The 130,349-nt window shown below is 33.4% G+C and overlaps 7 protein-coding genes, 1 long non-coding RNA gene and 2 pseudogenes across 16 annotated transcripts; 2 read left to right on the top strand and 8 right to left on the bottom strand.

The window, feature by feature from the left end:
- Positions 1 to 23,628: 23,628 nt before the first annotated feature.
- On the bottom strand, positions 23,629 to 27,324 carry LOC112491079 (uncharacterized). 5 transcript variants are annotated; one of them, XR_007242377.2, is made up of 3 exons: positions 26,674 to 27,314; positions 24,605 to 25,903; positions 23,629 to 24,167 (listed from the first exon to the last, which is right to left on the bottom strand). It is a non-coding gene; the product is annotated as an uncharacterized LOC112491079 (long non-coding RNA). The 5 variants fall into 5 exon arrangements; XR_007242374.2 differs by having other exon boundaries at positions 23,629 to 24,090; positions 26,674 to 27,313; XR_007242375.2 differs by having other exon boundaries at positions 23,629 to 24,682; positions 25,391 to 25,903; positions 26,674 to 27,313.
- A 13,716-nt stretch (positions 27,325 to 41,040) lies between these two features.
- LOC107430853 (calcium-binding protein KRP1) lies at positions 41,041 to 41,784 on the bottom strand. Its single transcript, XM_016041728.3, has one exon. The coding sequence runs from the start codon at positions 41,524 to 41,526 to the stop codon at positions 41,170 to 41,172; it is 357 nt and encodes a 118-aa protein (XP_015897214.1). The 5' UTR covers positions 41,527 to 41,784; the 3' UTR covers positions 41,041 to 41,169.
- A 2,647-nt stretch (positions 41,785 to 44,431) lies between these two features.
- Positions 44,432 to 47,462, top strand: LOC125420730 (beta-D-xylosidase 1-like). The gene is made up of 7 exons (XM_060820109.1): positions 44,432 to 44,842; positions 44,958 to 45,239; positions 45,360 to 45,529; positions 45,653 to 45,750; positions 45,890 to 46,237; positions 46,318 to 46,731; positions 46,849 to 47,462. The coding sequence occupies exons 1-7, from the start codon at positions 44,432 to 44,434 to the stop codon at positions 47,460 to 47,462; spliced, it is 2,337 nt and encodes a 778-aa protein (XP_060676092.1).
- Positions 47,463 to 52,087: 4,625 nt separating this feature from the next.
- On the bottom strand, positions 52,088 to 55,114 carry LOC107430590 (beta-D-xylosidase 1). The gene is made up of 7 exons (XM_016041448.3): positions 54,704 to 55,114; positions 54,307 to 54,588; positions 54,021 to 54,190; positions 53,800 to 53,897; positions 53,313 to 53,660; positions 52,819 to 53,232; positions 52,088 to 52,701 (listed from the first exon to the last, which is right to left on the bottom strand). The coding sequence occupies exons 1-7, from the start codon at positions 55,112 to 55,114 to the stop codon at positions 52,088 to 52,090; spliced, it is 2,337 nt and encodes a 778-aa protein (XP_015896934.3).
- Positions 55,115 to 57,243: 2,129 nt separating this feature from the next.
- LOC107430582 (beta-D-xylosidase 1-like) lies at positions 57,244 to 60,311 on the top strand (annotated as a pseudogene).
- An 853-nt stretch (positions 60,312 to 61,164) lies between these two features.
- On the bottom strand, positions 61,165 to 76,518 carry LOC112491001 (probable disease resistance protein At4g27220). Of its 3 annotated transcripts, none has more exons than XM_060820074.1 (5): positions 76,168 to 76,518; positions 75,926 to 76,081; positions 66,106 to 66,181; positions 62,158 to 64,991; positions 61,165 to 61,334 (listed from the first exon to the last, which is right to left on the bottom strand). In XM_060820074.1, exon 4 carries the CDS (start codon positions 64,987 to 64,989, stop codon positions 62,170 to 62,172), a length of 2,820 nt encoding a protein of 939 aa, XP_060676057.1. In that variant the 5' UTR covers positions 64,990 to 64,991; positions 66,106 to 66,181; positions 75,926 to 76,081; positions 76,168 to 76,518; the 3' UTR covers positions 61,165 to 61,334; positions 62,158 to 62,169. The 3 variants fall into 3 exon arrangements, with proteins under 3 accessions (XP_060676057.1, XP_060676058.1, XP_024927708.3); XM_060820075.1 differs by having other exon boundaries at positions 75,926 to 76,071; XM_025071940.3 differs by lacking the exons at positions 75,926 to 76,081; positions 76,168 to 76,518 and adding an exon at positions 67,559 to 67,757.
- Positions 76,519 to 77,531: 1,013 nt separating this feature from the next.
- On the bottom strand, positions 77,532 to 81,087 carry LOC107431033 (G-type lectin S-receptor-like serine/threonine-protein kinase At4g27290). Of its 3 annotated transcripts, XM_060820108.1 has the most exons (8): positions 80,347 to 80,515; positions 79,729 to 80,273; positions 79,363 to 79,503; positions 79,126 to 79,253; positions 78,805 to 79,015; positions 78,437 to 78,674; positions 78,204 to 78,354; positions 77,532 to 78,124 (listed from the first exon to the last, which is right to left on the bottom strand). In XM_060820108.1, the coding sequence occupies exons 1-8, from the start codon at positions 80,367 to 80,369 to the stop codon at positions 77,810 to 77,812; spliced, it is 1,752 nt and encodes a 583-aa protein (XP_060676091.1). In that variant the 5' UTR covers positions 80,370 to 80,515; the 3' UTR covers positions 77,532 to 77,809. The 3 variants fall into 3 exon arrangements, with proteins under 3 accessions (XP_060676091.1, XP_048323581.2, XP_060676090.1); XM_048467624.2 differs by having other exon boundaries at positions 79,729 to 81,082; XM_060820107.1 differs by lacking the exon at positions 79,363 to 79,503 and having other exon boundaries at positions 79,729 to 81,087.
- Positions 81,088 to 100,640: 19,553 nt separating this feature from the next.
- LOC132805195 (G-type lectin S-receptor-like serine/threonine-protein kinase At4g27290) lies at positions 100,641 to 103,633 on the bottom strand (annotated as a pseudogene).
- LOC125418305 (S-locus-specific glycoprotein S13-like) lies at positions 103,491 to 104,174 on the bottom strand. The gene has a single exon (XM_048467623.1). The coding sequence runs from the start codon at positions 104,172 to 104,174 to the stop codon at positions 103,491 to 103,493; it is 684 nt and encodes a 227-aa protein (XP_048323580.1).
- Positions 104,175 to 125,223: 21,049 nt separating this feature from the next.
- On the bottom strand, positions 125,224 to 128,989 carry LOC132805157 (G-type lectin S-receptor-like serine/threonine-protein kinase At4g27290). The gene is made up of 7 exons (XM_060820079.1): positions 127,506 to 128,989; positions 127,021 to 127,146; positions 126,746 to 126,870; positions 126,419 to 126,629; positions 126,041 to 126,278; positions 125,808 to 125,958; positions 125,224 to 125,719 (listed from the first exon to the last, which is right to left on the bottom strand). Exons 1-7 carry the CDS (start codon positions 128,905 to 128,907, stop codon positions 125,411 to 125,413), a joined length of 2,562 nt encoding a protein of 853 aa, XP_060676062.1. The 5' UTR covers positions 128,908 to 128,989; the 3' UTR covers positions 125,224 to 125,410.
- Positions 128,990 to 130,349: the final 1,360 nt, after the last annotated feature.

Raw genomic sequence — 130,349 nt, 5'->3', positions numbered from 1 at the left:
AATTTTATCAGACCAGAATGTAATAATTTGAAATTTCTGAATATGAATAAAACATTTCAAACTTAGAAAACCAAAAATGCAATGTCGAATTGCAATTAAGCCAAAGTTTTAAAAAGGACTGCTGAACTTAATTCCTACGCAACAATAAAACATCGTGTAATTTGAACCAGAACGTCACACATGAAAGAAGTGTATATTTCCACCAGGCTATCTCTGTGGGACTAAAACCTCGTGTATTTAATTTGCTAATACGGCCTACACATTGAATATTGTTGGACATAAATATGCAAATTAATGAGGTAAGTAATTAGTCAAATTTTGGCTAATTTTTTCTAAACATTAATTGTTTGAAGCCATACCAACTAAATGGAACCCACACGGGATATTAGAAACATGACTATATACTGTTACGTCAAACATTAATTCCTGTGAAAACAACCACTGAATTCATATAAGAATACTAAATGCCCCTTGTACCAAATACCAAACCTGCGCAAGAAAAACAAAATCCAGACAAGTCATTAGATTTTATTTTGGAGTTTGAGAGGCAAGTCATAAATTTATTAGTGTTGTATCATGAGTTTGCATGCAACCTAAAGTAACAGTTTCAATTTACTGGGATATGTCATTGTTACCAAATCCCCAATAAGTAATGATTATTAATCTTGAAAGTACTGCTGGACGCTGGAGTACTTAAAACCCAGTCCAAAGATTCCATTTTCCATTAGAAATAAAAATTTTTCTCGGATAATATATGTGTAGAAATGCCATCCATGGGGATTTATAGTACAGAATAAACAGGACCAATTGAGTACTAGAATCTATAATTTTTTTATTCCCTTGCATAAAAATTACAAGTTAATAGCGATCCTTGACGTAGGAAACTTGTTCAGCTTATTTAAGGTTCCTTAATTATAACGGTATAGGAAGTAGACATTAGATATTGGAATATTTACTATTATTATTCTTGTTATTATTTTAATCTCTGATCATTATAGCAAATTTTAATATAAATTAGGTGAGGGGTCGTCTTTCGAACTCTTGTTAAGGACATATCAATCAGTAGCACCTCCAATTATTGAATAATTTATATATTCATAATTTTTCTTTTTCACATCAGAAACATTGATAAAAAAATAAAAAAAAATAAAAAATAAAAAATAAAAAGAAAACCTCTCTAATGGTCTATCTAAATATTTTACTAAGTTAACGTGAAAAAAATAATTACAATAAACACTATGAAAATGACTTTTTACTCTGGGTCTGTTAGGCTTTGTGAAATTTGCTAAAAAATAAAAATAAAAAAATTCTTTAAAAAATAAAGAAAATAAACTAATAAAATTTTATTTAATTAATAGTCACAAATAGCTTTTATGTATATTGCTATTAAAAAAAAGTTTATAATTAATTATACATTTATACCATCTAAATTTAAACAATGTTAATTTTTTTTAATATTAAAATTCTAAAAATGAACTTTTTGATGATAACTATTTAAATTGCTATATGGCATATAGATTCCATTAGTGACCGTTCACTAGTGGTGATAAATAATATTTTTTAAGCAACATATAGAATACTCCATATTCACCATTGAAGATTCACTTATCCAACTTTACTTGATCACGTTAGAAATATGATTCACTTATCCAAACATTGGCCCCCCATGTTTCATTAAATTAGAATAATTTGATGAAACATGTAATATTTCAATTTTTCAATCTCAGCTCTTCGTACTAATACCCTACGTCTTCAATTGTTTTCCTCTATGGCATTTGGTCTTCTGTCCAGACCAGAATCCCTTCAGATCATGCTTTGTAGCCACATAACCAGTCATATTTAAAATGACTTTTCCAATAGCTTCTAGATCCATGCTCTAGCCTTTATTCATATTGTTCTTGATTTTTGACTGTCTAAAGTCTTGGTTGGTCTGAAAGTTATAATGATTATTCCTCCACCTAAAGTTATTGGGACTGGCCTGATATAGTTGAGGAATTCCATACTGACAATGCTTTTAGTTACGACTTTGGTGCATAAATGGTTGTCCCCCAGCCTGAATTCAATTTCTGGTCGATGGAGGAACATATGGTTGGATCTTCTACGCCATGTCATCAATCTGTTTCATCATTGTTGGTGCAACCATAAAGTCCTGCACTCTAGTAGGTGTAGTATGTGGAGTTACTATCGTTTTAGATACGGCTTGAAGGGCTAGCGCCGTGGTAGATGTGACTGAAGGTGCTACTAAGATGGATGCAGCCTTAAAGGCTGACGTTTCGATAGGCGTTAATACGGCTTGAGTGGCCTGCATTAGAATAGATCTAGCCTAGGGAGCCAGGACGGGGGCAGAGGTGGCCTTGGAGGCCAACACTCCTATAGGTGTAAATGCAGTCTGAGGGGCATGAGGGGCCAATATCGAGGTTGATATGGCCTGTGGAGTCAACACTGGGGCAAAGGCAGCCTTAGAGGCCAGCACTCCTATAGGTGTCAATGCGGCCTGGGGGACCTACAATCGGATGGATGTGGCATGAAGGGCCAATATCAGGGTTGATACGGCTTGTGAAGTCAGCACCAAGGCAAAGGTGGCATTGGAAGCCAGCACTCCTATAGGTGTCAATACGGCTTGGGGGGCCTGCAACTAGATGGATGTGGCATGAGGAGCCAATATCAGGGCTGATACGCATGTGGAGTCAGCACCGGGGCATAGGCGGCCTTGGAGGCCAACACTCCTATAGGTGTTAATGCAATCTAGGGGGCCTGTAACTGGATAGATGTGGTATAAGGGGCTACTATTGGGGTAGAGGCGGCCATGGAGGCTTGTACTTGATACTCATTCTGACCATAAATTGGCCACATGCCTTTTAGAGTGGCTTGGAGGGCTTACAATTGTTGGTGCATGAATTCAAAAGATGCTTCCATCTTTCTGTTGTGCTCTTTTATATTGCTACTCATCTGAAATAAAATATCTTGAATAACATTTTCATCATTTGAAGTCATCTTAACTTCTTAGTTGATGGGTCCTACCGGGTGTGCCAAAAAGATATATTGGGAAAAAATCCAACACCGAGCATGTTTGATTGTGCAAGCGTGCCACCTTCTAGATTGAAGGAAATAGAGAAAATAATAATAATAACAATTGTAAAAATAAAATAAAATAAGACGATTGTATTTAATTGTAAAGAACAAATAATTAAAAAGGTTCTAATGCCTTAATGATTTAAGGACTTTAATCAACTAAAAAAAATATAAATGAGAACAATGCAAAAATAATAATAATAATTAAAGCCAATAAAGTAGGCAGTTTAAGGACCAACACAAAATTAAATGGTTAAAGCTAAATAATAGGTGGCCTAAGGGCCAACACTAAATGAAAACTAAATAATAGGTGGCCAAAAGGCCTGCTCTATGTTGAAAACTAGAATTAAAAATGAGAGAAATATTGTAGTGTAAAGAGGTGTAGTAGAAGTTGAGATCCTCCTCAATGATCAAATGAGACTTCAATATATAGTAAGAGAAGCCACCCACAAATCTCTTTCTTTTTCGATGTGGGACAACTAAAAACCTTTTATTTCTAAAACTCAATTGGTTTTTCTTCTCCTAATCCATGTGAGATATTTTTTCTTATTCTTCTTTATTATCTTAGATAAAAAAATATTGGTACAAACAATTATTATTATTATTATTATTATTATTATTATATCATTGTCTATGTATGTTTCTTTTTCAATCTTGAACTATGATCTTTCAATCCAAAAAATGATATACATAAAACCATTTTGGTATAGACTTGGTCCACGCATGTTTTCAGGTCCATCTATGTTTCTGTGGTTTCAATCCATAAAAAATATTTCTTTTGCAGTTACTATTTAGTTATCCCATCTTTTATTTGTTATCCTATGTTTTTATGTATTAAGTAGTGGCTATTTTCAAGGGAATGTGAGTGAGTCTTTTAATGCTCCATGGATGTGTCAGTTGTTTTTTCATGAATACGTGAAGTTATATCCTTTTCTCCTCTCTAATCTTTTTTCTTCTATTCTCTTCCCTTCCTGGTTTTTATAAATGTAAGATTCTTTCTCTCTTCTTTTTTATTTTTCTTGAAATATTCAAGAATATCACATTGATGTTAGAGTAAAAAAAACCATGGATATCAATACGAAAGCGAATACTGAATTTCATAAAGTAGTTTTGGATACCCTTCCCAAAACATGAATCCAATTTTAATTAACTCAATGTCACTCTTCAAATAGTCCTCACTGAGTTGTAGGCTTAGTGCCTCTAACAAAAGCACAAGGCTGTCGAGTAGGAAATTAGTCCTTTCTTATAGGAAGAAACTTCATAAGTCTATCTTCTTACACATATTACGTTGGCTTTAGGTCCACCAACGAGTAACCCTTCTTTTAAGAAAAATGAAATAATCTATCAATTTCCAAAACTTGAATGGCTCCAATGGAGGTTTTGGCTGAGAAAGATTCATATATTCAAGTCTCTGTTAGTATGCAATCATATTGATCCCCTCACTATCAAAAAACTAAAATGGAGCGTACAGCAAGAAAGTTTTCAGATGCAAGCTTAATCATTGTGAAGTTGGCAAGAACTTTAGCAAATAATGCTACCTTGGAGATCAAGTGGCCCTTTTCTAAGCATGTAACCTAACCGCATCCTTAAGGACAAGGATGCTTTAAGGGGGAAGAAATGAACAATCCATAAAAGATATACATTTTTTTTCTTTCCTTATAGTTATTATTTAGCTATCCTATGTTTTTATTTGTTATCCCTTGTTTTTATCTATTAAGTAGTGGCTATCTTTAAGGGAACATGAGTGAATTTTTTAATACCCCATGAATCTATCAATTGTTTTCCATAAATGAATAAAGTTATATCACTTTCTCCTCTCTAGTCTTTTTTTTTTTTTTTCTCTTTCCTTTGTTCCTAGTTCGTATAAATGCAGTATTCTTTCTCTCTCCCTCTCTATACTTCATAAAATATTCAAGAACATAACATAGATGTTGATGCAAAAAATAAACAATCAAGTTTGTGCACCTTCCTTCACCATTGATAACTTGTGATGCATATAAAAGAATGAAACACATGTAAGGTCCTTGGGGTACCAGTATGGGACCAGCCAAAGATACTTCATCACTTAATTTAGCAATTTGTTTGGACTATTCTAATACTCAATGTAATCTTAGAATGATGTAGCTTGACATACCTTATTCTGATGAAGGAGCAGTGCTTATAAAGAGCATCTTTAAGCTTTTTGAATCCTCTTGGGACTCAGACTTCTATTCCTAAAAGGGATTGACCATAGAGTCATTTCAAAATTGGTATTTAAATTATAGAAGAATCCTTATACTTGTTCTTTTTCATCTTCCTCTTCACTGTTATTAGATCGTTATGTGGATCCCGATTGATTCAGCAATGATTCAATTAAGGACCAAGCTCTTTGTTTCTATACTACTAGCTGTTACTTCACCATGGGGATTTGCTTCATCCACATTGCTTATTTCTTCACATTCATGCCAAACTGTTTGATTCATACCAAGTTGTTTCTACTCGATATTGTTGTTTCTACTCGATATTGTATATAACCTCATGCTACAACATATCATGCTTTGTATCATTCCTCGTGTCATATCATTCCATGCATCATATAAGACCACATACTATATCATGACTATTTTCGAATCATACAATATGCTTCATACACACTTTATATCATAACACATTTTGATTCGTGCCACACGTGGCACCATTCACTCCATTTATACCCATGTAATATCACTTTATTTGTTTTATCCCACATTACATACCAAACCATGTGTTACATCATCTTGTATATAGTTTCATACCCACTCATTGTATCATGCCACACATGCTTCGTACCATGCTTCCATACTACACATGCTTCGTGTATGCCTTGTATCATGCCCTTGCAATATTTCACGTCGTTTTATACTTTGTCATACCTTTATTGTTTCAGCCTCTCATCTTATTTCATACCCATCTAATATTTTATTAAATTTTGTATTTAACCATCTTGTATCATCCATTTTATATATATCACATCGTATCTACCATGTTGTCCCTGACCATGGTATATCTGCCAAGTTGTATCATACCATTATATTCAATATTGTCCAATTTGTTTCATACCATGTATACCCATGTCAAATCCAACCATGCCATTTCGTCTAGGTTACTTGTTTCTACCCATTGGTTTCATCCTTGATCAATCCACCCTTATCCGTCTCATCCATGGTCATTTTCATTTCTACCCTGATCATCTATGGTCATTTCATCAATGCTTGATTCATCCATGGTGGTTTCATCCTTTATTTAGGGAAGGAATTACTTCGGGTATATTTTATCCCACATTATAGATATGAGAGTTGATGAATCATGGATATCAGTGGAAAAACAGATGTTAAATTTTGCAAAGTAGTTTTTAATGCTTTTACTGGACATTAATCCAATTTTGATCAACTTAATGTCACTCTTCAAATGATCCTCAATGAGTGGCAAATCTTATGCCTCCAATGAATGCATAAAGTCATGAAATAGGAAATTAATTACTTCTCATAAGGAAAGACTTCAACGACCTGTCCTATTACACATCTTGAGATGGCTTCAGTTCCGGCAATCTTCTTTCAAGAAGAATGGAGTCATCCATTAATTTCCTGACTTATATGAGCCATAATAGCCAAAAAAGATTTACATACCCAAGTCTCTATTAGCGAGGGACCATATCAATTCCCCCATCAAAAATTTAAAATGGAGCATATGGTAAGGGAGTTTTTAGATGTTCGCTTAATCATTGTAAAGTGAGTAGGAACTTTAGCAAATAATGCTACATGGGAGATTAAGTGGCTATTTTCCAAGGACATAACCTGATCCCATCCTTAAAGACAAATATATACTAAGGGAGAAGGAATAATATGGACTCAATCACTTATGTTTCTCTGGACCCAATTCATAGAAGATATATATATATACATATATAAATTAGAGTTATCGCTTAGCTATCCCATGTTTTTGTTTGTTATCTTATATTTTTATTTGTTAAGGAGTCGCTCTCTTTAAAGGAATATGGGTGAGTCTTTTAATACACCAAAAATTTATTAGTTATTTTCCATAAATGAAATATTCTATCTTTTTTTCCTTTCTGATCTCCTTTCTTCATCCCTCTCTCTTTTCACTAGTTCTTATAAGTGCAGGATTCTTTCTCTATACCTTTCTGTTCTTTAGGAAATATTTTGGAACATAACATTGGTCCATCATAATCAAGATGAGCTGCTCCATCATATATTATATTATGGATTCTTATAATGATGTTTTGCTTCATTATATTTAGGTCTGTAGTTAACATTGGTCCCTTCTGTATGGCTTGGGATGGGTCCATGAAAGAGTTAATCTATCTTTATTTATTTGCTTGTTTATTTCTTATTTTACATTATAATCAATCAAGTGTCTATGGCTTCCATTATGTAGTGGTAATTACCACTTATTAGAAGTGGCTAATTGTTTTTCAGTTGTTTATCAATTAGGATACTTGTAAGTTGTTTAAGTTTTTATAAATGAATGAAGTGTTCGATCTCAATTCTCTTTGTCTCCTCCTTTCACTTTCTACATATTATTTATATCCCTAAGCCATTAGGAATATAAGATTTGGTATCATAATTATTGACTTCATAAACACCTGAGAGAAAACCAATGCTGAGTTTCGTAATGGAGTTCAAGATATTTTGGTCAAAGACAATACCAACTTTAACTAGATACACTCGACACTTCAAACAATCTTGGCAAAGCTGCATAGCCTACTTGTTCAACAAACGCAATAATTAAAGAAGCATGACATCAATCTCTTTCATTAGGGGGAGTCTTTGATCCATAATCACACACATTGTGAAGGAAACACTGTAATATCATCTATTCCAGATAATAATCTAACCATACTCAAGTCTTTTTTTTTTTCTTCCAAAAAGAATGGAGTCATTCATCAATTTATAGGAGTTGAATGGTCCTTAATGGAGGCTCTTGCTAAGAGAGACTTGCATACTCAAGTCCATGTTAGTGTGTGATCATAACAATTCCCTCACTATCAAAAATCTGAAATAGATTGTATGGTAAAGGAGTTTTTGGATGCAGACTTGATTGTTGTGAAATGGGTGGAAACCTTAGTAAATGATGCTACCTGAGAGATTAAGTGGATCCATAAATGTTTCTATGGGTCTAATACATAGAAAAAATATTTCTTTCTTTCCTTACAATTACTATTTAGTTATCCTATGCTTTTATATGTTAAGTAGTGACTATCTTTACAATAACGTGGTTGAGTCTTTTAATACCCCATAGATGTATAAGTTGTTTTCCATGAATGAATGAAATTATATCATTTTCTCCTTTCTAGTCTCTTTTCTCTTTCTCTCTTCCCTTTTTCTTAGTTCATATAAATGCATGATTATTTTTCTCTCCCTCTCTATTTTTCTTGAAGTATTTAGGACCATAATATTAGGATCAGAGCTGATAAACCATAGGTTCTGTGAGAAAACTGATGCTAAATTTCATAAAATAGTTTTGGATACCCTTTTCAAACATGAACCCAATTTTGAAAAACTTAAGACACTCTTCAAATAATCCTCGCTAAGTTGCCCACTTTACACCTCCAACAAATGCACAGGGTTGTAAAATGGGAAATTAGTCCTTTCTCATAGAAAAAGAATTCACAAACCCATATTGAGATGGCTTTTATTCCTCGAAATTTCTTTTAAGATGAATAAAGTCATCCATCAAATTTTAAGAATTAAATGGTCCATAATGGAGGCTTTAACTTAAAAAGATTTGTATCCTCGGGTCTCTATTACTATTCGACCATACTGATCCCTCACTATCATGAATCTAAAATGGAGCATATAGTAAGGGAGTTTTCATATGCAAGCTTAATTATTGTGAAATGAATGGAAACTTTAACAAGCAATTCTACCTAAAAGATCAAGTGGCTCCTTTCTAAGGATATAACCTAATCCCATTTTTTAGGATACTGATGTTCTTAGAAGGAAGGAATGTTATAGACTTGGTCCTTATATGTTTTTATAGGTCCAATTTATAAAAGATATTTTTTTTCTTTTATTACTGTTTCTGTTTAGCTATCCAACATTTTTTTCTTTTGTTATAGTTACTGTTTAGCTATCCAATATTTTTTTAATCCCATGTTTTTATTTTCTATGTATTGGCTGTAACACCCCGTACCGAGGTGTACCAAAAATTTTTATGCTTTTACCAAGTTTAACATGGGATAATCGTGGTTGATCAGTGGGTCCCACGGTTAACTTTTTGCTGCAAGGGAATTTTCACTTTGACCGAAGCATTATGACAAAATACGCCTTGATTCGAGTTCATATATTAGTAGTATGCCAAAATCGGAGCAACAATTAAAATGTTACAGTTAAAACAAGTTACGGTCTACATTGATCAAGCGAACCCAAGTCTGACTTGTTTATTGTATGAATTTTGGTTTTCACTTGTATAACATTGTATAATACTCATCGATACAAGTTCATGGACTAGTGGCACACTTAATATGGACTTGTGGTTGACAAGTTATGGACTTGTATTTTTTCTTTTATCATTTTTTCAGCAATTGGCTTTACCGAGTATACTTTATGATATATATGTAAAACGTGTTATTTTAAACTCCACCAGCACGCACCATGAGTCATCACACCAGCCAATCCCGTGAGTGCACAGTGGCAACATGGGTGGCATTTTATTAAGCCACCTGGGAGGAGAGGGAGAGGAGAGAAAGAGAGAAAGAGGGGACCACTGACCACCATAACTTTTGTCTATCTCGACCGTAACAAGCCATATGCACTACCCAACATGAAGGCTATCTCGAACTTGGTCAACTGACCAAAAATTTTGATGAGATCATTGGCGACACACTAGGATCGGGTCGTTTTCAGCGATGGTGGTTGTTGGCTTTGCCAGTCAATTTCCCTATCTTCAATCATCATTTTGCTGCATCACCCCCACCATTATATTACCCATCCAAAAATCGACCTCCCTCTAAATTTTCCAAACTGATGGATGTTTGATGCTTCGGCATTGAAGACTTCTTCCAGCGACGGTGGCAGCTCATCGATTTTCCAATTTCTTTGGTTGATCCATCACTCTTTTTTTTACCAATTTTGACCTTTTTGAACCCAAATTCGAAGTCTAGTTGGCTCAATCTGAGCTAGTTTGCAAAATTCAGGAGCATTAAATTGATCGGATCTTCCTAATTAGATCGTGACCATCACCGACTAGATCTTCGATAGGTACACTCTAAACTTTGTTTTGGTATATAGATTGTAAGTTTTAGTCAAGGCTTGTGTAAATTCTTCTAGATAAATTATGTAAAATACCAGATAAAAAGATTATTTTAATGAGTATCATATTTTTGTTGATATTTGAGTCACCCGTGTTAATTGAGAGATTGATCCCATGGAAGATCTAGAATGATCTATGTATTCAGATGAGTGGTACATTTTGCAACGTATTTTTGGGAATTAAATTTATGTCAATTATGCTATTTTTATTTTTATAAAATTATATGGTGCAAAATTGATTAAAGAAAAATTATTATTATTTTATGTATATGGAATAATAATGTTTTACAGTCATTTTGCAAAAACAGTAAATTAATATATATATATACACACACACACACACACACACATGTGTGTGTGGGGGGGGGGGGGGATATGTTTCTTTGGAAATATATATATATATATATATATATATATATTATTTTTATTTTTTTGCAACAAAGCCAAGGATTTTATAACTATATTTTGAATCAAATTAAGTAAATTACATGAGTTTGGTAACTTGTTTAAAATTCAGTATCGGTTTATGAAATAAATGGTATTGTGATAAATATGTTTATTTATATTATGTTTTATACTGCTATATCTACTGATTAGTACATATGTATTATTTAGTTATCCGAAGAGCTAATAAAGAGAGCATCGGCAGGTATTTTGTATGGTGAGCATTAGTTTTCCTCTTCTTAACCATAGGATGACAGGTTGTTAGCATCGGCCCAAGGGATCCAATTGTAAATATCTCTTCGTATCTTCTTGTCAAAGGCTGCTTTGGATGTCAAATGCCACTTAACACTACTTGGTATATGGTGTGGTGTATCAAGTAAACACCAAGAATATATTTTAAAATATTTTTGAATTATATTTTATGTTAATTACGGTTTTAAATTGTTTAATGATTCTTTTATTATATTATTAAATCGTTTAAATATAATATTAACTATATCATATTAGTTTATTTATTTTTTTACCCTGAATTTTCATAATTATTTTTAAACGAATATTTTTGGGACATTTTCTTAAATAATGTTTTGTTCCATTTTAATCTTACCTAAATTTTATTTTATTTCATTTTATCTTAAATTTATATTTTTATTTATTTATTTTATTTTAATTGTATTTCCCAAATATTTGATTTTAAAAAGGGGAGCCCTTCAAATAGAGTGAATTAGTGAGGGTTTTGAGAGAAAATCATATTTCTAAATAATTTCTTAAATTTCTTAATTTCCTAATTGTCTATTTATTTATTTACTTATTTATTTTTGTTAATCTAATAATAGTGTTATAATTAGAAAAGTGTTATTTACTGGGATGATTAGCATCTAATTAGTTTTCTTGTTTTTAATTTCATTTCCTTGCGTTCAAGTGACTAGTGGATTTGATCGTCCGAGTTGTAAGCTTGTGAGTTGTCTTTCTTCCATTGGTAAGTTGTCCTTCTTCCATTACTGTAACCAAAGTAGAGCATCTCTTCTTTCTTTATCTCTATATTATTATTATTATTACTCTTTCATCTATGCCACTGAATGCTCTGATACTAAATTTATGGGTGTGGAAATTTGTTAAATGTTGTTTATTTATTAATTATTATTTTGCGCCCTTTTCTTTCTTTTCTTTTCTTTTTTTTTTTTTTTTTTTTTGAAGTGTTGCAACCTTGTGGAACTTTGCATAATATGGTGGGAAAAGCAATGTAGTTGTATTTTTAGAGTGTATTTTCTGTGCAAGATTTCTAGGGTAAGTCCAATCCTTAGGGAGATACTGTTGGATTTTCTGTAGAATTTCTGGTAGGGTTTTCCCTAGTCAGGGCTCATGTAGGGTTCCAGTAAAGATTCCTAAGAGGGTTTTAGTAGTGGCTATCTTTAAAGAAACATGGGTGAGTCTTTTAATACCCAACTGACATATCAATTATTTTCTATATGGTCTATTTTCTTCTTCAATCTTCCTTTTTCCTGGGTTATTATAAGTGCAAGACTTTTTCCGCTTTCTCTCTCTATTCTTCCAAAAATATTTAGGAACATAACTTTGGTGAATCCCTATACCTACTCATGCATGATGGCTTCCAAAGTTAATAGGTTATAACTACTTCATTGAATATAAAAAAGGTCAAAAAAAATAGTAATCCTTATTATACTCAGTTCCTTAATGATACTCAATCACCTTCCCAATCTTATCTCCTACATAATGGAGTTTAGTACAAATAGGGGAAGATATGCATCGGTCCTACTCAATTTTTATCCCAATCCTTTTAATTAAGTCTTATTCTTCGCTTGTGGTAGGCCAATTTGGATATCTTCGTACCCTTGGCGAATTGGAAAAAATATTTCCAATACCACCAAATGAAAACAAAGGTAAAGTCGTTCACTCATGAATGGTGTGATACGAACCTAGGATGACCTGCTCCTAAACCCGAATTATATTAGCTTGGATCTAATTATTTTTAAGTTTTAATGGATTGACCTCAACCCCTAACCAACCTGTGATTAGAAACCTTAGTATAGTGAAGATACCACAGTAGGTAATGGATGTCCTATTGATAAGTCAAAACTAAAATACTCATTCACTAATGGTGTTTTACGTGTTCAAAAGAACAAAGAGAAATTCAATCTCACAAGATAAATTCTGAATATTATTAATGGTGCATTCTTCCTAAAAAACAAGTCCTTTTATAGGCTAAGAGAAAACAAAATAAAACCCTAAAACAAAAAGGAAAAACCGGCCATGCAATGAAAAATCCTAATATGGCTGAAAGTCCCCTCATTTTCTAATCTAATTTGGATTAATTAATTTCTTTATTTTGAATTAGAAATTAATTAATTGAAAATGAAAATAATAAAATAATAACTTTTGTAAACTTATTTTTCCACCAAATAAATAAATAAAAATAAAAAAGTAATGGTAATTTCCTAAAACTTGAATTAGAACCAAATTAGGAAACTAAAATACTAGCTTTTTAACTGAGTTGATTTTGACCAATCTTTGACCAATTTAACCTCCAAATCAGCTTCAATATGCTTTTTAGGATGCCAAATAATCTTATTATAGAGTCCCACATGTTGCCCTTGCTTGGAAGAAAGCAAAAAAGCCAACTCAGCAAAACACAGTAAAAAAGGGGTCAAACTTAAATCCATTCGCATAGCCCCTTTTGGATGGGTTTTAATCTACCTTGACTTGATTCCATATCCTCTTAAATATATGTATTGAATCCGTGAAGTATTGGAACCAATTCATGTTGCTTGGACTCCTTAAATGTACCAAAACCATTATCCAGGCCCTTATTGGCTTCCACCACTTGTATGCTCAAAACAAATCTTGTGTCTTTGGATATGGACAAGACCTCTTGAGAATGAATTACTCCCTGGATAAAGGCAGCAAGGTTTTAATTAAACCTCTTGGCTTGAGCTCTAGTGATCAGCTTGATCTTCATCTGTATCGGATCAGTACCCCAGCGGGTTGTCGGTTTTGCAAGCTCGGACGCATTCTCATCATGGTGAGGTTTGCCAATGTAATAAGCATGAAAGCACCAAACCTATTGGCCATTTCCAACCTCTTCCAATTCCAAATCGGATATAAATAGATGTCTCTATGGACTTTGTTAAGGGTTTACCTCTCTCTCATGGTTACTTAATGACCATGGTTGTGGTTGATAGACTATCTAAGTATGCTCATTTATTCCCTAAAACATCTATACATGGCTTATATTGTGGCAGAAGCTTTCATGGAACAAATCGTGTGACTTTGACATGCCCAAGATAAGGTTTTCATTAATACATTATGGAAAACCTTATTTCAATAGCATGGAACTACAAATTCTATCTATCATTCATAAATGGATAGAGAAATGAGATTGTTAATCAAATTTTTTAGCAATACCTATGCTGCTTTATAAGGGATCAACCTAAAAAATAGTATAATTGGCTAGCTTGGGTTAAATATGGTTATAATGCATTCAAACATTCATTTACTAAACTCTCACCATTTAAAGTTGTATATGGGATGCAAGCTCCAACTATAGTGTCTTTTTTTCTTTAGGCACGACCAAAGTCTAGGCAGTTTATGAGCTCCTATATGATTGCACATAAATCCCAAGGGACTTGCATCATAATCTAGCAATCACTTATGATTGTATGAAAACACGACTAGACTCGTGCCTAAAAGAAGTCGTCTTTAATGTAGATGATCACATGTATCTTAAGTTGTAACCTTCTTGCCAAAAATCTTTCATTTTCTACATTCATTTAAGCTATCTTCATGTTTTTATAGGCCTTTCCATGTGATTGAATGAATCGAGCTCATGACATATCACTTTGAACTCCCAACAGACTTTTTGACTTATAATATATTTCATGTCAGTTTATTGAAGAATCATGAAGGACCTTTACCACTAACCTCTTCCATTTTCATTCCCATTACTAATGATGTTGAGGTTTGTCCACAACTTGAGCACATTATTACTAAGGTCTGTTTCAACCATGTGAAAGCTTCTAAGGGGTTTTCAATTGAACTTGCTTAACCACTGATGCCATTGGGGACCAGTGCCTTTCAAATTAATAGAATGCTAGTTGGATCTGTTGATGAGGTTCAATGCCTTTAAACTCAAAATATTGCTCACATTTATAGATCCATTTCATTGGATCTTCCCCATTAAATTTTAGAAAATACAACTTGAGTGTTATGGGGTTGTTATTTATAATAGATGACGTTGTAGTATTTCTGCCACAAGGTGTGTCATTGTGTGGAGCGAGGACTTTTCCAAATGGAAAATGGTTAATGTCATACATTGTTCAACATGCAGATCATGCAACTATAGTAAGACCATTTGAAACATGGCATGTATCTATTTAAAGTTGGTATTGTGCTTGGCAAAAATATCCTGAACTTCATTATGAAACTTAGCATTAGTATTCCCCCGGGTCTCTATGGCACTACTTCTCTTTGCTGTTCCTGAAATACTTAGGAACATAACATTTGATATGAATCTGGTCCATGTATATTTCCCTAGGTCCAATTTGTAACACCCGTCTCGAAGTACACCGGAAATTTCTCAAGTTGACCGAAGTTGATTGGATTTGACTATCATTAATCGAGGCACTGTTGCAAAGTATGCATCGACCCAAGTTCGTAGACTAGTAGCACGTAAAAAAATGGAGATATGGTTTGAAAGTTATGAGCAGAACAAGTTGAGATTCAAACTGTCCGAGGGTGCCAGAGTTGACTTTTTATTCATGTAAAATTGAGTTTTGACTCATGGCTGTGAATTACTCGTTGATACAAATTCATAGACTAGTGGCACGCTTAATTTGGATATGTTGTTTGAAAGTTACGGACCCATGAAGTTTTTTCGAGACAACAGTTACTATTCATCAATATGTGAGTGTGTGTGAACAGTGGTGCCATGTGTTAAAAATCCAGTAAACTCGTGAGTGCACAGTGGCACCCATGGGAGGCTTTTTGATTGGGTGAAAATATATGAGGTGGAAGGAGAGAGAAAGAGAGAGAAAAAGGGGGAAGAATCGGCCACCATTTGTTGCCCGATTTTTGACCATCAAACCTTGCATGAGCCACCGCCGGCCACCTAAATTTCATGGCCAAATTGCTAGCGATGCGCTCGAATCAAGGCAATTTCTGGCAGCGGTGCCGATTCCTTCTCCGGCTGATATCTCCCCGAACGTCTATTTGCCTCACTTCCTGTCCCATTAGCTTACCCATCCTCCAATCTACCTTTCCACCAATTTTCATGGCCATTGGCCACCGGATGCACTGCTGGCATTGGTGGATTTCGGTGGCCATGGCAGCTTGCCAGAAAACCCACCTCCCGTAAGTTCCCGATAACCCCACCTACCATTTCCCTCTAATTAGACTTCCCTAAATCCAAATCTAAGGTCCTTTTCCACCAACTCGCAACAGTTTGTGAGATCTAAGGACATTCTATCTGAAAACGTTCCGGCGACATCCCGGCCCCCACAGGTCTGATCTCCTGAAGGTAAGACCGGATCTGTAATCCCTACGTTGTGTAATATACTTGATTAAAATATTAATTTAATCAGTTTTGTGTGATATCGATATTTTAGGAGCACGTGTGAATTGTGGAATCGATCCGGTGGAGGATCTTGATTTAATTGCGTGCTCGAGATGAGTGATCCACCTTGAAATTGATTTTCGAGTACCAAATTATGAATATTTTATGTTAGTTAGATATCTTAAAATTATATTTCATGTGTTAAATATTGAGTAAACTTATATTTGAATTTTTGATGCCAAAATTGAATGAAATTAAAATATTTGTGCATTAAGAAATGTTTTGATTTTAAGAATTTTATGGAGTTGGGATTTTGTTAATAATTGTTAAATTCTATTGTTGGAATATTGTGAAATTAAAAATATTTTCATGTGAATTTTAATATACGCTTAAGATTTAGAGGAATTTCAATTTAATTTTAAAATATCAATTATGATGATTTTAATTTATATTGTGTCGCCAAAAATATATTAGGGAATTTAAAGGATTTATGGTTTTAAACCCTTATTAATTATTGTTTTGTTTATTATTGAAATTTGGATGCATGATAAATGTGTTACATGATTTTAAGAATATATGGATTTATGTGGTTTTAATATTATTTTTTATATGGGTTGAATTTTATGGATTTGAAGGAAATTATTTATTCTAATTTATTAAGCATGGAAAAATGGTGGAATTTATTTTATGGTATTGACGAATTGTGGAATTTAATCATGCATGAATTTTACGTGATACGTGCGATTGAAATTGATTTCAAGGATTTGAGGAAATATTGTTTTAAAATTTTTATGCATTTAAAAACTAAGAGTTTGATTTTATTCCATTGGCAATTTGGTATATTTTAATTGATGGATTCAACTTGATGGATTTACATTGATGGAGTTTTAATCACAGATTTAAGTAATGGATTTATGATGATGATTTAAAAAGAAATGTGGAAATATTACAAGTTTAAAGCTGATTTGGATCAATGGATTTGAAAAGTGATATTTATGAGATTTCGAGATTGGAAAATATATTGATTTTATGATTTTTAGACTCACTCATATAGTACTGGTGTTCTGTACTGTACATATATGGATATGATTAGTGCACATGTTATAGGGTTATCATGTTGATGCCATTGGACCTGAGAGCTGGCAGAGTATAATGCATGGTAAGCATCAGCCGTTCCTCTCCATGGCCAAGATGACTGTTGATAGCATCGGCCTGATAGGATGCCACAGTGATCGGATGCAGGTTCACTTCTTAAACATCCTCGTCAGGTGATGCTTTGGGATACTGGGCATCACTGGTATATAGTATGGTGCGTTAGGATATTCTCAATATGATTTTCAAAACTAGATACTTTAAAAATTATATTTAAAATGCACTTAATGATGTTTTTATTATTTATTTTAATTTGAGATTGTAACATTTATTTTATGGAACTTTATTATGTTTTATCATCTATTCATATTAATGTTTTAAAATACATTTTACCTTGATTTTACTAATTAGATTGATTTTGTGTTTCAAAATAACTTCTGTTATATTTTTACCATTTATTCAAATGGATATTTTAAATTGATTTAAATGTTTCTTTTATTATTTTATTGATTTATTTTACTTGTTGAAATAGATTATCTAAGTGTATTTGTCCATGTTTTGATTACTATTTCAATATAGGATTTAAACATTAAATTTAATGTATTGTGTTGCTTATGAAAATTGAGGTATTTTTAACTAATTATAATAATTTCTTTATGATTTATTATTTCATTGATTTAAGTAATAAGTTGTAAAGTTTTCTTTAGTTAATTTGCTTTTGTACTAAATTCTTCTAATACAAGTTCTATTATTTATTTGTTTGTTCATGATTTTATTTTATCTTATGATATTTCATTATAAATTCAATTATTTGTATTTTATTTAATTGATTATTTCTTAATTTTTGGGACATACAATTATGGGGTTTTTGCTAAATGCTTTAAAAAAGAAACATTTCCAACTGAGTGGATTGTTAGGGTTTTGAGAGAAAAAATATTACTTGCAAATGCTTTGTATTTATTTATTTATTTATTTATTATCAATTGATTAAGTTTATTTTATTATTATTGTATAGTAGACTGGGTCACTCACTGAGATGATTAGCATCTCATATTTTTAAATTCGTTCCTCTAGACCCAGGTTGGTAGATATCGATTGTCCGCGGCGAGCTTGACGTTTTGATTTGTTGCCAAACTTCAAAAAGCTTTTCTTCCTTTTCCTTCAATATTGTAAATTTTCTATCTTGTATTGTAAGAAATTCTATTTTTAATTGTAGATAATGCGATCTCTGTATATTTACTTAATTAATATCGAATTGGTTCCCTGTTAGTAAGGTGGGAGGAGTAAGGAGATATTATTATAAGTGTTTTTGCTGTGCAGGAAATTTTATGGTAAGTCTTACCCTTAGAGGAGATGTTGTCGGATTTTCCATTGGAAGGTTCGGTGGTGTTTTTCTAAGATCATGACTTGTCTAGGGTTCCGGTGAAGGATCCTGTATGGATCCTGACACAATCCATATAAGTTATTTTTTTCTTTTCTTGTAATTACTATTTAGCTATCCCATGTTCTTATTTGTTATTTCATGTTTTTATTTGTTAAGTAGTTGTTGTCATTTAGGTAACTTGAGCAATCCTTTTAATACCCTTTGGATGTATTAGTTGTTTTCCATGAATGAATGAAGTTATATCATTTTCTCCTTTCTGGTCTTTTTTCTTCTTCTTTTTTTTCTTTTTCCCTAATTATTATAAATGCAAGATTCTTTCTCTTTTCCTCTCTGTTCTTCTTGAAATATTCAGGACCATAACAATGGTACCAAAGCCAATGAACTATGGATCTCTGTGGGAAAATAGATGTTGAACTTTGTAGAGTAGTTTTGGATACCCTTGCCAAACATGAATCTAATTTTGATCAACTTAATGTCACTCTTCAAATGTTCCTCACTAAGTTGTGGTCTCTATGCCTTCAGCGCATGCACAGGACCATTAAGTGGGAAATTAATCCTTTCCCGTAGGGAGAGACTCCACAATCTCATCCTATTACACATATTGAGACAACTTTTGTTGCTCTAAAAAGAAATTATTCTTTCTAGAAGAATGGGGTCATCCATTTCTAGGAATTGATGGTCTATAGAGGAGGCTTTGGTTGAGAAAGACTCACTTGAGTCCCTTTTACTATGTGATCATCTAGATTCCCTCACTATCAAAAATTTTGAATGGAGTGTATGCTAAGGGGTTTTTTTATATGCAGGCTTAATCATTGTGAAGTGGGTGGAAATTTTAGTAGATGATGCCTACCTGGAAGATCGAGTGGCTTCTTTTGAGGACATAACCCGATCCCGCCATTGAGGATAAGGATGTTTTGAGAGAGACGGAATGAGCATTCTATAGAAGATATTTCTTTTTTATTTCATCATAATTACTGTTTAGCTATCCTATGTTTTTATTTGTTATCTCCTTTTTTTCTTTGTTAAGTAAAGACTATATTTAAAGAAATGTGGGTGAGTCTTTTAATGCCTTATAACCATATCGGTTTTTTTCAATGAATGAATGAAGTTATATCCTATTATCCTTTTTTGTTTCTTTTTATCTTTTTTCGTCCTTTTTCCTTGGTTCTTATAAAATGTAGGATTCTTTCTCTTTCCCTCTTTGCTCTTCCTAAAATATTCAATAAAATAATATTGGTATCTAAGCCAATGAACCATGAATATTTGTGGGATAATAAAGGTTGAATTTCATAGAGTAGTTATGGATACTCTGGCCAAACATGAATCCCATTTTGATAAACTTAATGTCAGATTTTAAACAATCCTTATTGAGTTGTGGACTCTAAGCTCCAACAAATGCATAAAGTCATGGAGCTCAAAATTAGTCCATTCTCATGAGACTTCACAAACCCATCACGTTGCACATCTTAATACAGTTTTGGTTCCTCCAAGAAGAAGCTTTCCTTTCAAGAAGAATGGGGTCATCCATCAACTTCCATGACTTGAATAGTCCCTGTGAAGGCTCTGACTGAGAAAGATTCACATCCTCAAGTCCCTATTTGTCTGCAACCATATCAATCCCTCTCTATCAAAAGTCTAAAATGGAGCGTAAAGCGAAGGAGTTTTTAAATACAAACTTAATCATTGTGAAAGTGGATGGGAATTTTAGCATATAATGCTACCTGGGAGATTAAGTAGCTCTCTTCCAAGGATATAATTGATCTTATCCTTCAAGATAAGGATGTTTTGAGAGAAAAGGAATGATGTGGACCCAATCCATGCATATTTCTATTGGTCTAATCCATAGAAGATATTTCTTTCTTTCCTTACAGTTACTATTTAGTTGTTCCATGTTTTTATTTGTTAAGAAGTAGTGGCTACATTTAAAGGTATATGGGTGAGTTTTAAATACCCACATATGTATCGGTGGTTTTCCATAGATGAATAAAGTTATATCATTTTCTCATCTTTGGTTTTTTTTTTTTTTTTCCTCTCTCTCTTCCCTTTTTCCATGGTTCTTATAAGTGCAATATTTTTTCTCTATCCCTTTCCATTATTCTTGAAATATTCAAGAACATAACACATTTTAACAAAAAAATCTAAAAGATAATTAAATTCAATTAAGCTCTGTGGATAAATATTTTAAATGTTAAGCAAATATAAGCATATATTTGTAGATTTCAGATGTTAATGACAAAAGAAAATCTATGTAGATACCAAATTATGCAGATAATATTTGTTCATTTTGTAAGATGAACATTGAGACTCTTGAACATCTCTTTCTTGAATGTTCTTAGGTTAAAATGATATAGTTTGGATCAATTTTTAACATCAGATTGCATGTAGGGTCTTGTACTAACATTTCAAGTTGGTTTCAAGAAAAATTGTAGAATTTCCAACTTCTAAACGATAATAAAGATACTTTTAGCACTTTATTATCTTTAATTTTTGGGCATAGTTGGTAAGCTAGAAATCAATTAATTTGTAATGGGATATAGCCGTAGCCATCTGTGGTTATAAAAGTTGCAATGAAAGGCTAATTCTAAATATAAAAAATTAAGGACTTACTATTAATCCAACATTTGATCTCCAAAACTTGCCTTCTAATCAATTGTCCAAACTCTTTCCTCCTAGGGTAATAAAATTGAACTATGGTGGTTCATTTAAACCGTATGGTCAATCATGTGGAATGGGCATTGTGGCACAAGATTCTCTTGTGCTACCTTGTTGTTGCAATGTCTTTTGCTTTTAGTTGATTCTTCAATTATTGCTGAATGTTTTACTCGACTTAATACAATTAGAGAATTCTCAAAGGAATCTTTAAATATATCACTATTTTTTAAAAGAAGTTTATTTTTAAAAAAGAGATGCAGAGACTTTTTGTTTTGAATTTTTTAATATAAAAAGTAATTGATTTAGCTCACCAAATATAAATAGCCAAAGCAAATATTTATTTTAATATTAAATTGCACTATTATAATATTTATTATAATATATATATATATATGGGGGTAGGGGAGGTTGGGATTATAACTAAAGTAATAAATATTTATAGAAAAAAAAAAAAGGCAAATAAAAGGTTTTGTTGGAAGGTCCTTTAAAAATTCATTCTTTATATTAGAAGATGCCCTTTATTTTTGAAATATATTTTTTATTTTAAAGAATCCCTTAAAAATGCTCTTATTATTGAGTCTAATAATATTGATCTCATTCATGACTTATCTTTCCTTGGCTCTTCTTAGTATCCATGGGATTATGGATATGTCATTGTTGATATTTTGCCTTTTAATTTTTTTTCATATATATATATATATATATATATATATATTTTATGTTTCTCATAGCACAAATAAAACTACTGATTGGTTAGCTAAGATGGCAACTTTTTTTTTTTTTTAACACTTGAAATGTATTCTTTTTAATACATGTTTAGTTTCAATTTCATTTTAATTTTGTAGATATAAAATAGTTTGATGTTATCCATTAATTAACTGTAACGGCCCAGTCCACCCGCATCAAGATATTGTCCTCTTTGGCCCAGGGTTCACTCCCTCTCTCCCCCCTGGCCTCAAGGTTTTGGCCCAGGGTTCACTCCCTCTCTCCCCCCTGGCCTCAAGGTTTTATCAAAACGCGTCTTGAAGGGAGAGGTGTCCACAGCCTTATAAAGACCGCTTCGTGCCCCTCTCCAACCGATGTGGGATGTTACAATCCTCCCCCCTTGGGGCCCAGCGTCCTCGCTGGCATACCGATCCGGGTACTGGCTCTGATACCACTGTAACGGCCTAGTCCACCCGCATACCGATCCGGGTACTGGCTCTGATACCACTGTAACGGCCTAGTCCACCCGCATCAAGATATTGTCCTTGTTGGCCCAGGGTTCACTCCCTCTCTCCCCCCTGGCCTCAAGGTTTTGTCAAAACGCGTCTTGAAGGAAAAGGTGTCCACAGCCTTATAAAGACCGCTTCGTGCCCCTCTCCAACCGATGTGGGATGTTACATTAACAATTCATGGTTAAGATTGAGAAATAAAAATAAACAAAGGACGAAAAAAGAAAGCTATAAAATAGCTCAATAAATAGTCCCCATGAACTCCTCCATATCTTCCACCTATCTCTCTTGACATGCAATGGAAGCCGACAAATCAAAATCCAAACCACCCTATAAACATCAACTCCCCTTACTCTTCTTCTCACACTCACTACTACAAAAAAAGCCTTTCAGTGACCATTGGTTTTGGTTACAGAAAGTCATATATTGGTCGTTAAAAGTTTTTAGCAACCAGAAAATCATGAAGCATGGTCGTCTAAACGTTGTAACTAATTGTTTTTAGTTACCAACAAATGTTTGGTCGTTAAAATTGAAAAATTTAGCGACTAAATTTTGTTGTTTTGATGACCAAATTTTAATCTCTGAATATCTATAAGTGACCAATTTCACAATTATAATTGACCAATATTATAGTCACTAAAAACAACATTTAGAGACCAAATTGTTTGGAATGTGAAAATACTTACATCAACCAATACAGTAGTCACTTTTGGTCTTTCACATATTCAAAAATATTTTTAATCACCGAAAATTGGTCACCAATGCTCTATATTCAGCAACTAAACTCTAGTCTCTAAATGCTTTATGTTTAGTAACCAATATGTATGGATTTTTAGTAACCAATTTGTTCACTAAAATACAATTATTTTAGTTGTTTTCTAAATTAATTAACAGTAAAGGTGCAAAAATATGCAATATATAAAGCAACTTAGCAAATTCTTATAACACTAAGGCTTTAAATATTTATAAAACAATAATTGTCTTTACATGCATATAATTGTCATTAGTACATACTTAAAACAATCATTTTGTGTAACATAGGCAATAAAATCATCTATAAACAATTACAAGTAATAGTAGTGATGGCGATGGTGGGCAGTGGTGGAGACAAATCTTAGGTTGAACTCTTCATTGCATTAATTTTAAACATGTGCTCAATTGATTAAACTTGACCTTGCTCCTTAAATTCCTAAAATCTAAAGAAGTTTAAATAACAACCAAAATCAAATGGAAAAGCAGATTAGACACTGCAGCAAACACATACAGACATACTGACCTGTTGCCTAGGCTTCATAGGAAGCTCAGAAAGAACATCTTTTTTAAGTCTGCAAATCATCAATGTTGCTTTCATCAAATTGTGCAACTCTTCATGGTTACCTGCTTGAATAATTCAATTGGCCAAGACAAAGCAGGAATTCCACTAAGTAATATTGCATATTGAGCTTTCTGAAAGTCTAATATCGGGGAGATGAAGATGTCAAGAGAAAGGATCAAAATATGTAGCTGTCCCATTGAAATTTTATTCTATTGCATTGTGGACCAAAAATGATCATTCAAAGTGAACAAACAAAATATGAAATGCAATGATTGGGTATACAAGTCAACTTTTTTTTTTTTTTCTGGGCTTTTACTCATATAGTTTTAACCTGTTAAAAGGATGAATTTGTGCATCCTTTATTTAACAATGGAACAGCGGTGAAAACAATCTAGTATTCATGTGTACTTTATTTACTTGTTCTATTTATTTGAGATTCAGCATGAATCTATGGCTGAAAAGGAATGGTAGTAGATTAATATGATTGGGCTTGCGATTCAGTACAAAGGAGAATCAGTACAAAAACATGTCTGAATGCTGGTACTACGTTACCATCATTGATCAAGAATGAAATACCTTTATAACTGGAACAAAAGTAGTCGTTCTCTTTGCTTGAGCATTTTTCAAAAAGTGCGACTCATTTGCAATCACAACCTGCAAAATGACACATCATTGCTAGCAACATATTCTATCAGCATATTAACAAAGAGAAAAGGACTTTTAAATAGAACCAACATGGTGGCATGCACACATGTCTAGGTTTGCTTACATGCAGTTACAGAGGATCTACTTGTTCTAACTTCTGGGCAGAAAATATTATGTAGTGTAAAAGACTTTCAATGTCAGAAACCATCCCAAGTTTGGATGTTTGAAATTGTAAATAGGAGCAATTTTAAGATATTCAAGATTGAGATACTATATATTACGATACTGAAAAATTCTTGACAATACACAAATACATTATACCATTAACCAAGAAAAGAAAAATATGACCCTTCAGAAACTACTAAATAATTGATTAAAAATAAGAGAAGCTTTCAATTTTTTTGAAAGATGCTTTTATTCATCCATCAAGACATTCCCATTTTCAGGCTTTTCAGCCAACTTTACACATTTTACACCACGAATGTACTTGACATCCTAGTGAAAATCAGCTAATAATTTTGATAACATTTTCAGTCAATTAAACACACAGACACAAATAATACTTCCCCATTTTATCAGTTTCCACTAGTTCTTCTGGTATCAACCTCTTTAGTGTTGCATATTGGGTTATTGGTAAAAGTATGAAATGATATGTAGATTGCCAACATAAACAAAGAGCAAAGATTCCACAAAACACAACCATTTGACTGATCTTACCTTAAATTCTGATGCCTTTAGTAAATTCTGCAATTTATGGACCACATCATATGAGATGTTATGTCTTGGCGTTCCACCAAGACATATCTACAGAGAATGGAGAAAAGAAAACTAGGCACCATAATTGCCCCTTTTTTTTTTTTTTAAGACTTCCAATATACACTGAAAATTGATTAAAGATGAAATAACGAAGATGAAAAATCATTCTTATTAAATGAAACAACAACAAAAATTCAGTTTTAAAGCGTAACATTGAAAATCATCAAAGAAATCTACATTTACATAATCTTCTTGTTGAAAAGCTTCGGCAAAATTTATAAACCACTTTTATGAGAAAAATAGATGTGCAATTTGAGAAATGAAGTAACTAAGGCTCGATAAATTAGTTATGGAGTAAGGGATTACCAAACTTTCTATCCCACTGCCAACACCTTCAGCTAGTCCAAAGAGCAAATCAAGTGAGCAGACAGTTAACTCTCTGTCATACTAGACTCCAGTAGAAACAAGATCTACCTGCAATAGAAGCTCAAAACAACACCTTAAAGATACCAGCAAGCAGCCACCAGTAAATAATATACATATATACTCCTAATAGTTCAAACACCTCAATAAGTATCATATGGAAAGCTACTAACCTGTAATTCATTTGTTCAACAGTGATAATAAATATGCAATTAGAAGTATTTAGAAAAATTAAGACTTAAATAATTTCTACTAGTGCACAAATCGTGATTATCTGTACAAGACCTATGTCAGGTCAAAAGAAAATTGACGTATGATCCTAAAGTAATCATAAAGTATGCTTTCACAAGTTCTCAGAAGTAGACTTCCAATTACCCAAACGAAGAGAAAAAGGCTTCATCCTCCTTCAGAAATGCTCAATAATAAAGAGAAGCTCAATTACAACAAACAAGAATATTTTTTTCCTTTCTACTATATATAAGAATTCCATTGAAAGCAGTTCACATAAAAGTTTTAATTCAAATATCAAGGGGCAGAAGAAATTAGGCTCCTTATCTATTTATATGATGCTCCATATAGCAAACTGATTAAGAATAATATATAACCTTTCCATTGCTAACATATTGGACCTAAACATCATAAGCAGTTAGAGCAGAAATGTGTGGTGTGTTAAAAAAGCATAAGGGATAGGACATGGGGAGAAAAAAAAAATCTGGCAAAAAATAAAAGTTTAACTTCAGGCACCTGGCGAGCATCAATAATGTCAATATAAAAAAGAAATAGTAGCTAATTCAAAAGCATTCAAAATGACTTCACTTTACCTTTGCCAACTGTTGGGTCTGAATGATGTTTATGCATGTTCATCTTCTGCCAAAAACAGCAATAATGTATAACATTGAAATGGGATCTGGTAGATGGGAGATAAAAATTTTAGGGATTTGGGCATTGTGTAGTGCAATGTTCCGGGATTTGAGCAGAGCTGCGGATGTGGGTTCAAAGTTCTTCACAAAAAAACTGATAGCTTTGCCAAAACTGGTTTTAGCTTTTGAAGCCTACCCAAAATCGCTTGGGAGTCCCAAGACAAAACGACAACAAATGCGAGTTGCGGAGGGTGGGGGAGATGGAGAAATAGAAGGGGGGAAAAGGAAAAGAGAGAAGTAAAGAGGTGAAGCACACCTAAGAGGCAGCAAGAGCGGGATCATCCGTTGGTCGGAAAGAGAAGAAACATAATAGAAACTCGTAAGTCCCCGCAGATGAGGGGCAAGACATTGTTGGATGACAAAGTGCTGCAGAGTCTCAAAAGGGGCTAAGGCAAAAGAGTCTCAAAAGGGGCTAAGGCAAAATGTTGTTTTGACTAGAAGGGAAGGAGGGGAAGGGCGGGCAAATTTCCTACCAAGCCAAAATAAAAGCGAAGTGTTGTTTTGACTAGAAGGGAAGGAGGGGAAGGGCGGACAAATTTCCCACCAAGCAAAAATGAAAAATTGATTTATTTGGCAAAACCCAAAATTAAAAATAAAAATTTTATATTTTATATGATAAATAAATTAATATCGTTTTTTTTATATATAATATGGGCTTTCAACAATAGTATTAATTGATTTTGTTAATTTACTGAAATAGTAGTCTCGAGCCTATTGGCCCTCGACCTCCGTTATCACCATAGAATTCCAAAAAAATTCACAAAAAAAATCGCACCATAAGCTTTTTGGATCGGACCAATTAGATTTCGGATTACCAACTTTAACATCTATATGTTTGTGTTTAAGTATATATTACTAATATATATGTCTGTATGTGTATACGTGTAATATTGGCTATAATAATGACATGTTAAGTCCTATTCCAAAAGGATTTTAATTTTTAATCATGTATTAAGTAAAATCACTTTAATAAGTCTACTCTTTCATAAAATAAAAATACGTTATATTATTTAAGGTAAAATATTCCCTCCCTTTCTCTGTTTCTATATATATAGTTTTTCATTATATGGGTTAGAGAAATCAAATTAAAATATTTATATAAGAAAATAATGACTATGTCATTAATGTTTTTGAATGAAATTTTTATAGTTTACTCTCCTGGCAAATATTTTACTTTATAATGAAAATTATAGTAATATGGAAAATACTATTTATAATCAATGATGACCATCATTAGGGATGTTCGTTATAAGCTTAAAAAAAAAAAAAAAAAGACCAATTAAATCAAAACCAACTGAAAATTGAAAAAACTGAGTGCCATAAATTGGTTAGCTAAACCGATCAAAATGTAGGCAATTGTTGTCCATATTGATTTTTCAAAATCAATAATTAACTGAACCAATAAAAAAAGTAACAGAAGAACCGAAATTGATCAACCAATAATTTGATGCTTTTCAAAATGCCAAAATTGATTTTCTATCACCTACTAATCAAAATTTTTCATTCTAAAACTAAACCAATTAAATGCGATTTTTTAATTTACTCTTATCCATCATTTATGACATATTGACATGAAAACTTAATAGGCTACCTTTAAGAGTTCACTTTCCTATAATATAAGAAAAATAATAAATGGAATTAATTAATATTTGCCAACTCGACACAGATCCCACTAATAACAAATGGTGGAAAATAGTGCATCTTTATCTGTATGGGTACATCATGATGATATCATTTTTTTTCTTTTATAAACCAAGAAAGGGGGCATTTTAATATTAAATGTAGTTGAATTTAAAATTTAAAGGTTCTCATCAATGATCATTATTATTTATACTATCCCAAAAGAGCATTTAAGCATGATTAAATACTAAGCTACATGGTTAATTGGTAACTTATAGCTTCCACGTATCAAATATGACTTCTATTATAAAATGGAGGAGAGTTCCTATTTTATCAAAGTTATATATAAAATTGTTTATATCTATAGTTATATTTAAAGTATAAATAAATCTATGTATGTAGATATGTATGATAATATATACACGTCCACACCTACATCCAAATAACAAGTACCAATTACAAATATGTACATATATGTACACAGAGAGAGAGAGAGAAGTAGCTATATTTTTTATATTATATTCTAAATAATAGTATATTCTATTATATGAATCTCAAATGACCAATTTTTATATTATATTATATGTATCTCAAATGACCAATTTTTTTATCACTAAAAGGTATTATCATTTATTTTTAGTGCATTTTTTTAATTATTTATGCTATCACTTGGTTGCTCATGTTTAGTCGTAAAATGTGTACTATATCATCATTCTTTTCTAATTTCAAAAAATTTAAACTATCAACCTTTTGTTCACTCATGTAACATTTTAACAACAAAAACTTTTAGCTCGCCTAAGGTGTTACATGTTGGAGTTTGGTGTGGTTTTAGGTTTACTTGGCCAAGAGTGTTATACACAAGGTGTTAGTCTTGTACTCAACCTTTAATCCGGTTTTTGTTTTGATGTTTAAGTGATTTTTGTATTTGTTTTTGGTATGGTGATATTTAGGATTGTTAGGATTTTTGTTTTGAAGGAAGAAAAAGAAGATGAAGAAGAAAAGAAGATGTTAGAGTAAGCCACACAAAACTAGACAGTACACTAATTCATCTTTGCTTTTCATTCATTTGTTGCATATATAGATACAAAATTTGTCTCATACATGTGAGGTGTGTGTGGGACCAAATGGAAGTCTTTAAAATTCAAAATTTACACATTTTCCACTCAAAATTATGATACATAACCGTTCAACCACCAACTTCACATGTGAGTGTATAATCATGACAAGAGTTGGTGAGATTTTAAATTTCAAAAAACTGTCTCCACCTAATTCTGTACCACTACTTTGACCAGATGGAAGGTTGGGATATCTTCATCCAAATCGCTTGAATTTTGGCATGTGGCATGTTGAAATATCAAGGATGAAATCTGGAGAAGACCAAGTCCAAAAGAATTGGATAAGGCCTCCAATTCATCTCAAACCTGTGGGCCATAATTGCTGGAAATCTCAACAGTTATGCCAACTTGAAACCTACATATCTTGGGCTTCTTAAGGCCTTTTTGAGTCATTTTTTCTATATTTTCATTTACATGTCTACTACAATATATCCAAAAAATATAAACTCGTTCTAAAATCTCGGAGAATGCCAGCCCCAACAATAGACCTATGTTGCTGGAAACACTAACACTGTTTCCAGCACATAGCCATTTTACAAAATAAAATCAATAGCCAACAAAGAAACAATTTCTAAGCTAAATACAATAAAACTTAGGCATTCAAAAGACATTAAAAGGAACATAAAACATAGACATAAATATTGCATTAGGTCATTAAACAAAATATTTCTTTTAAATAAAGAAAGAGGGTGCAAACCTTGGTAGATTTTGGTTTGCACAAGGTGGCAAGATTACCACCTTTTCAACATTACATTTATATTCTACCCAAAAAAAAAAAAGTCTTATATTAATATTTTTGTTACATTATTTTAATTAATACAACTATTTATAACAATTATGTTGCACCAAAAATTGCATCTAGTAAACAATTTATTTGTACTCTTTTTAAGCAACCAACCTACATCTGCTCACCCATTATTAGTATTAGTGACCAATTTATTGGCGACTAACACAAAATTTTAGGTGAACAAAGAATGGTCGTCAATCTCATGCATTTATATTTATTTTCATTTTTAATTACTTAGACTATTAATAACCAACTTATTTGTCATTGGTAATTAATTGCAGTGACCAATACATATTAGGTCACTGAAAAATCTTCTTCCCCCTAATTGGTCATTGAAAACTAAGATTTAGTGACCAATCCTTGGTTGCTAAAAATGGTAATTTGCCATTTTTCCAATATGAGATATCAAAATTTTTAGCAACCATAATATGGTCACTAATGTTCACCTTTAAGGACCAAAAAATTTTGGTTACAAAAAATTCGATCACTAATTCCCATTTTTTTTGGTAGTGACTCTCTATCCCCTCCTAAAAGGAAATTTCACTACCAATGGCATAAAGCAATGCCAATGAGTCTTTGCCTTTGTGCCCAAAACTCATAAAGTGGTGAACCTTTTTAGTAGAAAAATAAAGATAGAGATGAGGAAAAAAAAAAATAAAGCGAGTGTGAGAGAGAGTTTGAAAAATAAAAGATCTTTTAAAGAGATATAACTAATATTTCCTTAGTTAGAACATTGAAAGGTCGGTTAAAATATGAATTTTGAAAAGAGTCTTATTATTTGTTACAATTGATGACGCTCACCATCCTATATAGTAAATTTTAGTTTGAACATTTAATTCTGTTTGTACCAATATTTTCAATCTCAGATAATAAATAAGCATAATAAAAAAATATCCCACATGAATTAGAAAAAAAAAAAAAACCAATTGGGTTTTGGAAATAAAAGGTTTTCAGTTATCCCACATTGAAAAAGAAAGAGATTTGTGGGTGGCTTCTCTTACTATATATTGAAGTCTCATTTGCTCATCGAAGGGGCCTCAATCTCTACTACATCTCTTTGCTTCAATCTCTACTACATCTCTTTACACTATAATATTTATTTTATTTATAATTCTAGTTTTTACTATAGAATAGATCTTCTGGCCACCTATTATTTAGATTTATTTAGTGTTAGCCCTTAGACCATCTAGTATTTATTTTTAGCAATTTAATTTTATGCTGGTTTTTGGACTGCCTATTTTATTGACTTCAATTACTATTATCATTATTTTTGGCGTATTTTTTCTTAGTTAATTAATATCTTTTAATCATTAAGGCATTAAAACCTTCTTAATTGTTTGTTTTTTACAATTAAATACAATTATCTGATTTATTTTATTTTTTGCAATTGTTATTATTATTTTCTCTATTTTCTTCAATCTAAAATGTGGCGCACTCACACAATTAGAGACGTTTAGTGTTGGATTTTTTCCAACAAATTCTATTATTTTTTATTCTAAAACCTTAAAAATAAATTTTTTAATAGTTATCATTTAAATAATCATTTAGTATAGAAGTTCCACTAATAATCATTCATCAACGGTGATAAACAGTTTTTTTTTTTTTTTTGTTTTTTTTGTTGTTGTTGTTGTTTTTTTTTTCTTTTTTTTTTTTTTTTTGGTTTTGAAAATGGTGAGTATTAGGGTGGATAATTATGATATTTCCCGCTGCCTATTGGATAGCAACTTCTAAGTGCGGATCAATAACAGGGCCCATAATGGGCCCGAAATTTGATTGCTGTGGGGAGCATTTGGAAAGGTGTAAATCATGTGTCCGCGGTTTGACTCCGTATGAATGCTTCAATTCCACATGCAGAGGCTATATTACTTGGAGGCTTATTAGTTACTACAAGATGGGAGCTTCCCTACTTAGTTATTATTTGGACTGCGCTGAAATGCTTGATTGGAGGAGGATGATTTCATCATGTTTGGAATTTTGGGTTACACTATATATGTAAGCATCAATCAGATTGGACTGAAATATTTAAAATAAATTTTTAATGTTAGGATCACATTTTTATTGTAAAATATATATATATTTATTGTTTAAGTTTTATAGTTGATATCTTTTGCCCTCTAAGCTATGCTACATTTTTCATCTTCTCTTCCAAACTATAAAGTGGATATTTTCATCTATACTTTTGCTTTTGTATCACTTTAGTTGAATTTTACAATATAACAAAATTTATAGCTTAGGAGACAAAATGAGAAAATGAGGTATATGCATTATTCAGATTAAAATATGAGTTATTTATGTGATCTTTAGGAGAGTAAGTACCATCCAACAGCATATTCTATATTTTATTTAGTTTTTATTCTCATATTTTTGGGTGACTATAAAAGTATCATCCAAAAGCATATTCTATATTTTATTTAGTTTTTATTCTCATATTTTTGGGTGACTGATAAATGACTTTGTAACATCTAACAGTATTCTATATTCCAAACAAATTAATCTATTATAGTTTTTTTTCTTTTTTAAGAATCTATTATAGGTGTTTAAGTAGATATTGAAAGAATTTATCAAATAAATAAATAAACAAATAAAGTAAACATTGATAGAGATTGATTCCAACTACATTTTAGAATTAGGTCGGACAAAATTCTATATGACATGATAATATGAAACGAAATTATATGATAATTTGCGGGTTTGAGTTTGAGTTGACGATATGCCATTGATCCATATTAGTGTCATATAATAAAATTTAATGAATTAATAGGGTTTAACAGATGAAACACAATAACATGTGATAAACCGATTAAACCCATTAAAAAAGAGTATTTTTGTAATTTTGCAAGTTTTTATAATATTAAAAATATTTACTTTTACACATGAATGATTTGTTGTTTTTTAATTTAATTTTTTAAAAATCTAAAAACAAACAAGTCTATTACAAGATCTAAAAAATAAATATCATTTATCATTTGAAATCTAAGTCAAATTTAAGATGTATTCAATATAAAATTTAATTGACTTAAAATGAGTTATAGATTTTAAAAGATTTGATAGATTGTAATGAAATTCCATAGATTTCATAAAAAATTTATAAAAATCCAACGAAATCTTTAAGATTAAGACTGAATTTCATATTGACATTTTTTTTCACAATTTCACTGTTAAAATCCTTTCAAATCCATTAAAATTTATCATTTTTTAAAATTTTTTAAAATCAATGGCTTTTTGAATACCATTATATTTCAAAAAAACTTTACAAAGTTTTAATTGACTACACCCGGATTTTAATGGACTTTTATAAAATTTATTAAAATCTAAATTGAATATCATTAGACTTGTATAGATTTCTTTAAAATCTAAATCGAATACCTTCAAAGTTTTAAACACTTTTAAAATCTTTCAAATTCTAGATTGAATACAATCCCTTTTTAAATTTGTATATATTATTAACGTATCAACAATTTAGATGATAGGTTATACGATAACAAATGGATTTAGAGTTATTTATTTCCACATGAAAACATAAATGGTTGTGTTGCGATTAACTAAATTTAATATGAACATAATATGATACGGTACAAATATAATTCAACATGACATGTTACAAGACCTAATTAAAATATGAGTTATTCATTATATATCTTTCGGAGACTAAGTGCCCTATGAGAGCGCAATCGATTTGTTAGTCAATTTTTACTCTTGTATTTTTGGGTGAATAATAAATGAGTTTGTAACTTTGTAACATCTAACAATATCCTACATTCCAAACGAATTAATCAATAGTAGGTGTTTGGTAGACATTGATAGAGATTGATTTCAACTGTATGTATATATTAAAATTCAGAATTTTGGTTGCATTAAAATTTTCAAATTAATTATTTGGTAGTTTCCAAAGATTTCTACTTGCTTTCCTTCAATCAACAAAAGCATAAAGCAAAAAATTCCCTCCTCAACAGTGCGTAGACCGCAGGCATAACATTTTAATAACATTTTATTTTATTTATTTTTATAAATGTGAGAGAAAAGATTTCATCACCAAACCTTAAATTCAAAGAGTGAAGGATTGTAATCAAGAACAAATTAATTTATTGTAGATGTTTAAGGGTGCGTTTGGTATAGCTGATGAAAATAAAACTTTAGTCTGTAAAATTTTGTATAATAGATCTTTTTGAAAAAAAACTATTTAAAAGTTAATAAGTATTTAGCTGTAAATAAAAAAGTTATATTAAATGATTGATGCGTTTCCATATAAGCTAAAAAAGTTGTATTAAATGCTAATTAAGTTTCCATATAAGATATTAAAAAAAAAAAAACTTTTTTAAAAAGCATAAAATTTGGATTTTTTTAAAACCGCTTTAAAAAGTTATTTTTTTGATCAACAAATACTTATTGATTTTTACTAAACACTTTTATTTTTTAACAAATGAGCTTTTGACAAAAAAAAATCTCTGCTAAACATGCACTAGACATTGATAGAGTTTGATTCCAACTGTAAGTGTATATCAAAATTCAGAATTTCTGGTTGCATTAAAATTTTAAAATTAATTGTTTGGTAGTTTCCACAGAATATTACTTGCTTTCTTTCAGTCAACAAAAGCATAAAGCAAAAATTCCCTCCTTAACAGTGCGTAGACCGCAGGCATAACGTTTTAATAATATTTTATTTTATTTATTTTATATATTAGAGAGGGAGGATTTCATCATGAAATTTTGAATTCAAGCTTGACTTATAACAGGCATTTCTACGGCAAGAAGTAGTTATGCAAATTGAATTTAAAGGCATTGGTCATGAATTTATGATAATGCAAATTATAATTAGATCCCAGAACCAGTCCACGGACTACAAGGGTTGATCAGCAATCGGATCAAAGTATATCAAATTATATATCTCTTTTAAGTTTATAATTAATTGAGATGTCTAACAAAGTTAAACTATCAATAGTTAATATTAAATAATATTTTAAATAAGCAAATTATAAACAATTAGATTGAATAAACAAAAATTAAAAAATCAACACCTTATCAAAGGACATTATCTCAAACAGATATAAGTATCAATAAAAACTCTCCCTATACACACACACGCACACGAGTAAAAACATATATACAATATATACAATCTTGATCACATAAGATATCTTTATTTTATAATAAAGTTGGGATGTAGTGGAAATAACTAATCCATCTTGACTGATTAGCACCGCTTCTAAACAGCTACTTACGACTATCGGGCCTCCAGATCTGTTATGGTTATGTCATTTGTGGAAGAAGATACACCCCCGCTTGAGGAAGATTCTGCATCTTCTACATGACGATTTGTTTCTTTGAAAAAGGCTGATGGTTTGGGTTGAAGCAAAGCAACTTCACTAGCCAACATCAGAACCACAGACGACATGCGTGGTCTATCCACAAGGTGTTGTTACACACAGCAATCTAATACGGATGCAATGCAACACTTGCAAAAGATTGTGCGAGAAATTGCTCAAACATGCATCAATCACCTCAACTGCTCTTCCTTCTTCCATCATTCTCCATGCCAATATATATATATGTATTTGAACCTAAATCATGTGTCATTCATAGCAAGCAGTAAAATTTTGCATACGGTCTTCATGGATTCTTGTATTCAGCTCACAGCCCTACTGCTTTATGGATAGCAAGTTTACACCCTTGTGGTATTTTACAAAACCGTCTAGCTGAATAATAAAATTCACATCCTGACATGGGTAACAAAAGTTGTGCATTGTTTACCCCCTAGCACTCGCATGTCCAACGAGGGCAAATCATTAATTATGATGATGATGAAAACTCTCTGCTTCTTTTTCCGCTTATGATATCCAACATCAATATCCCAAAACTGAAAACATCAAATTTTATTGAAAACTGTCCATCAAATTCTTTAAGACATATAGTATTCATATGTATAACAATTTAAGGAGGTAGCTTGCATGGCAAGAATATATATTCATAATATTCCTGCCACTCTGTTTGTATATCCTTCTATCTGATCTCCTCCCAATGTTTTTGCCACACCAAAGTCTGAAATCTTAGGTTTCATATCTTTTTCTCTATGTATAATTCTCAATCTGGAATCATGTTGGAGACATAGAAGTCCTCGGGCAATTCAGCATATAATTTTGAAACATTGACTCCACTCTAAGTCTAGAGAGATTCTAGCCAAAAATTAAAAAGTCGAGGCTTTTGTTAGGCATATATTCATAAACAAGCACTTCATGATCACCTTGAATACAGCAGACAAGAAGTTTTACAAGATTCTGGTGCTGAAGTTTGGCAATTAGTATTACTTCATTTATAAACTCATTTACTCCTTTTCAGGAACTCATTGCTAGCCTGATCACTGCAATTTCTTGTCTATCTTCTAGCATACCCTGAATATGTTAGTTCATTAGAAAGATATCGTAAAAGGTCTTTCTCATTTTGATTTTCCTGTTTCCACACAAACAGAGACACACACACATATATAGTTGTTAAAATAACATCCCATAGTCTTACCTTGTATACTGGTCCAAAACCACCCTGACCAATTTTATTATCCGGTGAAAATATATTAGTGCAAATGCAATTGTTGACTGGTCAAACCATGGGAGCTCCAGGATTTTGTTCTTCATTCTTCTTGCTATTTTATCACTCCTTGTTTTCTCTGATGAATTTTTATTATTATTTTTTAAAAGTCAACTATTAGAAGTAAACTAATTTATTGGCAGTTTAAAGCATAAAACTTCTCCATTATAAATCTTACAATTCCAACCTAACAAATTTATATGGGAATCAAAGCCATGTTAGTTTTCTTAATCTTGTTATGGATTTTCATTTCAACTACAAATTTATATGGGAATCAAAGCCATGTTAGTTTTCTTAATCTTGTTATGGATTTTCATTTCAACTATTTTTCTCCTTTGCTCGTATGAATGTTCAGGATGTTGTATGACATAATTGAAGTAGTAGACTTATATGTACCATTCATGTTCAATTTAACGACAAAACTAATTTCAAAAAGTTTTATTGGACAAATGTGGTTTGCAAAGATGATAAACAAACTAATATTACCTCTCCTACTTCTGCAAATGTAAAAGCCAACAATGAATGCGACAGAAACTACTCCAATGAAAACGACATCTACCACAGCTGTCTTCACCTTGCGAGCACTTCTTATTTCCTTCTCTTTTCTGCTTGATTTAAAGAGAAAAGCATACTTTTGTTCACTCAAGTATGCGTGGTATCTGGCAATTTCAAGCCAAAAAAATTGACACAACCATCTGTGTATTTATCCTAGCGGCTCAATGATAATCTGCATTGTTGGTTTTGAGAGTAAAACGCTTGAGAAAGGTGAAAACTGGTGCAACAACCAGATCTGTGAAAACTGGTGCAACAACCAGATCTGTCTATTTTGCATCAGATAGCAAAAATATATATGTGTGAACACTTTTATAACAGTAAATTTTCACCTAATCCCGCCAAAAATTGCTTCAACCATTTTGCCACATGCTAAGCCATATCTTGACTACGTAATGCATAGATACTTATCAAAAACACATGGTTACAAATCAGCAAGATAGTTCCACAAACTAACACGATAAACAAACTAAGTAACCCGAAAATTAAACTACAAGACAGCAGCAAAAGTGTCATCTCTCAAAATGCATTTACATCCTTGAGACCAATCGGTATCATCTCACAACTTTTAGGAGACTTTGGCTTAAACCCATCAAGGTATTCAGACCGGAATCTGGGAAATCATACATTTTACTTTGGCTCCACAGACGCCATAATCATCACAGAAAAGTATTAGTTCCAAGTCTGATCTGCTTCAATGCATATAGAACATTCACATGCACTAATGGTCTGGTTTAAAACTATTCTTGAGATTGCATACTTATTCTTGAGTTTGCAAGTGTAATATACTTCACCATCATTAGAAACAAAGTGAAAACCAAAAGCCCAATTGGGTTTTAATTCTGGTGTAACACTGAATCTAAGGCCATTTCATGGACTGGAACAATAGTATTTTGCAGTGTTCTTCAGCATATATGCTTCTGGATAAGTATGAGGTCTGGCTCTATCCCATAAGTGAAATTTCAAGGACATGGATCATCAGGACTCCTCAATGCTGATAGACCCCTCTTAAGACCCGTCCTCAAGTCCCATCCCAATTTCATGTTTGGTACAATGTATCACAAGGATAGTCAAAGCTTTGCCAAATATAATCATCTGCATTTCTATCCTTCTCATCTCTCAGCACAAGATTTCCAGAGTCTAGTAGCTATACCAATGATTCTGGACTTGTTTTACTGAGTTCATCCACCAAATTAAGCAGGACTCTTGTTGTGACTCAAAAGAACAAGATTTCCTATTCTGTTTATGGCCAACTACATGGATGAATCACTAATTGGGTTGCATTGGTTTGGCAACTCAAACAACAGTTCCCAATAAGATGTTCTTGTATCAAATTCCCAAGTAACGATTCCTGGAAGTGCCTGGACTGAAGAAACCCACCCAAAACTTCCTTCTCTTGAAACCAAGGTTCTCCCATCACTAAGAGATTGGTGCTGATGAACGCTGTCGAGTGCCAATGAAATAGTATGGAAGAAAAAGAGCAAATTAGCACCTATAAACCAAAAACAAGGAACCCCTATTGATTCTTCCTACTCGTCGGTTCTCCGCTTAAGCCACCCCCAAAAGTCAAAACCAGTGTATTTAACATTATTCAACTGGTTCTGAAATGGGATTCTTTAATTTCCACCTTCACTGTTACAGAGATATTGGGTAATCCACTCATGAACAGGGAATGAACAGGGAATTGGCGGCCTTCAGCAATGCACTGAAAGTCAAGTCTCATAACTGCTGAAAATTAAAGAAGTTAATCTCATCCTTATGAACTCAAATAGAGTGATTTAGTTACTGCATTATGCATGCATGATGCTCATTTCAGTCATTTCATCTAAATATTAATTTACTTTAGTGAGAGAAACCCTGATGATACTGTTCTCAGATTTTCTTCTCCAATATCCTGTGCACCATCACAAGCAGTTTACAGAGAACAAGAATTGGGATTAAAATTGTAGCCAGAGTAGGAGTTCTACTATGCATTTGTTGGTTACACTAACATCAATTTACTGGGATATCAGTATCACTATACCAAAAATAATTATTCTTGGAAGTTAGAAGTTGGAACTACCAGGAGTTAGTATAGCTTAGTTAAAGTCTATCCTATATTACGAAATACGGGTCTAGTTTTACTCAGATAGGATTAGTTTCATTCTTTCCCAATTTTAACTCGATAAAGTTGGTCACTATCAAACTTCTTTGGGTTTTATTTATTTTTATTCATTTATTTATTTATTTTTTTGTCTCTCCTGTTATGAGGTTCCATCAAATTAATTCATCTGTACTGTGCCTTGGTTGACTTGGCACTGAATTGACTTTCATATGCATGGATTCCACATGAAGAGGCAAATTTTGATTAACATTCAAACAGTAACATTCGTGTTGAATTTTTCATGCTCGTCGACTAGTATATGCATAATGGCATGCCAATGACAATGAAAGGATAAAAAGGAAGTATAAGAATTTACCTACAATTTTACTTTGTCAAAAGTTCACTTGTAGAATATGAATTTAACAAGAAGTAATAAATCAAGACAAAATGCATGCAAGCTAACATGAAAAAACCACCCATCACCAGAAAAAAAAAAAAAAAAAAAAAAAAAAAAAAGAAGACAAATTTAAATTTTTAGAATAGGCCAAACTCTTCAGTTTCCTCTTTCTCCTCCAAAATCCGAATTTCCACAAATTCCAACCTCTTTTATATCCAACTATCGTCCGGTCAACAATCTTGTGGAAAATAGAGAACACTCTCCTTATCAGTGGATAGACTTTGAGTATTTGGATGGATTGACCGCGGGATTGACCGGGGGATTGACAATATCGTAGATCACTGAATTTAAAAAGACCCATATAACCCTGCTGCCAAAGTACAAGCCATGGATTGACATTTTTGGGTTTGATGGAGGAGTCTAATTTATGGCAGTTTCCAAGGGCAGCTCACGGGTCCAAGTCCATAATTCTACCTACCCTTTATAGCAACACAGATTTGTAATTGCAGTCAAAACATATGGTTTATACTAGTTTTTAGCCGCCCAATAATATTGTTTTGAATAATTATTTATATTTATTTTTTAATAAGACGATCTTTGTACCAAGTTTCTTGGCACTTGGAGGCAATTATAGAAGAACCTCTCGAAGGCTGAAGTTGGTATATAATCGGTGTATGCCATTCTTAAGGCGATCATTGTGTTTTCTGCCCCTTGTCTTTTTGCTCTGCTACTTTTCGGGCTCTGTTTTTAACCTTTGCCTTAGTCAAAAAGAAAACAGAGGAAAAGAAATAAAGAAATCAGGACGGCAACAAGCAACAGTTGATTGATTTTTGGCATTGCTTATAAGACCTAACTAGCAATTCAAAGTCCGCAGAGATTGATCACTAAAACAAAGTAAATCAGGCCGCAACTTAGATTTCTCATCTAGTTGCTTAACAATTAGAAGGTCATAATCTTCTTGCAATTTAGTGGTGATTGCAAAGTCAATTATCGACTTCCCTTTACTTTCTAAAATGCCAGCCAAACCATACCAAAATCTTTTAACTATTATGCCCAAATCAAGCTTTTTATGAACATCACTGAGTATAATCTGTATAAGGAGAAAACTAAAATAGATGATGAACACAGAAAGAAATATTCTAAAATATGTGTCAATAGCAATTGCTTCTTTTTGTATATATCACTATTTCCATCGGAAAATTAGCAATCATTGCAAGAATGACAAAAGAAAAAAAAACCCAGAAAATTAAAAGATGAAAAAATTTCAAAAACAATTTTTAAATTCTTGTTGAAGAGCTTCCTCAAGCCAGTAACGCGATTCCTCCATAAGCTCAGGGCTGAGTCTGAACATCAAAACACAGAACTCCATCTGATTGAGTGCTCCATCACCGTCAAAATCACCTTCAGCTAACATACACCGCAGATCCTCATCACTCAGGTCCTGAAGGCCCAGCGTAGCAGAGTTCTTCTTGAGGCTCTCAAAGGTAATAACCCCTTTATCAGAGTCCATTAACAAATTGAACCCATTACAAAGCTCACCTATCAGACCATCCCCACCAAGCTTATCAGCCATGGTAGGCAAGAAATCTTGGAAATTGGATTGTGGGTTTTGTGAAGCCATGGCACAATAGAGAAAGAAAGTGAGAAAGGGAGGGAAAGATAGAGATATAGAAAGAGATAGAAAGTAAGCGAGGAAGATTGGGGAGGAAGAGGAAGTGAAGGAGTATATAAAGAAAGATGTGTTTGGGATTTCCAAGAAGGAGGGTCCATTGGAGACAACTAAGATACAGGTAATGAAGGAGGTCGGTCTGTTTTGAAGCTGCCAAAGGGGTTTCTGAGAAGGTCATTGAGAAAGCAAGAAAAGGAAGGCAGGGATAGAATTGTCTAATTTCCTTGGGAAATGATGGAAATTATGGGCCATAAGTTCTTGACTTCTCTTTTAGAGTGTAATAAAGTTTTGGTCAGCAGGAAACTACTCAGGGGTAAAGTCGTCATTTACTTAAGGAGGAAGAAAGGTTCTCTCTTTCCTTTCATTTTCTTTATTTAAATGGGGAGGGTAAAGACGCGTTCATGGAGTGTTTTTGTTCTGTTTACGTGGACGGGATGGTCACAGCCCATTAGGGGTAGAATTGTAAAGTCGACAACTTTGGGAGACTTCCAGTCCTTTTCTTAGCGTGATTAAAAATATATGATTTTCCTGGCTAATTGTGGAACTTTTTGGATGTTTCGGATTTAGTAGTTGAGAGGAAAAACAAAGCGTTGAACAAAATTCTGTTTGATTTTCTTTCATTATTTTAAGTTTTTATTTTTTTTATTTTTTTATTGTTATTTTGCTGGAAAGATTGCTGGGATCTAGATCGTGGAAAATAAATGGTTTACAAAATTATAATAAAAAATGTTAAAGAGAAAGAAAAATATGCTCACTAGTGGGCTTAAAAAGTTTAAGTGTGCAACGTCAAAAACAATATGGGCCAGTGCTGGCCCAGGGTTTCGGCTTCTTTTTTTTGGGGTCATATTGTACTATTTGAAAATAAGTGTTTATTTATTTATTTAAGTCGAATTTGTTTTTTCTTGCTTACAAATTTGAATAAATCAATGTAAATAATTTTATGTTATATCAAATTCTTCAAAACCATAAAAGGTGATGAAGTCCAATATTTTTGGCATATCATCTCACCTTTCTGCTTTTTGCACTAACTTCTATCTTTTTTATTTTTTCCCCCTCTCTTTTTGACTTTTTATTTAAATAAATATTTATATATGTTTCTTAAGTTTGAAAAGTATTTTCAGGTGTATAGGAAGCCAATTGTGAGATTTTAAAAATCAACATACTATGACCCTTATTTTAAAGTTCATAATTATATGAAACTTATATCCGGCCATGAACCAAAGGAAACCTAGAAAGTTATGGGAGTTTTAATTAATAATTAAATCAATATCTTTAAAGGGGTCTTTTGTGATACTAGATTAATAAATTAACATTTAACTGTAAAAAATCGTGTTCTTAATTCCCTTTAAGTAAATAAACAAGGTCCCAATATTATTAAATAACAGCGCTTTTTTTTTTTTGTGGATAAATAATAAGGAAAATTTTTAAACAGTAAAAAAAAATCTTTTTATAATTATATTGTTAGGATTAAATTAATTTTATAAATATGAAAATGTTATACATCTCATGCAATCATCAATCAATTAAGTTATACAATTTCTTTATTTAAAAAGAACCTATAAAGAGTTTAATTCGCATTTAAATATAATCTTAAGGATGCTTGTACAGAAATACACAAAATTTCATGCCAAAAAGCTCTTAACATGCTTGAGAAGTTAGAAATATTTTATCTTCAATAAAAATGTGTCCATATTTATTACATACCTACAAGTTCATAGAAATTGTAACAATTCTAAGAATAAATCATGTCATGTTAAACATTTAATAGAATGCTAAAAATATAAATAATTACTATTATGTACAGGCAAGTTTTTTTAGATGACACTTGAAAAAACTTAAAATATACTATAATGTAGAGTTTATTTTTATCTATAATTGATCCAAGTTGGAATCAAAGTTTTTTATCACTTGATAAAGGCTATTTCAATATAAAATATTATTATCACGAGATTTCATTGTATAAATAATTATTCACTCATAGAGTAGTTTTTCAGAATTAAATTAAGCGATTTCTAAAATTCATGAAAACAAATTACTACTTTTATTTGGCAAGATATCTTAGATCAGCCATCAGCAAGACAAATTAAGTTTATAATATGATATCTTTCTATCGGCTACGCTACCCTTTTTATTCATTTAGGTGTCCCATTTGCCAAATACTTAATTAGAGCCGCCGCCTCATTGACTTATCTAAAAAAATACAAATTTATCATTTACATTGAAGAATGCCCAACCAAAATTATATATATATATATATATATTGATATAAAGTTGTATATTTTCTTAATCTATTTAAAATTTTAATACAACAAAAATTTAAAAAAAAAAGTCTGTTAAAAATTTATTAAGATATCGAGATAGGAAGGGCAATGAATATTTTATGTTTGATACATAATGTTTGATTGAATTGATGAAGTGTCATATTTTCCAACATGACATCGTAACTCTTAGCTAGTTTATTTCTTAACCACATTCTACTGGGCTAGTTTCCTTTTCCCCTTAATATAAAAAAGGTAGTTTTTGGAAAACTTATCCATTTCAATCAGTTTCTGCTAGTCTAATGTCCCGTTGACCACCAACGACCAAAAGACATCGTTATTTACTTAACTAATATTAACTTTGAGTAAATTTAGCAACAAGGTTGTGGCTAATAATAGTAATCTCACGCACATACTTCTCTATTTAGCATGTTGAACATGCGGGAAACTAATCAATTCCAATCTCATGAAAACATCTTTCTGTTACATCATCACCATCAGCCATATCCAAACACAACCTATATATACGTAACATATACACAACCTTCATGTACTTAATATTCAAACACAAACCCCATTAATTGAAAAATATCATTGCCATGGCTTATAAGAGCAACTCATTTTTTATTCTCTCTGTTGTCTTCTTCTTATGCCTATCATGGAGTACAAATACGGGAGAAGCTCGACAGCCCTTCGCATGCGACCCGCAAAACCCGCTCACAAAGAGCTTGAAGTTTTGTAGTGCATCGCTTCCCATACAAAAAAGAGTGGATGACTTAATCGGACGATTAACGTTGGAGGAAAAGATCAAGCTGCTGGTGGATAATGCAACAGCTGTGCCACGGCTCGGCATTCAAAGCTATGAGTGGTGGTCTGAGGCTCTCCATGGTGTCTCGAATGTGGGTCCCGGAACTAACTTTGGTGGGGACTTCCCTGGGGCAACTAGCTTCCCTCAAGTCATCACCACCGCTGCTTCATTCAATGAGTCATTGTGGGAGCAAATCGGACAGGTGAGGATTCAACATAATTAGATAAGTACTTAGTCTTTGGTTAAATAAATCAACTTATTAGATAAGTATGTACTTGGAAAGACATTAGCAATTTATATATAGTGGGGGTGTACAGGTTGTGTCTGATGAAGCAAGAGCAATGTACAATGGAGGAGCGGCTGGTCTAACATACTGGAGCCCAAATGTGAATGTACTTCGTGACCCTCGTTGGGGGAGATGCCAAGAGACTCCCGGTGAAGACCCTTTCTTGTCGGCCAAATATGCTACTAGATATGTCATGGGACTCCAAGGTAATGCAGAGGGAGATCGTCTCAAGGTTGCTGCATGTTGCAAACATTACACTGCATACGATCTTGATAATTGGAATGGCATTGACCGCTACCATTTCAATGCCAGGGTATGTACCAAATTCCTTGTTTTAAAATAAAGATAATTTTGGTCGCAAATAGAAATGGGATGACCAGGGTCATACATTCTGTCATAATATATATATATATATATATATATATCTCCACAGGTTAGCAAGCAGGATCTAGAGGAAACATATAATGTACCATTCAAAGGTTGTGTGGGGGAAGGGAAAGTTGCGAGTGTAATGTGCTCATATAATCAGGTGAATGGAAAGCCCACCTGTGCTGATCCTGATCTCCTTAAGAACACAATTCGTGGTGAATGGCAGCTCAATGGGTGAGTTCCATCACCTTAATGCATCATAGCTTGCGTGGTCCACATCGTTTGATGGCTTAACTTGATCTTCTCTCATTTTATCTCTAGCTATAACCATTTTCTCATCTATATGTGCTCAAATAGGTATATTGTCTCGGATTGTGATTCCGTAGATGTCCTATATAAGTATCAAAACTATACTAGAACACCACAAGAAGCAGCTGCAGTATCTATTAAAGCAGGTTTACCATTTTTCATCTTTTCTTCTCTTTATAAATTTTGATCCCTTAGTCTAAAAAGTACGGTAAAATCCAGAATTTCTTTTAGAAAAACTTGGACAAATTCCTTGTTCTCAAGTTTACTTGCTAATATCACTCTCAGGTCTAGATTTGGACTGCGGGGTATTTTTATCAGACCATACAGAAGAGGCTGTAAAAGCAGGACTGGTAAGTGAGAATGACTTGAACAATGCCTTGGTTAACACAATCAGTGTCCAGATGAGACTGGGAATGTTTGATGGTGAACCATCAGCACATCCATTCGGCAATTTAGGTCCTAAAGACGTTTGCACGAAAGACCATCAACAACTAGCTCTTGAGGCAGCCCGTCAAGGAATTGTTCTGCTTAAAAATCGTCGAAAGACCCTTCCACTCTCCAGACGTCAAAAAACTGTAGCTGTCATTGGGCCCAATTCTAATGTCACTGATACCATGATAGGAAACTATGCTGGTGGGTTTATTATTTATACATCTAGTTCTACTTCTAAAAGATAAAAATTGTCTTAACCATTGTAATATGTTTTTGTATAGGTGTTCCATGTGGTTACATCACACCTTTACAAGGCATTCAAAAGTACAGTCAGACCATCCACCAACCAGGATGCACCAATGTTGCTTGCAATGATGATCAACAGTTCGAACTAGCAGAGGCTGCAGCTCGACAGGCTGATGCCACAGTACTAGTAATGGGGCTTGACCTGTCCATTGAAGCAGAGTCTAGGGATAGAACAGGTTTGCTTTTACCAGGAGACCAACAAGAGCTTGTATATAGAGTGTCCAGGGCTTCCAAAGGCCCAACCATATTGGTTTTGATGTCTGGTGGTCCAATTGATGTGTCATTTGCCAAGAAAGATAAACATATCGATGCAATTCTTTGGGTTGGATATCCTGGTCAAGCTGGTGGAGCTGCCATTGCTGATGTTCTCTTTGGAACTACCAATCCAGGTAATACAAATATATATATATTTATATATATGCACGTATATGTATATGTATACATTTTATACATAATTATGCTTGTCATATTCTACTTAATAAGCTGCATGCCTTGTGACAATTTAGGAGGAAAGCTTCCAATGACATGGTACCCAGAGAGCTACCTAGCCAAGGTACCAATGACTAATATGCAAATGAGAGCAAACCCAAAAAGAGGCTACCCAGGCAGAACTTACCGATTCTATAAAGGTCCTGTTGTTTTCCCTTTCGGCTATGGGTTGAGTTTTACCACTTTTGACACGAAACTAGTCCAAGCTCCATCTCAGCTTTCCCTGCCCATTTCTGCCACACTAACCGACTCAACCACTTTAAGCACTACCTATGCCCTAAGTCTCACCCACACCAACTGCAATTCACTTTCATTGCCACTCCATATCGATGTCAAGAACAATGGAACCGTAGATGGGACACACACCCTTCTTGTCTTCTCCACCCCACCTGCCGGAACATGGTCGGCCAACAAGCATTTGGTGGGTTTCCAGAAGGTTCATGTTGCTGTTGGGTCTGTGCAAAGGGTTACGGTGGGTGTTGATGTGTGCAAACACCTTAGTGTTGTCGACAAGTCTGGGGTTCGAACAATTCCATTGGGTGAACATCAAATTCATATCGGAGGAGATGGAGTTGGAGATCTCAAGCATTCGATCTCTTTGCATGCGGGTTCAACAAATATTAAGTCTTAGAAATGTATCAAAAACAGCTACCCCATCAAGTTTTCATTTTTATTTTCTAACAAGCAATTAATCGTGTATTTATTGACACGGAAAGGAACGCATGAAATGTAATGTATTTGTATAAAGATAACAAGTGAGCTTATTTATGCTCTATGGTTAGCCTTCAAATATGCGGTAAAATATTATATAGCTTTCTGATATGTGGTAAAATAGCGTTCATTCCATTTGGCTTATGTTTTCTTGAATACCATATATTATATGAAAGTTAATCATGATCGAAATACAACGTCCAAAGTTTTTAATTTGTTTTAAAGGAGAAATACAAACTTATATAAAGTTTAAGTTTTTAATGTCCCATTAAAACTAGCTAGATGATAATGACCACTGGTAAAAAGTAATATAAGATATTTATTTTAATGGCTAGCTTATTAAAAAAAAAAAGTTTAAATTTTTAATTAATACTCGAAAGTTACATTATGTTATATTTATTCTGAGGGTCATTTTTTTTCTAATTTTTGTTTTCCCTTTTTTGTTTTCCTTTCTTTCCTTTTATCAATAATATTAAAGTCTATTGTTTTAAGAGTAAATAAAATATATCCTATAAAAAATAAATAAAAGAAGTGTAAATAAAACAAATGTGAGTATAAAATTTTAAATTGTTTTTCGGTTGATTTTAGTGATTTTTTTTTTATCATATATGTTAAATTGAAAAATGAAGATCTTTCAACCATATGCCATATCGAATAGATGACAATCATAACAGTTTTTGATCTTCATAAATGAAAAATAAGGCTTTCCAAGTTCAAATTTGAATCATTCTATATTGGACTTAAAAAAAAAATGCAAACGGTCAATGATATCCTTTATATGTTAAAAATATAATTTTCATTTTATAGTGAGTACTTAATGACATGACAAGTGTTGAGGATGGTTGTGCATTCAAACGTTTTAATATTAACTTAATAATAAAAAAGACATTCTTAAAATTTGATTAATATATTTCCATTTTGTATTGAAACCTTACATTGAAAATATATTCCTCATAAATCAACTTTGTATACATCAAGGTTCAAAATTTCGATGTCGGTAGAAATATCAAATGTTCAAAATATGAAAATTTCTATGCGAATATCGAAATTTATCTAATATAAATAAAAATTCATAGAAAATGATGGAAATTTATTTTAAAAAATAGAAATTTTTATTTAAATTTAGAATTGGCTTATTTAAACAATCAGTTATCAAATTGATTATAAAAATTGCAAAAATATTGAATAGATATTATATTTCTTTTAATCAATTTAGTTTATAGTAAACGGTAACGATCATAAATAAATTATTATTGATAAAAATATGCAAAAAAAAAAAATATATATATATATATATATATTTGATAAATTGTTTATTAATTAAGATAAAACAATCATTACAATTACATTATATTTCATAAATCATCTCAATACTCATAAAACTCTTAGATAATTGAAAATTATCAGTATTTTTCTTGTTCTTATTTTGACATGTAAAATGTGAAAAATAATTATTAAAATATGTATCTCCTTAATAATTTTTTATGTAGTTATTAATATATCAACCATAAGGATCCTATATTATATCATCTTTTTATTTTTATTTCTTGAATGTTATATATTTAAATACTATCAATATCAATTTTACATAATATTTTATTTATATATTATTATTTAATATTATTATTTTACATTGTTATATAATCAATTATTAACTTACAATTATGTATTTTAATAAATCTATCTTATATACAATATATAGTAATTATATATATATATATATATATATATTATCAATGAATAAAACTTATTAAAATTATTGAATTCAATTTTTTTCATTTTATTTATATTATTAAATATTAAAAAAATAAAAGGTTAAAAATAAATTATGACTAAAATTTATTTGGTAAACTAATTTACTAAACATCAGTAATATTTTTAAATTTTTATTAAAAAAAATTTATAGATATTTTCAAAATTTTCATGGAAATTTTTAAAATTTTGATGGATATTATTGATTTTTTAATCAAATTGTTAAGGATTTGATATAGATATTTTGAAGGAAATTTCTATGGAAATTTCAATTTTCATAAATTTGGATGTATATTATGGAAATTCTATCTATTTTTATAAATTTTATTTCGACCCCTTAAAAAATAAAAATTTCAAAGAAAATTCGAGAAAAATTTGGATATTTTAAACCTTGGTTTGTATATATATATATATATATGTTAGCTTGTAAATATAGTTGCCACCTTATGTATATGTACTTTTGGGTTTTAACGAGCTTTTGGGCATGTAAAAAAAAAAAAAAAAAACACAAATTTTCAAATATACAAATTTAACCTTCACGGATTTTGACAAATACACAAATTTCCGTGAAGGTAAAATTTGTGTATTTTTTTTCGTTTACATCCTGGTTGAAAATTTGAAAATTTACCTCCACATCATTAAAAACTGAAGATCTTTCAACCATATGTCATATCATTCCAACATTATATATCAAACTTTTCAACCAGGATGTTAAAAAAAAAAAAAATGCTAATTTTCAAATACACAAATTTTGCATTCACGGAAGTTTGTGTATTTGAAAATTTGTATAAGATCGATTTATAATTACTATATATTTTGTATAATTACAAAATATACAGTAATGGATTTATAATCATTGCATATTTTGTATAAATTTGTATAAATAAAACGAAGTGAATTGAATAACTTTAATAAGTTATATTCATTGATAATATATACATGTATATATATATATATATAATTACTATATATTTTGTATAAGATAGATTTATTAAAATACATAATTGCAAGTTAATAATTGATTATATAAGAATGAAAAATAATAATATAAAATAATAATATATAAATACAATATTATGTAGAATTGATATTGATAGTATTTAAATAAATAACATTAAAGAAATAAAAATAAAAAGACGATATAATATATTATACTAAATATAAAGAACAACTACGTTTCATACAAGATCCTTATAGTTGACATATTAATAATTACATAAAAAATTATTAAGGAGATACATATTTTAATAATTATTTTTCACATTTTACATGTAAAAATAAGAACGAGAAAAATACTGATAATTTTCAATTATCTAAGAGTTTTATGAGTATTGAGATGATTTATGAAATATAATGTAATTGTAATGATTGTTTTATCTTAATTAATAAACAATTTATCAAATATATATATATATATATATATATATATATATTTTTTTTTTTGCATATTTTTATCAATAATAATTTATTTATGATCGTTACCGTTTACTATAAACTAAATTGATTAAAAGAAATATAATATCTATTCAATATTTTTGCAATTTTTATAATCAATTTGATAACTGATTGTTTAAATAAGCCAATTCTAAATTTAAATAAAAATTTCTATTTTTTAAAATAAATTTCCATCATTTTCTATGAATTTTTATTTATATTAGATAAATTTCGATATTCGAATAGAAATTTTCATATTTTGAACATTTGATATTTCTACCGACATCGAAATTTTGAACCTTGATATATACAAAGTTGATTTATGAGGAATATATTTTCAATGTAAGGTTTCAATACAAAATGAAAATATATTAATCAAATTTTAAGAATGTCTTTTTTATTATTAAGTTAATATTAAAACTTTTGAATGCACAACCATCCTCAACACTTGTCATGTCATTAAGTACTCACTATAAAATGAAAATTATATTTTTAACATATAAAGGATACCATTGACCGTTTGCATTTTTTTTTAAGTCCAATATAGAATGATTCAAATTTGAACTTGGAAAGCCTTATTTTTCATTTATGAAGATCAAAAACTGTTATGATTGTCATCTATTCGATATGGCATATGGTTGAAAGATCTTCATTTTTCAATTTAACATATATGATAAAAACAAAAATCACTAAAATCAACCGAAAAACAATTTAAAATTTTATACTCACATTTGTTTTATTTACACTTCTTTTATTTATTTTTTATAGGATATATTTTATTTACTCTTAAAACAATAGACTTTAATATTATTGATAAAAGGAAAGAAAGGAAAACAAAAAAGGGAAAACAAAAATTAGAAAAAAAATGACCCTCAGAATAAATATAACATAATGTAACTTTCGAGTATTAATTAAAAATTTAAACTTTTTTTTTTTTTAATAAGCTAGCCATTAAAATAAATATCTTATATTACTTTTTACCAGTGGTCATTATCATCTAGGTAGTTTTAATGGGACATTAAAAACTTAAACTTTATATAAGTTTGTATTTCTCCTTTAAAACAAATTAAAAACTTTGGACGTTGTATTTCGATCATGATTAACTTTCATATAATATATGGTATTCAAGAAAACATAAGCCAAATGGAATGAACGCTATTTTACCACATATCAGAAAGCTATATAATATTTTACCGCATATTTGAAGGCTAACCATAGAGCATAAATAAGCTCACTTGTTATCTTTATACAAATACATTACATCTCATGCGTTCCTTTCCGTGTCAATAAATACACGATTAATTGCTTGTTAGAAAATAAAAATGAAAACTTGATGGGGTAGCTGTTTTTGATACATTTCTAAGACTTAATATTTGTTGAACCCGCATGCAAAGAGATCGAATGCTTGAGATCTCCAACTCCATCTCCTCCGATATGAATTTGATGTTCACCCAATGGAATTGTTCGAACCCCAGACTTGTCGACAACACTAAGGTGTTTGCACACATCAACATCCACCGTAACCCTTTGCACAGACCCAACAGCAACATGAACCTTCTGGAAACCCACCAAATGCTTGTTGGCCGACCATGTTCCGGCAGGTGGGGTGGAGAAGACAAGAAGGGTGTGTGTCCCATCTACGGTTCCATTGTTCTTGACATCGATATGGAGTGGCAATGAAAGTGAATTGCAGTTGGTGTGGGTGAGACTTAGGGCATAGGTAGTGCTTAAAGTGGTTGAGTCGGTTAGTGTGGCAGAAATGGGCAGGGAAAGCTGAGATGGAGCTTGGACTAGTTTCGTGTCAAAAGTGGTAAAACTCAACCCATAGCCGAAAGGGAAAACAACAGGACCTTTATAGAATCGGTAAGTTCTGCCTGGGTAGCCTCTTTTTGGGTTTGCTCTCATTTGCATATTAGTCATTGGTACCTTGGCTAGGTAGCTCTCTGGGTACCATGTCATTGGAAGCTTTCCTCCTAAATTGTCACAAGGCATGCAGCTTATTAAGTAGAATATGACAAGCATAATTATGTATAAAATGTATACATATACATATACGTGCATATATATAAATATATATATATTTGTATTACCTGGATTGGTAGTTCCAAAGAGAACATCAGCAATGGCAGCTCCACCAGCTTGACCAGGATATCCAACCCAAAGAATTGCATCGATATGTTTATCTTTCTTGGCAAATGACACATCAATTGGACCACCAGACATCAAAACCAATATGGTTGGGCCTTTGGAAGCCCTGGACACTCTATATACAAGCTCTTGTTGGTCTCCTGGTAAAAGCAAACCTGTTCTATCCCTAGACTCTGCTTCAATGGACAGGTCAAGCCCCATTACTAGTACTGTGGCATCAGCCTGTCGAGCTGCAGCCTCTGCTAGTTCGAACTGTTGATCATCATTGCAAGCAACATTGGTGCATCCTGGTTGGTGGATGGTCTGACTGTACTTTTGAATGCCTTGTAAAGGTGTGATGTAACCACATGGAACACCTATACAAAAACATATTACAATGGTTAAGACAATTTTTATCTTTTAGAAGTAGAACTAGATGTATAAATAATAAACCCACCAGCATAGTTTCCTATCATGGTATCAGTGACATTAGAATTGGGCCCAATGACAGCTACAGTTTTTTGACGTCTGGAGAGTGGAAGGGTCTTTCGACGATTTTTAAGCAGAACAATTCCTTGACGGGCTGCCTCAAGAGCTAGTTGTTGATGGTCTTTCGTGCAAACGTCTTTAGGACCTAAATTGCCGAATGGATGTGCTGATGGTTCACCATCAAACATTCCCAGTCTCATCTGGACACTGATTGTGTTAACCAAGGCATTGTTCAAGTCATTCTCACTTACCAGTCCTGCTTTTACAGCCTCTTCTGTATGGTCTGATAAAAATACCCCGCAGTCCAAATCTAGACCTGAGAGTGATATTAGCAAGTAAACTTGAGAACAAGGAATTTGTCCAAGTTTTTCTAAAAGAAATTCTGGATTTTACCGTACTTTTTAGACTAAGGGATCAAAATTTATAAAGAGAAGAAAAGATGAAAAATGGTAAACCTGCTTTAATAGATACTGCAGCTGCTTCTTGTGGTGTTCTAGTATAGTTTTGATACTTATATAGGACATCTACGGAATCACAATCCGAGACAATATACCTATTTGAGCACATATAGATGAGAAAATGGTTATAGCTAGAGATAAAATGAGAGAAGATCAAGTTAAGCCATCAAACGATGTGGACCACGCAAGCTATGATGCATTAAGGTGATGGAACTCACCCATTGAGCTGCCATTCACCACGAATTGTGTTCTTAAGGAGATCAGGATCAGCACAGGTGGGCTTTCCATTCACCTGATTATATGAGCACATTACACTCGCAACTTTCCCTTCCCCCACACAACCTTTGAATGGTACATTATATGTTTCCTCTAGATCCTGCTTGCTAACCTGTGGAGATATATATATATATATATATATTATGACAGAATGTATGACCCTGGTCATCCCATTTCTATTTGCGACCAAAATTATCTTTATTTTAAAACAAGGAATTTGGTACATACCCTGGCATTGAAATGGTAGCGGTCAATGCCATTCCAATTATCAAGATCGTATGCAGTGTAATGTTTGCAACATGCAGCAACCTTGAGACGATCTCCCTCTGCATTACCTTGGAGTCCCATGACATATCTAGCAGCATATTTGGCCGACAAGAAAGGGTCTTCACCGGGAGTCTCTTGGCATCTCCCCCAACGAGGGTCACGAAGTACATTCACATTTGGGCTCCAGTATGTTAGACCAGCCGCTCCTCCATTGTACATTGCTCTTGCTTCATCAGACACAACCTGTACACCCCCACTATATATAAATTGCTAATGTCTTTCCAAGTACATACTTATCTAATAAGTTGATTTATTTAACCAAAGACTAAGTACTTATCTAATTATGTTGAATCCTCACCTGTCCGATTTGCTCCCACAATGACTCATTGAATGAAGCAGCGGTGGTGATGACTTGAGGGAAGCTAGTTGCCCCAGGGAAGTCCCCACCAAAGTTAGTTCCGGGACCCACATTCGAGACACCATGGAGAGCCTCAGACCACCACTCATAGCTTTGAATGCCGAGCCGTGGCACAGCTGTTGCATTATCCACCAGCAGCTTGATCTTTTCCTCCAACGTTAATCGTCCGATTAAGTCATCCACTCTTTTTTGTATGGGAAGCGATGCACTACAAAACTTCAAGCTCTTTGTGAGCGGGTTTTGCGGGTCGCATGCGAAGGGCTGTCGAGCTTCTCCCGTATTTGTACTCCATGATAGGCATAAGAAGAAGACAACAGAGAGAATAAAAAATGAGTTGCTCTTATAAGCCATGGCAATGATATTTTTCAATTAATGGGGTTTGTGTTTGAATATTAAGTACATGAAGGTTGTGTATATGTTACGTATATATAGGTTGTGTTTGGATATGGCTGATGGTGATGATGTAACAGAAAGATGTTTTCATGAGATTGGAATTGATTAGTTTCCCGCATGTTCAACATGCTAAATAGAGAAGTATGTGCGTGAGATTACTATTATTAGCCACAACCTTGTTGCTAAATTTACTCAAAGTTAATATTAATTAAGTAAATAACGATGTCTTTTGGTCGTTGGTGGTCAACGGGACATTAGACTAGCAGAAACTGATTGAAATGGATAAGTTTTCCAAAAACTACCTTTTTTATATTAAGGGGAAAAGGAAACTAGACCAGTAGAATGTCTATCCATTAATAATTGAGGGGGTAAAAACAAAAAAACAAAAAATGGTTAAGAAACAAACTAGCTAAGAGTTACGATGTCATGTTGGAAAATATGACACTTCATCAATTCAATCAAACATTATGTATCAAACATAAAATATTCATTGCCCTCCCTATCTCGATATCTTAATAAATTTTTAACAGATTTTTTTTTTTAATTTTTGTTGTATTAAAATTTTAAATAGATTAAGAAAATATACAACTTTATATCAGTATATATATATAATTTTGGTTGGGCATTCTTCAATGTAAATGATAAATTAGTATTTTTCTAGATAAGTCAATGAGGCGGCGGCTCTAATTAAGTATTTGGCAAATTGGACACCCAAATGAATCCAAAAGGGTAGCGTAGCCGATAGAAAAATATCATATTATAAACTTAATTTGTCTTGCTGATGGCTGACCTAAGATATCTTGCCAAATAAAAGTAGTAATTTGTTTTCATGAACTTTCAAACCGCTTAATTTAATGCTTGAAAACTGCTGCCAGAATAATCAGTTATCTAAAGATCTTTCTTATTATTTACCCCCGCCAACCCCAAAAAAAAAAAAAAAAAAAAGAGCTTTGTTGTTTAATAATATTGGGGGCCTTATTTATTTACTTTTGGGAGTGTAACTTTTACAATATTCTTAATTAGAATTAGTTATAAATATGAATAAATCAAAATTTTATTTCCTAGCGCCTTCAAAATCGTTCAAAAGTTGACATGGTTCTCCTATTTTTATCATATCATACTATTCCTTTTTTTCAACTCTCTCTCTCTCTCGGTTTTTTTTCCCTCTCTCTGATTTTATCTTTTATTTCATTAAATATATATTTATATATGTTTCTAAGTTTGGAAACTATTTTCAGATTTCTATGAAACACATTGTGGGATTTTTTAGATGAAGATACCTTTTTCCGTTAATAATCGTATGAAAACTTCTATCGTCCATGAACCTAATGAAACCTAGAAGTTATGACCTTTTATTTAATAATTTATATGGAGCAGGATTAATATATATATATATATATATATTCATATAAAAAGTACTAAAGTTTAAAAAATAAAGCAGAGTGTTATTTAACTTGTAAAACAGAGTGTTGTTCTTTAAAGCCCATATTAAAGAAAGTTTAAAGGCTCACCGATATTCTAAAATAACAAAGCTGTATAGATAAAAAATCATTGAGCTTTCACAATATTAATATTAATATTAACGAGCTTTAAAAGCGATTTCCGCAGATCATGAAAACTAAATTACTTTTAGCATGAAAACTTAGGTAATCAAATTAGTACTAAGCATATACATGATTCATTATTTAGTCGTCCTTCTGACTTTATTTGGTTGTGTAATCGACCTGTGTGATCCTGTGAGCCACTTTCTTCTTAACTTACTTTGAAGCATGCCTCAAGGAAAATGAAATTATATATATATATATATATATAATAAAAAGTTGTTATTAATAATTTTATGTTGGTTGAACTTGTAAGTAAATGACATTATCCAACATGTGACACCCTAACTTACTATTATAATTTTTTGTTAATTATTTTTGTTTCCTTTTTCCCTTTATATAAACGAGTTGATTTTTTTTTTTTTCCCTTTCTGGCTAAATCTCAATCCTAATCTTTTATATTGAATTACAAGGTTGCGGCTAATAATGGTTCTTTCAGTCATACTTTTCTGTTTCGCTTATTCGATGTTGAAACTGAAGTGAACCATGAAATCCTTTGCTCTTCCATATCAGCGCCATATCCAAACCTATGTATACAAATATATACACACACCATTCATCTACACAATATTAAAACACAAACCCCATCTATTGAAACACATCATTGTTGTGGCTTATAACACCAACTCATTTTCGATTATCCCTGTTCTTCTTTGTATGTCTTTCATTGCATACAAATACTGAAGAAGCTAGAAAGCCCTTTGCATGCGACCCACAGACCTGCTCATAAAGAGCTTGAAGTTCTGCAGTTGTGTCGCTTCCCATACAAGAAAGAGTGAATGACTTGATCAGACGGTTGACATTGCAAGAAAAGATCAAGTTGCTGGTGAATAATGCTATAGCTGTGCCAAGGCTCGGTATTCCAAGCTATGAGTGGTGGTCTGAGCCTCAGAGGCTCTCCATGGTGTGTCCGCTGTGGGTCTGGGAACTAACTTTGGTGGAGACTACCCTAGGGCCACTAGCTTCCCTCCGCGCTGCTTCATTCAATGAGTCATTGCGGAAGCAAATTGTACAGGTGAGGATTTTAATATAATTAGATAAGTACTTGTCTTTGGTTAAAATAAATCATTTTGCATGACTTTAACAATTTATATATGGTGCAGGTGTACAGGTTATGCCTGATGAAGCAAGAGCAACGTACAATGGACGAGTGGCTGGTCTAATATGTTGGAGCCCAAATGTTAAAGCACTTTTTGATCATCTTTGAGGACAATGTCAAGATAATCCTGGTGAAGACCATTTCTTGTCGTCCAAGTATTGTTGCTAGATATGTCATGGAACTCCAAGGTAATGCAGTAGGAGATTGGCTCAAGGTTGCTGCATGTTGCAAACACTACATTGCCTTTGATCTTTAATTGGAATGACATTCATCGCTTGCATTTCAATGCCAGAGTATGTAAAAAATTCCTTATTTAAAAATCTGCAAATGGAAGTGGGATGAGGTCATTATATCTACATAGGTTAGCAAGAAGGACCTGGAGGAAACATATAATGTACCATTCAAAGGGTATGTGGATTATGGAGGAAGGGAAAGTTGTGAGTGTAATGTGCTCCTGTAATCAGGTGAATGAAAGCTCACCTTTGCTGACCCGATCTCCTCAAGAATACAATTCATGGTGAATGGTGGCTCAATGGGTGAATTCTGTCACCTGCATGCATCATAGCTTGTGTGGTGCACACATCATTTGATGGGTTAACTTGATCTTCTCTCATTTTATATCTATAACTATTTTCTCATCTATATGTGCTCAAATATGTATATTGTCTCAGATTGTGATTTTGTAGATGTCCTATATAACTATCAGAACGATAATAGAACACCATAAGAAGCAGCTGTAGTGTCTATTAAAGCAGGTTTACTATTTTTCATCTTTTCTTTTCTTTGTAAATTTTGATCCTTTAGAATCTTAAAAGTGTATTAAAATGTAAATTTCTTTAGAGTAACTTACCCTAATTAATCAACTTTACTTGCTAATTTCACTTTAAGGTCTAGATTTGGACTGTTGGGTATTTTTAGCAAATCATATAGAGGAGGATGTAAGAACAAGACTCGTAAGTGAGAATGACTTGAATAATGCCTTCGTTAACGCAATCAATGTCCAAAATTAGATTGGGAATGATGGCAAACCATCAGCATAACCCTTTGGCACTTTACACCCTAAAGATGTTTGCACTAAAGACCATCAACCTAGCTTTTGAGGCAGCCTGTCAAGCAATTGTTCTGCTTAAAAACCGTCAAAAGACTCTTCCACTCTTTGGATGCCCAAAATTATAACTGTCATTGGGCCCAATTTTAATGTCACCGATACCATGATAGGATACTATGCTGGTAGGTTTAATTTTATACATCTAATTCTATTTCTAAAATATAAAAATTATCTTTTTTTTTCTTTTTTTTTTTTTTTTTTTTTTTTTTATGTATGCGTTCCATATGGATATACCATACCCTTACTAGTTAGACCATCCACCAACCAGGATACACCAATGTTGCTTGCAAGGATGATCAACAATTCATATTAGCAGAGGTTGCAGCTCAATAGGCTGATGCCACGGTACTAGTAATCGGTGTTGACCAGTCCGTTGAAGTAGAGTCCAGGGATAAGGAAAAGGTTGCTTTTGCCAAGAGACCAAGAAGAGCTTGTATATATAGTGACCAGGTCTTCCAAGGGCTCAACCATATTGGTTATGATGTCTGGTGGTCCTATTGATGTATCATTTGCCAAGAAAGATAAATATATCCATTTGCAATTCTTTGCCCTGGATATCCTGGTCAAGCTTGTGGAGCTACCATTGCTGATGTTCTCTTTGGTATTACCAATCCAGGTAGTATTAATACATAGTTTCTCTCAAATTATGCTTACTATTTATTTTTAATATTTGTCATCTCTTGTGACTATTTAGGAGGAAAGCTTCCAATGACATGGCACCCAGTAAGCTACCTAATTAATATGCCAATGACAAATATGCAGATGGGAACAAACCCAAAGAGAGGCTACCCATGGAGGATCTACCGATTCTATAAAGGTCATGTTGTTTTCCCTTTCAGCTATGGCTTGAGTTTTACCACTTTTGACACCAAACTAGTCCAAGCTCCATCCAAACTTTCCCTGCCCATTTTCTCCACACTAACCAGCTCAACAATTCTAAGCACTACAAATGCCCTGAGGCTCTCCCATACCAACTGCAACTCATTTCACTGCCACTTCATGTTGATGTGAAAGACAATGGAACCATGGATGGTACCCACACCCTTCTTGTCTTCTCCACCCCACCACCTGCAAAATTGGTGGGTTTCCAGAAGGTTTATGTTCCTATTTGGTCTGTGCAAAGGGTCAAAGTGGATGGTGATGTGTGCAAACACCTTAGTGTTGTGAAGAAGTCTAGGGGTTCGCAGAATCCAAATGGGTGGGCATCAAATTCATATTGAAGGAGATGGAAATCTCAAGCATTTGGTATCTTTACAAGCCAATCTAGGACGCAATATGAAATCTTCAGATAGTTTTCAAAAACTACTACAATTACCCCCATTACTTCTTCCTTTAGCCAGAATATGAAATTTATCAATTGTATATGTAACTGAGGGCAGGAGATGTGATGCTTTTGCCAGAATAAAAAATTTATCTACTGTATATGCAGCTGAGCAGGAGATGTAATGTAATGCATTGTAATTGTAAGTCAATAATTATATGACAACAAATGATAACCATGCAAATTTAAGCTTTTGGGTTATGTTTTTGGTTGCGCAGGTTGCCTGCAGAAAGGAAGCTTTTATAAAAACTCTTTTTATTGGCTAAAAACATTAATCCCTTCACTTAATTTTTGGAAATTTGAACACTAATATAGGACAAAAGAATTTATTTTTCCATAGATATGTATATATATTTTATGTTATTTCTATAAATAAACTTTACAAACATATAATTTTACTAAAATGGATGAGACCCTACACAGAATAGTAGGCGACACATGCCTTTACATGTTTGGAGAGGTGTGAAACAGAAAAACCTTTTTAATTTTCACACCTCTCCACATGTGTCACCTACCATTATCCTTTATTGTAGCATTTCTGTACAAACACATGTCCTCAAAGTGGTCATTTTATGAAGGTGAAAAAAAAAATCCTTAACTTATCGTTTTGACAGGTCAATTTATCTTCCTATGATAAGTGATAATTATCAAGAGCAGTACTTATAAGCGAGTACAAGAACCCAATTAACATGATGTAAAATTATTAAAGTAAAGCTGCATCACTGAAAGAAAATAGGAATAGGCCATGAAAAGTACTAATATTTCAGTGTCTGAAACCCAAATACGCGGTTGGAGTTGGAAGCAAAAATATATATATAACCAGTTGAAGTTGATCGTTTGACATGCAAATATATATATATATATATATATACACCCCATTTCTGAATGGTTTTGAGTCCCAAATTTTGACACCCATTAATTGGATTTCAAATTACTGCAAAACAGTTTGAAAAACTGCAGAACTACATAACATGGTCAAACGAAGACTTCTTGATACTTGATTTCATATGCCAATATGCTCTATAGCCTTACCAAAGCTTTTTTGCACTCTGCCATCAAAGTTTCATAATTAGTACTTGTTGTTACATTTAAAACCAATATAAAGAAACCGATAGGAAAAAGTTATCACATTGGTTAATACTTAATACAGATTTGATACTTCTAAACAAGCTTTACTCGTCTTTGATTCTAGATTGTTGCAAACAACAATTCAAGCAGGAACAAATTTAATTTAAGAAAAAAAAAATGGGTACAGAAACTACCCCCACCATTTTACAAACATTGTTTAGAAACAAAATTATAGTATGAAATTCTTTGTCAAATCAGTTTTTTTAGTTGAATGCTTCACTCTTCTTTTAATTATGAACTGATCAATCAACTTGTTCCCACCGGACTGAGCTTTGGCATGGTAAAAAACAGAGGTACCACTTTAATTATCAACTGATCAATCAATAGACATGCAGTAAGTCTACTAGAGTAGTTTAATTTGTCACACTTAACCCAAAAAAAAAAAAAAAAAATTCTTTAGTTCCATCCATGAAGAATAATATGATCCTCGACCCAAAGGTACAAATGCAACATAGAAGAGAACATCTAGTCCAGACTTGGTACAAAAAAGAGAGGAGGGTAGAACAAACTAGCTAATTGCATCATAAGCAAATTGCTGACAACAATGATATTATGATAGAAACAAAAGGTGTTGGAACTTTTTTATTTTTATTTTTTTTCCCTTTTTGAAAAAAAAAAAAAAAAAGACCAAAAACAAAAACAAAAACAGAACAAATTGATGTCAGTTGAGTGCAAAGTTGATGTATGGTTGAAGGTAAAAGTTCGATACTACCAGGGATTCCCACTATTCTTCTTCGCATCTACCTGTGATCTTTCTTAGAGAAGGGGGAGGGCATTGTTTTTTTGGCGAAGAAAAGGGTCCGCTAGCTTTGGACATTTCCATATAAAAATTTGTTGCAGACAATCAGCAACCACAGGATTTGTACTCTTGCAGAAGCTCTTCAACTCTGGTAGGACCCATAATTCCAAACATGTTAATTTAGGAAAAGTGAATTTGTTGATTTCATCAGCTTCATCTCCTTCGATAAGCTCTTCATTACCATCTGATGCTGATGCTACTATTTCTACTATCTTCTCACAAAATCTAACCTGTATTTCTGCCAGATTTTGAAGGTTTGATGCCATTGCAGGGGTGAACAATATCTTTATATTTGGACAATCATATATTGAAAATTTTTTCAGAGAGGAAAAAGTAGCAGGTGGGATTAGTGATGATGCACCTCTTATCTCTCTCCCAACCAGTCCATGTAAATTCAACAAATTCTCCAGATGTATTGACTCAAGACTCTGAACAAGAGGAAGGTTACAAGAAGAAGAGCAAAGCATGTGTTTCATCCCATTACAACAGTCAACAAAACACATTCTCAAATCAGTTGCATTCCTCAACGACAAAACATCGCATAGATTACTTGCATCGTGGCATTGGCCAATATAAAGGAATTGGATGTCTTTGGGTAATTGAAGTGAGTGTCTTCCAACTTTGCTTTCACTTATGTTGCATAGTTGTAAACATAGAGCTTTTCTATATGCATTGGCAAACTTCTTAAGGGGATCATTTTTAGAGTAAAGTCCCACTTGAAGAATGTACCTATTCGGGCCATTCTTCCCCCAAGATCTTACGTATGTATTCAAGTCATTTATGTCGTATAATTGTCCTTTAAATATTTCCAATTTGTTCAAACTGGCTATCTCCTCTCCTCGAACTTTGGCGGTGGATATTTGGAAATCATGAACCACAAGGTACTGTAGACGGGAAAGTTGTGATAAAATACCATCAGGAATCATCTTTAGGGTTCTTATGTCCATATTAAGGTATTTCAGGTTTTCTAACTTCTCCATGCCATGTGGTACTTCTACTATTTGTGTGTTAGCCAAATCCAACCTCCTCAAAGCCTTGAGCTTAGCCAAAGAAGGCACGTGCTTCAACCTCCTACATTCTCTAAGCAATAAGGAAGTGAGGTTCCTCAAGTCAGATATCGAATTGGGTAGATTACCAATACAACTACCTGACAGATCCAGAACATTAAGCTCATTCATATGTGAGAAGAAACAACTTGGAATGCTATTTGTGTTGAAGTTTTCTCGAAGAAGCAATGTCGAAAGTCTAGGACATTTTGGTGATGTGCTGGAAGAAATTTTGGATATGAAGTTACACATCAAAGAGACTCTCACAAGATCATCGGTCCACTTTTCTTCTTGTGGTATATCTCTCAATCCCACTCGCGCTTCGACCAAAAATGGGGTACTCACACTCGCAATTTTGATGGCCATGTCTCTTAATAAGTCATGCATCTTCACAAACCTTTTCCCAAGGCTGTTTGTTCCACCTTCTAATAAGCAAGCATTCTCCAGTTTATTCAATATGGTATGACCCTTTATAAACTCTGCTCTTCTACTATCCATCTCATCGATGAATCCTTCATCAATAAAATATTCTATCAACAACTTTCTGTCAATTTTGAAGTCTTCAGGAAATAATGAGCAATATAAAAAACATTGCTGAACTTTAGGGTCTTTCAGCTTGTCAAAGCTATATTTCAATACATGGAACACATCTGTTTCCATGTCCTCTTGCCCCATTTTTGATACTTTGATTCTCTCAAACGCAGCACTCCACTCGCATATGTCATCCACACCCTTCATGCTTCCTGCCATTGTAATAATCCCAAGAGGCAAACCGGCACATTGTTTCGCCAAAGACCTTGCAATTCTTTCAACTTGATGAGGAAGCGTTATACCAGGCCCAAGCTTCTCCATAAATAGTTTCCAAGCTTCTTCTTCACAAAGGGGCTCTACTTTGATATGTTTCTGGCAGTCCATCCTTCGACAGACCTCCAATGACCGAGTTGTTAAAACCAACTTACAGCTTTTACTGACAGGAACTCCCACTTTTTCTAGAGGAATATGATGCCACACATCATCTAAAATCAGTACAAAGTGTGACCTTCTACTTAAGGCCCATGCCAGTCTTGCCGCCCTTTTTCTCTCATCATCTTCATCCGAAAGATCAAGATGCACAGTCTTTGCAATGTCATTCTGCAATTTGTAAATGCTGAAATTTTGTGAAACAGTGACCCAAGATACATAAGTGTTTGGATGATTCAAAAGTTGGTTGAAGGTATGTGTAACCAGGGTTGTTTTCCCAACTCCTCCCATCCCATATATACCAATAATTGAGTCACTGTCATTCAATAAATATTCCAAAATCATATCCCTGTTGTTGTGAAACATTTTTCCTGCTAGTTTTGTCGCAAGCAGCGGATATCCACCATTCTGATCAGCTGCTTCAAGTGTGAGTCCTTTAGGAAATCCACCTTGTTGAATAAGTTCTGTAATTTCTGATGTAGAACTATCCATACTTCTCCACAATGATATTTGTGTATACCATCTCCTATTTGGAAGTTCTTGCTCAATTTGTTGAACTTCATTCTTCATCCTTCCAACATCGGTCAACCATTTTTCAACTTCCTTCTTCCTTTTCTTCAATGAAATTCGCTCTGCATATTTCAACTCTTCTTTAACATCGTCTTCTCTGCTTTCTAAGACTTCTAGTTTTCTTTTCAATCCATGCATTTTTTCATCTGTGGTTTCAACATGCTTAAGGTGTTTCTTAATTAGGAGCGCTATAAATTCCATACCTATAGTAAGAAGGCCCATGAAAATTAGGCACCTAGACAATGCATATATATAATTGAGCAACAGAGCAGTGCACAAATTTAGACAGATTAGAATTTGCTCTAATACAATTTTCAAGGAGCAAAACTTAAGAAGAAAAATAGCATATGCACATACGCAAAACATAGGCTATATATATCACATGTTTGCATGTGTCAAAGAAAAGGAGCTAAACCAAAATAATCAAAAAGACATGGGTAAAAACCAAATATTCTCTGATATAGCAGTGGGACCAATGGAGAATACCTAACTCTTGAAAGATTAAGACTTCATTTGGGAAAGAAAAAATTAAGGGAAAGAAAACATCTCTGTTTTTAGTCCTCTTTATGAAACTAATGTGAAATAAATTGTGACTGTACATCTTTTTTTTTCCCCCCTCAGTTTCAATGTTATGCTTTTCTTTGTGCAAAATTTTCTTACCAGATTATGAAAAGAAAAATCCTTTTCTTTTCCTTCATATTTTACTCTATGATCCATAATAATATAACCCCAGAGATTGAATGTGGCAAGATGAGACAGAGCAAATCACAGTGACAAAGGGGGGGGAAAAAAAAGACAATTATTTTCGTTTTTGTAATAAATTTTAGACACTTTTATTATTATTATTGTTATTATTTTCTGATATAGAAGGAATAATGGAGAGTACCTAAACTCTTGAAAGACAAAGTTCATTTAGTTATGTACTAGAGAAAGAAAACACCTCTTTTTTATTTTTTATTTTTATTTTTATTTCTCTTATGAAACTAATGTGAAATAAATTATTAAATTTACATGTTTTGTTCATCACTTTCAATATTTCTTTTTTCAATTTTTTTTTTTAACATATAAGAAAATTGTATACTCATTAACAAGTATGGAAATAAACAATGAGATGCAAGGTATAGTAAAATGAAATTGAGGACTATGTCTTAATTTCATTGTTTCTTATAATAAAATTAGGCTTTAGGCTTTTATTCTTAGTGAGTTAATTACAATGAAATTTAAAAAAGAGAAAATTTATGTTATTCAATATTACTGATCATCATATGCCAGCATATTACCAAATGAAAACCATAAAATAATAGAAAGAACATATACCTGGGCAACGACAAGATGATAATTCTTTGATGTAGGCAACGACAAGATGATAATTCTTTGAGATCTTCTACCTCAACTGTAATAAAATGAAGGACAGAAATGAAGCTCGCATAACGAAACAAAGAATCATGGACAACTTTATTTAAATGCTAATTAGTAATTGCAGTGCCTAATAAGAGATCATGAGATTCTGATAATAATAATAATTAATTAACATATAAACGAGCATGTAGCATGCTAAAATAAAGAATGAGTGCGAAATTAGATGTAGGATTAAGTCAACGTTGTTATATATATTCAACATTATATTAAATTAAAGAAAAAAAAAATGCTATTTGTAAGGTTATAATCATGAACATGACCCAGATGTCGTTCGGCAATTTCAGTGGCTATCTATGAAATTTTTTTTTTTAAATTAGATTTTTAGAATAACAAATCAATACATAATTAAATACAGCCAATGAATAATTCCATATCAACAATAATTCCATATATTATTATCACCACTAACGATAAAGCTCTAAATTAAAATACTTTTTTTTTTTGGGTGGTAAACTTACATATTACAAACTCTACAACCTATAACAAAAGCATTTAAGAAATCCACTGCCTAATTCATATATCAAGCTCCTTATCATAAAGCTTCTGAGCACATTTCTTTTTTAAGAAGAGCATATCCTCTTATGTCAAGTTCAAGGGTAGTTTAGTATGCAAAAACTTTATACATTTGAGCACAAAAATCTCATAGTCACCACTGAAAAAAATTATTATTAGAACAAAACAAAAATATAATTACAATCATATTCAATAGTTAAGATTTAATTAACAAACATGTGAGTGTTGGACTAATTACTCATTAATTTGCTAGGGGTAATTTTCTACTAATGCACAAGTGAACCCATTAACAGAATCCACAATATCCAAATGTTCCTCATAGAAGCAGGCAGAACACAATAAATAAAGCTACATGTAGCATAATTTTTTAAAATATGCCATCCCTTTGTTTCGATTGCCCAGCCTTATCCGAATCATGTATGGTCATATCTTGCTCCTTCAAATTTACATGTCCTAAAAGCCAATGTGTGCATCACTTATTTAAGGGTATCAATAATTGTCAAGACAATACATGAAACAGTTAGGAAAATAAATAAATAAATCGTGAACATTAAACAATTTGGACATTTTATTTGTACATAATTTACACTTTTCTATGGCTTGGACTCCTTCATTTGAAGCTCAAAATATACGATTGCATTTCATCTAGGAACACATATTAGATGAATTGGCATTGAATTTTTTATAAGACATCTTAACGTATCTCTACAACAAAATAAATTATCAGTGATTCATAATAAATTATCAGTATGCACTCACTCTGTCCTTCCCCTTTCAAAAGGGAAAATCCACTAGTAAACAACTAAAAATATGACAACCACAAAAATTAATTGCTTACCAAAAATCTACCATCAATCATCTCAAAACTAGGATCAAAGACATCCGGGAATCGATTGACATGTGCTTGGAATAAGTAAGGCATAACTTCTATATGCTGCGTTGAAATACAAGTTAATTTTAAATTACAACCATTTAGGTTTAACAACTATGAAATTTTAGCAAACTAATAAATAAAAATCTGGATCCAAAACATACTTACATTGTGAATTAGCCACTGTTCACTAGTTAGAAGCCTATCGAAAAAATCTTCATCCACACAAAAAAGATCTATATCTACCTCTATTGCATGATCAGACATCTTTATATATTAGTCAAACTTTTTTACAAGTTTAGAGTTGCCCTGCAATTTTTTATGTATGCATCCAACACTATATGGAGTAGTAATAGCACTTGTGGCCTTCCTATCATATCTTCCAATATCTACCAACTGTTTAGCAGCTGTGATATTTCTAGCATGTCTTTCGACTGGAAACTTTGATGAGACATTGTATTAATAATCTTAATACTTTTTCTTATATCACCCAAAATTGATGGACGCAACTATCTATCATTAGGGGTGGCATCACATCCTAACTCTTAAGTCTTTTCATCTTCTAACTGACATCACCTTCAATTTTTGCTCTCATCCCATCTCCCAAACCAATAGTGACATCACTTTCCAAATCTTCTCTCCTATCATCTGCCAAGCTGGCGGTGGCATCATCTCCTAAATCTGCTCCCCTTTTATCTCCTAAGCTTAGAGTGTCATCACCTCCCAAAATTTAAGGTTTGAACAATCACTACCATCTTGTGGAACAGCCCCTTTTTTTTTTTAATACTACCATCTTGTGGTGGCTTATCTCTGACAACAGGTGCAAAACCATATGAGCTAGTATCTTGATGTACATTCCAAGCAATTTTGCCAACATATGAGAGCTCATCTTTAGTTGCATCCAGTACACCAACTACTAAGTATTACGAAAAAAAAAAAGTGAAGTATATTTTTACATATATATATACATATAAAGTATTATTTTCTTCCATCGCGATGATGAAATATAGATGCAGCCTCTTTAAACATTGGTATGTGTAAAATATGCCGGTTGAGAATCCAAGGAACTAAAATATCCTGCATCTTATTTCCAAAGTTTTCAATTAATGAAGGAATAGTCTCAAATCTCCAAATCGATCAAAAAATAAATAAATAAATAAATAAAAACTATTATCAAACAAACTTTAATTTATAGACTTACGAACTTACCATAAAAGCAAATGGAAATCCACAAACACTATATGCCTTTGACTTGTTAAATGCCACAGACTCTCTATGCTCAAAAGCACTTTTTAGTGATCTAAAGGTAGTTATGTAAGATAATGTATTCGATGGATATTTGTTGAAGTATTCTAAATCATCCACCATTTCCAAATGTTCATGGGGTGTGGTAGCCATACATTCCCTAACAAATAGCACTGTCTCAAGAAAATACAATAAAGCCAACTCTAACCTATCAGCGTCGCATTCTTCGTCATCTTTACATTTTGTAGTCATGAAAGCTTGAAGTATTTGTGAGTTTGTAACTTTTAGCTTTCTTCCAAAATATGTGTCATTAATACGAGTGGAGTGGTTAACTCGCCTATCAGGTTCATGACCACACTCTAAATGTATAATTAGTGCGAGCTCTCAGTGAGTAAATCTACCACCAGAACATCTTAAATTAAACACCATTACATCTTTGCCGTCACAAATATACTGCCTATATAATATGTTGTTTACAATGTGGCCACTGAACTGTATCTCATTGGCCTTGAAAAAGTGGCCAAAACAACTATCCTCGAACTTCTTTTTTGAGTCGGAGTTAGCTTGAACTTAATATCTGACACAGCTTTCCAAAAGTTCAACCTGTAATTGACCTTCATCCTAAATATCTTTGAGTTCCAAAACCTTTGACTAAATATTGGTTGCTTTTCTAAATCCATTTATCTGGAAAAAAAAATTACAATTAATTAATTATAAGATATTTAATTATTAAACAAATAGAAAGGAAAGAAAAAATATTAAATAGGAAAAAAGGAAAATCTGGAAAACTTTTCACCAAAGGAATGGTATTTTTCAAGTTTAGGAACAAAATTCAGACCATAAGAAATGTTTATCCATCTACTAAAAATGATTTTCCAATTGAAGGAAATTGATTTACAATAGAAGGAAATTGTTTTCCGATAGGAGAAAATTGATTTCTAAAAAGAGTAAATTATTTTTTATAGGAGGAAACTTTTTTCCGATAGGAGAAAAATGTTCTAGATGCCAAAGCAAGAGAGGTCTTCTCAGTTGACAAAAGCATTAGTAGCTGAAAAGGTATGCCTTAGGAAGATAACTATTAATTTGAAAGCTTTGAACACTAGTTCAATGCCCGTCACTAGAAAATAGCTGCTGCTTCAACAACTGATTATTCAATTCTCCAAGTACACTTTCCCCATCAATACATTTTGTTGCTTTTTAATTTCAATACAAACCTTTGAATCTTTGGCTGCCACACCTTTTTGTCATGTTGGAAGTGCATGCTTAAAATAAGTCTTCATTGGACACTAAAGATATTTTAAACAATATATTCAGACTCATGCCTAAGAAAATAAATGATGAGTATTTGAAAATATAAGTAAAAGATAAAATAAAATCCTATAACACCAAAGACTAAGGCAAGGAGAGACTGTATTAGATACAGCAACTCTAATACATCTTCTCTATACTATAAATGAGAAGAGAAGCAGTTTTTGGTCCTCTTTTACTGTCTATTTTAGTCCAAAAATGGCACTCTCCCATGTGTTTTTGCACCCCTTTTCCATCCATGTGTCAGGAGATGATTGCTCACTCTCAACATTATCTAAACAACTGATTTCCTTCTATAGAGGAAGTGGTAGGAAATCGCTTAACGCTTTCCTTTCCTCAACTCCTCTTGGCCATTGTTGAGCACAGTGAGCTTAGACTCGAACTGGTAGCCTTGGTGGGACCTCATGGTCAGAGGGAGTTTCCGCCTGGTGGAGTATGCGTAGGATACGAACACATCGTTGCAGGAATCGGCGGCCGGAGCTGGAGCTACAATGGATTGAGAAATTGAAAAGGGTATGCTTGAGAAAATTAAAAGAAGAATGGGGTTGAAAATCAAGAAACAGGTGGCTTTCAAAGCCATTTTTTCCCCCAAAACCTCTCTCTGCTTTTGGGTCTTTCGGATTCAAAGTTTGGATTTTGAATATAAGAGAGAGAAGAGAGAGAGAGGAGAGAGACATAAAACTATAAAAGACATTGTTTTTTATTTCAATGAGAAACAGGGAGAGAAAATGAAAGCCCAAACGCATAGCAGTGTATATTGGATATACAGCTGTATTTAAATTCTCATTGACATGATCTCATCTATGGCCAACAATAACAAATCTCTTCTCATTTTCTTATCTCCTTCTCCTTCGTCAGAAGACTTAAAACAATTTTCCCAAAAATCCATTATACATATGCCCGACTAAAGAAGAACCGCTCCATAAATCTCCTATTAGATTTGATTGGAGAACAGAACCACATTAGGTATTCTCTCTCCCTCTCCTCTGGTGTTCCCTCTTCCTTCTTTTATGTTTCTTCAATTTTGAACTTATTTATATTCATTTCTTTCTTTTATCTCTCACATAAAGCTTTCTTTTATTTCTTGGTCATTTTAGTTTTTTCTTTTTTTTCCTCTTTTTTTTTGTTCCTTCCCCCCCCCCCCCCCCCCCAAAAAAAAAAAAAAGAATTGACAAGTCTTGATGATTTTACAAAGAAAATAATACTAATAATAATTAAAAAAATAAAAAAGAGACAGAGTCAAAGAATAGAAAGAAAGAGGTTTGTGATTTGGAAGAGAGGGTTTGAGCGTATCAATTGGAAAACCCTGGTCTTGGCCGAGAGCAATTCAGAGCCATGTTGCGGGAGAGATCTAGAAGAGGCCTCTACCTCCTGCTTAAGCGGTACACCGACCTTCTACAATTAATTTCTCTTCCTCCTCAGATTAACCTTTCAGTTTTTGTATTTGGTTCCCAAGAAAACTAAAAAACTAGAATATCTTATTTTATGTTTTTGTGGGATGGGGTAAATTTTTTTTTTTTTACTTTTTTTTTTTTTAATCTTTTGTGAGCCAAATATTGAGTGAAACAAAAATTTATGGAGTTTTATATTTCGCTTACTAAACTATAAATGAAAATTCAATTTTTGTATTTAGTTCCCAAGAAAATTAAAAAACTAGAATATCTGATTTTATGTTTTTGTGAGATGAGGGTAATTTTTTTTTTTTTTTTTGCGAGCCAAATATTGAGTGAAACAAAAATTTATGGAGTTCTACATTTCGCTTACTAAACTATAAATGAAAATTCCTAAGATTATATGTATGCTGAATTTCTTTTTTTTTTTTTCCACTAGATATTTGATAGCTGTTAAATGGTGCGTAATTTTAACATTGGATTTGGTTAGTGGTTAAATGGAACATGCTTAAATCCTTATGGATGATGGCAGAAAAAGTGATTAGTAAGCTGCTTTTGGTTTATGAGATAGTGAAATATCACAAAAGATGGCTCATTTTGTTATTTTTCTTTGTTTTGTGTTGCAATTCTTAAACACGATCTCTGTCTAAGTTTGATTTTTGAGTTTCAAAGAATGATGATTAATTTCAATTATTAATTTTTGTGGATCTCAATCATAATGGCAACTAAATATCTGAAAATACTCAAATACAGTGGAGTTTTTCTTGCAACAAGTCTCGTTATTTTGGCCAGCGAGCATGATCCTTAATCATAATGTAGCCTGTTTTTGCTTTTAAATGCAGCATATTGACAAATTAGCAAAAGTTATAGAAGGGGGTAATTGGGGACTCAACAAATGTACAAGTCGATCAGTGCAAGGTATAATCATTTCTTTTTCCTGTTTTATTCTTGTCCTGTTCATTTAGATAAAAAATTTATCTTATATTTCACACCTGAGATGAAAAATACAATTCCATTGATTATAAATTCTTCATGCATAATTAATTAGTGTGTTTTTAATGGGGGAAAAAACCCAGGAGTTGTTATTTACCATCATAGATGTAGATGAATTAGTCTGTCCTTATGATTTCATAATGGTCATTTTTCTTCTATGTAACAAGCTATCTTTATTATTAATTCATGTATGCACTGCTGATGAAAGTCGTGTATGCTTTATTGCAGATATGCATCTCCGCACAGGTATTCTGAAGCATTGGATGTCCTTCAGGCAGGCACATGCATTCGACTGGAACATGGGCAGGTCATACAATTATGAACACTTGAATATTTGCATAATATCTTCCCTGCATTTAGATATAACTTTATGCCATTTGAGCACATCCATTGCAAGTATCTGTGATAGGGCTCGCAATATGATAATATTGGGTTGAGTTTTAGCCTACTGTTCAACCATTAGGTCCATTTCTATCCTGGTTAACATGTGTGTCTTCATCCATCTGACTTATTATATGTGAACCTGATTTCATTTTTTAAAAAAATTATAATATATCTATAGTTGAGATAAGTGAAGCTGAGGCTGTTTATGATCTGTACATCTTGGAGCATATCATAACATTGTGAAGTTTCATGCATATGGAAACATTTCAGGTTACCTGTGGGGCAGAGTTAGCTGTGTTGTTTGTCAAGACACCTGTCAAAGGAAAAGTTCCTTATGATGATAAAACGCTTGGTCAGTTTTTAACTTATGATGTAGTATTATATGCTTATCAATTTTCTCTTGGTTGGTTCTTACCTTTCACTATTATAATAAGTACTGGTTGAGTTTCCCTTGGTGGTTATAAATACTTTGTTTTATCTTATGCTATATATTCTGAAGTCTTCTAATATGAAGAAACTGTATCACATGATTATATGGCGATTTATGGTTTTTAGTCTATTTAACATTTCTGGTGTTGTCTTTCTTGGTAATTATGATAATCTTCTTAGATCGTGCTAGGAAAATTTATGAGAAGTTTCTAAGATTCCTATTGCGGCACTAAATTTAACCGAAGATCAGGACATCCAACAACTTTTTGAAGCAATTGGTGCTGCAAAAACACGTGTAGAGGGTTGGTCATCATTTTTAAAAGCTGCTAGACAATATGCCATTTCTTTTGCTATAATAATATGCATCTATCACAATAACATCTTTGCATGGAAGTAAAATATGCCATTTCATTTGCTATAATAACATGCTTCTGTCACAATAACATCTTTGCCTGAAAATAATGGTTTGGAAAGGATGCATGTGAAAACGAATCCCTAGGATATTTATCCCAGAAAGAAAGAAAAAGAGAAAGAAAAAAGTAATATCCTTGGGGGGCAGGGGGGGGGGGGTGGGTGAAAGCATTTAATTATGCTTAATGCAATGCCAACAAATTAATTTTTTGATTATCATCTTTTATTCAGTATAAATTTTTTGAAAGTAATCATCTTCATTATGTCTATGTGTGTGTTAATGGGAGTTTTAAAGAAATTATGATATATTATTTTATATTATTTGTTGAAAATTATGTTGATTAATTAACACTAATAAATAAAAAGTATTTTGTTTTCTCATGTGGATCAAGTATTTTAACATCCATATAAAATAATTGTTTTTGTTTTTGGAGGTGTGAAAATATATATATATACACACACACACATATGATTAACACTATTACACATCAATACACGTGCAAAGCACGTGGGCGAAACCTAGTTTTAAGAAATAAAGGTTCAAAGATGAGAATTGCTAGAGCTCCCAGCTTTTAAACTTAAGTTGCAAAGGGGGAAAAAAAATAAAAATAAAGAAAATAGAATATTGTTTGGAATATTGGTTTAGACTTTTCAATGATCAATTTGTCACTTGAAATTCAACTTTAGCCAAAAAGTCTTGATTATTCCATCATGATGTCTCTTAAAGCCACAAGGTCCACCTTAGTAATCAAACTTTTCTTATCACCAAACCACCTAGACACCAAAAAATTATCATCCACTTCTCAAGAAGTACGACATCTTTCAAGCGCTTGGTAAATCAACTTGATTTCTAAAGAAGGGGCAACATCAATTTGCCTACCATAAATAATTATTATTATCTACCACTCACCATCTTAAACTCTTATCCTTCCTAAAGAAAGACTCCAAATAATCAACCTTATTAAAAAGTGTACAAAAAATATCAAAACCACTAAGCATCAGCTTACAAACATCATTAAGTTATTACGAAGGTGGTCAATATTCATGAAGTATCATATTATAGTATCTTACTTCCAACATATTAATATATTAATATCAACACTCACTTGGATCATCAACCATACTGATAAAAAAAAATTGAAAAAACAAGATGAATATAACATTATTTAATATTACCAAGTATTTTAAATTTAGTACAGTAAAGCAATCAAAGGAGGAAAAGCTCCTCTATGAATAGGATTAAAAAGCAAAAGTAATGTAACCATACAATTGAAGTATTAAACGGTATGTATTTAATTAAGAGTTTAATGGATTTAAAATGAGTTATAGAGTTTAAAAGATTTAATAGATTATTATGGAATTCCATAGATTGCATAAAAAATTTATAAGAATCCAACGAAATCTTTGGGTTTAAGACTGTGTTTCATATTAACAATTTTCTTTACAATTCTATTGTTAAAATCCTTTCAAATCCATTAAAATCTATCATTTTTTAAATTTTTTTAAAATCAATGACTTTTTGAATACCACTAGATTTTAAAAGAATTGTATAAAGTCCTAATTGAATACATCTGGATTTTAATAGATTTTTATAAAATCCATTAAAATCTGTATTGAATATCATTGGATTTATATAGATTTTTTAAAAATCCAAATCAAATAACTTTAAACTTTTAAACACTTTTAAAATCTTTTAAACTCTAAATTGAATACACCATCTTAAATCTTACATATGTGGCAAATATTTAAAGTTATTAAAATAAATGCATTGACATAAAAGGCTACAATGATATTAAACAAAAGAGAAACAAGAGCATCATGATTAATAGATTTTACCATACTACTTCATATGATGCTATTCTTACCAAAGCAAACAAATAGATTTAGGACCTTATTAGAATGACTCAAGAAAAGATAAAACCTCAAAATGCTATTCTTATTATGAATGCCAAGCTTGAAGAGAGCCAATAGGTGCAAAACAAAGCATGTTATTCATCTCATCTGCTTCCCAACTACGTTTAAGGAAAAAAATAAAAAGGGAAAAAAGAAGAAGAAAAACTATACGCACATAACATGTGTAATTAGATAGCATATATTCAGAAATTGCACGATCAACAACTAAAAAAGGCATATCCCAAAAAGGTTATTTGTTCTGTTCAGAAAAGCAACTTACATTAACGCAGGACAAATTAGTCACCACCACCAATGCTTTTCTTTGAGCTCTCTCTCTCTCTCTCTTTGAGCTTGAAATCCTCATTTCTAAAAATTTTTCTGCATTCACTTGTAACTCTAAGAAGTCGATTTTTCTACTTCATTTTTCTGCTCGGTCCTTAAAAAAAAATCGACATTATTAACAAAACTAAAATATTTATATATTTCATCATTAAAATAAAAAATAATAATAAAAGAAAGAACCTTGGCAGATCCAAGTGTGAAGGCCATTAATTATTGAGAGGTCAAAACGGAAGTACAACCAAAGTCCCTTTGACGAAGATGGCTTCGATAGCATCTTTAGGTTGGAGCTTCAAAATGCGAGCACAATGGCAGTACAAGGATGATGATGGTGACAGCCTTTGAGATTGGAAGATAATGAGCTAGCAGCAATAGTGTGAAGGATAAGCAGCGATGGCAACAGCGATGAAGAGAGAACGGTGAACGGGAGGTTGAACTAAGGTTGGATTTGCATTCTTCTCGATAAATTTTTCAAAAATAAAACAATTTAAACCCTAGCCTAAACGTTTTGAAATGGAAAGTACAAGAAAAAAAAAAAAATTTGTATTATTGAAGGAAATTTTGATCTGAATATGTAAAAAGATGTTTTTTTTTTTTTTTTTTAAATTATTATTTTTTAATGGTTGATTTGTAAAATGACCATTTTGTTTAAAAAAAAATCCTCTTGAGAAAGGTTCGGATGGGTCCCGATCTTGAAGTCAAGGGACGGCGCTGGCATCCAATTCTCCGCCGCGTGGAATGATCTTCCCATCCCATTTCTCACGTGGGGGGTTATATGACATGGCCCTAGAAGCAACCAATAGGCCCACCAAGTTGGATCAATGGCTCAACTAAATTAATTGGGTCATATTTCATCATGGGCCGAGCTATATGATGAGTTGGACTAAGGGGAATAACAGTTAACCTCCTTCAAACCTTGCAGAGGATAGGACACAAATTTCATCAGCTAAACACAGAATTTTAGACGTGGTATGGTGATGGAATTATGGCTCTCTCTCTCTCTCTCTCTCTCTCTCTCTATCCTATTGTCCCCAAACATCATCTACATGGTAAACCAGTGAAAAATCATGAACATGAAACGGAAGGTTACGCTGCTCACTAGGGAATCAGAAAGGAGTAGTGACTGATGGAGATATCAGAACGCTGTGAACAAGATGATGAATGGTGAGGATGAAGACAGCAGAAACGGTAACAAACGATACAATAAACTTCATAAATTCTTATCTTTTATTTTGCTGAAAATTATTACTATTATTATTAGGATTCACAAATTCGGAGTAGGTGTAGCTGTGAGGGGTATATTAATGGAGCAAAAGGCAAAAATATATGTAAGAGGGGGAATTTTTAGCATCATATAATAATTATGAAAATGATAAGCCACTATTAAATGCATATTCCCTTACAGTTCAAAGCACCTTAATTCAGAAAAAAAAAAAACTTTTTTGTTGGAGAAAAAAAAAAGGCATTTAAATGTTAAAGGACTATATAAAATCTTATAGATTACTTGGAGACATTAACATTTCATGTGGTTGAAAGTATTGGATAGATGTTGAAAGACTTGGCTTGTATTGACTCGTAAATGCTGCATATAACAAGCACTACTTCACTGACCATATAAATGGGAACTGCATAATATTTTCTAAGTAATCCTTGCTCTTCTATCTATTTCTATATGCATACAAATTAGACTTAGCCAAAAACATCGTATAAGTGCTAATAAGAGAATTTGTGTCAGAGTCAGTTCCTATACTTTAACTTTAGTTCAGGATCCAGCATTAGAGATTTTTCATAAAACAATGATATATATTTGATTTTAGACATCTATCTATCTACCATTAGCCATCGTCAAAGTCACTGAATTAAGTGAACAGGGTTCTTCGTTTCTTGAGATTGTGTCCTCATTCTCTTTTGAGCTCCTTTCCATGAAAAAACCAGGCTGTTTAGGTGGAGGCAAAGTTGCATCGTCTTCTAACATGTAAACTATGGAGGACATTGTTGGTCTGTCACATGGGAACTTTTGGACACACAACAGCCCCACTTGAACACATTTCAGCACTTGAGCTGAATCAACATTGCACGTGTCCTCAAAATGTAGGTCTACTAAATCTAAGGCTTTGCCTTCATTCCACAGCAACCATGCCTGAAACGATGCTCTGTCATGGATGTATAGAAACAAAAATATTTTAGATATAGCAAATCTATTTTATGTTTTCTCTTACATGTCCCACTAGGTTGTGATGATGATCTGGATGATTGAACCTTCGATTTCTTTTTCCGCTCAAAATCTCTAGCAAAAGAACACCAAAACTGAAGACATCGGACTTTACTGAAAACTTCCCATCAATTGCATACTCCGGAGACATATATCCACTGCATATGGAGATCATATGATTATGAAACATAATCTAGGAGATGAATAAGTTCATATGAATATTAATAATCTCTCACTTACTATGTGCCAACTACTCTCTTTGTTCTGGTTTCTTTTTCATCACCTTCAAAGATCCTTGCTAAGCCAAAGTCTGAAATCTTAGGATTCAAGTTGCCATCTAGTAAAATATTGCTTGCTTTGAGATCCCTATGAATAATCTGAAGTTTAGAATCTCGGTGGAGGTAGAGAAGTCCTCTTGCAATACCCATGATAATATCAAATTCCTTTTCCCATCCCAGTATTTTCCTTCTTGCATTATCTGCAAATTATTTACACATGTTAATCTGAAAATTCATAATATGTATCTTTTTATCTTTTTCATTACTATTAAAGTATATATAATGTGGATAGAATTGATGTAATCATGTATTGGTTAAGAAGTTCCAGACCAAAGATAAAATGATCCAAACTTGCATTTGGCATATACTCGTAGATTAGCATCCTTTCTTCTTCTTGAATACAGCAGCCAAAAAGTGCAACCAGATTTCTATGCTGAAGCTTTGCAAGCAATTCTACTTCATTCCTAAACTCTTCAGCACCCTGTCCTGAATTCTTGGACAGTCTTTTTACTGCTATTTCTTGTCCTGTTTTAAGGTTCCCCTGAATAATATATTATATGAAAACATGTGATTTATATTACTTGCTGTCTGGTTTAGACATAAGAGTCACAGATATCACATATGGTTCAGTTTACAGTAAGAAAACAGTACCTTGTAAACATCACCAAAGCCGCCTGCTCCAATTAAATATTCAGGTGAAAAATTGTTTGTAGCAGATGCAATGGTAGCCAAATCAAATAAAGGTAATTCTAGTTCATCTTCTTTATCGATTCTTGTTCCTATTCAGTAATTGTTCTCCATGAGTTCAAGAATGCAGTGATTCACCCACTTATTATTTCAGCAATAAAAAGGAAAATGAATAAAACATAATTAAAGAAATTGGCTTACCTCTCATCTTGCTTCTTGTTTTCCAATACACACAATAGAGCATTACCAGGAGTAGTACCAACAAGAAGATGCTAGAAATAATTATTGAAACAATTATGACTGTCTTTAGTCTTCTCTTTCTTTGCATGTCACCGTTTGATTCTAGAACAGAGAAGACACATATTCAGGCTGGTGCAAGTTTCATTTCATTTTTTTTCTTTTTATTTTCTTATTTTTTGGGCATCATCGTCATCATCTTTGTTTAAGAAACAGGGCAGCCTATAACTCATGGTCTCATTCACTAATTATTTTCCTGTTTTCTTTAATTTTTGCAAACCTAGTACTACTGGAAACAAAATTGTTAAATTTATTTCGCAGTAAACTTACTAATTTCTGAAGCAGGCAATCGTAGATAGATATTTTCCTCGCTAACTTTGTTTCTCAACTCTCTGACATCAACCAGATCACCAAACCAAATCATGCACCCACTTCCTTTTTCAAGATCCGAATTGGCATAAGCTGTACAGGAACAATTTTTCAAGCATACCTCCTTGCATTCCTCCAAGCTCATACTCTTGTTGGACAAAAACTCCAAGAAGTCTGGAAATTTTACCCCCTCAAGCTTCAGAAATCCATCTCCTCGTCCCTGGCAATCCAATGGAACCTTCCTCACACACCCACTTGACCAATTCAACATTTTCCATTCTTCAACAGACCGTGGACTGAAACCCTTCAAACACTCACAAAATGGATCCGTGTTAATCCTACAAATACCATTAGCCCCACAATATCCATATCCATCGCAGGGTTCGTATGGAACTTCATACATGATAGACCATTGGGTGCTCCCGTTATACAACGTAAGACGTGCCATTGAACCATGAGAGTTTACTTGCACTCGAGTTATTACTGATTCCGCATTGGACCTGAAGCTGTAATATACCTCATCCTCATTAGATACAAGAAAGAATTTGAAAACAGGAAAGGCTAGTGTACTGGGACTACCATTGAATCGAACTCCATTCCATGGTCCTGACCGGAACTTGATGATCCTGGTTGTTCCCATGATTATAAATAGTTGAGGAAGACCCTTGAGGGTCAACCTCCAAGTGAAGTCCCCAGTTGATGGGTCGTCGTCATCATTGCTTTTCCATGATGTAAGATGTCGTTCAAAACCAGTTTTTAAGTTCCATCCAATCTTCATTCCTGCTAAAAAATTGTCTGTTGGATAATCGAAGCTCTGCCATACATAGACCTCAGAGTTTAAGCTATCTCTGTCTCCAACTACAAGGTTCCCCGACTCCAAAATTTGAGCAACTGGATTTTTTGCGACCATTGATGTATTTGTGGACCAAATAATTATGCTCCTGGTTTGGTTGGCAAGAAGAAGAAGATTTCCCTGGTTGGTGATGATCAATTCCCCATATGAATGACTGATTGGGTTATTTCTGTTTGCAACCCAGACAACTACTTCAGGAGTAGCCTTGTACCATATCCCAATATACCTGTTTTTGGAGCTTCCGGGAGAGAAGAAGCCTAGCTCGAAGGTTTGTCCTGAGGAAACTAAAGTTACACCATCAGTGATTGACTGTGTCGGAGTTATGGTGTCAATTAAATTACTATATGATTTTAAGAACAATTGGAGAAAGACCAACGCATTGAAGATGGTGAAGAGATGAAAGGTTTCCATGATTTCTTTTTTTTTTTTTTTTTGGGGGGGGGTATGCGGGGGCCTGACTAAGGTTTAGAACTTGGAGGGTTTGTTTTAGCATTTGGTAGGGATAGCTACGTGGAAAGTATGCATTGTGAACTTCAATTGTTGGGTCAATAAGGTTGATGTTTTGATATTTATTAGCTGGTAGCAAAAAAGTCTTATTTCCATAACCTTTGTACTTAGGCGAACAATCGTAGACGTCTCCTCCACCTATATTCTGTTCGTTTCTTAGGAGATTTTTGTGCTCTAAAATTGAAATTGAAATTTCTAGATAGTCACAGATCAACATGTAGGTCAAGAAGCATCAATAACCGGGCAGACTTTTGATTGACAGCGACAACATCATGTGCTAACCAAAATTTCCAAGCCAACAGCTAAATTTCTAATTCCAATATGTAAGCCAGATTTCATTCAAATCTTTTTTCTTGTTGTCTGAACCTGAACTAAAAACTTATATTATTACCCCAAAAAAAAAAAAAAAAATCTAAAACATATATGTTAAAGTAAACTCAATAGAATTCACTACTAGAATCGCGTTGATAACTGACGCAATAAATGCGCCGCACAAAATAAATAACGACGTATCACACGGTGTCGCCTAACGTCTTGTCGCTAAATCTATAAGACAACTAGCGACGCATTATAAGAGTCGCCTATCTTTGACTTTTTAGCGACTCATATTTACTTTTAGCGACGCATTAATAGAGTCGCCTATTTAGCGACGCATTGACTATTTAGCGACGCATTATTAGTGTCGCCTATTTAGCGACGCATTTTACTATTTAGCGACGTATTAATAGAATCGCCTATTTAGCGACGTATTAATAGAGTTGACTATTTAGCGACGCATTAGTAGAATTGCCTATTTAGAGACGCATTAATAGAGTCGCCTATTTAACGACGGATCGACACTTTTAGCGACGCATTATTTCTTAATGCGTCGCCCCTTCTTTTTTTTTTTAATTTTTTTTAATTTTGTGAAAAGTGATTAAAATAGTAAAAATATAAAAATAATTAAAATACAAAAAAATGAAAACTAGCTTCATCCAAAATAAATAGAATACAAAAATTTTAAATAAATATTTTGTCATAACAAATTAATTATCAAATAAATTAAATATCATCTCATTGATATATTTTTACATAATTTGTAAGCTATTGTATTTTTCATAACAAATTTAATATTAATTAAACTTCCATGAATGCATATTCATTGAGATGGAAGTTGACCTCTTGTTGACGATATTACATCCTCATACTGCATATGGAAACATTAAAAAAGTTATTAGCACTTATGCAAAATAAATAAAATATTAATCATTATTAAATTTGTAATTTAGTATAAATGAAAATTTAAAAAATATTACCATTGTTCTTAAGATTTGACGAATCACATTTCTCCCCTCACAGTCATTACAAACATAATCACTCTCACATTCATCCTCATTATCATTTTCATCGACACTTGGCAACTATATGACAAATGGATTGTGAGCCATCTTTGTATCTCCAAGAACATCTTCTTCAACAACTGTACGATGTTGTGGTGAAGTTAAAACAATAGACCATCTTGATTCAAGTTAATCTTCAACACAAAATACTTGTTGAACTTAGCAAAATAATGTCAAGCAATATCACAAACATAATTTCTAAAAAAGCAAGATTAATAAAACCCAATGAACCTAAGCTGAAGTTAAAATGAAAAAAAAAAAAAAAACAACCCACCTCATGTTAAGAAAAAAGAAACTCACCTAAACGATGGAGATAAAGAAAGAAGAAAACCAAAAAATCACGAGGGCGACAAAGAGAAATCTAGCTTCTCGGCCGACGACAACGTAGGCAAATGAAAAATGAAACCTGGAATATCTCACTCTTCAAGTCTCTCTTAGATTGCTTCCAAATCTAATATCGATTAGGTGGTGTACTTGATGTAGTTTTAAAAAAGAAAAAATGGATTTAAAGGAGCGCGTAAAAATTTAAAAACGCGCCAAAAATTTTCAAAAACTGGCAAGAACGCGCCTTTTCTCCAAATTGCATTTTTTTCTTTGATTAATATTTTTATTTTTCAACTACAAATAAAAACTGAAAATATTTCTTAAAAATGCGAAGCAAAATATCGAAGATTGCTGTTTATTTTTCTGTTTTTCAAGTACACCTTTATTCTTTATAAAATTTGCATGTCTTTCAAAATTTTTGTTTTTGTTAATTGAGAGAATAGGCGACGTATTCTCTTCAAGAAGGATTGCCTGTGGTGTCGTGATTTCTTGAGAGTGTAGGAGGTCTTGGGTTCAATTCTTGTTATGGTCCTATTTTGATTTTATTTTTTTTAAATGTTTAAACAAAAAAATTGAAAAAAAAAAAAAGGAACAGGCGACGCATTTGTTGAGGAATGCGTCACCTGTTCTTGTATTTGGCAACGCATTATTTCAATAATGCATCGCCTAACACTATATTAGCCAATTTTTGCTGTAATAGTACATATAAGTGATTTGGTCTAGTGGTGTGGTGATTTCCTGATAGTGTATGAGGTCCTGGGTTCAATTCTTGTCATGGTCCTATTTTGATTTTATTTTTTTTAAATGTTTAAACAAAAAAATTGAAAAAAAACAAAGAACAGGCGACGCATTTGTTGAGGAATGCGTCGCCTATTCTTGTATTTGGCGGCTGTAACACCCCGTCCCGAATCGCACCGGAATCCGTGCACGTTGACCGTTGACCGTTGACCAAAGGGGTCAAAAGTTGACTTTTTGACTCAGTGGGAATTTCAAGTTGACCAGGGTACCGTGGCGAAGTGCATGACACCCTGAGTTCGTAGACTAGTAGCACGTCGAAAACGGAGCTACGGTTTGAAAGTTATGGGCAAAACAAGTTGAAGGGTAAACTGTCTAAAAGGTGCCGGGAGTTGACTTTTTCTTGTGATGTAATTGTGAGTTGACTCTTGTATGGTTGTAAAGTACTCGTCGATACGAGTTCATAGACTAGCGGCACGCTTAAATCGGACATGTGGTTAAAAAGTTATGGACGTTTGAAGTTTACCGGATACTGTATTATTTTAATGTTTTTGGGTCGTGAACAGTAAAATGCCACGTGTCAGCTTCTGAGTGGTCCACGTGGTATGAACAGTGTCACGCAGGGTTTTAATTTTGAAAAACTCTCGGGGAAGAGAGAGAAAGAGAGAGAAGAGAGAGAAAGAGAGAGAGGAGAGAGAAAGAGAGAGAGAGGACCCGCCGGCCGCCGGTCATTTTCACGTTTTTCCGGCCGAGTTACTGTACACGTGCCGGACAGAAAGCTTGCCCACCTCATTTCCGGCAAAACCTCCAAATTTCACGGCGAACGGCCGCCGGACGCGCCCGGATCGGACGTCCGAAGTTTGGCGGCGATTTTTCCCCTCCACCGCCGGCCACCGCGAATCGGCCCTATTCCGGCCGATATACAGTACACGCGCCATACACCCAGCATCCTCTCCTCAAGTCCGGCCTACCCACCAAAAATCACGGCCATCGAACCACCGACGCGCCGGGATCGGAGCGTTTTCCGGCGATGGGTCGAAAATCTTCAAACGGTGATTTCTCCGCCGTCCGACCTCCGTTTTGCTCACCGTCGGTCCCGTTGGATTGCTCTCCTCACGATCTACAAATCTGCAAAATTTCACAGCAAACGGCCACCGTCGGAAATTACTGTTCCGGCGACGGTTGCCGGTGACGTGGCGGCCGCCGGAAATTACTGTTCCGGCGAGTACCCCGAAAAATCCGGCCAGCTCCAGTCCGCAGTGTTCGACCTCCTGAACCCAAATCCGACTTCCGTTTCCACCAATTCGCGACGGTTTGGGAGAATTGCGGAGCCGAAACCCGAAAAGCTTCCTGATAAAATTCCGACCCCGTCGGGTACGATCATCGGAAATTAAGACCGGATCTGTGATTAGCATCACTCGAGCTTCGATTCGGTATATAATTCGTAAATTTTAGTTATCGTTTGGTGTTCGCTCCCCGGGTACCCATTTGGGAATTACCCGAATAAAATATTAATTTATTTGACTGTCTGTGAATTTTGTTCTAGGAGCACCGGTGAGTCGTAGAATTGATCCCGTTGGATCATGGGTTAATTGCGTGCTCCAGGTGAGTGACCCACCTTCGAATTAATTTTGGGAATTTAATTGGTGAATATATAATGTGTGATTTAAATATTTGGAATTTAATTTCTATGTGCCAAATATTTATTTGAATTATTGTGGAATTATTTGTGAATTTATCGGATTTAAGAAAATGTGTATTTCACCAATTTATGCCATGTGAAATTATTTTATGGTTTTGAGGATTTTGAAATTGGTGTGGTTTTAATGGTAAATTGGGCATGATTTGATTTTCAAATATTTCGAAGAAAATATTTGGTTATGTTGGTGATTTCAATTTTTATAACATATGCCCATGGAATATTATGAGATTTGATTATGATATTTCGAGAAATTATTTATGCTTGGAAAAATGTGGATATTTGAATTGATGGATTTGGGAGTTGGTGGATTTGAAAATCATGGAATTTATGGTATTAATTATAAGGAAATTGTGGAGAATTTCCCGGTTCAAGCGGATGGATTATGCCCGCTATGCTTATGAAAAATGTGAAATTTGTTTTATGATTTAAATTATGGATTTTATGATTTTTAGATGCACCGTGCACGTACTGGTGTTCTGATTATGTGATATGGTATATGTGATATGGTTAGTGTGCACACGGTTGTGATTAGCGCGCAGGTGGGTGTGAGTAGCGCGCGGTTGATATTATGAGGGTGTCCTGTGGATGCCATCGGAGAGGGCGGCCACCCCCCATTGGCCGGGACACCAGGTTAGCAGCGGCGCAGTGGGACGCCACGCGACCGTATGCCGGTTTCTTTCTATAACCTCCTGTCTGGCGGTACCTTGGGACGCTGGGTACTGTTGGCGCCACTGGTATATAGTGGGTGCATCAAATGATTTTCAGAACTGTGTTTTAAAAATAAAATGTTTGGAAACTGAATTGGAATTAAAAATATAATTGTTACCGCTTCTGGTATTTAATTGATGTCTTGGTTTTCGGGGAATATGGATAAAGGGTTTTGTGAAATTGTTTTAAAAGGGGAACCTTTCCAACTGAGAGAATTGTAAGGGTTTTGAGAGAAAATATTATTTCCAAATAAGTATTATTTATACTTATTACTGTGATAATATATGGTATAGTAGTAGGGTCGCTCACTGAGATGATTAGCATCTCACACTCTTAAATTCCGTTCCTCTAGGTACCAGGTTGTCGGTGTTCATTCGGAGCGGACTCGATCTTCATCGCTGTTTTACTTCGTGAAGTACCATGTTCTTCTTTATTGCAGTTGTACTATTTCTTTCACTCTTGTTGTATTTATCTTGCACTGGATTACTGTATTTTTGTTTTGAAGTGCTGAAATTTGTGGAACCAATTTGTAGTTTGTGGGAGGAATAAGGGGATATTTTTGAAGTGTGTTTTCAGTGCAGGTGAATTTGTGGTAAGTAAATCCCTTAGGGGAGGTGCTGCCGGATTTTCCGTTGGAAGGTTCGGTGGTATTTCCCTGGGATCAGGGCTGTCTAGGGTTCCGGGGAAGGAATTCTGGACGGGTCCTGACAGTTGGTATCAGAGCTCTAGGTTCTAGTATTCCTAAGGGACTGTGCATTGTTGTGTGTCCCATCCGTGTCTAATCTCTCGTTTTACCCGTGTGAAAGCTTTCTTTCTATTTGTCTCGAAGTAAATTCGTTGCCCGAGTTTGAATAACTCTAATCTTCGAGGGTGTCAATTAGGATCATCTAGCCTAACAGGAAATTCCTATGGCCTAGTCGATGGTCGAGGATGCCTTTTCTTTTTGAAGGTCAAGCTTATCATCGTGAATGGTATCCGTTTCGTTCATGGAGGAGAAAGATGATTGTCTAAGGATGTGTGTCGATCGATCGATTTCAAGGCGTCAAAAATATTTTTCCGATCGATTATCAAAATTAAATACTTTTCAAAGTGGTATTTGAAATTAAAGGTGTTTTATTCAAGTATTTTTGGTTTGTGTTCATACATGTATCTGTATGTTATATTGTTTGATATTATACTGCACCATATGGAGGCGGCGAACCAATGTGGTCCATGTAGAGCTAGCCCCATGATCATGTTGCCTACGAGCCCGGGGAATTGGACGGCCAATATAGGCAACCACCCTGGTTTGTATTGGTAGCAGAGTGTCGGCGACAGTTGGAATCATGGATTACGTAACATGTAGAAGGTGTTGTACGTACCTCCATTACAAGCGTGCATATTTTATTTTATGCTATGGATTTTAAGATATGAATTTCAATGTGGAGTTTTAACAATTGCCTATGCAAGTTAGGTATATTTGAAAAATATATTTTATTATTTGTTTTATGTTATGGTTTTTCCAAAAGCGACTTAAGGTTAAGTATCGCCAATTAAGAATCCAAAGCAGGGTATCGTTGAGTTCAAAAAGGAGATCCTAAAGGAAGCACGTGATTCAATGTATGCGATACACCCCAAGGGTACCAAGACGTATGGAATGCTCACTGGATGACATGGTGGTTTGGCACGATAAAGGAAGTTGCAAGATCCGAATAAAGGTACTTAGGTCACCGATAAGTAAAAGTAGGGAGATGTAAATATGGATTTCGTGCTTAAACTATCATTCACAAAGAGAAGGTACGACAGCGTTTAGAGAATCAAGCAAGATCCGGATAGCGACTAAAGTTCTACTTGGTGGTTGATGAGGTTAATGAGATGAGGATGATTCCTTAGGCATGGTTGGATGTTTAAGCATGGTTATTTTTCATTCTAGAAGCTAAGATCTTGATATCTTATTTCCTTGGAGATTTAAGGTTCGTATTGGTGGTGCTTTATCGATTCAAGGTGGTTGATATTGTTGGTGATAATTTACAATGATAAGGAGTATGATTTTTGGGACGGAGTTAGAATTTAAGAAGTGTGGAATACTTTATTGGGTTAAGGATCTAGTGATTTGTTCATAGTATTGGTGGTGATGCTAGAATTAAGATTTAAATTTCTTATTGCTTGAGGTGTGGATTCATGGAATTTATTTGAAATAAGGGAAACTTAGGGTTTTCAAGAATGATATTTGGATGTTGAGAATTTTATTCATGACCTTGATGAATGTAGTTAAAAGAAAGATTGATGTTTGTCGAGGTTAAGACTATTGGTTAATCAATGAGGAGCAAGGGTTTTATAATTGTAAGTACTAGGAGGGTAATCAAAGATAAGTGAATTAATCTCAACCTTAACTTGGTGATACCAGTATTTGAGGGAATTAGACTTAAGTTCTAATCTTACCTTTTAAAGTGCTGATCGAGTCACGAGAGTTGGTTGTTGGTTTAAGGATGCATGCTTTAGATTCTCGTGGACCAATTTGAATATCCTTAATTAGTGGGCATGAGAATGAAAGTTACACAAGAGGAAAGTTACAGTCACTATTAGGCGTGATGGTCGTGTAGTGATAGTGGATAAGGCCTCTAGTATACTTGCTAAGTTACGCTGCCGACAAGTGGAAGCGGGAAAGCAGACATCGGCATGCAGCGTAATTCATGTGTTGTTGCTACAAAAGAACATCGAATACCTGTCAGTCGAGGAAGCGATGTGGAAACTCGAGGCACTACTTGTATGGAGCCACGTGCCAAATCTATACCGACCACAAGAGCCTCAAGTATATTTTCACACAGAAGGAGTTAAATATGAGGCAAAGGTGATGGATGGAGTTGGATGGAGCCCTCGTGTATAAAGGACGACTTTGTGTTCCGGATATCCCAGGACTCAAGAAGGAGATTTTAGAGGAGGCGCACAGCTCGATGTATGCGATGCATCCGGGGAGTACCAAGATGTACCGGACGCTTGTTAAGTATTATTGGTGGATTGGTATGAAGAGAGAAGTGGCAGACTTCGTATCAAAGTGTTTGATTTGTCAACAAGTGAAAGCAGAAAGACAGAAGCCTTCGGGACTACTCCAACCTTTACCGATTCCCGTGTGGAAGTGGGAAGAACTCAACATGGACTTCGTATTCAAGCATCCTTCCACACCTAGAAGGTACGATGGCATTTGGGTAATCATTGATCGTCTCACCAAGTCGGCACACTTCCTACCGGTACGAGAACGTTTTTCACCGAGAAGTTAGCCCAGTTGTTCGTGCAAGGCATACGTGGGATCAGTTCAAGATGGCCTTCTCTACTGAGTTTAGTCCTCCTGCCTACCGAGAGTTCCAGAAACTACGACAGGGGAACATGACGGTGACAGAGTACGAGAGGAGATTCCGAGAACTATCAGAATTCTACATGCACCTAATTCCCGACGATCACATGAAGAAGGTGAGGTTCATAGACGGATTGAAAGAGAGCATCGGCTACACCCTTTCTGGATCAGTACATCCCACCTATCAGTCCGCCAGGGATGCAGCGCTCGAGCTAGAGAGACAGGAGGAGATACACAGACCCTCGAGGCGCAGATCATTCGAAGGATCGTATAGCGGAGTACCTCGACAGGGGGCAGCTAAGAAGAGCCATAGCTCAGGCTCAGACAGTGATGGGTTAAGCCCACGAGGCAGATTCCAGAGGAGAGATAGTTAACGCATGCCCCAGCCAGCTCGCCATTCGATCAGTGTGGATGCAAGCTCGTATCAGCAGTCACGCATTGGTTCTCCGCGGATTTGTCCACTTTGTAGGGGCAATCATTCTGGGCAGTGTCAGATGGATGGTTTATGCTTTCGGTGTGGGCAGCCAGGTCACATAAGGAGGGATTGCCCTTATGGTAGTGGCAGTGTGCTAGAAGCAGGTCGACGGACACAGCATACAAGGGTATTTCCAGGACAGAGTTCCCAGGGGAGTCAGCCAGTAGGAGTTTCTTCGGGATCAGTCCAGCCGTCTGCAGGATCGAGTCGAGGTAGAGGAAGGAGACCCCAGCAGACAAGTCAAGGCCGGTGTTTGCTATGACGCAGCAGGGAGCCAGGACTACACCCGACGATTTCACAGATCAAGTGATGGAAGCAGACCTGATCCTGTTGGATCTATCCGGACTTGAAGTAGTGTTGGGCATGGATAGGTTGGCAAGGAACTACTTAGTCGAGGAAGCGACATGGGAGCCCGAAGCGTAGGTGCGTGATCAGAACCCTTGTTTGTTCCAGTGACGCGCGGAAATTTCGAGGACGAAATTTTTGTAAGGGGGGAAGGCTGTAACACCCCGTCCCGAATCGCACCGGAATCCGTGCACGTTGACCGTTGACCGTTGACCAAAGGGGTCAAAAGTTGACTTTTTGACTCAGTGGGAATTTCAAGTTGACCAGGGTACTGTGGCGAAGTGCATGACGCCCTGAGTTCGTAGACTAGTAGCACGTCGAAAACGGAGCTACGGTTTGAAAGTTATGGGCAAAACAAGTTGAAGGGTAAACTGTCTAAAAGGTGCCGGGAGTTGACTTTTTCTTGTGATGTAATTGTGAGTTGACTCTTGTATGGTTGTAAAGTACTCGTCGATACGAGTTCATAGACTAGCGGCACGCTTAAATCGGACATGTGGTTAAAAAGTTATGGACGTTTGAAGTTTACCGGATACTGTATTATTTTAATGTTTTTGGGTCGTGAACAGTGAAATGCCACGTGTCAGCTTCTGAGTGGTCCACGTGGCATGAACAGTGTCATGCAGGGTTTTAATTTTGAAAAACTCTCGGGGAAGAGAGAGAAAGAGAGAGAAGAGAGAGAAAGAGAGAGAGGAGAGAGAAAGAGAGAGAGAGGACTCGCCGGCCGCCGGTCATTTTCACGTTTTTCCGGTCGAGTTACTGTACACGCGCCGGACAGAAAGCTTGCCCACCTCATTTCCGGCAAAACCTCCAAATTTCACGGCGAACGGCCGCCGGACGCGCCCGGATCGGACGTCCGAAGTTTGGCGGCGATTTTTCCCCTCCACCGCCGGCCACCGCGAATCGGCACTATTCCGGCCGATATACAGTACACGCGCCATACACCCAGCATCCTCTCCTCAAGTCCGGCCTACCCACCAAAAATCACGGCCATCGGACCACCGACGCGCCGGGATCGGAGCGTTTTCCGGCGATGGGTCGAAAATCTTCAAACGGTGATTTCTCCGCCGTCCGACCTCCGTTTTGCTCACCGTCGGTCCCGTTGGATTGCTCTCCTCACGATCTACAAATCTGCAAAATTTCACAGCAAACGGCCACCGTCGGAAATTACTGTTCCGGCGACGGTTGCCGGTGACGTGGCGGCCGCCGGAAATTACTGTTCCGGCGAGTACCCCGAAAAATCCGGCCAGCTCCAGTCCGCAGTGTTCGACCTCCTGAACCCAAATCCGACTTCCGTTTCCACCAATTCGCGACGGTTTGGGAGAATTGCGGAGCCGAAACCCGAAAAGCTTCCTGATAAAATTCCGACCCCGTCGGGTACGATCATCGGAAATTAAGACCGGATCTGTGATTAGCATCACTCGAGCTTCGATTCGGTATATAATTCGTAAATTTTAGTTATCGTTTGGTGTTCGCTCCCCGGGTACCCATTTGGGAATTACCCGAATAAAATATTAATTTATTTGACTGTCTGTGAATTTTGTTCTAGGAGCACCGGTGAGTCGTAGAATTGATCCCGTTGGATCATGGGTTAATTGCGTGCTCCAGGTGAGTGACCCACCTTCGAATTAATTTTGGGAATTTAATTGGTGAATATATAATGTGTGATTTAAATATTTGGAATTTAATTTCTATGTGCCAAATATTTATTTGAATTATTGTGGAATTATTTGTGAATTTATCGGATTTAAGAAAATGTGTATTTCACCAATTTATGCCATGTGAAATTATTTTATGGTTTTGAGGATTTTGAAATTGGTGTGGTTTTAATGGTAAATTGGGCATGATTTGATTTTCAAATATTTCGAAGAAAATATTTGGTTATGTTGGTGATTTCAATTTTTATAACATATGCCCATGGAATATTATGAGATTTGATTATGATATTTCGAGAAATTATTTATGCTTGGAAAAATGTGGATATTTGAATTGATGGATTTGGGAGTTGGTGGATTTGAAAATCATGGAATTTATGGTATTAATTATAAGGAAATTGTGGAGAATTTCCCGGTTCAAGCGGATGGATTATGCCCGCTATGCTTATGAAAAATGTGAAATTTGTTTTATGATTTAAATTATGGATTTTATGATTTTTAGATGCACCGTGCACGTACTGGTGTTCTGATTATGTGATATGGTATATGTGATATGGTTAGTGTGCACACGGTTGTGATTAGCGCGCAGGTGGGTGTGAGTAGCGCGCGGTTGATATTATGAGGGTGTCCTGTGGATGCCATCGGAGAGGGCGGCCACCCCCCATTGGCCGGGACACCAGGTTAGCAGCGGCGCAGTGGGACGCCACGCGACCGTATGCCGGTTTCTTTCTATAACCTCCTGTCTGGCGGTACCTTGGGACGCTGGGTACTGTTGGCGCCACTGGTATATAGTGGGTGCATCAAATGATTTTCAGAACTGTGTTTTAAAAATAAAATGTTTGGAAACTGAATTGGAATTAAAAATATAATTGTTACCGCTTCTGGTATTTAATTGATGTCTTGGTTTTCGGGGAATATGGATAAAGGGTTTTGTGAAATTGTTTTAAAAGGGGAACCTTTCCAACTGAGAGAATTGTAAGGGTTTTGAGAGAAAATATTATTTCCAAATAAGTATTATTTATACTTATTACTGTGATAATATATGGTATAGTAGTAGGGTCGCTCACTGAGATGATTAGCATCTCACACTCTTAAATTCCGTTCCTCTAGGTACCAGGTTGTCGGTGTTCATTCGGAGCGGACTCGATCTTCATCGCTGTTTTACTTCGTGAAGTACCATGTTCTTCTTTATTGCAGTTGTACTATTTCTTTCACTCTTGTTGTATTTATCTTGCACTGGATTACTGTATTTTTGTTTTGAAGTGCTGAAATTTGTGGAACCAATTTGTAGTTTGTGGGAGGAATAAGGGGATATTTTTGAAGTGTGTTTTCAGTGCAGGTGAATTTGTGGTAAGTAAATCCCTTAGGGGAGGTGCTGCCGGATTTTCCGTTGGAAGGTTCGGTGGTATTTCCCTGGGATCAGGGCTGTCTAGGGTTCCGGGGAAGGAATTCTGGACGGGTCCTGACAGACGCATTGTTTCAATAATGCGTCGCCTAACACTATATTAGCCAATGTTTGCTGTATTAGTACAAATAAGTGATTTGGCCTAGTGGTGTGGTGATTTCCTGAGAGTGTATGAGGTCCTGGGTTCAATTCTTGTTATGGTTCGATTTTGATTTTATTTTTTTTAAATGTTTAAACAAAAAAATTGAAAAAAAAAAAAGAACAGGCGACGCATTTGTTGAGGAATACGTCGCCTGTTCTTGTATTTGGCGACGCATTGTTTCAATAATGCGTCGCCTAACACTCTATTAGCCAATTTTTGCTGTATTAGTACATATAAGTGATTTGGCCTAGTGGTGTGGTGATTTCCTGAGAGTGTATGAGGTTTTGGGTTCAATTCTTGTTATGGTCCGATTTTGATTTTATTTTTTTTAAATGTTTAAACAAAAAAATTGAAAAAAAAAAAAAAAACAGGCGCATTTGTTGAGGAATGCGTCGCCTGTTCTTGTATTTGGCGACGCATTGATTCAATAATGTGTCGGCTAACACTATATTAGCCAATGTTTGCTATTTTAGTATATATAAGTGATTTGGCCTAGTAGTGTGGTGATTTCCTTAGAGTGTATGAGGTCCTGGGTTCAATTCTTGTTATGGTCTTATTTTGATTTTATTTTTTTTAAATGTTTAAACAAAAAAATTGAAAAAAAAAGAACAGGCGACGCATTTGTTGAGGAATGCGTGTTCTTGTATTTGGCGACGCATATTAGCCAATGTTTGCTGTATTAGTATAAATAAGTGATTTGGCCTAGTGGTGTGGTGATTTCCTGAGAGTGTATGAGGTCCTGGGTTCAATTCTTGTTATGGTTCGATTTTGATTTTATTTTTTTTAAATGTTTAAACAAAAAAATTGAAAAAAAAAAGAACAATAGCGACGCATTGATTCAATAATGCGTCGCCTAACACTATATTAGCCAATGTTTGCTATATTAGTACATATAAGTGATTTGGCCTAGTGGTGTGCTGATTTCCTAAAAGTGTATGAGGTCCTAGGTTCAATTCTTGTTATGGTTCGATTTTGATTTTATTTTTTTTAAATGTTTAAACAAAAAAATTGAAAAAAAAAAAAAAGAACAGGCGTCGCCTGTTCTTGTATTTGGCGACGCATTGATTCAATAATGCGTCGCCTAACACTATATTAGCCAATATTTGCTATTTTAGTACATATAAGTGATTTGGCTTAGTGGTGTGGTGATTTCCTTAGAGTGTATGAGGTCCTGGGTTCAATTCTTGTTATGGTCCTATTTTGATTTCATTTTTTTTAACTGTTTAAACAAAAAAATTGAAAAAAAAAAATGAGGAATACGTCGCCTGTTCTTGTATTTGGCGACGCATTGTTTCAATAATGCGTCGCCTAACACTATATTAGCCAATGTTTACTGTATTAGTACAAATAAGTGATTTGGCCTAGTGGTGCGGTGCTTTCCTAAGAGTGTATGAGGTCCTGGGTTCAATTTTTGTTATGGTCCGATTTTGATTTTATTAAAAATTGAAAAAAAAAAAAAAGAACAGGCGACGCATTTTCCTAAGAGTGTATGAGGTCCTGGGTTCAATTTTTGTTATGGTCCGATTTTGATTTTATTAAAAATTGAAAAAAAAAAAAAGAACAGGCGACGCATTTGTTGAGGAATGCGTCGCTGTTCAACAAATGGGTCGCCTGTTCTTGTATTTGGCGACGCATTGATTCAATAATGCGTCGCCTAACACTATATTAGCCAATGTTTGCTATTTTAGTACATATAAGTGATTTGGCCTAGTGGTGTGGTGATTTTCTTAGAGTGTATGAGGTCCTAGGTTCAATTCTTGTTATGGTCCTATTTTGATTTTATTTTAATGCGTCGCGTCGCCTAACACTATTTTAGCCAATGTTTGCTGTATTAGTACAAATAAGTGATTTGGCCTAGTGGTGTGGTGATTTCCTGAGAGTGTATGAGGTCCTGGGTTCAATTCTTGTTATGGTTTGATTTTGATTTTATTTTTTTTAAATGTTGAAACAAAAAAATGGAAAAAAAAAAAAGAACAGGCGACGCATTTGTTGAGGAATACGTCGCCTGTTCTTGTATTTGGCGACGCATTATTTCAATAATGTGTCGCCTAACACTATATTAGCCAATGTTTGCTATATTAGTACATATAAGTGATTTGGCCTAGTGGTGTGGTGATTTCCTTAGAGTGTATGAGGTGCTGGGTTCAATTTTTGTTATGGTCCTATTTTGATTTTATTTTTTTTAAATGTTTAAACAAAAAAATTAAAAAAAAAAAAGAACAGGCGACGCATTTGTTGAGGAATGCGCCTGTTCTTGTATTTGGCGACGCATTGATTCAATAATGCGTCGCCTAACACTATATTAGCCAATGTTTGCTGTATTAGTACATATAAGTGATTTGGCCTAGTGGTGTGGTGACTTCCTGAGAGTGTATGAGGTCCTGGGTTCAATTCTTGTTATGGTTCTATTTTAATTTTATTTTTTTTAAATGTTTAAACAAAAAAATTGAAAAAAAAAAAAGAACAGGCGACTTCTTGTTATGGTTCTATTTTAATTTTATTTTTTTTAAATGTTTAAACAAAAAAATTGAAAAAAAAAAAAAGAACAGGCGACGCATTTGTTGAGGAATACGTCGCCTGTTCTTGTATTTGGCGACGCATTGTTTCAATAATGCGTCGCCTAACACTCTATTAGCCAATTTTTGCTGTATTAGTACATATAAGTGATTTGGCCTAGTGGTGTGGTGATTTCCCGAGAATGTATGAGGTCCTGTGTTCAATTTTTGTTATGGTCCGATTTTGATTTTATTTTTTTTAAATGTTTAAACAAAAAAATTGAAAAAAAAAAAAAGAACAGGCGACGCATTTGTTGAGGAATGCGTCGCCTGTTCCTGTATTTGGCGACGCATTGATTCAATAATGCGTCGCCTAACACTATATTAGCAAATGTTTGCTGTATTAGTTCATATAAGTGATTTGGCCTAATGGTGTGGTGATTTCCTGAGAGTGTATGAGTTTCTGGGTTCAATTCTTGTTATGGTCCTATTTTGATTTTATTTTTTTTAAATGTTTAAACAAAAAAATTAAAAAACAAAAAGAATAGGCGACGCATTTGTTGAGGAATACGTCGCTTTTGATTTTATTTTTTTTAAATGTTTAAACAAAAAAATTGAAAAAAAAAAAAAAGAACAGGCGACGCATTTGTTGAGGAATGCGTCGCCTGTTCCTGTATTTGGCGACGCATTGATTCAATAATGCGTCGCCTAACACTATATTAGCAAATGTTTGCTGTATTAGTTCATATAAGTGATTTGGCCTAATGGTGTGGTGATTTCCTGAGAGTGTATGAGTTTCTGGGTTCAATTCTTGTTATGGTCCTATTTTGATTTTATTTTTTTTAAATGTTTAAACAAAAAAATTAAAAAACAAAAAGAATAGGCGACGCATTTGTTGAGGAATACGTCGCCTGTTCTTGTATTTGGCTATTTTGATTTTATTTTTTTTAAATGTTTAAACAAAAAAATTAAAAAACAAAAAGAATAGGCGACGCATTTGTTGAGGAATACGTCGCCTGTTCTTGTATTTGGCGACGCATTGTTTCAATAATGCGTCGCCTAACACTATATTAGCCAATGTTTGCTGTATTAGTACATATAAGTGATTTGGCCTAGTGGTGTGGTGATTTCCTGAGAGTGTATGAGATCCTGGGTTTAATTCTTGTTATGGTTTGATTTTGATTTTATTTTTTTTAAATGTTTAAACAAAAAAATTGAAAAAAAAAAAGAACAGGCGACGCATTTGTTGAGGAATACGTCGCCTGTTCTTGTATTTGGTGACGCATTGTTTCAATAATGCATCGCGTAACACTATATTAGCCAATGTTTGCTGTATTAGTACATATAAGTGATTTGGCCTAGTGGTGTGGTGATTTCCTGAGAGTGTATGAGATCCTGGGTTTAATTCTTGTTATGATTTTGATTTTATTTTTTTTAAATGTTTAAACAAAAAAATTGAAAAAAAAAAAGAACAGGCGACGCATTTGTTGAGGAATACGTCGCCTGTTCTTGTATTTGGCGACGCATTGTTTCAATAATGCGTCGCCTAACACTCTATTAGCCAATTTTTGCTGTATTAGTACATATAAGTGATTTGGCCTAGTGGTGTGGTGATTTTCTGAGAGTGTATGAGGTCTTGGGTTCAATTCTTGTTATGGTCCTATTTTGATTTTATTTTTTTTAAATTTTTAAACAAAAAAATTGAAAAAAAAAAAAAAGAACAGGCGACGCATTTGTTGAGGAATGCGTCGCCTGTTCTTGTATTTGGCGACGCATTGTTTCAATAATGCGTCGCCTAATACTATAGTAGCCAATTTTTGCTGTATTAGTACATATAAGTGATTTGGCCTAGTGGTGTGGTGATTTCTTGAGAGTGTAGGAGGTTCTGGTTTCAATTCTTGTTATGGTCCTATTTTGATTTTTTTTTTTAAATGTTTAAACAAAAAAATTGAAAAAAAAAAAAGAACAGGCGACGCACAATCTTATTGGTGCGTCACCTGTTAACTATATATATATATATATATATAAACCTCAGTTTTGGTGCACTAATATTTTTATTGATTGTTATTATTAAAATAAAATTAGATTGATTAAAAGATCTAAAAAAAATTAAGTGAAAAGAGAACAGGCGACGCACAATCTTACTAGTGGGTCGCCTGTTACACGTATAACAAAAAAGAAAAAAAAAAAATCAACCTCAGTTATGTTGCTCTAATATCTTTATGGGTTATTTGTTGTTAAATTAAGATTAATTAAAAGAACTAAAAAAAAAAGTGGAGGAGAGAACAGGCGACGCACAATCTATATAGTACGTCGTATATTTATTGAATTTTTACTGACGCATTAACTTCAGAGTCGCGGTTTTGTTTTTTCAGACGTGTTTGTTTCGTAGCGTCGCTAAATAAGTGTCGCTAGATATCAATTTTCGCGTAGTGATTTGTAGGTTTTCAAACTAAAAACAGAGCAAAATATGAAAGTGTGGAAATCTGGAGCAATCAGCTCTTTTCCATTTTCATCAAGTTTATATATCACATTAAAAAAGGTGATTTGGTCACCAACTACTACTTAGGGTCTACCTAACCTGTAGTGTTGCCCATACAACATGTGAGATTTAGTACACCGAACACATTATCATTTTCCTGAACAAAAACAAAACATAAAGCTAAATATTGGAAACAAGATATCTGATACATTTGTTATTGTGACAGCAAAAGTGTCACAGCTATCGACACTCCTCCTTGAAACTTTGTTGGAAACACTATCATCGTCTCTTAATGTTTCAAAACTGCTCCTTGGCAATACTTTTACCAAAATATCAGCAAGTTGGACCTCTAAAATGCAATGAACGAGCTTCATTTCTTTCAGCTTTCCTCACAACATGATATTTAGTTGGAATATGTTTTGCCGCAATGATAATTGTTGACTTGTTATAGTAGAAAATAATTGTTGCTTTTTCTTGTCTGTAATTCAAATGACAAACAACTTTCTCAGCCATAAAGTTTGATATGAAGCAGTGGCAGCAACGATATTGTTATACACATAGCAATTAAATAATGAATTTTGACAGAATATAAATTAACAGAAAATAAAACGGAATACCAAAGATTTAACATGGTTCAATTAGAAAGGTTCCAATATACATCCATGGTCGAAGGCGCAAAGAAATTCCTCTATCAATTAAAGGAGAATACAAAAAAGTTGACTAAACTATCACAAACTCAAATCCCATATGGACCCAAAACACTCTCACTCAAACTAACAATGAAGACATCTCCAAAACAAAGAAGAAAACCAAAAGAAAAATATATAAATATTTTTCTATTTCCAAAAAGAAGCAGCGAACCCAAGTTTCCCAAATATTTTCAATGGAGGTCTTCACAGAGAGTTTAAAGCATTCTTTTTGCTTTACCAAAAGTGAGAGTGGCGGCACTACTAAGGGAAAGGATGAAAAATATAACCAAAACCTAAAAAAAATCTTTTGATTTGCTTGGTCAAGTCACTTGGCTATTAAAGCCACATATGTAACAAATTTCCACCTTGGCTAAAATAGCACCAGGACCTTGAAAATGGAATTTCACTAAGCGTCTTCTCCAAATGACCCATGGGCAACTCACAAACTGCATGAACCAATCAAGTCCTAGCAACACTTGAACTTGCAACAAACAAAACTCACAAATGTCATATCATCCAAAATCCAAACCAATTTACGAAAAGCTTTTTCAAGCTCCACCTGCATACAAACACTGTGGTCTAAACCAACACCAAAAGACTCAAAGTTCCATACAAATCGCATGGCATGCTCATGAAAGATCAAGTCTTTGCTTACTATAAACATAAGTGACTTAGGTTTAACACACCACAAACCATAGCCATTCACCTTAAATTCAAATCCTAGGAATCCAAACTTTTTTGCCTTTCCATCATGTTCATCATCATCAACATATACATATACAGGGTAATCAAATATTTTCAAATAATTAGTAGGACAACTAAGCCGTACCTCAAGCAAAGTCTTCAAACCAAATACAGTTGATGGAGACCCAAAGCAAGAATGGTTACCGACTTTATCATAAAACTCCAGACCAACCAAACTGAGAAAGCAAGCAGCAAACTTTCTCCAAAAGGTTACTTGCATACATTCTGCAACTACAAATTATTGTGTTTTCCACTGTCTCACTATGCCTTCAATATTGCACAAATTACCCTTATAACAATACACACAAAATTCCCTAAAACAAATTCATCAACATCCAAATATGGCAAAAAATAAACATTAGCATCACTAATAACTGTATCTCCATGGACAACATACAATTCATTATATAAAAGGTTTGGATTACTCCCCTTAATGAGATAAGCTTTTAGGCACTATGGAGTTAGCCTTTTAAATTGGATTCCAAGCCTTAACAGGTGGAATCAAAGGTGATCGAACAGTGATAGGCCCAATACCATAATCCGCGGTCAAAACTTGATAATGGAAACCTTGTGTCATGGTGGGAGGGCAACTCCCACATCGAGGAGGCTACGCCATGAAGACTTTTATTTCAAAACTATACAATTGATTTGCGTTTCAAATGATACTTAAATTAGCTATAAGAATTAAAAATACCAAATTAAAAACAATTTCAAACAGTTTATCAAATAAGATTCATTTTGATATAGAATTCTCTTTTTGCAGTTATAAATATAAGCAATTATCATAGTAGTCATTTATCACTTATGTATGTTTGATCTCTTAAACAACATAAACATTACAAGACAAAGGTTAGTCACAATAATACAAACCAATTAATATTAGCAGACCCCCTTAACCATCTATCTACAATAAAAGTTTATATATTTATTTACTTATTTATTGGTAGAAATCTAACAATCCAATTTAGCGAAAGCAAATTAGCGTTCTTAATGAATGAATAAAAATTGTCTGGTTAAATTCACGGTTAATGATAATCTCTATCTACCATCTAGCTTAGTCATAGTCACTACATTTTGTGAACCAGATTCTTCAGTTTTTGATTCTAAGCTTTCATCATTTGAACTCCTTTCAGTGAAGAAACCAGGCTGTTTAGGCTGAGGCAAAGTTGCTCCCCTATTTTCCAACATGAAAACAATAGAGGACATTGTTGGTCTGTCTTGTGGAAACTTTTGAACACATGACAAACCCACTTGAATGCATCTCAATACTTGAGATTCAACGTATGAGTCCCTGAAGCTTGCATCCATTAAGATCCAAGGCCTTGTCTTCATTCCAAAGCAACCATGCCTATCAAAATAAGTTTGGCTTAATTGGTAATATTCACAAAAGACTGCTGTGGACAAAACCAGGTTTATAAGCCAAAAGATAATTTATTTTTTTCTTACCTACATGTCCTAGAAGGTTGTGTTGGTGATCAGGGTGGCTGAACCTTCTATTCCTTCTCCCACTCACAATCTCAAGCAAAATTACACCAAAGCCAAACACATCTGATTTTACAGAGAACTTTCCATCAATTGCATACTCTGGAGACATATACCCACTGCATGAAGTATGACTAGAATTAGAAAACTTTCACCAGAAAATGTCATTAGTAATGGAAAAAATTAAGAGGTCTCTAACTTACTATGTTCCAATGATTCGCCTTGTCTGGGCTTCTTTTTCATCACCTCTAAAAATCCTTGCTAAGCCAAAGTCAGAAATCTTAGGATTCAAGTCATTGTCCAGTAAAATATTACTTGCCTTGAGATCTCTGTGAATAATTTGAAGTTTAGAATCTCGATGGAGGTAGAGAAGGCCTCTTGCAACCCCCATTACAATATTAAACAGCTTTTTCCAACACAAGATACTAGCTCTTTTACTATCTGCAACACCATTTCACCCCTTGTTAAACTTCAAATAGACAAGTTTTAATAAATGCATATTAATTGAAATCAATCTGCAACGATTAAATAGATATATAAAGGCCAAGAAATTTTAACTGAAGATAAAATGATCCAAGCTTTTGTTGGGCATATATTCATAGATTAACATCCTTTCTTCTCCTTGAATGCAATAGCCCAAAAGAGCAACCAGGTTCCTATGTTGAAGCTTTGCAATTAAGTCTATTTCATTCTTAAACTCTTTAAGACCGTGTCCAGAATTCTTGGATAGTCTCTTCACAGCTATTTCTTGTCCTGTTGAGAGTTTCCCCTGCATAATGGCATTATGAATAAAAAATTATCGAATTTAATTTTAGCAATGTTCTACTACAAATGAATAGACATAGAATTTAAATATTGTTCAATTTAAACTGCTACCTTGAAAACAGAACCAAAGCCACCAGACCCAATCATATGTTCAGGAGAGAGGTTTTCAGTAGCAGAAGAAACAGTAGCCAAATTAAATAAAGGTAATTCTATATCTTCTTTCTTGTTTTTCAAACCTGTTACATTGCACATTGTTTTCAGTAAATTCATCAATTGGTCCTTTTCGCATTGCATGTACAAATTTGCAAAGTTAAGAAAATTGAGTCAAGTGGAACAATTTACTTACCGGTTATTTTTTATCTTATTTTCCAAATTATGAAGCAAAGAACCAGGCAAAAGATGCACGCAGCCACAATTGAAACTACAAGGATGATCTTTAGTCTTTTCTTCATATCAGTGTCATGAATGGAGTCTAGAACAAAGACACGACAACACCAAAATATCATATAGTGTAAATATTCTCTACACTACTACTCTGTTTTCCCTTTCCCTTTGTACATGGGGTCCATCTATTTAATAGCATTCCTACTTGGTTTCTTCTCACTTTTCCAGTTTTATTTATTTATTTATTTTTTCCATCAAACTAATCTTATCTATGGTTATTAGAATGCAATATGAGAATGAAAAGAGGGGGGAAATTGCAAAAACTTACATTTTCTTCCTATATTCTTATACGATTAATACTTTTCTTCAATCTAAACAACAAGATGTAAAATCCATTGTACTTTCTTTCGATTTATTTTTATTATTATTTTTTTAAAGCCTAGATTGCTAAAAACAGATGTGTTCATGATTTTCATATGCAGTGAAAGTAAAAGCAACACAACAAGATATACACTTACTTATTTCGGAAGCAGACAGCCGTATATATACATCCTGCTCAGTAGATTTTACTCTCAGCTCACGGACATCAATAAGGTGACCAAACCACATCAAACAGCCGCTGCCTCCATCTCTGATATCAGAATTAGCATAATCTATACAAGAACAGTTGTTCAGGCACATCTGCTTACATTCCTGGAGGCTCATACTGTTGTTCAACCAAAACTCCAACAAGTCAGGCAACTTCACCCCCTCAAGCTTTATAAACCCTTCTCCCCTCCGGCAATCTAAAGCTATTTTCCTCACGCATCCATTTGACCAATTTAGCACTTCCCATTCCTCCTGAGACCTTGGGACAAACCCTTCTAAACATTCACATATTGGACTCCCGTTGATTCTGCAAATACCATTTGCACCACAGTACCCATAACTGTCACATGGCTCATATGGCTCTCTCAACATGATACCCCATTCCTTGCTTCCCTTATGCAATATAAGGCGTTCTAATGAACCAGAAGGATCCAATTTTAGGCGTGTAATGGCTGTATTAACATTTGGCTCGAAGCTATAGTACGACTCTTTCTCATTAAATACACTAGTTGATTTGAAAACTGGTTCAGGAGGCATCACAACACAACCAAACCGCGAAATTCAACTCCATTCCAAAGACCAGACAGAATCTTTCTGGTTGATCCTTGCGCCATTATGGTCTGAGGTATCCCAGTGATGTTCAACCGGTAAGTAAAGTCACCAACTGATGGGTCATTAGAACTTTTCCATGTCACATATCGTTCCAGACCTGTTTTCAATTCCCATCCCAGCTTCATGCCTGCTAATAAGTTGTCTGATGGATAATCAAAGCTCTGCCATGCATATATCTTTGAGTTTAGGCTATCTCTGCTTCCAACTACAGGATTCCCTGACTCCAAAAGCTGAGCAACTGGGTTTTTTGTTGTTTCCATGAATGATGTATTCGAGGACCAAATGATGCTCCCAGTTCGGTTGAGAAGAAGAAGACTTCCATTGTTGGTGATGGTGAATTGACCAGATGAATCAGTAAGAGGGTTATTTCTGTTTGCAACCCAGACAACAACATCAGGTGTAGTCTTGTACCATATTCCTACATACCTGTTCTTGGAGGTGCTAGGAGAAAAGAAGCCTAACTCAAAGCTCTGTCCGGAGGAAACTAAAATTTGTCCATCTGAGATCGGCTGTGCAGGAGTCATGAAATCAAGTGCTGTACAACAATATAATTTCAAGAACAAGTGGATGAGAAACACTAAACCATTGAACATGGAAAAGGTGTCCATTAGCATTTGGTTTTTTGGGCTACTGTATTAGCAGATCGCTCAGGAGGAAAAAGAAGGAAGTATAATTCTGATACAGTGGGTCAATGCATTCTTTATGCTTTGACTCTGTATCTTGAACCATTTGTATTATGAACTTATTTACTTTTCGAATTTTACAGTACTTTTTTGGGTCTATAGTATTTGTTAGAAAATCTGATTTGTGTACTATATTTTAATTATTTGTAATATGTTAAACCTCCCATATTGTATATATTTTATAAGTTTTTGTTCCTGACTAACAAATTAAAGTGAGTTTCTTTTTCAGGCCCAAATCTTCCCACTAGAAAAATTATTGGTGCTGTGTACATATGTTTTTAATCAAATCGGAACACTATGATCATATTTATAAAGGTAAAACACATCTACCCTTCCGAACTTTAACTTGATTATCACTCTGCCATTAGAACAAAAAATTTTGACACATTGTTGCCTATGTTTTTGTTTTGTTATCACTTTAGTACAATTTCAAACGGGTGTTAAAAGAAATGTTACATAATTCTAACATGTGCACCTCACATGACCAAAATCAGGGCATTTGATGGAAGAAAAAAGTTCAGGTTTCCATGTTTGAGAAGCAAAAGACAACACGCCAAAACAGAGTCGTCTGGTACAAAAATAAAAACCTCTAATTTTCCTTCCCTGCTTATAATTTCTTTGACAGAAGATTTTCAATCAAAAGATTAGAATAATAATTTTTTAACTAATAATCGGCGCCAAAATTACCCTATTTAGTTTAGGTGTCAAAATTAACACGGTAAAGTTCTGAGGAGTAAAATGTACTTTACCCTATTTATAATTAAGTTGGCACGGATTTCCATAAGTTGAAGAAATAGTAATGCATAGCAATTAGCAAACATGGTTAATTGGCCAATTTCTTTAGGAAAGACTCTAAGCCTAAAAAGGATAATAATAATAATAATAAAATAATTTTTTCTATGGAAGACTGTCGCCATTATTGACTTCACCACCCAACATCAAAGCAAGGGACCTATCAACGTGGGCCGTGATATGAAAGGCGTTCTCCAAAGTGAAAACATAACTTACAAATTTACCATGAGTAATCGAAATGGACGTTTTGATAGCTACCCAAAGTATTCCAACCAAACACGTGTTGGGAAAAAATTAAAAAAAAAAAAAATCAAAATCCACCTAAGAATCCCTTTGACTTACTTCCCAAGTTTGTTGACCTATAAGTTTATGGAGTGTGATTGTTGTAATGGAAAAGGGGGATGGAATGGGATTTCACTAGGATTTTCATTCCATGTTTGCCTGGGGTTGTTTTTAAACTCTTGTTATTGGCTTATAGGAGAATTAGTATTCATTTTTGTGCGATATACGATTATATAATTATAGATGATGTAACCTTAATAGATAAGGTTAAATATAATATATAATAATTAATTATATTTAAAAATTTTATTACTAATAAGTTTATTTGAATTTTTTTTTAATCTAAAAGTTTGTTAAAAACTTAAATTTGATTTCTATATATAATATTATTAAATTATGAAATTCAAATTCAAAAATCACCTATATAATTTTTTTATCAATGAAATTTTTCTATTTAATTTTTCCATCTATAGAAATTAAATTCAAATTCAAATGAATTTATATAATTTAATTTAGATTCAAATGTATTTAAATAGTATTTTCCATCTATGGAATTCAAATTCCAATTCAAATGTACTTTTCCTTGCAAATAATTATTTTCATATATTAAATATTCATAATGTAATTTAATTATTTATTTATTATTATTATTATTATTATTATTATTATTTATCCTATAGATATATTTTTACCTTATAAGGCAACTTATTTATGGAATTCAATTAAAAAAATTTTACCCATTTAATTTTTTTACATATACAAAATTCAAATCCAAATTCAAATCAAAATGTATTCATATGATTTAATTCAAATTCAAATGTATTTATATAGAATTTTTCATCTATGAAATTAAAATTAAAATTAAAATATATGTTTTGATTTTTTGTAAATAATTAATTTTTGTATGTTACATCTTCATATTTAATTTGATTAGATAAAAAATTCGATTTAAATGAAATAATAATATCCTCTATATCTCTTCCATTATCTAATATGACAATGATTTTGAGATTATAGAATTTTTAAAGTAATTTAATTTTTGAATTTTAATTTTTTTTAATGATTTTGGAAGGAACATAATGAACATGAAGATGACACGTGAAAAATTTTTTTGCTGACGCTTTTATTTTTATATATTATATAGATTATTATTATTATTTATCCTATTAAATACTCAATAGAAATTAATTGTCTCACTTATTTTTGTTTACTTGCATGCTTGACCACCAACTCATTTGAAGTATCATTTTTTATGCATTTTAAACCTTTCATTTGCGGCGTCTATTTTTGTTCTGACCCCAAAAAAAGTAAAATAAGTAGAGAATAAAAGAAAAAAGGAATTTATAGACAACAAAGTAAAAAGGAAAAAAAAATTAATGTGTTTCTCTATATTAATATTTGATATGTAAATTTCTTTTAAAAGAAAATTTTCAAAATAGTAGGCTAGAAAATAAATTTACAGGGTATATAAACATATACCATGACATAATAATGCTTTAAAGTTGAATTATAAGTTGATTTATTTTACATATTTCATAGAAAATTATTCCAACTAGGGCCCTAGTAATTCTTTACATTCTTATTCATCAGGTTTTAGTTCTTCTGATAAGATAATTCCCTACATTTAATAAGAATATTAAAATTCTATTGGTGGGAAGATCTGAATAAATACTGAACATAAATATAATTTTGGAGAAATCTATTTATCAATAAATTTATGTGACAAACAATACTTACAAATAAAATAGTCATGGAAAGAGGTGATTTTGTTGGTAAATTGATATTTATCCTCAAGTAAAATAATTAAAATTTAAATAGTTTTAGGGTTAATAAAATAGGTCAACATTTTCCTTATTAGTAGTTAATTTCCTTATTTTATTTATATATTTTTTTAAATAGACATTATAATATATATGTATATATTTAGGCCATCTAATATTAGGCCTCTGCTATAATATATATGTATACTAATTAGTTCATAAATATATAGTTGGTAAATAAGATAAAATCAAATATTTTATTTATTTTCAATTTCTTTCAAAATTATTACCATATATAATTTTATCAATTGTTTGATAGTTATGGATATTTATATCAAAAATTAATTATATATATATATATTTAGTTATATTCATAAAAGGTAAGATAATGTATAATAAATAATAACGAAGAATAAATAAAATAAAATAACTATAAAAATGGTGCTTTTAGAGGGAATTCGGAAGAAGAATATGTTGAGATGTGACGTTTACACTTCTTCTTTTATATATTATATAAATTTTTCATTAAATATAATATTCGGTAAATATATAAATTTTATATTCTTTAATAATTTATCCGTTCCAAAAGTTATAATTTGAGAATTAATTGAGATAGCTTATCAAATTCACTTTATAGCATAATCAAAATTTTACAATTAAAGTTACAAATATATCCTTCAATCAATAATAAAATTTATTTTTATCCTTTTATATATGATAATATATATATGTACAAAATTAAATAATTATTCATATCTATTTTGGTCATTATATATAATTAAAACAATTAAGTAGTTTTTTACCTAATGCTCAAATTATAATTTTGTAACTTTGAGCAATATTGAAATAATAGTTTGTCAAACACTAATCAAATTATTAGAAAAACTGATTGTTGGTTCAACAGAGTTTTTGTCGATTATTTTATAATCTACAACAATCGCAAATTAGGCTTCCATTCTAGCAATGACGATTGGTCCTATCTGCAAGCCTATTGGAGTTCTCTTTCCTTGTGTTTCATAAAAAGGAGCTCATCGGCGATCCTTTTTAAACCTTTATTTTAAGCAGTCCCTGCCCCTTAATCAAGTAGAGGTTCTGTAATGTAGACCTAATGCCTTTTTCTCCTTACAATTGTAAGGCCAGACATAACAGAATGACTTTTTTAGACATTTCTCCTCAACTTAGATAGGTCAAATATGGCGTGTATAAGGTTAAGATGGAATAAGGCTTGTAATAGATGTAACACTTTAATGTAATAAGCTTTTAGCTAAGCAACTCCCATTTTGCTAATCCTAGTTTTAGCCAATTAAAAATACTATTATATCCTTAGTCAATACTCTTTAAATTTTAACTTAACTTAAAACCTATTTTCTCCCTCCTTTGTCTCTATGATTATTTCACTTAATTTTTCCTCTATATTTTCTCTCTATAATTTTATTTCTCTCTAGATTTTATATCTCTACTTTTTCTCAATATTTTATCCTTTTAAATTTTCTTCATCTACTTTCTTTCTCTATAACATCCCATATCCACTGGTGATCTTGTTACTCTCTGCCAATATTGTCCCCAATTTAACCATTGCATTCTGTATGAGATTTTTTGTCAATGTAACTACTGCACTCGGTATGAGATTTTTTGTTTAAAGCTTTCTAAAAGGTCATCCATGCTAGAATTGCTCTCTTTTGAGCACACTTAACTTTGGTTTCTCCTCTAAAACGCTCTGTCTCCATTGGCAGACCTGTCACTATTTACTGATATTATTCCTAATTTAGGGACTGCACTTGTTGTAGAAATTTTTGTTTACAACTTCCTATGAGGTCACCCATATTGGGATTACTCTCGTCTAAGCAAAATAAACTTCAGATATATATATATATATATATTTAATTTTGAAACCAACTTCTCTGAAAAGGCCTCGGTATTATGAGAGTGACTATTATTATATTTGAATCATCCCCTCATCTACACTTGAACAGTGTGAAATTTGACACCAGGTAGTCTACTGATGCCCCGCATCCGCCCACACTGGTCATCACAATCCACCCCCTTTGGGCCCAACGTTCTCAATAGCAATTTTCAATCGGGTATAAACATTGATACCATTTGTAATACTCTGCCTCCATTGGCAGATATGTCACTCTCTGTTGATATTGTCCCTAATTTAGCTATCATACACGGTATGAGGCTTTTTATTAAGAAATTCTCTGGAGGTCATCCATCTTAGGATTGCTCTCATCTAAAATGCTTAACTTTAGAGTTTTTTGAATCCCGAAATCAACTGCTTTGAATAGGTCTCGGTGTTATGAGAGTGACTATTATTACATTTGAATCATCCTCTGATCTACATCTGAATGATGTAGGATTTGACACTAGGTATCCTGCCAATGTTCCACACTGACACACACTGGTTGTCACACCCTCTATATTTTCTCCCTCAACTTTCTCTCTCTATATTTTATGTCTCCATTTTCTCTCTCTATTGTTTATTTTCTCTTTCAACTTTCTCTATCTATATTTTATCTCTCTATGTTTTAACCATATATATAATATTATATTTAACAATAATTTCATATTACCAAGCCCAGGAGGACATGGAGATATCAAAGCGAAACGACCATGATAAAGCATGTTTTTCACTAGCATTTAATAAATATGAGTGGGATCCCCACACCTATTTCCAAGTCGTGTACATGTTATTAGCATTTACTTTTGAATAAACTTCCCGTTTCTTCCCAAAATTAGCACATAAAAAATAAAAATTAATATATCCATGTATTACTTGTCATGATCAAATAATACATTTTTAACTGAGAAACAAAAATAAGTATACAAATATTTCAAACAACCACAAAACAATCAATACTTGATGTGAAATTTTTTTATACACTGTACAATTCTAGGTACAACAAAATTAGTTGACGTGTCTAGAAATTTAGAGAATAATTAAAAGAAAATGTTAAAAGAGATAAACTAGAAAATAGTCAACATGAAAAATTACAAGGATAAATATGTGAGAGAGGGAGAAAGAGAGAGAGGCAGGGAGTATAAAAAGTTTTCTCAGCACCCAAAAAAAAAAAAAAAAAACAAAAGGTGTGAAAAAAGTTAATGAATATATAACATGGTGAGGAAAATTAAAGAAAGTAAAGAAAGAAAGAGAGAAAAAATTGAGAGAAATATTTTGGTAAAAAAAATTTAATTATAGATAGTCTAATTAATTAAATTATATATAATAATATGATGTCAAGGTGATTTTTGCCGATGTATTTTGTTTGCATTGTTCATTCAAGTCTTACTTCCATTATTCAGCCAAATAAAGTAATTTATTCAACTCCCTCTATGGTTCCATTCTTTATTCCATTCCATTCCATTTTCCTTTTCCATTCCATTCCATTCCACAAACTCAATGCCATCTTATACTGCAGCTTTCTCTGTTCAAAAAACAAAAATTTTAAACATGGAGGCATTGGCGGACCCACATGAGGGCCAGGGGGCACGTGCCCTCCCTCAATTTCTTTTCTTTTATAATATTTTAATATTCCATGTTATAATTATTTGCCTTTTCACCTTGTTAGAATAGAAATCTACAATTTTGCCCCACTCTCTCTCCCCTTACACCCGTTAACTAGGAGTGGACAAATAACCGATGAAACCGACCCGAACCGGTCAACCCGATCAAATTGAGCGCTTACGGATCGGATGGGTTCGGGTCGGTTGGGTGGTTGGTTTGTCTGAAAGGGAATAAATAACAATTCAGTTCGATGTTCGGGTTTAATATTGAGATATTGTCGAACTGTCCGAATGGAACCGAACCAAAGAAGTTAAAATATATATAATTACATTTTCATATATATAATAATTTGATTTAAGAAAAAAAAAAACTCTCTCTCATTGTCGGGCCTCTTTTGATCTCCCCTCCTCTTTCACTCTTTGTCTTTGAAAAAAAAAAATGAGGGTAAAGCTCTCCGAAAAGTGAAACTAAATGTCACTCTTGATCACCACTCACTCACTAGCGACTACCGATGAGCAGCTCCTCCGGTCCCCTACCATCTCTCTGACGACCGACGGTAATCTCCCTTATCTCTTTCTTCCATTCTTTCACTCTCTCTCACCATTTCACCCTCTCGATTGGACCTCTTCACTCTCTCTGTCTCTCTCTATCTCTATCTCTTGCTCTAAAATCCAATCTTTCTATTTTTTTTACTCTCACTTTCACTTTTTCACTTTCCAATCTATCCATTCTTGGCTTAAGCTGGCTGATTGAAATTCTAGCTCTATCACCATTACTCTGTGGTGGGCCGGTGGTTATGAGACCATCAAATACCTTGATTACCATCATCTAGTCACCAACCATCATATTAATTCTCAGGTAATTTTGCAAATTTCCATTTTTCCCCCTTTTTTTTTCATTTTAGGGTTTAATTTCTAGAAAATTACTATTTCAAAATTATATATTTTTCTTTGATGATCTCAATTCTCAAATATTACTTGTTTACTGATTGTTGGATTTTAATTTTTGAGAAAATTGGCTGTTCAAGTTGAAGGATTCAAAAGGTGAGGGTGAGGCAGCACCATGGCTTGAAGGTGGTTGTGTCATGCTTATGTGTGGCACTGGCTCTGTGCTCAAAGCTGCAATAACTTAAGGTAAGTTGTTCTATTCTCTCAAAATCTCATTGGTTGTGGATGGATAAAGTGTGGTTGAATTGATTTTCTAAATTTGACTCAAAATTTAGAAACTAATTGCTTCTATGAAACTGAATTATTTCAGTGAAATGTTGAATTGGTTATAAAATAGTTTTATTATGACAGTTCATATGGTTTTAAAATGGTTTTAGTGTGAAAGTTCATATGGATTTGAAATGCTAAATTGTATTTGTGAATTGTCTTTGAAACTCTATTTTTATGAAGTTTTGAATTCAAATCGTGAGACTGTTTGCAAATAGAGTCTTTGTGACTCCAAAATTTCTGAAATTGCAATTTTAAGCAGGTTAGCTTACATTTCAGAGTCTTTGTGACTTTGAATTCCTAAAATTGCAATTTTAAACAGGTTAGCTTTCATTTCAGAGTCTTTGCGGCTTTGAATTTCAAAAATTCCTAAAATTGCAATTTCTATATATAATGGAATATTGTGGAATTGAAATTGAAATTAAAATTGTTTAAACAAATTATTTGCATGTTTGTAGTTGGAATTGTGCAATTTTAAACAGGTTAACATACATTTCAGAGATTTTGTGACTTTGAAATTTGAAATTGCTGTTTAATTTGTAATCTTTGTGGAGATTGTGCAATTTTTGAATATTGTGGAATATTATGGAATTGAAGTTGAAATTGGGACTATTTAAACAAGGTTTTTGCATGTTTGTAGTTAGAATTGTGGAACTTTGTTTTTAGGGAGCCAGTTATTTATGTATCAATATTGTACCAGACATCGGTTGATTGGTTCTATTTGTTAAGCATTATTGAGTACTAGGAGTCTAAGAGATAGTGATTTTTTCAAAGCTTTAAAATCGTCTCTCTTTTATTTCATTTCATTGCATTGTTACCAGTACATGTATTGCGTTGAAGTGTTCTGTAATTGTTGTCTTGTTTTTGTTTGTTTCTTCTTATGTAAGCAGTGTCCTACCAGATATGCTTGACATAGACCCAGATTTCCAATCATCAGTTAATGCACATTCCTCTCAAATCCTAATAGGCCAAAGTCCATCATCACCACCACTGTCAAAACCTACATCGTCCGATGCCAAATCAACATTATCTCCATGACCTCCATTAAGGGAGGAAAAAAAAAAAGAAAAAAGAAAAAAAAAACCTTCTAGGCTAACAAGTGATGTATGGGATCACTTTGTCAAAATAGAATATAGTGATCCCGATGACCCTAGATATGAATGCATATACTACCATAAGGATTATGCATGTGGCTCTAAAAAGTGTGGAACTAGTATCCTAAGGAACCATTTGAAGCAATATTAGAAAAATCCTTATAAAGTAGAAGAAAAGAAGTAAAAGACCTTAACTTTTGATAAGAAGTCCGATGGTAGTGGCAGCAGTTTGGTAGCAATAGTTTTCAACAAAGAGGCATGTAGGATGGCATGTGCCAAAATGATAATAGTGGATGAGTTGCCTTTTAGTTTTGTAGAAGACTGTGGGTTTAGACATTTTTGTAGTGTTACATGTCTAAAATTTGATCCTTCATCTAGAGGAACTGTAACACCCCGTACCAAAAATACACATAATTAAATAAGTTTGACCAAGTGAACAATATGTGGGTCCAAGTTGACTTTTTCAACAATTAATATTTTTGGTTTGAATGAGGTACCATTGTATAGATCTTATTGTTACGAGTTCATAGACTGGCGGCACGCCAAATTCCGAGTTACGGATAAAAAGTTATGGTTCTGAGAAGTTTTAAACATAAGTTTTATATCAGTATCCAAACAAGTCCCCAATTTTTATCTGTTAGTGATTTAGGCTCTATAATCCTCGGTAAGTGTGCCAAACAGGAAGAAAAAGCTCAAAAACCCGAGAAAAACACCCCAGACCCACAGGCTCCAACAGACCATTTTTACCTCCAATCGGGTTTACACCGTTTGACCCATCTGCGGCCACCACCTTGCTACACGTGCTGGCCAGAGAGGAACAGGGGATGGAGGTGAGCTCGGCCGCAAAATTTCACTGCCACCGGTCGCCGGACGCGCCCAGATCGGGAAGGAGAAGACCGACGGCCGGAAATTTTCTCTCTCCACTTTTCTTGTGTTTTCCGGCCAACCTAGCTCGACCCATACCTTTATCCCACCATTTTTGACCCCTCTGAATCCATTTCCGTGGTTAGATTGCCCAAAATCCCCACCATTTGAGAGATCTCTCAAGTTCAAGTTCGGCCGAACCTTTACATCAATTTTTCGGTCACCGGAGGAGTCACCGAACCAAGGTAAGACCACTGGTGAACTTTTTTGCCTCTTGGGCTTTCCATTGACATATAATTTGTGAATTTTGGAGGTCGTTTGATAATTTTTCTATTTTTGGGGTTATTTGGTTAATTTTCGGAGAAATTGGGACTGTGTTTGGATGGTTTTGGATAAATTGGTTAGAATTGAAGTTAGATTAGTGAAATTGGATAATATTAGGACCTAATTGGGGTTCAATTTTGAAAGATTAGGCTCCGAGTGAAAATCCCCAATTTTGGATACCGGGTTCCTAAGGACACGCAGTATAATTGGACTGTCCGGTGTCCAATTTATGTAATTCTATAGTACTATAAATTATTTGGAGACATTTGGATCACACAAGTGTCTTTGGTTTAGTTGTTTGGAGCCTGAGGAATATTTTATTATATTACAGGCATTTGAGTTGAGCCTGGAGGCAATCCTATTGAGGAGCAGGCATGAGCATCTACAGTACTGTGAGTGGTTATATTATTTTTAAATGATTTGGGTATATAGTATAGTATATATGTGGTTTAAATATTTTATGTATATATCATTTGATTGGAATGTTGTTTTATGCGTATATAAATATTTGCTTCACATATATGTGTTATCATTTTATATGACTTTTGATAATATTTTAAATGATTTTCAAATTTTAATGGGTTCATAAATGGACTTGTGGTATTTAAATATCTTGGTAATTAAATTGAGATTTTAAATCATTTTGGAAACTATTTGGTTTGAGAAACTAGATTGACAATCATATAATTTTAAGCACGATCAAATATTTTATAATTTTATGTGCTTAAAATTGGTTTATGGTGAATATATTTCACTATGGTATTTCTGGTTTTAGTATGAAATAATGTTTTGAGATTTTGAAGGATTTAATTAAGCAGTGGAAGTTTAAATGTTAAATTATAATTTATGATACAATATTGTCTGGAAAAGTATATATATACAATCTTACAGTATTGTTTCATGTATACTGTATTGGTTATTTTAAATTGATGTACCTTGTAATGCCAATATCGTGGATCAGTATTATATTATATTATATTAAAGCACGCTGGGATTACCACGGTGCTGTGAGGTTTGTTTCATCCAACGGTCATCTATTATTACCACGGACTGTGAGGTCGAGTTTATCCGACGGTTTATTATTATTGCCACAGTGCCGTGAGGTTGGTTTCATCCAACGGTCATCTATTATTACCACGGACTGTGAGGTTGGGTTTATCCGACGGTTTATTATTATTACCACGGTGCCGTGAGGTTGGTTTCATCCAACGGTTATCTATTATTACCACGGACTGTGACGTCGGGTTTATCCAACGGTTTATTATTATTGCCACGGTGCCGTGAGGTTGGTTTCATCCAATGGTTATCTATTATTACCACGGACTGCGAGGTCGGGTTTATCCGACGGTTTATTATTATTGCCACAGTTCCGTGAGGTGGGTATCATCCAACGGTTTATTATTGCCACGGACCGTGAGGTTGGGTACGTCTCGATGGTTATTTATTATTTCCACGACATCGTTCATATATTAAGGGTCGTGAGGTGGGTGTATCCCACGGTTTGTATATTTGTACATTGTATGGTACATTGTATATGTTTGTATATATTGTTGATTTACAAATATTGTGGTGATTTCTGCATTTTCATATTTATTTGGTGGAACTGTAATTATTATAGTTTATGCTCAAATGTTTATATCTGGATTTGAAACATTTAATGATATTACAATGATCGTTCATTCATACTTTTGAGTATCGATTTTTATGATATTAATTGGGGTACAAGTTTGTGTTCTGCGAAATGATTTTTAAACGGGGAACTTTTCAACGAGTGGAATGAGAGATCTTGAGAGAAAGATTTTTCAGAAATAAATCATTACTTTTCTATTATACTATGCCACTCATTGAGATTCTTTGTCTCACGTTTTATTGTTTTAAATTTGTTTCCCCTAGGCCCAGGCAGCTAGTAGCAGTCTACCTCGCGCACAGCTTACCGCTTGTTTCCTTCCACTACAGCAGCCGTATTTATCCTTTCTTTACCTATTGTTATCTTCTAGACTTATTTATTACTTATTTGTACTCATAGACCTTGTTGACACTCTTAGAATGCTCTGATTTTAAATATGGAACTCAGTAGAAACCATAGTACTCATGTGTGTTGTTATGGCCTGTAGTACAGTAGGCCGGTTGTGGACTTATTTATATATTTGGGGTATTAATGTTAATGCTGGTGTTGATTATCTATATTGTAAGGTGAGGTTCCATTGGATATTTTCTAGAGATTGTCCAATGGGACTTCACTAGGCAGGATCACCCAGGAGGTCCTGAGAGGGTTCCCAGGGCGGGTCTTGTCAGGAACCATCGCGAGGAATTTATCAATTGTACTTGGATAAGAAGTTGGTTTTAAGATCAATGTTTGTTGCAAAGCAACAAAGAGTTAGTCTTACAACTGATACATGGACTTCTATTCAAAATGTTTGTTATATGTTATTGACTGCCCATTATATTGATGATGATTGGAAGTTACATAAAAGAATTTTAAATTTTTATATGGTTTTTAATCATAAAGGAGAGGCAGTTGGAAAGCTAATTAAGGTTTGTTTGCATGATTAGGGTATTGAAAAAGTGTTCACATTAACCCTTGATAATGCAAGGCAAACAATAATGTAATTGCATATCTTAAGAGGAAAATGTTGCATTGGAAAAGTTGTGTATTGGATGTTGTTTTTTTGCATATTTGATGTAGTGCACACATTATCAACTTGATTGTGTGTGAGGGTTTGAAAAAATTAGATGACTCAATTGCAAGCATTCGTAATGTTGTGAGATATGATAGATCATCTCCTTCTCGATTGCAAAAATTTAAAAAGTGTATAAGTCAAGAGAAAATTGACAGCAAAGCTTTAGCATGTTTGGATTCCAACAAAATGGAACTCTGCATACTTAATATTAGAGTCGGCTTTGAAATTTTAGAAAGCCTTTGAGAGAATGGAGGAGGAAGATGGACATTATGCTTCCTAGTTTGGAGAGGATGATAGTGGTAGAAAGAAGGTTGGACCTCCTTTAACTTGGCATTAGGATGATGCAGAAGTTTTTGTCCAATTTCTTAAGGGCTTTTATGATGTGACTCTTAAATTTAGTGCCTCTCTTTGCATGTTACCTCCAACATATATTTTCATCAAATTTCTTCGATACAAAAACAATTGGATGATTTATGTGTTAGTGAGGATGACCGGTTGTGCGTTATGGCAAGGAAAATGAGAGAAAAATATAATAAATATTATGGTTCCATGGGAAATGTCAATAAATTGCTTCTAATTGTAGCAATGCTTGATCCAAGATATAAGTTGGATTATGTGTCATTTAGTTATGGGATGCTTTACAACAATAATGAAAGCATGGTTAATGAATTGACAAATGGTTTGGAAAAGACTTTAATGAGGCTATATAATTGGTATAATGAAAAAGATAATAGTTACCAATCTTCCACTAGTATTGAGTCTTATGGAACTAGTTTGGATTGTAATAACAATTTATTAGAATAGGCCCACTATGCTGACCGGGTTTGGATTGCTTATTTGAAGAAGAGAGAATAAAGCCAAAGTAAGGAGGTAAAAAATGATGTAGATAGGTATCTGGCCGACCCTTGTGAATCTAGTTTAAATAAGGATTTTGGTATCTTAAATTAGTGGAGGGTCAATAGAGAGAAGTACCCTATGTTAGAGAAGGTTGCAAAGGATGTTTGCGCCATTCAAGCCTCCACTGTGGCTTCTGAGAATGCTTTTAGCACTGAAGGCAGGATGCTTGATCCTTTTAGGAGTTCTTTGACTGCTAAAATGGTGGAGGCTTTGATATGTTGTCAAAATTGGCTTAATGCTTCTCCAAGTTTGGACAAATTCTTTTTTAAAGAGATGGAGTATTATGAAAGTTTATATGCAGGTAATGTAACATGCAACTGAGACTAGCTTTTGTTTATATGCATATTGTATTATTTTTGAATGTTTTTATAATATTTGCTTTTGTTTGGTGTCAATTCAAGACCTATGTCAAACCCAAACAGTAGTAGCAACTCCGGATAGCATCACTAGAAAAGATTTATTATGCATTGTGGAGTGGATAGACTTGAAACTTGAAACTTGACAGCAGCACCAAAATAACTCTTTTTGTTTTATTTTTTATTTCTTAATAATCATCACATTATTAAATTAATACCGTATTGGTTTAATTTATTTTGGTTTCCTTTGTGATTGTAGGCTTTATAGCAGTGGTGGTGGCAATAGGAGAGTGGCTTTGGATTTTTGGAGGGTTTGGTAGTGGCACTTTGGAATTGTAATTTTTTATGTTGATATTTGTATTTTGTGTCTGCATTTCTCATTTCCAATTTTAACGGTAGCAGTGGCAGTGGCACTGCATTTCTCAATCTTCAATTTTCGTTTAATATATGTTGAATTCTTGATTAATTTATATTTGTATTATTAAATATTAGTATTTTCAATTTGAATCTATGTTGTAACTTGTAAGCCTGTAATATTTAGTTAAATGCTTGTATTTGATGCAGTAGTAAATGTAAAAACAATATAGAAATGTAATTTTTTTTATTTGTTTAAAAACTATAATTTGGTTATTAGGTCCAAAAACGTCCAACACTCCAAATGTGCCCATTAGAAAAAAAAAAAATATATATATATATATATATATAATTGCCCACACTTAAAAATTGGCCATTTCATACCTAAAAAATTGGATGAGATAGATATAGGTATGAAAGTTGGTTCAAAATTGTAGGCCCAAAAATAGACCCAGCCCGACCAGTTCAAAAATAAGCTCAAAATTATAGGCCCAAAGAGAAGCTTAGGCCCACTAAATGGAAAATAAGCCCAAAATCAGAGGCTCAATGATAACCCCAAACTGACCAACCCGAATCCAAACCAAACCGACATATTTTACTCAGTTAAATATCTGGTTCTACTCTCATTGGATCGGTTTGGATTCAATTTTAAAACTAACCGAATGATCGGTTCGTTTGGAATTTTCGGGTGGAACCAATCCAACCTGAACCGTAAGGTTGTCCAAATTTTGAATTTTTTTATTCCCTTTCATTTCTTTTCTTGATTTTAATACTTTTTTTTTCTCACTTATATATATATATATATATATATATAGATATACATTGGTTTATCTACCACTTATCTCCGGCAAAAATTATTTTATATAAATATAAAACTTATCTACAAATTCATAGTTATATACTAGTTAATTAATTGTTATTTTTTAACTTATCTATATTTATAATTACTTCAATTAGTTAATGACAAAAGAAAAAATATAATTTAAACGATAATGCGTTTAATATTTTTTTTTTAGTTTTTAATTTATTGTGGTTGATTAATTCCTAACTAAACCAAAATATATATATATATATATATATTTTTTTTCTTTTGCATCAAAAAGTTTTTTTTAATAATTTGTACTTAAATTATTGTGAACATAAAATCATGTTTTTCTATTTTTATAGAAAAATTAAAAATATTTTCACCCTACTTGTTTGGTTTTGTGACTATTTTAACTTTTTTTTTTTTTTTTTTGGTTTCCGTAACAACTCATACATAGTTTTGTATCTCTAACATTAGATAATGTTGCCATCCTTAAACATTTTTTTGGGATTCGCCACTGCATGGAGGTTTAAACTCGGAATGTTTGTGTTATAGCATTTAGACGTCAATACATTTTACGTAGACTAGGTACCAATGAGAGGTTGATGTTTTTATATTGTTAGCTGGCAAAAAGTTTTATTCCTACTATCATGTGCTTTGTTGAAGAGTCTTAAACATCTCCATTTGCTCTTTTTATTTATTTATTTATTTAGGAGATTTTGATATAATAAGTGAAACAGAAGAGAGAGAAAGAAATTGATAAACGAACAAAACAACAATAACATAGAAACATCTTGTCTATTTTGGTTGAACTTTGACAAGTTTCTAACTCGAAATTTTCCAGCAGATAAGCTAAGATTGAGCCATAATGCAATGAAATGCAATGCCAAGCTGATAAGAAGCTTCTATTTGGACTTTTCTTGCATAATAATCAGCTAGGAAACTAAAAATTATCAAGTTGGATTCTGCCCAGAGATTCTAGCATGCCCTGCAGTGAAAACTTCATGTTTCATTTGAACTATACAAATTTCCCAGCCAAGGGCTAACTTCCAAATGGAAGATCGAAGTGTTTCACCTAATTTTTTTAAAACTAAAAATATATATGGAAAAGTAAACTCATAAAATCAACCAATTAAATTGTCAAAGTTGATGGACTACCAACAAGCACAAGTAACATTTTTGAAAGTTCAATTAAATGAAAGTGAATCATGTGATTATAAGACTTCATTTTGATAATATAAGAGGTGACCCCCACAGAGGAAATTTCAAAGTGACCTCCAAAGTCCCAACAAGGAAATTCTACCCAAGACAAGCCAGATTGATACAGAGAAATAGACAGCTGTCAGAGAATAGTTTGGTGTCTTTTCCTTGCTTGTTGAAAAGGGGAATAATGAAATGAAGAAAATGAATAGAATGAACAAAAACAAAATCAAGTCAAAAAAAAAAAAAAAGAAAAGAAAAAGAAAAGTTGTCGCAGTTGTGGAAATTAAAATTACACGTTAACATAATTGTTGGGACCAAGTCATCTTAACTATCAAATAGACCCTACGAACACCACGACAAACACTCAATTCAGTGTATTAGATACCAGGTTCAACCAATGCCTTTGTTCATCCGACACACACATAGTCAACAATTAACAATTCCCTTTATAAACTAGCTAGCTTGAGTTCTATGTAACAACTTCGTTATGTAATATTGTTAGGAACTTCACAAGTTAAATTAACTCATTCAATAAATTTGTGTAGTAGTTTAAATTTATTACTGAAAGGCACTCATTTAAAAAAAACAATGTGCCAATTAATTATGCTTCTTGTATGGACAAGAAGTATCTGCTGAAATTAAGGGTTTGTGATAAATCTCTGTCTACCATCCAGCTTCATCATATACTTGGCACATTTTGAGAACCCAATTCTTCATTTGTTCCCGCTGAGCTGTCATCATTTGAACTCCTTTCTGTGAAGAAACCAGGCTGCTTAGGCTGCGGCAATGTTGTTCCTTAATTTTCCAACATGAAAATTACATATAACACTGCACCAAAATAGTAAACTAGCGATACTAATTAGGCAATACTATACAAAAGCTGCATTTGTTCCACAAAAAAAATAAATAAATAAAAGGCCACTACGATTAAGATAAAGCGGCAGCTAAAATGCTAAAGTTATGACACTTTCACAATACATGTGTAGCTTAATAACATTAATAAACGAGGCTATTTTTTAGCTTTGTTTATTTTATGAATAAAAATATTAACCAACGCTTTTATAAATAAAGTGTCAATAAAAATAATTAATATTAGATGACGTTTTCATGATGAAAGCGTTGGCTATTATAATTTATTTTTTTTTCATTTCATCTTCTAATTGTATTTAATTTTAACAATATGAAAAAGAATAACTATAATAAAGAAGAATATAATATTTATTTTATTTTATTTATGATCAAAAGGTATTAGGTGATGCTTTTGTATGTAATTTTATATTTTAATCTTAGTAACATAGTTACATATATTAATTAGTAATATAAAACAAAAGATTAACAAATATATATTGTTTTAATAATTTGTAGAGTAGCTAGGTTATGCTTTTAGTATTAAAACTGTCACCTATTATTATTATTATTATTTTGCAATTTTAATTAATGTTAAATATAGTATGTGAATATCTTGAAAATATAGTTAAATATATTAATTAACAATATGATGCAAAAGATTGATAAAGATTTTTTTATTTTTATTTTTTAATAATTTGAAGAGTAATAGATAAGGCTTTTAGCATCAATAATATCGCCTATTATTTATTTTTTTAATTTAAATTAATGTTAAATATTTTATTTAAACATTTTGATAATACAGTTAAATATATAAATTAGTAATATAAACCAAAATAATTTATCTTTTCGTTTCATTATTGGACTTTTATTTATTTTACGAATACCATTTGCCCCACATTATCCATCATTGTCACATGGCCCATATGGCTCTGTGAACACTCTAGTCCATTTGTTGCTCTCATTATCCAATACAAGACGATCCAACAAACCAGAAGGATTCAATCTTAGGCGCGTAACAGTTGTGCTTAAATTGGGTTTGAAAGAAGTATACGACTCGTTCTCGTTAAATACAATAATTGGGGAATAAGCAGGGTGAGTAGTCACAACTATACCTGCAAATCTAACCCCATTCCACAACCCTGATCGAAGCTTTCTGGTTGATCCCATGTATACCTGGCAATTCGTGTTCGTGGGTCGTGTTCGTGTCAACACATTTAATAATTGTGTCAAAAATGCTTAACCCGAACACGACCTATTTATTAATCGTGTCAGGTATCTAAAACACTAACCCGACCTGTTTATAAACAGATCAACACGACATGACCCGTTTAACACGATTATTTTAACGGGTCGTGTTGACCTATTAACCCGTTAACCTAAAATTGACCTATTAACCCGAAAATTAACCTATTAACCCGTTAACCTGAAAATTAACCTATTAACCCGAAAATTTTTTTTTATTTTTTATTTTTTTTATGTTTTTGTTTTATTAAAGATGTATTTTTTGTTTTTAAAAAATTAGTAATAGAAAATTATTTTTATAAAATTTTTAATTTATAATATTTTTTAGTTATTAAATATTATATTAGTGATAAAATATTAATTTAAAATTAAATTTAAATGAGTTGTAATAGGTGTATAATCGTGTCGGGTTGAAACTGACACGTTTAATAAATGGATCGTAAAGGGTCAATTTCGAGTTAAACAGGTCAACTCGAAAATGACACGATTAATAATCGTGTTAAACGGGTTGACCCGATTATGACCCAAACCCATTTATAATAAACCCAAACCCATTTATTCCGTGTCGTTTTCAAGTCATGTCGCCGTGTCATGACCCAAATTGCCAGGTCTAATCCCATGACAAGTATCCCCGGAGGTATTCCTGTACTGATATTCAAGAAGTGACACCATCTGCATCGATCATCAGCACTTTTCCATGTTGTCATATATCATTCCAGACCACTTCTCAGGTCCCATCCAATTTTCATGTCACCTAAAGATGCGTCTGATGGATAATCAAAGCTCTACCACACATAGATCTTGGAGTCTAGTCTTTCCTGTTCCCAACTATAAAATTCCCCCCTACTCTAAAAACTGAGCAACTGGGTTTGCTGTTGTTGTTGTCGTCGTTAATGATGTATTTGAGGACTAAATGATGCTTCTGTTACGGTTGAGAATAAGAAAACTTCCATGGTTGTTGATGGTCAATTGGCCATAAGAATCAGTAAGTGGCTTTTGTTTCTATTTGCAACCCAGACAACAGCATCAGGGGTAGTCTTGTACCATATTCCTACATACCTATTCTTGGAGCTCCCAGGAGAGAAGAAGCCTAACTTAAAGCTCTGTCCGGAGGAAACTAAAGTTTGTCCATCCGAGATTGATTGTACAGGAGTCAGGAAATCAACTGTAGTACAACGATATGATATAGAAAACAAGTGGATGAGAAAGAACAGAGGGTTAACATGGTAAAGCTATGATAGGCTTCTATTTTCTTTGTATTAGCATATCTATTAGGCGGAATCGGAAAACTATGTATAATTTTAATGTTGTGGGTCAATCAATGCATTGATTATCTAGGAGTCAAAGCTTGAATTTATTTACTTTGTCCCACTAAAACAACGATTTGGTGCTGATATTTTTTCTTTAATCAATTGGTACAATGTGTTCATGCCTTTTATAATTAATTTGGTATCCCATGGATTTTCTATTAGTAGAAGAAATAATTAACATGCTTTATTGGACAATTTCTAGGTGAGCCATTGACTCTTATCGACCTCGATATGGAACGCCGAATTGTTGGGATAAAAGCACATACCATACTCACGCTAAGGCTCTTTTGTGTACGCATACATACACAAAAACATATATAGGGCCATAAAGTCATCTTGACTCTCTTAATAGGCCCATGTTAAATCTTACACATAAACTAATATAAACCCACAAAGTCATCCGTGACTTTCTAAATAGGCCCATATTAAAGCATTCTTACTCGGCCTATCCTGACGCCACTCACGCTCACACGTTAGCATTCTGCCTAGACTTGCTCTCACTCACACTAACCGAAAACCTATTTTCAGATTAATTAATTCAAATATGAGTTTCAAGCTTTAAAAATTAAAGAATGAAAATTCAAAAGAAAGTAGAATATTTACATTTTGTTTGAAATTCTATTAAAGTAGGATTATGTTGTTTTAAATTTAAATATGTTTTTATAAGTCTATATAAAGACTTCTATGTATTCTATGAGGGGGAAAAAAAAAGTATTGGAAAAAGAATAAAAAAAAAAAAAAGTGAGGTGTTAAAAACTTAGTGATGAAAAATGACAGGTCCTGGCAAAATGAAGTGTTAAAAAAAATATATATATATATCGGAAATAAAATAAGGTTTTCTGTGTTTTGTTCTTTGCTTCTTATATATTATGATCTCATATTTTATATTAGATTAATGCTGAACACGTTTGAATTAAAAGAGGGTTTGCTGGATAAATTAATTCAAACATGAAATTGAAGATTTAAAGTTGAAGAGTTCAAATTTAAAGGGAAGTTGAACTCTTTTATTCCTAGGTACCTGTTTTTGGAGCTGCCAGGAGAGAAGAGTTGAAGATGGTGAAGTTATGATGGGATTTCTATTAGAATTTTAGTTTTTGTGTCCTCTTTTGGACATTTTATTAGCATCTATGATGGGGTTTGTGACATAAAATATTCTTGCTTTTATGAAGAAGTAGGTGAAGAAACTCTGTAGTCTTCCCTTTTTTTTTTTTTTTTTGGGTAATAACTCTGTAGATTTCATATATAAGAACTGCTGGCGGCCCCTACAGAGGAAAAATCAATGGCGGCCCCTACAGAGGAAAAATCAATGTTAACCTCCCAAGAAGGAAATTGAGAGAGTCAGACATATAGTTTATATGAACTTTTTCAAACTTTATCGAGAGTGAAATGGTGGAATGGAGAAAATAAAGGAGGAGAAATAAGGAGATCGTTAAGTCAAAAAATTTGTCTAAGTATAAATAAGTCAAAAAGTTGTTAGGGGCATACTTAGGTATCCTTAATGTGTTTGGAAGCAGAACCCTTAATTATACATCCAAAATATAAGATAAATGTCCACCTAAATAAAACAAAAACATAACAAAAGTATATGAGTTAATTGAAGCAAATTTAATGGTTAATGATTAAAATTCTCTATCTACCATCCAGCTTTGTCATAGTCATTACATTTTGGGAACCGGATTCTTTGTTTCTTGATATTGAGCTGTCATCGTTTGAACTCCTTTCCGTGAAGAAACCAGGTTGCTGAGGTTGAGGCAATATTGTTCCTTCATTTTCCAACATGAAAATCACAGAAGACATTGTTGGTCTGTCTTGAGGAAATTTTTGCACACATAACAAACCCACTTGAATGCATCTCACCAGTTGACATTCAACACTTGAATCATTTAAGCTTGCATCCATTAGATCCAAGGCTCTCCCTTCATTCCAAAGCAACCATGCCTGTGACAATCTTTGTTAGCTTGTCATTCCCTAAAAATTGCACCGCATATAACAGATTCAGTAAGCCAAACCAATCTTCTTTCCTTACATGTCCCAAAAGGTTGTGGTGGTGATCAGGATGGTTGAACCTTCTATTCTTTTTCCCACTCACAATCTCTAGCAAAAGCACACCAAAGCTAAACACATCCGATTTTACAGAGAATTTTCCATCAATTGCATACTCTGGAGACATATATCCACTGCATGAACAAAATGATTAGAAAGCTCCAATCTTTTAATATGTAATTACTCGTTATTAATGGAAAAAATAAACTAACTTACTATGTTCCAATGATTCTCCTTGTTCGGGTTTCTTTTTCATCACCGCTAAACATCCTTGCTAAGCCAAAATCAGAGATCTTAGGATTCAAGTTGTTATCCAGTAAAATATTAGCAGCCTTAAGATCTCTATGAATAATTTGAAGTTTAGAATCACGATGTAGGTAGAGAAGACCTCTTGCAATCCCCATAATGATATCAAACTGCTGTTTCCAACACAAGATAGTACTTCTTTTATTATCTGCACATCATTTGCACCACTCGTTATACTTCGGATAGCCAGATTAGTTCTAAGTATATTCACATCTGGCAGTATTTATGAAATAATCAAAATGGTTCTGCAATAGTGAACTAAATATGTAAAGGCAAACAGGTTCTAACCAAAGATGAAATGATCCAAGCTTTTGTTCGGCATATACTCATAGATTAACATCAGTTCGTCTCTTTGAATGCAACAACCTAGAAGTGCAACGAGATTCCTATGTTGAAGCTTTGCGATTAAGTCTACTTCATTCTTAAACTCTTTGAGACCCTGAACAGAATACTTGGAAAGTCTCTTGACAGCTATTTCTTGTCCTGTTGAGAGGTTCCCCTGCATATTGCCATTAAAAAACATCAAAAAGTATGAAGCTAGTTTTATCCATACTTTCATACACTGAGATGCATATGGATAACTATATTGTTCAATATATAATAAGAAACAAATACCTTGAAAACAGACCCAAAGCCTCCAGATCCAATCATATGTTCAGGAGAGAAATTTTTTGTAGCAGAAGAAATTGTAGCCAAATCAAATAATGGTAATTTTATATCTACTTTCTTGTATCCCAAGCCTGTTACATTATATAATGATTTTCAGCAAATTCATCAATAGGTCTTTTTCTTTATTTTTTGGTAAATTCTTCAATAGGTCCTTACAAATACATTATGCGCACAAACTAATAAAGTTAAGAAAATGGAGTCAAGGGGAACAATTTTCTTACCTCTTTTCTTGTTTCTTGCTTTCCAAATTATGCAGCAGACAACGAGGGAAAAGATGCAAACAGCCAGAATTGAAACCGGAATAATGGTCTTTAGTCTTTTCTTTATGTTTTCATCTTGAATAGATTCTAGAAAAAAGATAAGACAATACCAAAAGATCATATAATGCAAATATTGCCTATACTACTTATGTTTAGCCTTTGTACAAGGAATTTATTTTCTCTTTTACCCTATACTACTTATGTTTAGCCTTTGTACATGGAATTTATATTCTCTTTTACAGTTCTGTTTCCCAAATAACTTATCTTATATGAGAGACAGAAGCAGAAAGGACCTGAAAGCATAAGTTGTTTACAATAATTTATATTTTCTTGGTATATTCTTATAATTTTTTAACATCTTCTAGACAAGGAAAAATAAAATCCTTTTATTGCTGTAAACAAAATCTCAATGACTTTCCCTTTGCAGTGAAATTATAAGCACTTACTCATTGCGGAAGCAGACAGCCGTATATATACATCCTGCTTACGAAGTTGTACTCTCAACTCACGAACATCAACAAGGTCACCAAACCACAACAAGCAGCCACTGCCTCCATCTCTGATATCAGAATTAGCATAAGCTGTACAAGAACAGTTCTTCAAGCACATCTCTTTGCACTCATGGAGGCTCATGCTCTTGTTCAACCAAAACTCCAACAGGTCAGGCAATTTCACCCCCACGAGCTTTATAAACCCTTCACCCCTCCGGCAATCTAAAGGCATCTTCCTCGTGCATCCATTAGACCAATTCAGAACTTCCCACTCATTCTGAGACCTCGGCACGAACCCTTCCAAGCACTCGCATATGGGACTTCTATTAATTTTGCAAATACCATTTGGACCACAGTATCCATAACTGTCACATGGTTCATATGGTTGTGTGTACATGATATCCCATTTCTTGCTTCCATTTTCCAATACAAGAAGTTCATACGAACCAGAAGGATTCAATTTTAGGCGTGTAATGGCTGCGTTAACTTTTTGCTTGAAACCAACATATGACTCGTTCTCATTTGATACAAAAGCTGCTTCAAAAACAGGGTTAGTCACCACAACAATACCGCGAAATTCAACTCCATCCCATAGACCAGACCGAGTCTTTCTGGTTGAACCCGCGGCAGTTATAATTTGTGGCATCCCAGTGATGTTCAACCGGTAAGTGGAGTCGCCAATTGACGGATCATCAGCGCTTTTCCATGCTGTTATATGTCGTTCCAGACCACTTTTGAAATCCCATCCGACCTTCATGTGTGCTAAAAAATTGTCTGATGGATAATCGAAGCTCTGCCATGCATATATTTTGGAGCTGAGGCTATCTCTGTTTCCAACTACAAAATTCCCTGACTCCAAAAGCTGAGCAACTGGGTTGTTTCCTGTTTCCATTGATGATGTATTTGAAGACCAAATGATGCCCCTGGTTCGATTGAGAAGACGTAGACTTCCATGGCTGGTAATGATCAATGAGCCATTTGAATCATGAAGTGGGTTATTTCTGTTTGCAACCCAGACAACGACATCAGGGGTAATCTTGTACCATATTCCTAAGTACCTGTTCTTGGAGCTGCCAGGGGAGAAGAAGCCAAGCTCAAAGCTTCGGTCTGAAGAAACTAAAGTCATGCCGTCGGTGAGGGACTGTGTTGGAGTTATGTTGTCTGCTGCACTACAGAGTAAGAACAAGGTCGGGAGAGAGATCACCGAAGCATACAAAATGGTGAAGAAATTAGAGGTTCCCATTTGGAATATTTTTTTATAAAAAAACAGATAAAAAGTTGCAGTAGCTGTATTTTGAATGAATATTATATAAAACTTATTCCCCAAAAAAAAAAAAAAAAAGGCACTTATTGGCATGGGTCTTCGCCCCTGTACATAGAAGTTGCATGTTCATTGTTCTTTTTCTGCTTCTTCTTTTTTTTTTTTTTTGGGGGGGCACATTCACTTTGCAATTGAGTATTGTAAATTGAATCTATAAGTTAACGCGCTCGAGAATAGTCAACGGCCAAGAAGGATGATTGGGAGAAATGTTTTGGTACACGATGTGTACTGACTTTGAATTTTAACCTGTTACATATTGACTAAGCTATATAATGCCACCATTACCACAAAAAAAAAAAAAAAAAAAAAAAAAAGGTTATACATTGCGATTTGCATCATTAATTATATGTCTCGTTAAAGTCTGCATCATTTATTTTACCTCCAATAGATCCATCCAGATCCATAGACGTGTGGATAGGATAGATCACTGATGTCTTTATTTTCTCAGTGCATTTTGTTTTACACCTTATTCATTCATGTATAACTTTGATTGAAAGCCATCTGTGTTGACTGCATCTTGTACCGTGGATGCTTGAACCATAACCATTTTATTTCATTTCCTTTTTTTTTTTTTTTTTTTTTCCCTTTGGACTCTTCTCTTTCTACCTTAGCGCTCAGAGTATAAACAGAAGCATCAGTTTCCTCTTTCAATTAAATTAACTTGATTGCTCTTTTTAATTTTTAATTTTTTCTATTGCATAATTAAACCAGCATAAATATAACAAAACCACATGATTGAGAAGAACTTGCTGGAGTGGACAGCGGATAGATGGATGTGCTGGTGTGCATAGCCACCGGATAGAAGAAAAACAAAAAAATAGATGCAAAATTGGAAATTAACGGTGTTAGTCTTTTAATATGACGCATAGTATTTTTTATTTTATTTTTTTTAAATGTGATTCGCCTTTAATTTTACATGGGAACTACATGAGTAGTTATGTGTACCAAATCAGCTGGTAAACAATTTGTACTCAAAAATTCCTATGTCCCTGACATTGATGTTCTACGGCTCATTAAGTAGGCATGATTATACTGTATTAATTTTATATGTATGGATGTGTGCTTGGTTAAGAAAAACATTATAATAATTATTACATTCAAATCGAATAGATTAATTGATTATATTATTTTTAATAAGTAAAGATTATATTATTAATATTTTGTTATTAATTTTATAATTTTAGTTGATATTATTTGGTATTATTATAAAAATTAAACAATTTAAATGTTCTTTTTAATGTGTGCGAGAGTGCTATTTAAATTCAATTACAGAAATTTTAAAAATACAAGATAATGAAATAATAAAAGTTATGCAAAATAAATTTGATAAAAATCAGGTGATTATATTAATTTGCATAGAACAAACAAATTAAAGATTTTTAGATTTCTTGTTAAAAAAAGATTTTAAATATAAATTTTTAAATGCCTTGTAACAAAAAGAACTTTAAATATTAATTTAATTAACTAAGTGAAACAAC

The sequence above is a fragment of the Ziziphus jujuba genome, chromosome 1, assembly GCF_031755915.1.
Source record: "Ziziphus jujuba cultivar Dongzao chromosome 1, ASM3175591v1".
In the NCBI taxonomy this organism is placed as follows: Eukaryota; Viridiplantae; Streptophyta; class Magnoliopsida; order Rosales; family Rhamnaceae; genus Ziziphus; species Ziziphus jujuba.
The sequence above is the reverse complement of the archived record's forward strand: the minus strand, read 5'-3'. Positions and strand labels throughout refer to the sequence as shown.

Coding starts and splice junctions, on each gene's coding strand:
- LOC107431033 (XM_048467624.2), bottom strand. CDS start 81,031: ATGGAAACCTTTCATCTCTTCACCATCTTCAATGCGTTGGTCTTTCTC. Junction 79,254..79,362: donor AACAAGAAGCAAGATGAGAG/GTAAGCCAATTT, acceptor ATTACTGAATAG/GAACAAGAATCGATAAAGAA. Junction 78,355..78,436: donor AAGAGAGTAGTTGGCACATA/GTAAGTGAGAGA, acceptor CTCCATATGCAG/TGGATATATGTCTCCGGAGT.
- LOC107430590 (XM_016041448.3), bottom strand. CDS start 55,114: ATGGCTTATAAGAGCAACTCATTTTTTATTCTCTCTGTTGTCTTCTTC. Junction 53,898..54,020: donor GGTGAATGGCAGCTCAATGG/GTGAGTTCCATC, acceptor GTGCTCAAATAG/GTATATTGTCTCGGATTGTG. Junction 52,702..52,818: donor CTTTGGAACTACCAATCCAG/GTAATACAAATA, acceptor GTGACAATTTAG/GAGGAAAGCTTCCAATGACA.
- LOC125420730 (XM_060820109.1), top strand. CDS start 44,432: ATGGCTTATAAGAGCAACTCATTTTTTATTCTCTCTGTTGTCTTCTTC. Junction 46,238..46,317: donor CATGATAGGAAACTATGCTG/GTGGGTTTATTA, acceptor GTTTTTGTATAG/GTGTTCCATGTGGTTACATC. Junction 46,732..46,848: donor CTTTGGAACTACCAATCCAG/GTAATACAAATA, acceptor GTGACAATTTAG/GAGGAAAGCTTCCAATGACA.
- LOC132805157 (XM_060820079.1), bottom strand. CDS start 128,907: ATGCCAATAAGTGCCTTTTTTTTTTTTTTTTTGGGGAATAAGTTTTAT. Junction 126,279..126,418: donor CTTGGATCATTTCATCTTTG/GTTAGAACCTGT, acceptor AATGATGTGCAG/ATAATAAAAGAAGTACTATC. Junction 125,720..125,807: donor ACCACAACCTTTTGGGACAT/GTAAGGAAAGAA, acceptor AGATTGTCACAG/GCATGGTTGCTTTGGAATGA.
- LOC125418305 (XM_048467623.1), bottom strand. CDS start 104,174: ATGGACACCTTTTCCATGTTCAATGGTTTAGTGTTTCTCATCCACTTG.
- LOC107430853 (XM_016041728.3), bottom strand. CDS start 41,526: ATGGCTTCACAAAACCCACAATCCAATTTCCAAGATTTCTTGCCTACC.
- LOC112491001 (XM_060820074.1), bottom strand. CDS start 64,989: ATGGAATTTATAGCGCTCCTAATTAAGAAACACCTTAAGCATGTTGAA.